Raw genomic sequence first — 144,179 nt, forward strand, 5'->3', positions numbered from 1 at the left:
AATGACCTTCTTAGTTTCCTTTTGTAAGCTCTTAAAAACTTCCCAATCTTCTGTTTTCCCACTAACTTTTGCTTCTTGTATGCCCTCTCCTTTGCTTTAACTTTGGCTTTGACTTCTCTTGTCAAACACGGTTGGATCTTTTTCCCATTCGAAAACTTCTTCTTTTTTGGAATATACCTGTCTTGCACCTTCCTCACTTCTCACATAAACTCCAGCCACTGCTGCTCTGCCGTCTTTCCCGCTACTGTCCCTTTCCAGTCAACTTTGGCCAGTTCCTCTCTAAAGCCACTGTAATTTCCTTTACTCCATTGAAATAACGACACATCAGATTTCGGCTTATCTTTTTCAAATTTCACAGTGAACTCAATCATGTTATGATCACTGCCTCCTAAGGGTTCCTTCACCTCAATCTCTCTAATCACCTCCGGTTCATTACACAATACCCAATCCAGTACAGCCGATCGCCTAGCGGACTCAACAACAAGCTGTTCTAAAAAGCCATCTCGCAGACATTCTACAAATTCTCTCTCTTGAGATCCAGTGCTGACCTGATTTTCCCAACCCACCCGCATGTGAAAATCCGCCACAATTATCATAACACTGCCCTTCTGACAAGTCTTTTCTATTTCCTGTTGTAATTTGTAGTCCACATCGCTGCAACTGTTTGGAGGCCTATAAATAACTGCCATCAGGGTCCTTTTACCCCTGCGATTTCTTAGCTCAACCCATAAAGACTCTGCACCTTCCGAGCCGAGATCACCTCTTTCTAATGATTTAATATCATTTCTTACCAATAAAGCCACGCCTCCCCCTCTGCCTACCTTCCTATCCTTCCGATACACCGTGTATCCTTGGACGTTCAGCTCCCAGAGACATGCATCCTTTAGCCAGGTCTCAGTGATGGCCACAATATCATACCTGCCAATCTGTGGCTGTACGACAAGATCATCCACCTCATTCCTTATGCTGCGTGCATTTAAGTACAACACCTTAAGAACAGTATTCGGTACTTTTGGCTTTGATTTCACTGCAACTTTATTGCACTGCAACTCATCCCAATGGCTACAAATTTACCCCATCACCTGCCTGTCTTTCCTGACATCTTTACTGCTCACTATCTTAGATTTATTTCTGTTTTCCCCTTCCTCTGCTCTATCATTTCGGTTCCCATCTCCCTGCCAAATTAGTTTAAACCCTCCCTAACAGCTCCATTAATCTTTCCCGCCAGGATATTGGTCCCCTTCGGGTTCAGGTGTAACATGTCCATTTTGAACAGGTCATACTTCCCCCAGAAGAGATCCCAATTATCCAAGAATCTGAAGCCCTGCCCCCTACACCAGTCTCTTAGCCACACATTCATCTGCCTGACCCTACTATTCTTGCCCTCGCTAGCACGTGGCACAGGTAGCAATCCCGAGATTACTACCCTGAAGGTCCTGCTTCTCAGCTTCCTTCCTAACTCCTGGAAATCTCTCTTCAGGACCTCCTCCTTTGTCCTATCTATGTCATTGGCACCAACATGTACCAAGACAACTGGCTGCTCACCCTCCCCCTTTAGAATATTCAGGACCCGATCCGAGACATCCCGTACCCTGGCACCTGGGAGGCAACGCACCATGCGGGTATCTCTGTCAGGCTCACAGAATCTCCTGTCCGTTCCCCTGACTATGAAACCCCCTACGACTACCTCATTTCTCTTCTCCCTCCTTCTCTCCTGCACAACAGCGCCAGGCTCAGTGCCAGAGACCTGGTCACCGTGGGCGTCCCCTGTCAGGTCATCCCCCTCAACAGCATCCAGAACAAGATATGTGTTGCTGAGGGAGACAGCCACAGGTGTGCTCTCCACCATCCGGCATTTCCCTTCCCTCTCTTCACAGTGACCCAGTTTTCTGACCCCTGTAGCCTACGGATGACTACCTCCCTGTAGCTCCTGTCTATCACCTCTTTACTTTCCCTGATCAGCAGTAGGTCATCAAGCTGCAGCTCCAGATCGCTGACACGGTCTCTGAGGAGCTGCATCTCGATGCACCTGGCGCAGATGTGGCCATCAGGAAGGCTGGAGGTCTCCCAGGATTCCCACTTCTGACACCCTGAACAAAGCACTAACCCTGCAGGCATGTTATTTCATTCTACAGAAATGAAACAGGAAAAAAAAGTCTACTCACCCACTTACCTCGCTAAACAGACGAACTTTTTTTAAACCGTTGGCTCGTACCGTTAGCTGTGAGAGCCCTGCTGTTCCTGTCTGTCCGGGCCGATTCGCCAAGGGGGGGGGGTGAAAAAAAGAGTTGGTGCTTCGCTCTTGCTTCTTCCCGTTTACCGCCGAAGCCCATTGAAGCCAAAGCCCTACACTCTGCTCCCACTCACTACGCTGCCCGCTGTATAGGGTGGTCTCCTTTTCAAACTCTCCGCGCTGTCCTGTTACGTCACGCGCCTGCGCAGTCTCCTCCTTCTTGCACTCGAAGAAGTTTTTTAAACAAAACAGTCTTCCTTCAGAATTCAGCTCCCACGACGCTCTGTAGTCCCGATCCTCTGATGTCTTTTGAGGAAGTAGTAACTAAATACTCTCTCGTATTCACATTTCTTGCAATATCTTCAGGTCAGACACTTCTTACAAAAATATTTAAGTAATTTTCCATATATACAGGATTCTGACCTGTTAGATATTACGTATTTTAAAAATGAAACCTTTTGTGAAAGGTTTTATTGGGAAAATTTATAATTTATTGTTACAACAGCATAATTATCCTTCACTTAAAATTAAGCAAGATTGGGAGACCGAACATAACATGACCTTGCTAACAGCAGACTGGTTGCGAATATTGCAATTGGTTAATTCTTCTTCGGTCTGTGCCTGTCACTCTTCAATTCAATTTAAAATTGTACATCCTTACTATTTGACAAAGGAGTTTTCTAATGTTGATAATCAGTGTGATAGATGTAAAACCAAGACAGCTACATTGACACATATGTTTTGGTCGTGTTCTGTTTTGAATCATTCTTGGAAATCTATTTTCTCTACAATTTCTAAAGTTTTAAAAATTAATTTACAACCTAATAGGTTGACAGTTTTATTTGGTATAATTCCTCAACATATTAATGGTATTTCTTTCTCAGACCAGCATGTAATTGCATGCATTACATTATTGGCCAGAAGGGCTATTCTGTTGAAATGGAAAGATGCTTCTGCTCCTACCTTGATGCAATGGATCTCACAGGTGATGCTATGTCTGAGTTTGGAGAAAATTGGAAGTTGAACTTTTGAGCCTGGATTTGATTTTGAGAAAAGATCAGGTTCATTTGCTCGCTACCATCATCTGACTTGAGTTTCATTCCGAATTTTGTTTGAATGGATTTCAGTTGGCGGATTGATGGTTTTCTTTTATGGAAGCTCGGATGACGTAGAGCTCCGAGGTTGTGCTCCTAATGTTTTTTTTAGTTAGTTTGTATTTTTTTCTTTCTTTTTCTTTAAAAAATATTCCTAATACTTTAAGCATTATAGCAATAATAAACTATAATTTTGTTAACCAATTATTTGGTAATTTAATTCATTGTACATATTAATATATTGACTTGATTAGCTTACTGTACTTTGATCCGCCGCTGCCATGGCAACCAGGTAGCGAGTGACAACTCTGGAGAGACCGCACTTTCCTCTGGACAAGATTAAAATGGTCACCAGGTTCACTGTGAGGGGATTAAAAAAAATAGTGGAGACACATCCGGAAGCGTTCTACATTATCATACAATTTATTGGATTTGTTTTTTTTTGTGTCTAGTCACATGAGTAAATAAATGCTCCTCAGGAAGTCTATCAAGAAAATCAATAGTTAGAATCAAATCGTTAGTGAAGTCAGTGAAAAATCAACCGTAATATTTGCGGGCCAATATCACACAGGAAACAGCAGTGAATAACACAGATAACGATCACTGATAATTGGTAACTTTGTATATGTTGAAGGGAAAGATTTAATGGAACTTCAAATACGAGCTCTACAGAAACTTACAATCAATTAGATAAATTTCGGCAAGAATAACTGTTTAGATCAAGGGCAGACTCCCTCCCCTGATCATTATGCACTACTCTGCAAAAGTCTTTGTCAAACATATATTTAGTTAGGTAGCCTAAGCGTTTTGCACAATACGGTATTGTCAACGTAGAGCGGAGAACCAGGTTGCAAATCTGGCGGAAGAAAACGATGTTGAAATTTATTGTCAATTACAGAATGTCTCCCCGGTGCTTCCCGCTCCCTCCCCTCTCCCTCCCGCTTTTCCCAACTACGATTGTCTCACCCTGGCCCCTTTCCACTCTCAGTCGACAACCGACACCCATATCAGAATCAGATTTAACGTCACCATCTGAAGTCAAGAAATCAGTTCCTTTTTTTGTGGCAGCAGTACAGTGGATTACATACAATTACTACGGTTCTGTGGAGAGGTCTCGGGCATCTTCGCTCTATATAAAGTACTGTCACTGGCCTGTCAGCAGTAGCTCCGGTGAATTCGCTCAATGTGCGAGTGATGCCGAGCAGCGGAATCCATCCAAGTTTCACACAACCCATTAACCGATTTGAAGCTGCTGCCCTAAAGCTCGGAGAAGCTGGTCGACTCTCTGACACGTTCAGCGGGAGACCAGATTTTGCTGCAGCCGATGTTACGTTCACAAGCCGAAAGTTAACTGGGCAAATGATATTCCTTTGGGATTTTTCGTCCACGTTCTTTAGCCCCTTCAGATACTCCTGCCCTTATTAAAAAGATTATCCTCCATTCCTTTGCATTTAATTTGATTCGTGGTAAAAATTTACTTCCCCGCAATAATGACCCTCTTTTATCCCCAAAGCAATGCATCACTGCCAGAATTCCATGGCCTGTTCGTAATCGTTCAGTGCGCAGATTTTTTGTTTAGTTTTTGTCGCTTCAGAACACCGACAGAGTTGACAGTCAAATGTAAACGGCGACGATAATAAAATCATCAGTTGAGGATTTTTTGAATTTCAATGGAATGAGTTTTGTACCAGGACTACTCTAGGTTACTGAGATCACAATCAATTTTCGCGGGTCAAAATTTCAAAGATAAGACACACACAGAAAGGACAAACACGAGGAAATCTGCAGATGCTGGAATTTCAAGCAACACACATAAACAATACAGGTGAACGTAATTTTCATCAGGAAGGACAATGGCATTTTATAATAGAAACATAGAACATAGAAACATAGAAAATAGGTGCAGGAGTAGGCCATTCGGCCCTTCGAGCCTGCACCACCATTTATTATGATCATGGCTGATCATCCAACTCAGAACCCCGCCCCAGCCTTCCCTCCATACCCCCTGATCCCCGTAGCCACAAGGGCCATATCTAACTCCCTCTTAAATATAGCCAATGAACTGGCCTCAACTGCTTCCTGTGGCAGAGAATTCCACAGATTCACCACTCTCTGTGTGAAGAAGTTTTTCCTAATCTCGGTCCTAAAAGGCTTCCCCTTTAACCTCAAACTGTGACCCCTCGTTCTGGACTTCCCCAACATGGGGAACAATCTTCCTGCATCTAGCCTGTCCAATCCCTTTAGGATTTTATACGTTTCAATCAGATCCCCCCTCAATCTTCTAAATTCCAACGAGTACAAGCCCAGTTCATCCAGTCTTGCTTCATCTAAAAGTCCTGCCATCCCAGGAATCAATCTGGTGAACCTTCTTTGCACTCCCTCTATGGCAAGGATGTCTTTCCTCAGATTAGGGGACCAAAACTGCACACAATACTCCAGGTGTGGTCTCACCAAGGCCTTGTACAACTGCAGTAGTACCTCCCTGCTCCTGTACTCAAATCCTCTCGCTATAAATGCCAGCATACCATTCGCCTTTTTCACCGCCTGCTGTACCTGCATGCCCACTTTCAATGACTGGTGTATAATGACACCCAGGTCTCGTTGCACCTCCCCTTTTCCTAATCAGCCACCATTCAGATAATAATCTGTTTTCCTATTTTTGCCACCAAAGTGGATAACTTCACATTTATCCACATTAAATTGCATCTGCCATGAATTTGCCCACTCACCCAACCTATCCAAGTCACCCTGCATCCTCTTAGCATCCTCCTCACAGCTAACACTGCCACCCAGCTTCGTGTCATCCGCAAACTTGGAGATGCTGCATTTAATTCCCTCATCCAAGTCATTAATATATATTGTAAACAACTGGGGTCCCAGGACTGAGCCTTGCGGTACCCCACTAGTCACCGCCTGCCATTCTGAAAAGGTCCCGTTTATTCCCACTCTTTGCTTCCTGTCTGCCAGCATAATTGCTGAGTTCCAGCATAGAATCAAATCTGATACAGATATCGATTGGAGGGAGATCGTCAGAGGACAGCGAATGATTGTGAGAATATTTTAACGATACTATAGTAAAAATGAGATCCCTTTCCTTTTTTTTTATTTTGTATAAAATGCCAATTGAATTCAAGGAAAAATTCTGAACTTCGAACTGTATTGTATATAGACAACTACATTTTCTGCTGCACAATGTTATTCAGATGAACATTGTTTGAAACGACCAGAGAATGAAAGAGTCGGGAATATTCACCATAAGGTAAATTCTCACAGGAGAAAACAGATAAAAAGCCGTCTCTTTTTATCATTATTATAACCCAATTCAGCGAAAGCCTCAGAGTGACATTTGAAAAGCGAATGAAGGATTGTTTTAAATTACGTGAATTACCACGGGAAAGGGCAGAGGTGGAACAATTCAGACATTTGCTCACAAATTCCGGTAATGCGGAGATGGAGCTGCAGCGGGACGAATGTCAGTGGTGAACCGTGAGGAAAGGATCACGGATTCCCTGGACACCCGGGAGTTTTAGAATAGACAGTCGGTTCTGGGAGAAGTGGGAAGGCGGGATGTTCTGTTCGATGACGTGGCAGGCACGTACGGAGCCGGGCGCTGCTGGGTGAGCGGTGACGTTGGCGGCTGGTTGATAGTCAGACCGGTTGTCTGTGAGAATAATGCACGTTTAGAAGTCAGATTGAATTCCGTTGCAGACACAAGGAGTTTGAAGCAACTTGACTCAAAACCCGATATTTTCGAGGGGACGATGGAGCGACTGAAAGGAAGCAACGCTTCCAGAGGTAAAATATCAGAACCTCGTTTATGACCTGATGTGAGCAACGATTGAACGGAGTTTACCGATTGGATCAATGGCCATTACACCCGCAGATTTACAAGAACCACAGTGAACAGAATCGTTGCAGAATTTGAACCTTTGGGGATTTCTTACCTGGAGTGTGCGACAGTATCAATAATTTCAAATGGGTGATAAATATTAGGAAGCAGTTAAATATTGTTGTATAGTTGAGTTTTGGAGAGACACTCACCGGGAAGAACAACGATAGCGAGACAGGGGTAGTAAATCACTTGAATGACTTTTAATGCGTGCGTGATTCGAAGATCCAAGGTCATCCATTCATGCTTCGCAAAGATAAATTGAGCAGCCCAGAAGACATTGTCCCGAGTTTCTGCCACATTCCACGTTTCTGTTCCCGGACTCTGATCCATTACGGAACAAGCAAACCTTCCTTCCGCAGGGTGTCTCTCTGTCCCGCTGTCTGGATCGGCGAATCGCTGTGAGTGTCGGAGCGGCTGCTCAGTGAGAACTCAGTGATTCCGATGCTATTTAACAGGAGAGGGAAACTCCCTTGTGACGCCAAAACCCTCCGTGGAAATGACGATATTGGCATTTAATGAAATGACAGATGCAGTTAACCCTTTCTGCACAGCAGCTGCGTAGCAGGTGTGGAGGTGTTGTAAAATAATTTCGAGCAATGAAGTTTTATGTGTTCATAATTTGTTTATTAAAATATTCAGTAGAGTTAGCAAAAACTGAGTCAGAGTAAAATTCGAAGTTAAGGGTAGAATAAAATGTGCAGATTCTCTCATTAAGTTCCTTTAAATAAAACAGTTATTTGTTTCAAAAGCTTACTTTTCATATATTCTGAATGAAAAGCAGGGTGGCATAAGTATTTGGCTGAGAGAGTGAGAGGGAGAGAGAGATAGCGAGAGGAGGAAAGAGGGAGAGAGACACAGGCAGACAGACAAAGATGAAGAGGAGAGAAAGAGAAAGGGAGAGAGTGAGAAAGACATAGTGAAAGAGACAGACAGAATGAGAGCGAGAGAGAGAGAGAGAGAGACTGACAGAGGGAGGAGAGAAGGAGAGAGCCTGACAGAATGTTCTCCCATCTACAGAAGTTTTAAAGTGTTTTTTATTGACAGATCAAATCACTTCAAACTAAAAATGAAGTATAGTCGCTGTCTTGCCTTCTTTATAGCTGCATTGATATGTTGGAACCAGGTTAGACCCTCAGAGATCCAGACACCCAGGGACTTGAAACAGCTCACTCTCTCCACTTCTGATCTCTCTATGAGGATCGGTATCTGATCCTTATTTTTACCGTTCCTGAAGTCCACAATCACCTCTTTCGTCTTACTGACGTTGAGGACAAGGTTGTGGCTGAGACACCACTCCACTAGTTGGTATATCTCGTTCCTCTGCGCCCTCTCGTCTCCATATCATATTCTACCAACAATGGTTGTATCATCAGTGAATTTACAGATGAGCAATGCCTAGCCATACGGTCATGGGTGTACAGACAGTAGAGCAGTGGGCTAAGCACACAGCCCCGAGGTGCACCAGTGTCAATCGTCAGCGTGGAGGAGATGTTATCAAAAATCTGCACAGACTGTGGTCTCCAGTTAGGAAGTCGAGAATCCAATTGCAGAGGGAGGCACAGAGGCCCAGGTTCTGTAACTTCTGTTACAGTGCAGGGTGACTTGGATAGGTTGGGTGAGTGGGCAAATTCAAGGCAGATGCAATTTAATGTGGATAAATGTGAAGTTATCCACTTTGGTGGCAAAAATAGGAAAACAGATTATTATCTGAATGGTGGCCGATTAGGAAAAGGGGAGGTGCAACGAGACCTGGGTGTCATTATACACCAGTCATTGAAAGTGGGCATGCAGGTACAGCAGGCGGTGAAAAAGGCGAATGGTATGCTGGCATTTATAGCGAGAGGATTCGAGTACAGGAGCAGGGAGGTACTACTGCAGTTGTACAAGGCCTTGGTGAGACCACACCTGGAATATTGTGTGCAGTTTTGGTCCCCTAATCTGAGGAAAGACATCCTTGCCATAGAGGGAGTACAAAGAAGGTTCACCAGATTGATTCCTGGGATGGCAGGACTTTCATATGAAGAAAGACTGGATGAACTGGGCTTGTACTCGTTGGAATTTAGAAGATTGAGGGGGGATCTGATTGAAACGTATAAGATCCTAAAGGGATTGGACAGGCTAGATGCAGGAAGATTGTTCCCGATGTTGGGGAAGTCCAGAACGAGGGGCCACAGTTTGAGGATAGAGGGGAAGCCTTTTAGGACCGAGATTAGGAAAAACTTCTTCACACAGAGAGTGGTGAATCTGTGGAATTCTCTGCCACAGGAAGCAGTTGAGGCCAGTTCATTGGCTATACTTAAGAGGGAGTTAGATATGGCCCTTGTGGCTACGGGGGTCAGGGGGTATGGAGGGAAGGCTGGGGCGGTGTTCTGAGTTGGATGATCAGCCATGATCATAATAAATGGCGGTGCAGGCTCGAAGGGCCGAATGGCCTACTCCTGCACCTATTTTCTATGTTTCTATGTTTCTATGTTTCTCATTCAGGATTGCAGGAATGCTGGTGTTGAATGCTGAGCTATTGTCACCAAACAGCATCCTGCATAGCTATTTGTATTGTCCAGGTGGTCTAAAGCCGTATGAAGAGCCGCTAACATTGCATCTGACGTTGACCTGTCGTGGCGATAGGAAATTCGCAGTGGGTCCAGATGCTTGTTGAGACAAGAGTTCACTCTAGTCATGATCAACCTCTCAAAGCATTTCATCACTGTCGATGCGAGTGCTACCGGGAGATAGTCATTAAGGCAGCTCACACTAATCTTCCTAGGCACTGGTATAATTGTTGATTTTTTTTTGAAGTAGTAGGGAATTCCGCCTGTAGCAGTGAGGGGTTGAAAATATCCTTGAATACTCCCGCCAGTTGGTTGGCACAGGTTTTCAGAGCCTTACCAGGAATTCCACCGAACCTTCCGCCTTACGAGGATTCACTGTCTTTAAAGACAGACTAACATCGGCCTCTGAGACGGAGATCACAGCGTCACCGGGCGCAGCAGGGACCTTCACAAGGAACCTTTCAAGGCGCGCATAGAAAGCGCTGGGTATATCTGGTAGTGAAGCATCGCTGCCATTCATACTGTTGGGTTTTGCTTTGTGGGATGCAATGTCTTGCAAACCTGCCAGAGTTGTCCTACATCCGATGTCCCCTCCAACCTCGTTGGAAATTGTCGCTTCGCCCTTGAAATAGCCCTCCGGAAATCATACTTGGTTTTCTGGTACACACCCAGGTCGCCAGATTTAATTGCTACAGATCTAGACTTCAGCAGAGACGTACCCTCTGGTTTATCCACGGCCTTTGATTTGGGATTTTACAGTAATTCTTTGCAGGCACACACTCATCCGCACAGTTTTAATGAAGTTGGTAACAACTGCAGCATACTCATCCAGATTGGAAGATGAATTTCTGAATACAGTCCAGTCCACCGATTCAAAGCAGTCCTGTAGGCGCTCCCGCACTTCCCTTGTCCGTACCTTCTTGGTCTTCATTGCAGGCGCTGCAGTCTTCAGTCCCTTCCTATACTCAGGGATTACAGGAAGAGCCGGGTGGTCAGACTGCCCGAAGTGAGAGCGTGGAATAGCACGGTAGGCATTATTGATGGTGGTGTAACAATGGTCCAGTGTGTGGTTTCTTCTGCCATTGCAAGTGATCTGTTGATGGTAATTTCTTGGTGATTTTGTCCCAGACTGTCCTGGTTAACATCCCACAAACTGCTGGTGAAGGCGTTAGGGGACGCTGTTTCCTGCATGTGGATCACATGCTCCTTCCTTACGTCACCGAATGTAGGGTTCACAGCATTTCGATTTTTTTACTGAAGTGTCTGTTCTCTCTCTTCTCTCTAACAACCTGGAAACGAGTAGGATGACGGCCATTCGTCCCAAAAGAGGTCCCCACTATCGCCGAAGCCGCTTGACCCGTCTCGTTCCCTCGCAAGTGATCGAGTGCAACGGTCCAACTTTCAGTATCATCTTCACTTCACTTCTCAAAGCGGTCCCGGAGCACGTAGCAGATTTGACCCAATCTACATCGCTGGCACTTCGGCAGTCTTGGGCAATATTTGTGAGGAGATCATCAAGTATTATTATTATTATTATTGTTACTACTACTACTATTGTTATTCGTATACCTATCTCTGACTTCCACACGTATTCTCACCTCTACTTCCTGCTTACAACTGGGTGTCCTGGTGTGATACCCCAAGTATTATGGATTGCCCTACCCGTAATAATGGGTCGGTCGTCATGTTATTGTCGGACTCTCTCTAAAACAGGACGCGGATTGTATGTGTAGTAATGTATGGCACCTTTTATGAATTTGCCTTTTAAAGCAAGATTTTTGTGAATGAAGTTTGCCACGTGATTGTGTCTGTGTAAGTGACCAGATGACAAGCTCCCGCGTGGGAGGTTGGTCACGAAGGTTCAGTCGCTCGTCATTCACGATGACGTAGTAAACAGGATGACACATTGGCTTTGTAGTTGGATCCAGAGAGTGGAGGTGGAGTGTTGTATCTCTGACTGGAGGCCTGTGACTCGTACAGTGCCGCAGGGATCAGTGCCGGGAACGTTTCTGTATCTCGTCTATATCAACCATCTGAATGATAATGTGGTTTACTGGAAATTTGCGGATGAGAACATGATTGGAGGTGTAGTGGACAGCGAGGAAGGCTATAATGACTTACAGCGGGATCCGCACCGGCTGGAGAAATGAGCTGAAAAATGGCTGATGGAATTTAATGCAGACAAATGCGAGGTTTTACTCTTCAGTAGAACTAACCAGGGGAGGTTGAACGGAGGGGCACTGAGGAGTGCGGTAGAACGAGGGGAGCTGGGAATACAGATCCATAATTTGTTGAAGGTGGCGTCACAGTTAGATAGGGTCGTAAAGAAAGCTTTGGGCACATTGGCCTTCATGTATCAAGGAGTTAAGTACAGGAGATGGGATGTCACGCTGAAGTAGTATGATACAGTTTTGGGGAAATTTACAAGGATGTTGCCGGGTCTGGAGTTCATGGTCTTCCATTGGTTAACAGTTTCTTCTGTCGTGATACTTCCTTCATTTTCCATCCTTGTGCCTTAATTTAATTTCAGTTCCGTGTACTTCTTATCAGAATAGTATATGCTCGTTGGAGTGGTTAATCATGTTTCCGTTAATGAAAATATTTCCTTAGAAGTTTTATCTGACTGGTGTGTAAAGTATTTATGTCTTATTCTGTTCATCCATCTTTCCTGGGTGGAGTTAATGTAGGTGGGTTCGAGTGTACATGGTGTTTTCTAAAATTCCTCATTTCAGTCCTTGTTTTCCTTTATAAGATTCCAGATCGGTCTCAGACCAAGATATTATGCGATATATATGTTATACACGTCAATATGTATTGTTTTGTTTTTCTGGGCTCAAGCTGATAAAACCAGAGGGACGGGCACACTCATTTTTCAATTGCTCAGAACTTCCCGACTATTCTAATGGTGGTTTGTATTGTGCTTTTCTGGAGATTTAGTGACATACTGCTGTGTGAGGATGGTGACGGCTGAGGAGGATGGGGGGAGATGGAGGATGTGAGGCGTGCGGACAGAGGAGAGAAGATGGTGAGAGAGCTACACACACTCAGACAGGGGAGTGGGAAGTTCCATTCTATCTGACCCAAACATAGTAAACAGAGAAGCACAAGGGGAGGGTCTGAGGTTTCCAATTCTCGCTCCGTTCGCCAGTTCCTCCTGTTCCCGAGCTGCGGTGCGAGTTTCAGCTGCTCTGAATGGAACCTGTCACGCGTCACTGTTCCGTCCACATCTCGTCTCCGACTGACACTGATCCTGACATTCACTGTCTTTCTGTCTCTCTCTCCCTCTCTCTCTCTCTCTCTCTCTCTCTCATTCACTTGAATTCTCTGTGTGCCTCTGTCTCTAACTCTCACTCTCTCGGTTTTACTCATTGCTCTCTCCGACTTGTCCTCTCACTCTCTCTCTCGGGTTTGCTTTCTGTTGTTTTTTTTTCTGTCTCTCTCCTGTATTTGTCTGCCTGTCTGACTGACCTTCCCTTTTTTCTCAACTGCCTTGAAATCTTTCTCTCCAACAATCCTTCTCTCTCTCCTCTCCGTGGCAGAGTCTGGGGTTTGGGATTGAGAGAAAAGGACTGCGGAGACAGACTGTGTGTGTGTGTGTGTGTGTGTGTGTGTGAGCGAGAGAGAGAGAGAGAGACATTTACCCCCACCACAATTCTCACACTCAAAGTCACCGTTCAGGTGATGGGTGGAAAGAGAGGGAGACGGCAGAGAGAGAGAGACGAGAGAGACAGACGGGAGAGAAAGAGCTCTGGGGTAGAGAGTCTGTATAGGGACTGAGAGTCTGGGACAGACAGACGGGGGTGAGGAGAGAGTGGAGGACCCTGGAGGAAGAAAGCCCTGTCTAATGACCATCAGCAGATATATTTCATTGATTCTATTGTGGTTATTATTTTATGTTGTTTTTTGTGGATGCCTGCAAGGAAATGACATGATCGGCACAGCTTTGTGGGCCGAAGGGCCTGTATTGTGCTGTAGGTTTTCTATGTTCTATGTTTCTAAACTGACTCTCAGAGCTGTATACGGTGACATAGAAGCATTTCTATAATAAATTTGCTTTTAACTTTGAAAGAGACCAATGGAGAGAGGGAATGTGGGAGAGAGAGAATCTGGGAGGGCAGAGAGAGAACGACTGGGGGGGGGGGGGGAGAGTGAAACGGGGAGAAAGGCCAGTGAGGGAGATGGAGAGACCGAGACGGGAGATAGACCAGGAAGAGAGGGAGAGGAATCGTAGATGAGAGAGCAGCCGGGGTGAGGGAGAGATTTGGGATGAGACCGGGGATATACAGACGGGGCGAGGTGGCGTGGGGGACGGTAGAGAGACTGGGGGCCTGGAGAGTAAAAGAGGGTAGAAAGAGATGGGTGGGAGCAACAGCGCGGGAGGGGTAGGGAGGGTGATAGGGACAGAGGAAGAAACGAAATAAAGGGTGGTGTGAGGGGCTGGAGGACAGGGTGGAAGAGAGAGCTGGGGGAGGATATGGAGAGGGAAAAGGGGACAGAGGGGGGAGAGAGGGGAGTGAGGGAGAGAGATGCTGAGGGAGTGGGTAATGGACGACGCAGAGGCGATGATGGTTTTACTCATCTCATCTCCTCTCCGCACCTTTTCTTTCTCCCCTCCCCTCCTCAATCTGATCCCTCCCTCTCACCCTGTCCCCTGCTAACCAGCCTGCACCGACAGACCTCACCTCCATCTTCTCCAGCCAGCCCGCCCCCACTCCTGCCTTTGACAGGCCTCAGTGAAGACACGTTCTCCGCTCCACGGGACAAGCTGAAGGATTCGTGTCAGGCCACCTGAGGAGAGGAGGGAAAATCGAGGCGGTATTTTGGAGTTGGGAGTGCGGTGGTAACGGTGCCAAGCATTTCCCGTAGCTACATTCCTCCCCATGGGTACTTCTCAGTTTTCCTCTACTATTGAATAAATCACTCCCTCACACTCCTCATTCTGTTCCTCCCCACCCTGTCCTATCAGACCCCTCTCTCCCAGTCCCGTCACTTCCCTCTCTTCCCATCCCATCAGATTCCCTCGCTCCTCGTCCCATCACTTCCCCTCCCTCCACGTCCCATTTCCCTCGCTCCCCGCCCCGTTACTTCCACTCTCTCCATGTCCCATCACTTCCCCTCCTTCCCAGTCCCATCACTCCCGCTCCCTTCCTGTCGTTTCATTCCTCCACACCCCGTCTCTATATTATCCACGTCGCAACCAGTTTGTGACAGGAACTTTCGCCCCTTTTCGTCCCCTATTGAGTCAGTGACTTCGCCACGGTCACCGTCTCATCAGTCCACTCCTCATCCCATCACTCCTCTTCCTCCCAAACCCCTCACCCTTCCTCCCCAAAACCCACATGTATATGTGTATATGTGAATATCTGAGATATATACATTAGTTTATTCAATGACAAAATTATTAGAATTAAAACATATATACAATACCCAAGACTATATAAAACACAAAGTAAAATACTGTTATTACAATCAATAACACAGTCGATCCCGGGATTGTATCCACGGGCACCGCATGTTCCTTCGCCATAGATTCTGTGGCCGACAGTGGCCATTGTAAGTCAGTGTCTCACTCCATCCCTGGCGGCCACATTAACCAAGGAACACACACAAAAATGCTGGTGCACGCAGCAGGCCAGGCAGCATCTATAGGAAGAGGTACAGTCAACGTTTCGGGCCGAGACCCCTAGTCAGGACTAACTGAAAGAAGAGATAGTAAGAGATTTGAAAGTGGGAGGGGAGGCGGAGATCCGAAGTGATAGGAGACGACAGGAGGAGGAGGGATGGGGCTAAGAGATGGACAGTTAGTTGGCAAAAGGGATACAGAGATGGAGAAGGGGGGGGTCATGGGACAGGAGGCCTAGGGAGAAAGAAAGGGGGAGGTGAACCCACTATAGTGAGAGGCATAGAGGGAGAAAAAAGAGAGAAAGAAGGGGAAAAATAATAATGATAATAAATAATAAATAACGGATGGGGTACGAGGGGGAGGCGGGGCATTAACTGAAGTTAGAGAAGTCAATGTTCATGCCATCAGGTTGGAGGCTACCCAGACAGAATATAAGGTGTTGTTCCTCCAACCTGAGTGTGGCTTCATCTTTACAGTACAGGAGGCCGTGGATAGACATGTCAGAATGGGAATGGGATGTGGAATTAAAATGTGTGGCCACTGGGAGATCCTACTTTCTCTGGCAGACGGAGCGTAGGTGTTCAGCAAAGCGGTCTCCCAGTCTGCGTCGGGTCTCGCCAATATATAGAAGGCCACATTGGGAGCACCGGACGCAGTATATCACCCCAGCCGACTCACAGGTGAAGTGTCGCCTCACCTGGACGGACTGTCTGGGGCCCTGAATGGTGGTGAGGGAGGAAGTGTAAGGGCATGTGTAGCACTTGTTCCGCTTGCACGGAAAAGTGCCAGGAGGGAGATCGGTGGGAAGGGATGGGGGGGGAACGAATGGACAAGGGAGTCGCTGGGATTGTGTGATGGGACAGCGCAGAGGGAGCTTCACGCTGTGTCTGACCCCAGGAGTCTGTGATGAGACGGTATGGAGGGAGCTTCACGCTGTGTCTGACCTCGGGAGTGTGTGATGGGACAGTCAGGGCCCCAGACATATTTATCTATTATTTCTCTTTTTTCTCCCTCTGTCCCTCTGACTATACCCCTTGCCCATCCTCTAGGTTTCCCCCTCCTCACCCTTTTCCTTCTCCCTGGACCTCCTGTCCCATGATCGTCTCATATCCCTTTTGCCAATCACCTGTCCAGCTCTTGACTCCATCCCTCCCCCTCCTGTCTTCTCCTATCATTTTGGATCTCCCCCTCCCCCTCCAACTTTCAAATCCCTTACTCACTCTTCCCTCAGTTAGTCCTGACGAAGGGTCTCGACTGTACCTCTTCCTACAGGTGCTGCCTGGCCTGCTGCGTTCGCCAGCAACTTTGATGCGTGTTGCTTATTATCAAAGTTCTTATTTGTCACCATATACTACCCCGAGATTCATTTTATTGCAGTCATTTACAGGACAATAAATCAATATAGCAGAATTTATGAAAAACTATACAAAAACGAAGACTAACCAACAAGCAACGTGCAAAGGAAGGGAAATTTGTGCAAATAAAATATTAAATAATACTGACACGAGTTGTAAATTATTTGAAAGTGAGTCCGTAGGTTGTGGAATCAGTTCAGAGATGATGTGAGTGAAGTTATCCACGCCGGTGTCTCAGAAAAAACCCGCCATCATCGGGCCCTTCCTGTCTGTGTAATTCCCCGGCATGAAACGTAAAAGTTGCCCGTGAACGCAGCAGGCCAGCCAGCATTACGTACTCCCGGGATAATCCCACTCCGGGACACCGGTGTCCCAGACTGAGCACCGGCCCCCGGGCTCTTCCTGTCTGTGTCATGCCCCGGGGTCTCGAACCCGCACATCCGGCGGAAGCAGCGCCGCTGGACAGGAGACGGAAATACGTCACCTCGGGCACGCAAAGATCGACGCACAGCGCGAGCCTGAAGCTAGTTCCGTTAAAAACGGTTGGGAATTAAACCTGGCGCGTGGACATTAAAGGTAATGGGAAGGTGGGGGGGAGGGGGCGGGGAGTTAAAGGGGAGGGCGGGGAATCGGCTAAACTGTCGGCATCCCGCGGGCGGGGATGTTCACACATTCAGATGTTCACACGGACACGGTCAGTCCGGGTCTGGGTTCCTGCAGAGATCTCAGTTCCTTCCTCCCGGTCTCACTGAACCGATTGTCCCCCAGCCTGAAACAGATGGGAAATAAAGATGAAATAAACAGATCACACAACAGTGTCAGTAACAGGGGACAACACTCACAGACAAATATCACCGGAAAACCCGCGGATCCGCTGATATTTTATCACATTGAACATTAACACAAACACTCACTGGATCCGCTCCAGACTCGGGAGGGTCAGTATGAGGCGGCGGAGAGCGGGGACAGATCGGTCTGTCAGCGAATTTGATACCAGGTTCAGCACCGTCAGTGATGGGTTTGTACTGAGAGCGGAGACGAGATCCTCGGCACCAGAATCTGTGACACCGACCTCACTCAGCCTAGAGATGAGAGAGAGTGAGGGTGAGGGACACAGAGAGACTGGAGACGGTACAAATCCCCAGTGTTTATCAGTAACACAATTACTGATCACATTAATGTTCAGTGTCAGACACCCAGTGACTGTAAACACAATCTCCCACAGTCTGGTACTTACCACAGTTTCTGTATTTTACACTCCGGGTTCCTCAGAGCCACAGACACCAGTTTCACTCCTGAATCTCCCAGTTTATTATAACTCAGGTCCAGCTCTGTCACCGATGGTTTTGTACTGAGAGCGGAGACGAGATCCTCGGCACCAGAGTCTGTGAGACCGACATTCCTCAGCCTGGAGATGAGAGAGAGTGAGGGTGAAGGACACAGAGAGACAGGAGACGGTACAAATCCCCAGTGTTTATCAGTAACACAATTACTGATCACATTAATGTTCAGTGTCAGACACCCAGTGACTGTAAACACAATCTCCCACAGTCTGCTACTTACCACAGTGTCTGTATTTTACACTCCGGGTTCCTCAGAGCCGCAGACACCAGTTTCACTCCTGAATCTCCCAGTTTATTAAAACTCAGTCTAAACACAAACAGACAAATTGATGAACAAAGTGATTCAAACTGTGGGTCTGAGGGAATTTCTCTCACTCGGATATTTCAGGAAACATTAAACCCTTCAGTAAATCACTGATCGGAGTTCCCATCACTGTCAATGTCCCTCACAGCCCAGCTCCAGGGTATTCACCGAATGTCGGTAATTTAGTCTGTCGGTGTGACCCTGTAAACTCCACATATTCTGTCCCATTCCTCGATGGTTAGAAACGTGTTCCTGACGTGAGAGGGTCGGGAGGGGCAGGGATGAAGGAGGAACGGGGATGGGGAAGAGAGATCCCACAGGAGGAAGGGGGATGGCATTTGTCACAATTCTTCACAATCGTATTTATCACAGTTTTACCCAAATCCCTTAACATTGAAACAACACAATGGGACAGTTTCACAGTTCAGAGTGAGAGATAAATCACATTACCTCAACTCCCGGCACTTGTGCAGCCCGGGTCCCAGCCGCTGGATTCCTTCACACTGAATGCGGCAGATCCCCAGGTCGAGGTGTTTTATTGTATCACAGAGTCCGATGACATGAGACAGGACCGCGCAGTCAATCGGGGTCAGTGTCATTCCACTGAATGAAAGTGTTTCCACAGATCCCAGTGCGGCCCGAGCCAGTCCACGATTCTGAGACTCAAACAGGTAGTGCAATGTGTTCAGGAGGCTCCTTTTACCAGCTTCACTCCCCGTGTTTCCACTCTGGCGTTTAACCTCCTCCTTCACCCAGTCAATCACCCGGCAGGTTGTTTGATGAGGAAATGGACCCAGAAACTCCTCCAGACCCCGAGCTGTCATTGGGTTGGAGAGACCAGCAACAAAACGGAGAAATACCTCAAATCGCCCATCTGTCGTGCTGTGGGCTTCAGTGAGGAATTTCAGGATATTCCCGGGATGTGGATTTAGGAATTGTGCGAGTGCAGCTACAAACTCTTGGATGGTGAGGTGTGGGAATGTGTACACCACGCTCCGGGCAGAATCCCCTCTCTCCAAAAGCTCCATCAGGAACCCGGACAGGAACTGGGAAGGCTGCAGATTGTAGTTGATCAAATCTCCATCTGTAAACACAATCTTCTTCTCGAACACTCCTCTGAAGGCCATCTGACCAACCCTGAGAAACACATCACGGGGGTTCTCAATCTCACGGCCGTGGTTTTTCAGGATGTTGTAAATATAGCAGGAGTACAGTTGGGTGATGGTCTTGGGAACTCGCTGCGGGTCCCTGACTCTTTGTGTGAAGAAGGGGCCGAGCGCCAGAGCGAGGATCCAGCAGTAGGAGGGGTTGTAGCTCATGGTGTACAGGATCTCGTTCTCCTCCACGTGTTTGAAAACAGCTGCTGCCACCGACTGATCTTCAAAATGCCTGATGAAATATTCCTTCCGTTCCTCACCAACAAATCCCAGGATTTCAGCCCAGACACTGATCTTCGCCTTTTCCAGTAAATGTAAGGCGGTGGGTCGTGTGGTCACCAGCACTGAACACCCTGGGAGCAGCTTGTGCTGGATTAAACTGTACACAATGTCAGACACCTTGCACTTGAATTCAGGATCTGTGCATGTGGACCGAGGTTCTGTGTCTCTCTGATTGTCAGCAAAATCAATTTTGTCATTGAATTCATCCAAACCATCAAATATAAACAGCAATCCCTCTGGGTTCTTCCAGACTTCTCTCAGGATATTCCCAAAGTAAGGATACTGATCCAGAATCAGTTCCTTCAGGTTTATTCTGCAGTTAATGGAGTTTAAATCCCGGAATTTGAAACTGAAGACAAACTGGAATTGTTGGAATATTTTCCCTGTGGCCCAGTCATAAACAATCTTTTGTACCAGTGTTGTTTTCCCGATCCCCGGGACTCCGGCCACTGCTGCCGAACTCCCAGATTTGGATTTACTCCAGGAAAAGCTGCTCTGGAACAACAGATCTGTCCGGAGTTTCTCCAGCTCTCTGCGGAGATGTTTCTCTCTCCACTCCTCGTGGTCTCTGCCTCTTGCCAGCAGCTCATGTTCCACCAGTCTCCGATCTCGAACAGTAGAAATGACCGTGAGCTCAGCGTATCGATCAACCAGCTGGAAAACCTTCACCTTCTCCCTCATCAGGATCGTGTTCACTCTCAGTGTTTCAGTTTGTGTCCGCAGAGTCTCCTTGTGTTTCTGTTGAACATCTTCCATGGGAACAGACAGTGGACAAACTGTTAGATGCCTCAACTCAGAACTCAGTATTTAAGCACACAAGAGTTAGCTCAAAGCTATTGCATTAATTGGGGTCTCACAGTGTGTCAGGAACCTTTTGGGGCCTGTGGGGTCTCACAGTGTTTCAGGTCCCTCTCAGGGGTGTGTGGGGTCTCACAGTATGTCAGGTCCCTCTCAGGGGTGTGTGGGGTCTTACAGTGTGTCAGGACACTGTTAGGGGTGTGTGGGGTTGCACAGTGTGTCAAGAGCCTGTCAGGGGTGTGTGGGGTCTCAGAGTGTGTCAGCAGCCTCTCAGGGTTGTTTGAGGGATCATAGTGTGTCAGGACCCACAGTGTGTCAGTGTTTCACCGTGTGTCGGGACCCTGTCAGGGGTGTGTGGGGTCTCACAGTCTGTCAGGACGCTGTCACGGGGTCTGGGTTTTTGCAGTGTGTCAGGACCCTGTTACTGGTTTGCGGAGTTTCACAGTGTGTCAGGACCCTTTTCCGGGGGTGGGGGGTCTCAGAGTGTGTCAGGACCCTGCCAGGGTTGTGTGGGGTCTCGGAGTGTGTCAGGCCCCTGTCAGGGGTGTGTGGTCTCGCAGTGTGTCAGGACCCCTCTGGGGTGTGTGGGGTCTCACAGTGTGTCAGGACCCTGTCAGGGGTGTGTGGGGTTTCACTGTGTGTCAGGGCACTGTGAGTGGTTTGTGCGGTTTCACAGTGTGTCAGGATCTTGTGGTGGTTGTGGGGGGTCTCACAGTGTGTCAGGATGCTGTTGTGGGGGATCTAACAGTGAGTCAGAACCCTCTCAGGTGTGTATGGGATCGCAATGTGTGTCAGGACCCTGTCAGGGCTGTGTGGCGTCTCACAGTGCGTCAGGTCACTGTCAGGGGTGTGTTGGATCTCACAGTGTGTCAGGACCATTTTGGGGTGTGTCGGGTCTCACAGTGCGTCAGGAGCCCTTTCAGGTGTGTGTGGGGTCTCACAGTGTGTCAGGTCCCTGTCAGGAGTGTGTGGGGTCTCACAGTGTGACAGGACACTGTCTGTCAGTTGTGTGTGGGGTCTCACAGCGTGTTTGAACCATACCAGGGGTGTGTGGGTTCTCACAGTCTGTCAGGACGCTGTCACGGGTTTGTGGGGTTTCACTGTGTGTCAGGACCCAGTGATTTGTTTGGGGGTCTCACAGTGTGTTGGGACCCTTTTCTGGGGGTGGGGGGGAATCTCACAGTGTGTCAGGATCCTTTTGGGGTGTGTGGAGTCTCACAGTGCTTCTGAGCCCTGTCAGGGGTGTGTGGGATCGCACCGTATGTCAGGACCCTCTCAGGGGTGTGTGGGGTCTTACAGTGTGTCTGGACCCTGCCAGGGGTGTGTGAGGTCTCACAGTTTGTCTGGACACTGTCGGGCAGGGTGGGGCGGTCTCACAGTGTATCATGACCGTCTCAGATGTGTGTGGGATTTCAATGTGTGTCCGGACCCTGTCATGCGTGTGGCGTCTCACAGTGTGTCAGAACCCTGTCAGGGGTGTGTGGCGTCTCACAGTGCATCAGGATCTTGTTAGGGGTGTCTGGGGTCTCACAGTGTGTCATCACCCTCTCGGGGGTGTGTTAGGACTCACAGTGTGCCAGGACCCTGTCAGGGTTATGTGGGGTTTCACAGTGTGTCAGGACACTGAGAGTGGTTTGTGGGGTCTCATACTGTGTCAGAACCCTCTCAGATGTGTGTGGGATCGCAATGTGTGTCAGGACCCTGTCAGGGGTGTGTGGCATCTCACAGTCTGTCAGGACGCTATCCAGGGTGTGTGTGGTCTCACAGTCTGTCAGGACCCTGAGAGGTGAGTGTGGAGTCTCACAGTGCGTCAGGTCCCTGTCAGGGGTGTGTGTGGTCTCACAGTGTGTCAGGAACGTGTCAATAGTGTGTGGGGTCTCACAGAGTGTTAGGACCCTGTTAGGGGTGTGTGGGGTCTCACAGTGTGTCAGGACCCTGTCTGTCAGTTGTGTGTGTGGTCTTAAAGTGTGTCAGGTCCCTGTCAGTGGTGTGTGGGGTGTCACAGTGTGTCAGGACCTTTTCAGGTGTGTGTGGGGTCTCACAGAGTGTCAGGACTGTGTGAATAGTGTGTGGGATATCAATGTGTGTCAGGACCCTGTCAGGGGTGTGTGGCGTCTCACAATGTGTCAGGTCCCTGTCAGGGGCGTGTGGGGTCTCACTGTGTGTCAGGACCCTGTCAGAGTGTGTGGGGTCTCACTGTGTGTCAGGACCCTGTCAGAGTGTGTGGGGTCTCACACTGTGTCAGGACCCTGTCGGGTTGTGTGAGGTCTCACAGTGTGTCAGGGCCCTCTCAGGCGTGTGTGGCATCTCACAGCGTTTCCTGAGCCTGTCAGGGGTGTGTGGGGTCTCACAGTGTGTCAGATAACTGTCAGGGGTGGTCTCACAGCGTGTCAGGAGCCTCTCAGATGTGTGTGGGATCTCAATCTGTGTCAGGACCCTCTCACGTGTGTGTGGCGTCTCACAATGTGTCAGGTTGCTGTCAGGGGTGTGTGGGGTCTCGCAGTGTGTCAAGACCCTGTCAGGGTCTTGTGAGAGGGTTCTGAGAGTTTTTCGGGAACCTCTCAGGTGTGTGTGCGGTCTCACAGTGTGTCAGGAATTTGTCAGGGGTGTGTGGTGTCTCACAGTTTGCCAGGTCCCTGCCAGGTGTGTGTGGGGTCTCACAGGGTGTCAGGGCCCTGTCAGTGGTGTGCGGGGTCTCACACTGTGACAGGCCCCTGGCAGGGTTGTGTGGGGTTTCACTGTGTGTCTGGATACTGTGCGTGGTTCGTGGGGTTTCACAGTGTGTCTGGATCTGGTTGTGGGTGTGGGTGGTCTCACAGTGGGTCAGGACACTGTTGCGGGGGGTCTCACAGTGTGTCAGAACCCTCTCAGATGTATGTGGGATCGCAATGTGTGTCTGGACCCTGTCAGGGGTGTGTGGCGTTTCATAGTGCGTCAGGTCGCTGCCAGGGGTGTGTGGTGTCTCACAGTGTGTCAGGTCCCTGTCAGGGGTGTGTGGGGTCTCACAGTGTGTCAGGACTATGTCAGGGGTGTGTGGGGTCTCACAGTGTGTCAGGACTGTGTCAGGGGTGTGTGGGGTCTCACAGTGTGTCAGGGTCCTCTTAGGGGTGTGTGGGGTCTCACAGTATGTCAGGACTATGTCAGGGGTGTGTGGGGTCTCACAGTGTGTCAGGTCCCTGTCAGGGGTGTGTGGGGTCTCACAGTATGTCAGGACCCTGTCAGGGGTGTGTGGGGTCTCACAGTGTGTCAGGGTCCTCTTAGGGGTGTGTGGGGTCTCACAGTATGTCAGGACTATGTCAGGGGTGTGTGGGGTCTCACAGTGTGTCAGGGTCCTGTCAGGGGTGTGTGGGGTCTCACAGTATGTCAGGACCCTGTCAGGGGTGTGTGGGGTCTCACAGTGTGTCAGGTCCCTGTCAGGGGTGTGTGGGGTCTCACAGTGTGTCAGGGTCCTGTCAGGGGTGTGTGGGGTCTCACAGTGTGTCAGGGTCCTGTCAGGGGTGTGTGGGGTCTCACAGTGTATCAGGGTCCTGTAAGGGGTGTGTGGGGTCTCACAGAGTGTCATCAGTGTGAAAGTAAGCATGCAAGTACAGCAGGCAGTGAAGAAAGCTAATGGCATGCTGGCCTTCATAACAAGGGGAATTGAGTATTAGAGCAAAGAAGTCCTTCTGCAGCTGTACAGGGCCCTGGTGAGACCACACCTGGAGTACTGTGTGCAGTTTTGGTCTCCAAATTTGAGTAAGGACATTCTTGCTATTGAGGGAGTGCAGCGTAGGTTCACGAGGTTAATTCCCGGGATGGCGGGACTGTCATATGTCGAAAGATTGGAGCGACTGGGCTTGTATACTCTGGAATTTAGAAGGCTGAGAGGGGATCTTATTGAAACATATAAGATTATTAAGGGATTGGACATGCTGGAGGCAGGAAACATGTTCCTGCTGATGGGTGAGTCCAGAACCAAAGGCCACAGTTTAAGAATAAGGAGCAGGCCATTTAGAATGGAATTGAATAAAACTTTTTCACCCAGAGAGTGGTGGGTATATTGAATGCTCTGCACCGGAAGGCTGTGGAGGCAAAGTCTCTGGATGCTATTTAGAAAGAGATGGACAGAGCTCTTAAAGATAGTGGAATCAAAGGTTACGTGGATAAGGCAGGAACTGGATTCTGATTGTGGATGATCAGCCATGATCACAGTGAATGGCGGTTCAGGCTCGAAGGGTCGAATGGCCTACTCCTGCACCTAATGTCTCTTGTCTATTTTCTATAGGACCCTGTCCGGGGTATGTGGGGTCTCACAGTGTGTCAGGACCATGTCAAGAGTGTGTGGGGTCTCACAGTGTGTCCGGACCCTGTCAGGGTGTGCAGGGTCTCGCTGTGTGTCAGCACCCTGTCAGGGGTGTGTAGGGTCTCGCTGTGTGTCAGGTCCCCGTCAGAGGTGTGTGGGGTCTGACAATGTGTCAGGGCTTTGTCAGGGGTGCGTGCAGTCTCACAGTGTGTCAGGACCGTGCCAGGGGTGTGTGGGGTCTCACAGTGTGTCAGGACCCTGTCAGGGTTATGTGGCGTCTCACAGTGCGTCATGACCCTGTCAGGGTTGTGTGGCGTCTGACAGTGCGTCATGTCCCTTCTGGGGTGTGTGGGGCCTCACAGCGTTTCTGAACCCTGTCAGGGGTGTGTGTGGTCTCACAGTGCGTCAGGACCTTTTTGGGGCCTGTGGGGTCTCACAGTGTGTCAGGACCCTTTTGGCGTGTGTGGTGTCTCACAGTGTGTCAGGACCCCTCTGGGGTGAGTGGGGTCCCACAGTGTTTCTGAACCCTGTCAGGCATGTGTGCCGTCTCACAATGTGTCAGGACCCTTTTGGGGCCTGTGGGGTCTCACAGTGTGTCAGGACCATGTCAGGAGTGTGTGGGGTCCCACAGTGTGTCCGGACACTGTGAGGGGTGCGTGGAATCTCACAGTGTGTCAGGTCCCCGTCAGAGGTGTGTGGGGTCTGACAATGTGTTGGGGCCCTGTCAGGGGTACGTGGGATCTCACAGAGTATCAGGACCCTCTCAGGAGTGTGTTGGATCTCACAGTCTGTCAGGACCATATCCAGGGTGTGTGGGTCTCACAGTGTGTCAGGAACCTGTCTGTCAGTTGTGTGTGTGGTCTCACAATGTGTCAGGACCGTGCCAGGGATGTGTGGGGTCTCACAGTGCGTCACGTCCCTGCCAGGGGTATGTGGGATCGCAATGTGTATCAGGACCCTGTCAGGTGTGTGTGGCGTCCACCGTGGGTCAGGTCGCTGTCAGGGGTGTGTGGGGTCCCACAGTGTCTCTGAACCCTGTCAGGCATGTGTGCCATCTCACAATGTGTCAGAACACATTTGGGGTCTGTGGGGTCTCACAGTGTGTCAGGACCATGTCAGCGGTGTGTTGGGTCTCGCTGTGTGTCAGCACCCTGTCAGGGGTGTGTAGGGTCTCACAGTGTGTCAGGTCCTCGTCAGAGGTGGTGGGGTCTGACAATGCGTCAGGGCCCTGTCAGGGGTGTGTGCAGTCTCACAGTGTGTCAGGACCGTGCCAGGGGTGTGTGGGGTCTCACAGAGTGTCAGGACCCTTTCATATGTGTGTGGTGTCGTGTGGTGGGTCACGATCCTATCGGAGGTGTGTGTGGTCTCACAGTGGGTCAGGACCCTGTCAGTGGTTTGTGGGGTCTCACAGTATGACAGGACCTTGTCAGAGGTATATGGGGTTTCACAGTGTGTCAGGACCGTGTCAATAGTGTGTGGGGTCTCACAGGGTGTCAGGACCCTGTTAGGGGTGTGTGGGGTCTCACAGTGTCTCTGGACCCTGTCAGGTGTGTGTGGCGTCTCACAGTGTGTCAGGACCCCTCATGTGTGAGTGGGGTCCCACAGTTTTTCTGAACCCTGTCAGGCATGTGTGCCATCTCACAATGTGTCAGGACCCTTTTGGGGCCTGTGGGGTCTCACAGTGTGTCAGGACCATGTCAGGAGTGTGTGGGATCCCACAGAGTGTCCGGACCCTGTCATGTGTGTGTAGGGTGTCGCTGTGTGTCAGGACCCTGTCAGGGGTGTGTGGCATCTCACAGTGTGTCAGGACCCCTCAGGTGTGAGTGGGGTCCCACAGTGTTTCTGAACCCTGTCAGGCGTGTGTGCCGTCTCACAATGTGAAGGACCCTTTTGGGGCCTGTGGGGTCTCAGAGTGTGTCAGGACCATGTCAGGGTGTGTAGGGTCTCGCTGTGTGTCAGCACCCTGTCAGGGGTGTGTGGGGTCTCACAGTGTGTCAGGTCACCGTCAGAGGTGTCTGGGGTCTGACAGTGTGTCAGGGCCCTGTCAGGGATGTGTGGGGTCTGACAGTGTGTCAGGGCCCTGTCAGGGGTGTGTGGGGTCTCACAGTGTGTCAGGACCGTGCCAGGGGTGTGTGGGGTCTCACAGTGTGTCAGGACCCTTTCATATGTGTGTGGTGTCGTGTGGTGTGTCACGATCCTATCGGAGGTGTGTGGGGTCTCACAGTGTGTCAGGACCCTGTCAGTGGTTTGTGGGGTCTCACAGTGTGACAGGACCTTGTCAGGGGTGTGTGGGGTCTCGCAGTGTATCAGGACTGTGTCAGGGTTGTGTGGGGTCTCACAGTGTGTCAAGACACTGTCAGGTGTGTGTGGGATCTCACAGTGTGTCAGGAGCCGGGCAGGTGTGTGTGGGGACTCACAGTGTGTCAGGACCCTGCCTGGGTTGTGTGGGGTCTCACAGTGTGTCTGGACCCTGCCGGGTGTGTGTGGGGTCTCACTGGTTGTCTGGACACAGATGTGTGTGGGATCGCAATGTATGTCAGGACCCTGTCAGGGGTGTGTCGCGTTTCACAGTGTGTCATGTCCCTGTCAGGTGTGTGTGGGGTCTCACAGTGTGTCAGGACCCTTCTGAGGTGTGGGGTCTCGCAGCGTTTCTGAACCCTGTCAGGTGTGTGTGTGGTCTCACAGTGTGTCAGGACCCTTTTGGGGCCTGTGGGGTCTCTCAGTGTGTTAGGAACCTCTCAGGGGTGTGTCGGATCTCACAGTCTGTCAGGACCCTATCCAGGGTGTGTGGGGTCTCACAGTGTTTCAGGACCCTGTCAGGTGTGTGTGGCGTGCACAGTGGGTCAGGTCGCTGTCAGGGGTGTGTTAGGTCTCACGGTGTGTCTGGACCCTCTCAGGTGTGTGTGGGATCTTAATGCATGTCAGGACACCGTGAGTGGTTTGTGGGGTTTCACAGTGTGTCAGGATCTGGTCGTGGGTGTGTGGGGTCTCACTGTGTGTCAGAACACTCTCAGATGTGTGTGGAATCGCAATGTGTGCCAGGACGCTGTCAGGAGTGTGTGGCGTCTCACACTGTGTCATAAACCTGTCAGGGGTGTGTGGGGTCTCACAGTGTGTCAGGACCCTTTTGGGGTGTCTCGGGTCTCACAGTGTGTCAGGACCCTATCCAGGGTGTGTACGGTCTCACAGCGTGTCCCGACCCTGTCAGGGCTGTGCGGCGTCTCACACTGTGTCTGGTACCTGTCAAGGGTTTGTTTGGGTCTCACACTGTGTCAGGGTCCTGTTAGGGGTGTGTGGGGTCTCACAGTGTGTCAGGGTCCTGTTAGGGGTGTGTGGGGTATCACAGTGTGTCAGTGTCCTGTTAGGGGTGTGTGGCGTCTCATAGTGTGTCAGTGTCCTGTTAGGGGTGTGTGGGGTCTCACACTGTGTCAGGTCCCTGTCAGGGGTGTGTGGGGTCTCATAGTGTGTTAGTGTCCTGTCAGGGGTGTGTGGGGTCTCATAGTGTGTCAGGGTCCTGTTAGGGGTGTGTGGGGTATCACAGTGTGTCAGTGTCCTGTTACAGGTGTGTGGGATCGCAATGTGTGTCAGGACCCTGTCAGGGGTATGTGGGGTCTCACAGTGTGTCAGGTCGCTGTCAGTGGTGTGTGGGGTCTCACAGTGTGTCAGGACCCTGTCAGTGGTTTGTGGGGTCTCACAGTGTGACAGGACCTTGTCAGGGGTGTGTGGGGTCTCACAGTGTGTCAGGACCCTGTCAGTGGCTTGTGGGGTCTCACAGTGTGTCAGGACCCTGTCAGTTGTCTGTGGCGTCTCACAGTGTGTCAGGTCGCTGTCAGTGGTGTGTGGGGTCTCACAGTGTGTCAGGACCCTGTCAGTGGTTTGTGGGGTCTCACAGTGTGACAGGACCTTGTCAGGGGTGTGTGGGGTCTCACAGTGTGTCAGGACCCTGTCAGTGGCTTGTGGGGTCTCACAGTGTGACAGGACATTGTCAGGGGTGTGTGGGGTCTCACAATGTGTCAGGACCCTGCCTGGGTTGTGTGGGGTCTCACAGTGTGCCTGGACCCTGCCAGGCGTGTGTGGGGTCTCACTGGTTGTCTGGACACAGATGGGTCTGGGATCGCAATGTGTGTCAGGACCCTGTCAGGGGTGTGTGGCATCTCACAGTGTGTCCGGACCCTTTTGGGGTGTGTGGCGTCTCACAGAGTGTCAGGACCCTTTTGGGGCCTGTGGGGTCTCACAGTGTGTCAGGACCATGTCAGGAGTGTGTGGGATCCCACAGTGTGTCCGGACCCTGTCAGGTGTGTGCAGGGTCTCACAGTGTGTCAGGTCACCGTCAGAGGTGTGTGGGGTCTGACAGTGTGTCAGGGCCCAGTCAGGGGTGTGTGCAGTCTCACAGTGTGTCAGGACCGTTCCAGGGGTGTGTGGGGTCTCACAGTGTGTCAGGACCCTTTCATGTGTGTGTGGTGTCGTGTGGTGTGTCACGATCCTGTCAGGGGTGTGTGTGGTCTCACAGTGTGTCAGGACCCTGTCAGGGGTGTGTGGGGTCTCACAGTGTGTTAGGACCCTGGCAGGGGTGTGTGGGGTCTCACAGTGTGTTAGGACCCTGTCAGGGGTGTGTGTGGTCTCACAGTGTGTCAGGACCCTGTCAGTGGTTTGTGGGGTCTCACAGTGTGACAGGTCCCTTTTAGTGGTGTGTGGGGTCTCACAGTGTGTCAGGACTCTGTCATGGTTGTTTGAGGTCTCACAGTGTGTCAGGATCCTGTCGGGGGTGTGTGGGGTCTCACAGTGTGTCAGAACCCTCTCAGATGTGTGTGAGATCGCAATGTGTGTCTGGACCCTGTCAGGGGTGTGTGTGGTCTCGTAGTGTGTCAGGACCCTATCCAAGGTGTGTGGGGTGTCAGAGTGCGTCAGGAACCTGCTAGGGTTGTGTGGGATCGCAATTTGTATCAGGACCCTGCCTGGTGTGTGTGGGATCGCAATGTGTGTCAGGACCCTGTCAGGTGTGCGTGGCGTCCACAGTGTGTCAGGACCCTGTCAGGGGTGTGTCGAGTCTCACAGTGTGTCATGTCCTCTCAGGTGTGTGTGGGGTCTCACAGTTTGTCAGGTCCCTGCTAGTGGTGTGTGGGGTCTCACAGAGTGTCAGGACCCTGCCAGGGTTGTGTGGGGTCTCACAGTGTGTCAGGCCCCGGTCCGGGATGTGTGGGGTCTCACAGGGTGTCAGGGCCCTGTCAGTGGTGTGTGCGGTCTCACAGCGTTTCCAGAGCCTGCCAGGCATGTGTGCGGTCTCACAGTGTGTCAGGTCCTGTCAGGGGTGTGTGGTGTCTCACAGTGTGTCAGGTCCGTGTCAGGGCTGTGTGGCGTCTTCCAGTGTGTCAGGACCCTGTCAGGTGTGTGGGGGGTCTCACAGTGTGTCAGAACCCTGTCAGTAGTGTGTGGGGTCTGACAATGTGACAGGACATTGTCAGGGGTGTGTGGAGTCTCACAGTGTGCCAGGACCCTGTGAGCGGTGTATGTGTATCACAGTTTGTCAGGACCCTGTCAGGGTGTTCGGGGTCTCACAGTGTTTCTGTACCCTGTCAGGGGTGTCTGGGGTCTCACAGTGTGTCAGTGTCCTGTCAGGTGTGTGTGGGGTCTCACAGTGTGTCAGTGTCCTGTCAGGTGTGTGTGGAGTCTCACAGTGTGTCAGTGTCCTGTCAGGTGTGTGTGGGGCGTCACAGCTTGTCCTGACCCTGTCAGGGGTGTGTGGGGTCTCACAGTGTGTCAGGACCCTGTCACGGGTGTGTGGGGTCTCACAGTTTGTCAGGAACCTGTCAGGTGTGTTTGGGGTCTCACAGTGTGTCACGACACTGTCAGGGGTATGTCAGGTCTCACCGTGTGTCAAGATCCTTTCAAGGGTGTGGGGATCTCACAGAGTGCTTGGACCCTGTCAGGGGTATGTGGGGTCTCACAGTGTGTCAGGTCCCTGCCAGGTGTGTGTGGGGTCTCACTGGTTGTCTGGACACAGATGGGTGTGGGATCGCAATGTGTGTCAGGACCCTGTCAGGGGTTTGTGGCGTCTCACAGTGCGTCATGTCCCTGTCAGGGGTGTGTGGGTCTCACAGTGTGTCAGGACCCTTCTGGGGTATGTGGGGTCTCACAGCGTTTCTGAACCCTGTCAGGGGAGTGTGTGGTCTCACAGTGTGTCAGGACCCTTCTGGGGCCTGTGGGGTCTCACAGTGTGTCAGGGCCCTCTCAGGGCTGTGTCGGATCTCACAGGCTGTCAGGACCCTGTCCAGGGTGTGTGGGTCTCACAGTGTGTCAGGACCCTGTCAGGGGTGTGTGGGGTCTCACAGTGTGTTAGGACCCTGGCAGGGGTGTGTGGGGTCTCACAGTGTGTTAGGACCCTGTCAGGGGTGTGTGTGGTCTCACAGTGTGTCAGGACCCTGTCAGTGGTTTGTGGGGTCTCACAGTGTGACAGGTCCCTTTTAGTGGTGTGTGGGGTCTCACAGTGTGTCAGGACTCTGTCATGGTTGTTTGAGGTCTCACAGTGTGTCAGGATCCTGTCGGGGGTGTGTGGGGTCTCACAGTGTGTCAGAACCCTCTCAGATGTGTGTGAGATCGCAATGTGTGTCTGGACCCTGTCAGGAGTGTGTGTGGTCTCGTAGTGTGTCAGGACCCTATCCAAGGTGTGTGGGGTGTCAGAGTGCGTCAGGAACCTGCTAGGGTTGTGTGGGATCGCAATTTGTATCAGGACCCTGCCAGGTGTGTGTGGGATCGCAATGTGTGTCAGGACCCTGTCAGGTGTGCGTGGCGTCCACAGTGTGTCAGGACCCTGTCAGGGGTGTGTCGAGTCTCACAGTGTGTCATGTCCTCTCAGGTGTGTGTGGGGTCTCACAGTTTGTCAGGTCCCTGCTAGTGGTGTGTGGGGTCTCACAGAGTGTCAGGACCCTGCCAGGGTTGTGTGGGGTCTCACAGTGTGTCAGGCCCCGGTCCGGGATGTGTGGGGTCTCACAGGGTGTCAGGGCCCTGTCAGTGGTGTGTGCGGTCTCACAGCGTTTCCAGAGCCTGCCAGGCATGTGTGCGGTCTCACAGTGTGTCAGGTCCTGTCAGGGGTGTGTGGTGTCTCACAGTGTGTCAGGTCCGTGTCAGGGCTGTGTGGCGTCTTCCAGTGTGTCAGGACCCTGTCAGGTGTGTGGGGGGTCTCACAGTGTGTCAGAACCCTGTCAGTAGTGTGTGGGGTCTGACAATGTGACAGGACATTGTCAGGGGTGTGTGGAGTCCCACAGTGTGCCAGGACCCTGTGAGCGGTGTATGTGTATCACAGTTTGTCAGGACCCTGTCAGGGTGTTCGGGGTCTCACAGTGTTTCTGTACCCTGTCAGGGGTGTCTGGGGTCTCACAGTGTGTCAGTGTCCTGTCAGGTGTGTGTGGGGTCTCACAGTGTGTCAGTGTCCTGTCAGGTGTGTGTGGAGTCTCACAGTGTGTCAGTGTCCTGTCAGGTGTGTGTGGGGCGTCACAGCTTGTCCTGACCCTGTCAGGGGTGTGTGGGGTCTCACAGTGTGTCAGGACCCTGTCACGGGTGTGTGGGGTCTCACAGTTTGTCAGGAACCTGTCAGGTGTGTTTGGGGTCTCACAGTGTGTCACGACACTGTCAGGGGTATGTCAGGTCTCACCGTGTGTCAAGATCCTTTCAAGGGTGTGGGGATCTCACAGAGTGCTTGGACCCTGTCAGGGGTATGTGGGGTCTCACAGTGTGTCAGGCCCCGGTCCGGGATGTGTGGGGTCTCACAGGGTGTCAGGGCCCTGTCAGTGGTGTGTGCGGTCTCACAGCGTTTCCAGAGCCTGCCAGGCATGTGTGCGGTCTCACAGTGTGTCAGGTCCTGTCAGGGGTGTGTGGTGTCTCACAGTGTGTCAGGTCCGTGTCAGGGCTGTGTGGCGTCTTCCAGTGTGTCAGGACCCTGTCAGGTGTGTGGGGGGTCTCACAGTGTGTCAGAACCCTGTCAGTAGTGTGTGGGGTCTGACAATGTGACAGGACATTGTCAGGGGTGTGTGGAGTCTCACAGTGTGCCAGGACCCTGTGAGCGGTGTATGTGTATCACAGTTTGTCAGGACCCTGTCAGGGTGTTCGGGGTCTCACAGTGTTTCTGTACCCTGTCAGGGGTGTCTGGGGTCTCACAGTGTGTCAGTGTCCTGTCAGGTGTGTGTGGGGTCTCACAGTGTGTCAGTGTCCTGTCAGGTGTGTGTGGAGTCTCACAGTGTGTCAGTGTCCTGTCAGGTGTGTGTGGGGCGTCACAGCTTGTCCTGACCCTGTCAGGGGTGTGTGGGGTCTCACAGTGTGTCAGGACCCTGTCACGGGTGTGTGGGGTCTCACAGTTTGTCAGGAACCTGTCAGGTGTGTTTGGGGTCTCACAGTGTGTCACGACACTGTCAGGGGTATGTCAGGTCTCACCGTGTGTCAAGATCCTTTCAAGGGTGTGGGGATCTCACAGAGTGCTTGGACCCTGTCAGGGGTATGTGGGGTCTCACAGTGTGTCAGGTCCCTGCCAGGTGTGTGTGGGGTCTCACTGGTTGTCTGGACACAGATGGGTGTGGGATCGCAATGTGTGCAGGACCCTGTCAGGGGTTTGTGGCGTCTCACAGTGCGTCATGTCCCTGTCAGGGGTGTGTGGGTCTCACAGTGTGTCAGGACCCTTCTGGGGTATGTGGGGTCTCACAGCGTTTCTGAACCCTGTCAGGGGAGTGTGTGGTCTCACAGTGTGTCAGGACCCTTCTGGGGCCTGTGGGGTCTCACAGTGTGTCAGGGCCCTCTCAGGGCTGTGTCGGATCTCACAGGCTGTCAGGACCCTGTCCAGGGTGTGTGGGTCTCACAGTGTGTCAGGAACCTGGCTGTCAGGTGTGTGTGTGGTCTCACAGTGGGTCAGGACCCTGTCAGGGGTGTGTGGGGTCTCACAGTGCGTCAGGTCCCCATCAGGGATGTGTGGGGTCTGACAGTGTGTCAGGGCCCAGTCAGGGGAGTGTGCAGTCTCACAGTGTGTCAGGACCGTTCCAGGGGTGTGTGGGGTCTCACAGTGTGTCAGGACCCTTTCATGTGTGTGTGGTGTCGTGTGGTGTGTCACGATCCTGTCAGGGGTGTGTGTGGTCTCACAGTGTGTCAGGACCCTGTCAGGGGTGTGTGTGGTCTCACAGTGTGTCAGGACCCTGTCAGTGGTTTGTGGGGTCTCACAGTGTGACAGGTCCCTTTTAGTGGTGTGTGGCGTCCACAGTGGGTCAGGACCCTGCCAGGGGTATGTGGGATCGCAGTGTGTGTCAGGACCCTGTCAGGTGTGTGTGGCGTCCACAGTGGGTCAGGAAGCTGTCAGTGGTGTGTGGGCTCTCACAGTGTGTTAGGACCCTGCCAGGGTTGTGTGGGGTTTCACAGTGTGTCAGGACACCGTGAGTGGTTTGTGGGGTTTCACGGTGTGTCAGGATCTGGTCGTGGGTGTGTGGGTTCTCACTGTGTGTCAGAACACTCTCAGATGTGTGTGGGATCGCAATGTGTGTCAGGACGCTGTCAGGAGTGTGTGGCGTCTCACAGTGCGTCAAGTCCCTGTCAGGGGTGTGTGGGGTCTTACAGTGTGTCAGGATCCTTTTGGGTCCTGTGCGGTCTCACAGTGTGTCAGGACTCTCTCAGGGGTGTGTCGGATCTCACAGTCTGTCAGGACACTATCTAGGGTGTGTGGGGTCTCACAGTTGTCTGGACCCTGTCTGGTGTGTGTGGAGTCTCACAGTGCGTCAGGTCACTGTCAGGTCCCTGTGGGGTCTCACAGTGCGTCAGGTCACTGTCAGGTCCCTGTGGGGTCTCACAGTGTGTCAGGACTGTGTCAATAGTGTGTGGGATCTCACAGTGTGTCAGGACCCTGTCAGGGGTGTGTGGGGTCTCACAGTGTGTCAGGAGCCGGCCAGGGGTGTTTGAGGTATCACGATGTGTCTGGACCCTTTTGGGAGTGTGTGGGGTCTCACAGTGTGTGAGGACCGAGTCCAGGTTGTGTGGGGTCTTACAGTGTGTCCGGACCCTGCCAGTGGTGTGTCGGGTCTCACAGTGTGTCAGGACCCTCTCAGGTTTGTGTCCGGTCTCACAGTGTGTCAGGAGCCGGCCAGGGGTGTGTGGGGTCTGACAGCGTGACAGGATGTTGTCAGGGGTGCGTGGGTCTCAGAGTGTCTCAGGACACTATCAGGGGTCTGTGCGGTCTCACAGTGTGTCAAGATCTTGGCGATCTGGAAGGAATCTAGAGCAGCTGGATGACCTTCGATTCATAAGGGAGAATGAGGCAGTCATAGATGAGAGCTTCAGGGAGGTAGTCACACCTAGGCTGTCGGAAGCAGGTCGTTGGGTGACGGTCAGAGGGGGGAAAGTGAAGGTGAGCAGACAGGCAGTGCAGAGCACCCCTGTGGCCATTTCCCTCAATAATATGTTCACCATTCTGGATACTGTTGGCGGGGACAACCGACTGGGTGTGAGCCACGGTGGCAGGGCCTCTGGCACTGAGTCTGACCCTGTGGTGCAGAAGGGTGGGACGGAGAAGAGGAGAGCTGTCGTCATTGGAGACTCTATAGTCAGGGGAGCAGACAGGAGATTTTGTGGACGTGAGAAGGACAGCCGCATGGTTTGTTGTCTCCCGGGTGCCAGGGTCCGGGATGTCTCTGACCGGGTGCACGACATCCTGGTATGAGAGGGAAAGCAACCAGAAGTCGTGGTACATGTTGGCACCAACGACATAGGCAGGAAGAGGGATGAGGTCCTGAAGTGTGAGTTTCGGGAACTAGGCAGAAGGCTGAAGAGCAGGACCTCAAGGGTGGCGTTCTCAGGATTGCTGCCAGTGCTACGTGACAGTGATGGTAAGAATTGGAGGAGATGGCAGTTGAATGCGTAGCTGAGGAGTTGGTGCAGGGAGCAGGGGGTTTGGATCATTGGGATCTCTTCTGGGGTATTCTTCACTTATGTGAAGAACAAAAGGATGACAGGAGTGAAGGTAGGTCCATTTAGATAAAGGTGGGAAGATGTGCCTGGAAGCTGTGGAAGTGAGTGAGGTGCTCAATGAATACTTCTCTGCAGTTTTCACCAATGAGAGAGAACTTGATGATGGTGAGGACAATATGAGTTAGGTTGATGTTCTGGAGCATGTTGATATTAGGGAGAGGAGGAGTTGGAGTTGTTAAAATACATTAGGATGGATAAGTCCCTTGGGCTAGACAGAATATTCTGCAGGCTTCTCCATTAGGTGGGGGAAGAGATTGCTGAGCCTCTGGCTAGGATCTTTATGTCCTCGTTGTCCACGGGAATGGTACCAGAGGACTGGAGGGAGGCGAATGTTGTCCCTTTGTTCAAAAAAGGTAGCAGGGATAGTCCGGGTAATTATAGACCAATGAGCCTTACGTCTGTGGTGGGAAAGCTGTTGGAAAAGATTCTTAGAGATAGTATTTATGGGCATTTAGAGAATCATGGTCTAATCAGGGACAGTCAGCATGGCTTTGTGAAGGGCAGATCGTGTCTAACAAGCCTGATAGAGTTCTTTGAGGAGGTGACCAGGCACATAGGTGAGGGTAGTGCAGTGGATGTGATCTACATGGATTTTAGTAAGGCATTTGACAAGGTTCCACACAGTAGGCTTATTCAGAAAGTCTGAAGGCATGGGATCCAGGGAAGTTTGGCCAGGTGGATTCAGTATTGGATTGCCTGCAGAAGGCAGAGGGTGGTGGTGGAGGGAGTGCATTCAGATTGGAGGGTTGTGATTAGTGGTGCCCCACAAGGATCTGCTCTGGGACCTCTAATTTTCATGATTTTTATTAATGACCTGGAGGTGGGGGTAGAAGGGTGGGTTGGCAAGTTTACAGATGACACAAAGGTTGGTGGTGTTGTAGATAGTGTAGAGGACTGTCGAAGATTGCAGAGAGATATTGATAGGATGCATAAATGGGCTGAGAAGTGGCAGATGGAGTTCAACCCGGAGAAGTGTGAGGTGGTACACTTTGGAAGGACAAACTCCAAGACAGAATACAAAGTAAATGGCAGGATACTTGGTAGTGTGGAGGAGCAGAGGGATCTGGGGTACATGTCCACAGATCCCTGAAAGTTGCCTCACAGGTAGATAGGCTTATGGGTTGTTGGCTTTCATAAGTCGAGGGATAATGTCTAAGAGTCGCAATGTAATGATGCAGCTCTATAAAACTCTGGTTAGGCCACACTTGGAGTACTGTGTCCAGTTCTGGTCGCTTCACTCTAGGAAGGATGTGGAAGCATTGGAAAGGGTACAGAGGAGATTTACCAGGATGCTGCCTGGTTTAGAGATTATGGATTATGATTAGAGATTAAGGGAGCTAGGGCTTTATTCTTTGGAGAGGAGGAGGATGAGAAGAGACATGATAGAGGTGTATAAGCTATTAAGAAGAATAGATACAGTGGACAGCCAGTGCCTCTAAACATCTGGAGAAGAGTGATGCTTATGTGAGAATGCTGTTCTCGGACTACAGTTCAGTATTCAACACCATCATTCCCTCCAGGCTTGACAAGAAGCTCAGAGACCTCGGCCTTGACCCTGCCTTGTGCAGCTTGATCGTGGAATTCCTGTCAGATTGCCAGCAGACGGTAAGAGTGGGCTCCCTCACCTCTGCCCCTCCGACACTCGATGTAGGTGCCCCTCAGGGCTGTGTCCTAAGCTCCCTCCTTTACTCTCTGTATACACATGACTGTGTCGCCACCCACAGCTCCAATCTGCTAATTAAATTTGCTGACGATACTATATGGATTGGCCAAATCTCAAATAATAACGAGGTAGCCTACATAGAAGTCATCACCCTGACACAGTGGTGTCAGGAGAACAACTTCTCCCTCAATGTCGCAAAAGCAAAGGAGCTGGTCGCAATGTCGCAAGAACAAGAGGAATGGAGACAGGCTAACCTCTATTGACATCAATGGATCTGGGGCTGAGAGGGTGAACAGCTTTAATTTCCTTGGCATTCACGTCACTGAGGATCTCACATGGTCTGTGCACACCGGCTGTGTGGTGAAAAAGGCACAACAGCATCTCTTTCACCTCAGATGGTAGAGGAAGTTTGGGATGGGCCCCCAAATGCTAACGATTTTCTACAGGGGCACAGTTGAGAGCATCCTGACTGGCTGCATCATTACATGGAATGGGAACTGTACTTCTCTCAATCGCAGGGCTCTGCAGAGAGCGGTGCGGACAGCCCAGTGCATCTGTAGACGTGAACTTCCTACTATTCAGGGCTTTTCAGAGACGGGGTAAAAAGGGCCCAAAGGATCATTCTGAACCCAAGTCTCACCAACCACAACCTGTTCCAGCCGCTACTATCCGGGAAACGGTACCACAGCATAAAAGCCAGGACCAACAGGCTCCGGACAGCTTCTTCCACCAGGACATCAGACTGATTAATTCACGTTGATACAAATCTATTTCTACAATTGTACACATATATACACGCTCACCGCACACACTTTACTGTAATTGTGCTGCTGGCACAGAAAAACAGTTTACACGACATGTGTCTGTGATATTAACCCTGATTCTGAGAATTTTTATCTGGCTGTTGTCTCATTTTTTTAGATCTGTTATTCATCGTACTCATACTGTCCTCATTCATATCAATCTAAGTGTGATCCAGTGCACATGGCGTTTTCTAGAAACTGTCATTTAAGTTCTTATTTTTCTTGGTATATTTTCCAGATCTGTTTCAGACCAGGATATTATACCAAAATTATACGTCAATATGGGCATAGTGAGTGTATACTACCTTTGTTATATTTTTACTGTTCAGCTCTGTTTGGCAGATTTTCTTGATCCTTGATGTAAATTCAGATTTTCTTCAGCCTTGAAGTAAATTTTTTTGGAAGGTTTTCCTTTATCACATGATTATCTATTTTCTTTGCTTATTGATATCCTAAGTATATGTTTCATATTCTGTTGTATTGTCCCCTGATGCTCTGTTTGATATTCTACTGGCTCTATTGCACCTTTCTTTATGTTTCATGTTCTGTACTTTTCTAGTCTAAAGTTCATGCTTATATCTTTAGAAGTTAGTTCCATTATTTGAAATATTTGTTTTAGCTTTGCTGATGCAAGAGCAAGTAATTTCAAATCATCAATGTATAGCTGTGCAAACGTATAATTCGTATTTTTACCTGATTTGATACCTGATTTTTGTCCGTTTCAGTAAACTATGAGCAGGTTTAAAGCCAAACAGAACCATACTGGCCTTAGTGAGTCGCTCTGGAAAATCCCTCAATTTTGATAATGGTAGTTGTCCCTTTGTGGTTGTTAATAGGACGATTATTTTATGCCAATGATTCATCAGATGTTGTAGAAATTTCACAAGTATTGGATGAATTTTATATCTATTTGGAACTTCTCTTAACCATGTGAGGGAGAGAATCAAATGTTTTTTGATAGACAATATTACACTGAAAGATTTCTGCTTTCCACAGGTTTTGAAATAGAATTACATAATCTGTTATCTGTTGTTCATAACCGAACGGTATTTTTTCTGCTGTCCTGTGAGTATATTGTGGTTATCTAAGTGAGTTGTTATTAGTTACCGGATGCACGATGCTACAATTATATAATTGTCTTAATATTATTAAGAGCCAATAATAACATAGTAGGTGACGATTCAGTAGTCTTATAAATGCAGTATTGAAGCTGTCCCTGAGGCTGGTGGTACACACCTTCAGTCTTTATATCTTCCGCCCCATGGCAGTATGAAAGAGAGAATGTTTGAGGTGGTTTGGGGTTCAGCAGAGCCAAGAAGGGCCAAAAGACCTGTTTCTGTGCTGTAGTTTTTTTTATGGTTTCTATGGTTTCTAAATAACATCCATGTGTAACTTCATCCATCACCTTTGTCACATCCTGCAGGAACTCAATCAAGTTGTGAAGACGCAAATCCCATCCAAAGCTTTTAATGATTATGGACCTGTATTCCCAGATCACTTTGCTCTACCGCACTCCTCAGTGCCCTACTGGTAACTGTATAAGACCGGCCCTGCTTGGTCTTTCCAAAGTGCAACACGTCACGCTTGTCTGCAATCTGCCCAATTTATTCTTAAATGTTAAAAAAGAACCCGCATTTACCACCTCGTCTGGCAGCTCATTCCACACTCCCGCCACTCTGTGTGAAGAAGCCCCCACTAATTTTCCCTTTAAACGTTTCCCCCCTCACCCTTAACCCATCTCCTCTGGTTTTGTTCTCTCCTTGCTTTGGTGGAAAAAGCCTGCTTGCATTCACTCTATCTATACCCATCATAATTTTATATACCTCTATCAAATCTCCCCTCATTCTTCTATGCTCCAGGGAATAAAGTCCTAACCTATTCAACCTTTCTCTGTAACTGAGTTTCTCAAGGCCCAGCAACATCCTTGTAAACCTTCTCTGCACTCTTTCGACCTTATTAATATCCTTCCTGTAATTTGTTGACCAAAACTGAACACAACGCTCGAGATTCGGCCTCACCAATGCCTTATACAACCTCATCATAAAATTCAGCTCTTATATTCAATACTTTGATTAATAAAGGCCAATATACCAAAAGCTCTCTTTACGACCCTATCTACCTGTGACGCCACTTTTAGAGAATTTTGTATCTGTATTCCCAGATACCTGTTCTACTGTACTCCTCAGTGCCTTACCATTTACCCTGTATGTTCTACCTTGGTTTGTCCTTCCAAAGTGCAATACCTCACACTTGTCTGTATTAAACTCCTTCTGCCATTTTTCAGCCCATTTTTCCAGCTGGTCCAAGTCCCTCTGCAAGCTTTGAAAACCTTCCTCACTGTCCACTACACCTCCAATATTTGTATCGCCAGCAAATTTGCTGATCCAATTTACGACATTATCATCCAGATCATTGATAGAGATGACAAATAACAATGGACCCAGCACTGATCCCTGTGGCACACCACTAGTCACAGGTCTACTTGTATATTGGTAGAGTCTTTGACAAGGTCCCACATGGGAGGCTCATACAGAAAATTAATATGCTTGGGAACTGTGGTGAATTATCCTCGCTGGCAGGGACCCACACTGGGAGAAACATCTTAGCTGGCGGGCGGTGAATCTGTGAAATTATTGTCATAGACTGCTGAGGAAGACACGTCATTGGATATAGTTAAAATGCAGGTCGATATGTTCCTGATTAGGAAGAGCGTCAACATTTACAGAAGGCGGGATAATGGGGTTGAGAGGATTTGCGTAGCAAAATCACTGAGCCGATTGGCTTAATTCTGCTCCTAAGTCTTATGGTTTTAGGGAGCATCTGGAGTATTGTATTCACTTCTGATTGTCCAGCTTTTAGAAGGATTGGAGAGGGTACAGAACAGATTTATCAGGGTGTTGCCTGGATTCGGTGGCATGTGCTACAAGTAGAGGTTTGATAAACTTGGTTTGTTTACTCTGGAGTTAGAATAGAGATCTGACAGAGGTACACAAGTTTGAGAGATAAGATTTGGGTCGACAGCTTGTATTTTGTTTGTTATTTTTTAACATAAGACTGGTGTCTAATATCAGAGGGCATTTGGTTAAGATGAGATGTGGGAAATTTACAGCAATTGTGAGTGTTTTTTTTTCATAGAGTTCTGGTACCTGGAATTTACTACCTGAGTCATGTTGAAGGCAACTATGTTAGATATACATGAATGTACAGCAAATGCAAGCATATGGTCAATAATATAAGAAAGGATACCAAAGTATTTCTTTTAAAACTTTCCCAGATATTAAAGAGTAAAAAAAAGGGAGAGGGTCGATATCGGACCGCTGAAAAATGTTGTTGTAGTTGTAGTAACAGGTGAAAAGGAAATGGCAGACAAACTCTGTGGAAGTCACTAGCGGAATTACAAAAAGTAATGAACACCAGTGAACAGAATTGTGTGTAGTGCGATTACAAAGGAAAAGGGGCTTGGAAGATGAAAGGTCTGAAGATAGAAAACTCACCTGGACTGATCCAGAGATCAGCGAATGGCTAATGGCGAATTTTGATTCCCAGGTTTTGCCAAGTCACAGACTAACATTTGAGATGTGGTTTGAACTGAGCATTTCATCACTCACCTATCAGTTGAGTGGGTAATTCAGATAACCCTTGGGCGATGTTCATGTATTCCTGTGGATCAGGACCTGTTTAAATATAAAAAGAATCCATGGAAACAGAGCTAAAATAATTAAAATAACTAAAATGTTTATTTCAATTTGCCTTTGTGTTCAGTGCATGTTATTAACGTACCGAGCTCCTGTATTTCCCTCAGTATTCTGTCCAACTTCGGTAACTCAGTCCTCCATGTCACAAAGGATTCCCACATCGCCCTCCGGGCCCGGGAGCCTTTACCCATCACCAAACTGAGGAAGAGTCTGGAACTCTCGGTCCGGTTTCCCTTCTCTGTCAGTTCAGTGACTTTCTAGAAAAGGAAAGTAATAAATTTACCGCGGAGCAGACAGACAGACATGGAGAATGTGGAGGAAAATATCTGTTCATGGCCCCAGTAGCTTCAAAATTGATGCAGTCACTGGGCTGCTGCCTGATCCTCTCTGGGTTCAGTCATTAACACAGAAACAGTAACTGAGGGAAATTCTAAATCAATATTGTGAAAGAATAAGGATTTACTGACACCCTGCAGTATATTCAACGTGATTAATTTACTTATCCATCAATGTGTAACATTACATCAAAAAGATGTGACAACAAGAACGGAAGGGAGGGGAGAGCGAGAGAACAAAAAAATGGATGGTGGGCATCACTGAATCGTGGCTGAAAGAAGATCATATTTGGGTGCTCGCATCCAAGGATAAATATTTAATCGAAAGGAGAGGCAGGTGGGTGAAAGGGTTGGGTTGACTCTGTTGAAATAAAAAAATAAAAGTTCTTCTAAAGAAGTGATAGCAGATTGGACGGTGTAGCTGTTAAGATACTGCGTAGGGAAAAATGACCCTGATGGAACAGTAACCAGGATGTGGGCTACAAATTTCAGTGGGAGAGAGGAGAGGCATGTAAAGAGGTCAATGTTAAAATAGTCATGGGGAATTTCAATATGCAGGTAGTTTTGGAAAATCAGGTCAGTGCTGAATCCCAAGTGAGGGAATTTATAGAATGCCTATGAGATGGCTTTTGAGAGAAGCCTGTGGTTGAGCCCACTATAGGAAAGGCAAATCTGGATTCGATGTGTGTTGTGTATTGCACCAGATTTGATTGGGGAGCTTAAGGTAAATAAACCCTTCAGAGGCAGTAATCATAAAATAGCAGAACTCACACTGCAGTTTGAGAGGGAGAAGGTAAAGTTAGATGTATCAGTTTTACACTGGAATGAAGGAATTACAGAGGCATGAGAGAGGAGCTGGGCAAAATTAATTGGAAGAGGACACTAGCAGAGGCAACAGCAAAGCAGGAATAGATGAAGATTCTGAAAGCGATTCAGAGGGCGCAGGTAGAGGTAGATAATCCCAAATATGAAGGATTATTCCAGAGGGAGGGTGATCAACCGTGGCTGACGAGGAAGTCAATGCAGCACAAAAGCAAAGGAGAGGGTATAGAATATAGCAAAATATAGTGGAAAGCTGGAGGACTGGGAAGCTTTTACTAACCAGCAAAAAGCAACTAAAAAGTCATAAGTAGAGAGAATATGAAATATGAAGGGGTGCTGGCTAATAATGTAAAGTGCTTACCAAAAGGTTCTTGTGATATATATGCCCTTTCAGGACAACCTATTGATTTTTGACGTCATGCGATATCAGCTTTGTGCGTGGTAGTTCCTGTCTAACCAATCTGAATGTTGGACCAGGAAGTTACCGGGAAAGTTGATGAATGGAAGGAAGTGGGTGTTGTCTCTATGGACTTTAGCACGACATTTGACAAGGCACCGCAAGGGAGGGTGGTCAAGAAAGTGCAGTTGCTCAGCAGTCAAGGTAAACTGGTAAATTGGATGAGACAATGGCTTTTTGGAAGAAGACAGAGAGTGGTTATAGACTGTTGAATCTCTGACTGGGAATTTGTAATATGTGCTGTGCCACAGGGATCGGTGCTGGATCCGATGTTGTTTGTCATCTATATCAATGATCTGGATGAAAATGTGGTTAACTGGATCAGCAAATTTGCAGATGACACCAAGAGTGGAGAGTGAGGAAGACTACCAAACCTTGCAGTGGTGTCTAAACCAGCTGAGAAATGGGCTGAAAATGGCGGATGCAATTTAATACAGACAAGTGCGACGTGTTGCACTTTGGAAGGACCAAGCAGGGTCGGTCTTATACAGTGACTGGAAGGGCACTGAGGAGTGCGGTAGAGCGAAGTGATCTGGGAATACAGGTCCATAATCATTAAAAGTGGCAGCAAAGGTTGATAGATTGGACAGAAAGTATTTGTCACACTAGCCTTCATAAATGAAAATATTGAGTACAGGACGTGAAATATGGTGTTGAACGTGTATAAAACGTTGGTCAGGCCGAGTTTTCAGTACTGTGTGCAGATCCGATCACCTACTTCGAGGACAGAGGTAAAGCAGGTTGTAAAGTATGCTGCCGGGACTGGAGGACCTGAGGTATAAGGAAAGATTGAACAGGCTAGGACTTTATGCCTTGGAACGCAGAAGATTGAAGGGTGGTTTGATAGAGGTACACAAAAATATAAGGTGTATAGACAGGGTAAATGAGGGGAAACTCTTCACTCAGAGGGTGGTGAGATCGTGAAACGAGCGAGCAGTGCGAGTGGTACAAGCGGTTAAGAGAAGTCTGGATAGATACATGAATGGTAAGGGTATAGAGCGCCATGGCCCAGTGCAGGTCAGTGGGAATAGGCAGCTTCAGTAGTCTGGCATGGAATAGATGGGCCAAAGGGCCTGTTTCTGTGCTGTACTTTTCTATGACTATGACAAGTCAGCCACTCTGTTAGGGAACTCAGATGGAGACCAGACCAGCTGTGGTTAGCAGGTTTCCCTCCTTCAAGTACCGCAGTGTAGCCAGTTGTCCCAGTTTACAATCTGACAATATTCATCCTGGATTAATGAGCTGAGGTGAATTTGACTGACGGTCCCGATAAGACGTGAAATTAGTTTTAGACTGAATGTCTGTTCAACAGCCCAGATATGCAGCCACTGCTCGTATATCACACTGATAAATACAGCAGGTGTGAGAGGAAAAGGTGACGCTGAACCTGTAGCTCCCAGTGCTCCCCACCTTAACAGCTGAAACCAGATCTGCTGGAGACAGTCAGAGATCAAAGTCTCCATTGTCATGTAGACCTTCTAGAACGTGCAGGAGATGAATACTGATCACTATTCCCTCTGATACCAGCAGTTCGGTGACAATAGACTAAACACACTCACCTCATTTTCTTCCCTACTGAAATATCCCTCCTTTGTCAACATCCAACCGAGTCTTTCAACTTTTTCTTCAATCGCTTGTTGGAGTCTGTCCCTGTAGAACTTTGTCAGCTGGTACAGTCGATATTCCTCCCCCTGTGCCAGGAGGTCGGAGATTGTAAACTTTGGCTCTGCGAATATAAAAAGTGAATGTAGTCACAAACTGAAATATCACTTGTCTCCACCGCTCTCACCCAACCCAACAAACCAGTCATGTCTTGAACCTCAGTGTTCACCTGCCTTCAGCTAGAAACATGGATTTTGTCCTAATCTCCAACACTGGCCTTAAAACTGACCCATCAATGCGCTGGGCATGACATTACCAGAAGGATCACATTTACTAGAAACCTGTCTCTCTCACCATCGCACCCACTCACCTATTTTAGTTTGAGATGGGCAATAAATGTTGGGACTGTCAATGATAGTTGCTTCCCAGAGATACTCTTTCCATCCTGGCGAATACATTTCCATTAGATCATATCGCGGAAATACTTTCTTATCTGGACAGCTGCATTTCCTCCGATACACATACTGGAAATCATCAGAGCAGGTGGTACATTTCCTGTAGTGGGGTTAACGGGTGCCCCACTACACCACATGTACCACACCTACACATTTCCCCTTTCTGACCAACCCTCCAACAAGGAATCACATTTACCCGCTTCCTGCCTCATTCTGCGAACACATTACCCTCATATTTCACTCACCTGCTCCTTGTTGGACACTTGACAATTCCGTGTTTAATGAGCTTCCGAGATGACAGACAGTCGCCTCACTTGTACCGGTTCCAGGATCCTGCTCAGTGTCTCCGACGTCACTGTCTCTGGGCTGAATTTGCTCCACTTCCGCTGCTGCCGGACCGCATTCCATTGGGACATTGCTCTCAATCTGACCCTGCTTTGGTACCTTGCTTCCCGTGTCCCGATCATCTTCCCTCGATGAGTTGCCTAGTAAAAACCTCTGGAGTACTTTCTGTACCCAATTTAATTTCCCACCTGAAGTAAATGAGGAATAGCAGGTGTAGAGTGATTTATACTCGAACAAGGATTCACAATGCGTGTCTGCAATGGAGCCGAGACTCCGGCTGACCAGTTTTGGAGTGGGACTGTGCTGGTGAATGTGAACCACACTTCCTGCTGGGTGACCGTCCCGATAAGCCGGTGTCTGGACACATCCACTCCCAGAAAAAGAACTGGATAGACACAGTGATACTGATATCTGACTACGCATTAGTTGAACACACTGATAACCAGCGATTATTAATGGAACAGCATCAGGTGATACCGGGAATTACCACTGGGATTATCTTTCATAAACATAAATCTCCCTGGGTCACAAACTGTCCAGTCACCTGTGTCACTCACAAATAAGCCACTGGATTACTCATGGTCCGATCCCCTAGATCACACGTTCTCCGTTTGCTTTGTCACACATTGCCTTGTCCCCTGGGTCACAGACTGACCATTGCCTCGCTGCCTGGTCCCCTGGGTCCCATCCCGTCACCTGGAGGATGATCGTCATGTTACAACTATAGAAGTCATTGGCAAAGGGAGCGTCTTGGCGTGCAGTTCTCGTAGCTAAACTCAAAGTCTCACCGAGAGAGCTTTGCGTTCATTTGCCGTTGCTAATCTATAGGATGGATGAGATTCAGCTGGAAAGAGTGTCGAGGAGATTGACAAGTACGTTACTGGGTGGAGCTGTTTGGTTTTTGTGTTATATGTTTCGGCTGGGACAGTTTGCCCTGGATCAGGGGAGCATGAAGGGTGACCTTACACATGTACATAAAGTAATCAGGGGTGCAGATAGGGTAGATAGTCATAATATTTTTCCCAGGTTAGGGGAGTCTGAGACTCGAGGGCAGGAATTTAAAAGGGACTGAAGGGGCATTTTCTCACGTGGCGGGTGATGAGTATAAATTGCATGCAGTCAGAGGAGGCTGTAAACACAAATAAAAGGATTCGTTTCCAGGCTGTAATCTCTGTTTTATTCCACCTGGAATCACAGAGTTGAGCTCAATCACAATGCCCACCGGAGACAGAGACAGTTGGTCACTGGTTATACCGGGTCTCCCGTCAGAGGCACTGGGAATTTAAATTCAGGTAGCAGATCATCTCAAGAGGGAAATATTGAGAACTCACTTTCACCATTTGGCCACAGACCAGACATGGACTGGGGTATTAAAACAGAGTCAGAATCAGGTTTAATATCACCGGCACGTGACGTGAAATTTGTTAACTTAGCAGCAGCAGCTCAATACAATACATAATCTAGCAGGGAAAAATAATAATGAATAAAAAAAAAAACAAGTAAACCAATTACAAATATTGAATAGATTTTTTAAAAACTTGCAAAAGCAGTAAGACTGTATATTAAAAAAAAACTAAGGTAGTGTCCAAAGATTCAATGTCCATTTAGGAATCGGATGGTAGAGGGGAAGAAGCTGTTCCTGAATCGCTGAGTGTGTGCCTTCAGGCTTCTGTACCTGCTTTCTGATGGAAACAGTGAGAAAAGGGCATGCCCTGGGTGCTGGAGGTCCTTCATAATGGACGCTGCCTTTCTAAGACACCGCTCGCTGAAGTTGTCCTGGGTACCTTGTAGGCTCGTACCCAAGATGGAGCTGACCAGATTTACAACTTCCTGCAGCTTCTTTCGGTCCTGTGCAGTAGCCCCTCCATACCAGACAGTGATACACCAAACCAGACCACAAGTTTATCTAAAATGAAGTGTCTCCTGATCCTCAGCCATTTCCAAGGCTGGCAATGTTCTCGGCTCGGTTACAGAAAGCAGAGTTTGGAAAATTTCCCTCATCTACTTTCCCTCAGAGTTTGGAAAATTTCCCTCATCTGAATTTTATAAATAAAAGTTGGAGATGTCTTTCACCTCTAAACAGGCCGATGTGCAACAAACCCTGAACCTGGACTTTTACGTAACGAACAACACCGCCGTCACCTTCCTGTTTGTGTTTCACTCTCAACCTGCTGATTCAGGGTCTCCGGCTCCTTTCACTCAGGTGGAGCTTTGCCTGGTGAACGAAGTCATTCGACCATTATTGGTGTCAGGTCCCTGCACTGGGACTGTTGGACTGATCGATTACACAAAGCTGCTTTACCAGTGGGATCAATGACACTTTTCTCTGCCCTGTTAGCACCTGTGTAAGTTTCTTCATCTGAACAATTAACCATATAACAATTACAGCACGGAAACAGGCCATCTCGGCCCTTCTGGTCCATGCCGAACTCTTACTCTCACCTAGTCCCACCGACCTGCACTCAGCCCATAACCCTCCATTCCTTTCCTGTCCATATAGCTGTCCAATTTATTTTAAACAACAACATCGAACCTGCCTCAACCACTTCTGCTGGAAGCTCGTTCCACACAGCTACCATTCTCTGAGTAAAGAAGTTCCCCCTCATGTTACCCCTAAACTTCTGCCCTTTAACTCTCAACTCATGTCCTCTTGTTTGAATCTCCCCTATTCTCAATGGAAAAAGCCTATCCACATCAACTCTATAAATCCCCCTCATAATTGTAAACACCTTCATCAAGTCCCCCCTCAACCTTCTACGCTCCAAAGACTAAAGACCTAACTTGTTCAACCTTTCTCTGTAACTTAGGAGATGAAACCCAGGCGACATTTTAGTAAACCTCCTCTGTACTCTCTGAACTTTATTGACATCTTTCCTATAATTCGGTGACCCGAACTGTACATAATACTCCAAATTTGGCCTAACCAATGCCTTATACAATTTCAACATTACATCCCAACTCCTATACTCAATGCTGTGATTAATAAAGGCCAGCATACCAAAAGCCTTCTTCACCACCCTATCCACATGAGATTCCACCTTCAGGGAACTATGCACCATTATTCCTAGATCACTCTGTTCTACTGAATTCTTCAATGCCCTACCATTTACCATGTATGTCCTATTTTGATTAGTCCTACCAAAATGTAGCACCTCACATTTTTCAGCATTAAACTCCATCTGACATCTTTCAGCCCAGTCTTATAACTGGCCTAAGTCTCACTGCAAGCTTTGAAAATCTACTTCATTATCCACAATGCCATCTATCTTAGTATCATTTGCATACTTACTAATCCAATTTACCACCTCATCATCCAGATCATTAATATATATGACAAACAACACTTGACCCACTACCAATCCCTGAGGCACACCGCTACACACCGTCCTCCAATCTGACACACAGTTATCCACCACTACTCTCTGGCATCTCCCATCCAGCCACTGCGGAATCCATTTTACTATTTCGATATTAATGCCTAACGATTGAACCTTCGAAGTGCAGCTACAGGGCAGAAGTTTAATGATAAAGATCCCAGTGAACATACCTGTAGCCATTCTGATTCTGACTGACGATTGTTGATTGTTGTCGTCTTGTTTACACTTTGGTCACGGTGCAGGACAGCTCCACCTGCTGGTGATGCCCTGAATTACACAACAAGCAGACAGTGAGTCAGAGAGAGTACGATTCTTTGCAAAATGTGACCGTATCACCACCCTGTGTATCAGAGCAGCAGTTTGCTTAGGGAACAAACATTCCCTGTTAACATCAACTCCCACACCATGTCTGTATGTCTGTCCAGTGATATCTGGCAAATCTTATTGATAGAGTCACAGAGCAACAGAGCACAGACACAGACCCTTCAGCCCAATGAGACAATGCTGACCACAGTGCCCACAGAGATGGTCCCAATTTCCTGTGTCGGGCCCATTTCACTCCTGGCCTCTTCACTCCATCTACACATCCCAACTGCTATCATCACAATCACTGTCTATCTCATTGGTAACTCTGCAGCAATGCATTCATTAAGCACCTCGCCTATCACCACATCCTCCAGGCACGTTTCCACCTTTGCTCCTGAATAGTCCTACGCTCAGTCTATTCATCCTCCTCTTCTTTTCCCACATGTAGAACGCCTTCGGCTTTCCTTCGTCCTGCTTCTCAAGGACTTCTCAAGTTCCTTCGACCTCTAAGTCACTTCTTAAGCTCCTTCCAGGCTACGTTATAATTCTCTGGAGCCTTGCTTGGATGTTGCTTCCTAAACCTAAATAATGCTTCCTTTTCCCTCTTGCTTAAATGTTCTCATCTCTTGTAACTACAGTTTGTTTATATAAACATTGTTTCACTGTGGGTGGAACAAATCTACCCCGAACTGCATATAAGTGTTCTTGAAACAACCTTCACATTTCCATTGTGTGTTTCCCGTTGAAAATGTTTTCCCAATTTACACTCCAAAGTTGCTCCAAATACCATTGTAACTATCCATCCGCTAATTAAATACTGTCTTGTAGGGTCTGCTACTATCCTTGTCCATGACCATGATAAAAGTTGGGGTGTTGTGGTCACTGTCTCAAAAGGGTCACCCATTGTGACATCAGTCACCTGACCAGCATCATTGCCTCATACTAGATACAGTACGGTAACTCCTCGAGTGAGCCCATCCACATACTGTGTCAAGAATCCTTCCTGGACACACAACACATTCTGCCCCATTGACACATTTTGGAGCGAGGAGGTGGAATCAACATCAGGAAAGTTGAGGTCAACAGTGATAACAACCTTGTTGCTTTTGCACCTTTCCCAAAGCTGCCAAGTTATCTGCTCTCATTATCCCCGTGGCTTTGGGGGAGGCCTATAGAATACTCCCAGAATGATAGCCCCCTTCCCGTTTCTGACTTTCACCCACATTGATGTCCTCTGTGTATGTCGCTGTGATACCATCCCTAATTAGTACAGAGAGTTCTCCCCCATTCACCACCCCCCCCCCGCCCATATGTATTATGAAACAACTAAAACCTGGAGCATCAAACACCAATCCTGCCCTTGTAACAGTCACGTCTGTGTAATGGTGATAACATGCCATCCATTGCTCGGATTTCCAGAAACTGCAGATTTTCTCTTTTTTTTTTTGATAGGTCATCATTCAGTCATGGTATAAGATACAAGTCGTAATACATAGTAGAATTAGGTAATACGGTCATTCTAGTCTGCTCCATAATCAATCATGAAGGATTATTTTTCCAACACTGTATTATTGCTTCCCTGCTATAATATTCAACCCATTTAGCAATCCAGAACATGAATATACCTAACAATAGCCTCCACCACCCTCTGTGGCATCAAATTCCACAGATTACCAACATTTGGCTGAAGTAAATGCTCTCACGTCAGTTTTAAAGTGAAGCTTCTTTATTCTGAGCCAGCACTCTCAGATCCCAGACTCTCCATCTAATCAAGACACCCTCTCCATTCCCACTGCATCCAGACTTGCTGTTATTCAGTTGTTGTAAATAATCACCCCTGCCCTAACTTCCACCCCCCCCCCACACCAAACCCCAACCACCATCCCTCTGAACCCCACTAAACACAGGCCCAGGGCCAGCAAATGCTCCACATGCATAATGCTTATTCCTCAGATTATTCTTGTGAACCTTGTTATCAACAGCTGTACTGAATACATTTCCGGGGAAAACAGGACAATTGGTACCAGGATAATGTCCTGGGAAAAGCTGTGCCTTCTTGACTCTTCTGTCAACTCTCACAAAATGTTCCAGGGTGAATGTAATACAGATAAACTGGAATCACTAGAAACGCTCAGCAGGTAAGGAACACTTGTGGGGAAAGGAAAAAAAAGTTAGCAATTCAGTTTCCTAACCTTTCGTCAGAATGGATTCAAACATCATCCAGTTTTTAGTGGAAAATCTTAGGTTGTTCTCCATGGAGTGGTAGGGACTGAGGGAAGATCAGATAGAGGTTTATAAGATTATGAAAGACATAGATAGAGTAGACAGGGAGCATCTTTTCTCTGGTTAGAAATGTCTAATACCAGAGGACATGCAATGACGGTGTGAGGGAGTAGTTGCAAAGGAAATGTGAGGGTAAGTTGTTCTACTCAGGGAGGTGTAGGTGCCTGGAATCCGCTGTCTGTTATGGTGGTGGAAGCAAACACATTGGAGGCTTTTAAGAGATGTTTAGATAGGCACATGGGTGTGAGGAAGATTGAGAGAATATGGACATTGTGTACGTAGGCATCATTATTTTTTTTGGGGGGGGGTTGATTTACTTTTTATCTGGTTTGGCACACCATTGTGGCCGATGTGCCTGTTCCTGTGATGTACTGTTCCATTTTCTGTTCTATCTTCAGCATCTTGAGTTTCTCTTTGACCCCCACTGGCAGATAGACAGGTGACAGTGAGGGGGGATTTCGAAATGTGAATTGAATTCTGAAACCCTGGTCTATTTCTACTGGGGCAAACGCAAAACAGCGTATTTAATCACAGCCTCTCCCTGCGAGGGATGGAATGGAAACTCATTCTCTGCTTTGCTTCAGAACTTCAGAACCAAACATCTGAGCTCAGAATAGAAATAAGGAAACTGGTATGAAATCTATGGAATTGAGGGAATCAAGTAGTGAGATCATGGAAACTGTAGAGATTGAAAAGGAGGAGGTGCTTGCTGTCTTGAGGAAAATTAAAGTGGATAAATTCTCGGGATCTGACAGAGTGTTCCCTCGGACCTTGAAGGAGACTAGTGTTGAAATTGCGGGGGCCCTGGCAGAAATATTTAAAATGTTGCTGTCTACGGGTGAAGTGCCGGAGGATTGGAGAGTGGCTCATGTTGTTCCGTTGTTTAAAAAAGGATCAAAAAGTAATCCGGGAAATTATAGACCGGTGAGTTTAACGTCAGTAGTAGGTAAGTTATTGGAGGGAGTACTAAGAGACAGAATCTACAAGCATTTGGATAGACAGGGGCTTATTAGGGAGAGTCAACATGGCTTTGTGCGTGGTAGGTCATGTTTGACCAATCTGTTGGAGTTTTTCAAGGAGGTTACCCGGAAAGTGGATGAAGGGAAGGCAGTGGATATTGTCTACATGGACTTCAGTAAGGCCTTTGACAAGGTCCCGCATGGGAGGTTAGTTAGGAAAATTCAGTCGCTAGGTATACATGGAGAGGTGGTAAATTGGATTAGACATTGGCTCGATGGAAGAAGCCAGAGAGTGGTAGTAGAGAATTGCTTCTCTGAGTGGAGGCCTGTGACTAGTGGTGTGCCACAGGGATCAGTGCTGGGTCCATTGTTATTTGTCATCTATATCAATGATCTGGATGATAATGTGGTAAACTGGATCAGCAAGTTTGCTGATGATACAAAGATTGGAGGTGTAGTAGACAGTGAGGAAGGTTTTCAGAGCCTGCAGAGGGACTTGGACCAGCTGGAAAAATGGGCTGAAAAATGGCAGATGGAGTTTAATACTGACAAGTGTGAGGTATTGCATGTTGGAAGGACAAACCAACGTAGAACATACAGGGTAAATGGTAAGGCACTGAGGAGTGCAGTGGAACGGAGGGATCTGGGAATACAGATACAAAATTCCCTAAAAGTGTCGTCACAGGTAGATAGGGTCGTAAAGAGAGCTTTTGGTACATTGGCCTTTATTAATCGAAGTATTGAGTATAAGAGCTGGAATGTTATGATGAGGTTGTATAAGGCATTGGTGAGGCTGAATCTGGAGCATTGTGTTCAGTTTTGGTCACCAAATTACAGGAAGGATATAAATAAGGTTGAAAGAGTGCAGAGAAGGTCTACAAGGATGTTGCTGGGACTTGAGAAACTCAGTTACAGAGAAAGTTTGAATAGGTTAGGACTTTATTCCCTGGAGTGTAGAAGAATGAGGGGAGATTTGATAGAGGTATATAAAATTATGATGGGTATAGATAGAGTGAATGCAAGCAGGCTTTTTCCACTGAGGCAAGGGGAGAAAGAAAACAGAGGACATGGGTTAAGGGTGAGGGGGGAAAAGTTTAAAGGGAACATTAGGGGGGGCTTCTTCACACAGAGAGTGGTGGGAGTATGGAATGAGCTGCCAGACGAGGTGGTAAATGCGGGTTCTTTTTTAACATTTAAGCATAAATTGGACAGATACATGGATGGGGGGTGTATGGAGGGATATGATCCGTGTGCAGGTCAGTGGGACTAGGCAGAAAATGGTTCGGCACAGCCAAGAAGGGCCAAAGGGCCTGTTTCTGTGCTGTAGTTTCTATGGTTCTATGGTACTCGCTCAACATTTCATAAACCCGGACAACCTGATCCCCTGATTCATTTTATCTGGGTGAAAACATGTGTGATATCCCAGAATCCAACCTCAGAGGGTCACAGCCCACACCGAGAGCCTCGCACATCTTTTCCACATCTCACACTGAGAATCTCATGTTACCAATATCCAGCCCCTGGAGACGTCTGCTTCACTGCGGAAGGAGGAACATCCAGCCACATCTGTAAAAGCACCAACGTAGACCGAAGCCCAAACACTGCCAGTTCCATATTCCTGGAGCCCCCATCTCAAGATTGTATCTCAAGCACCAACTCTCCCAGGGCTCTTTGCTGCCGGTAATATGCGGCAGTGTCTCAGCTAATGCCAGTTCAATCTTCTTGCTGCGTGGGATCTCACCCAGTACAGCTGGCTGCCATGTTTCCTGCAGTGTAGCAGGAACAAAATGTAAAATTATAAAGTACATCAGACTACATCTCTGAAAGGACAAATGGTGGAAGACACAGTTTCAGAACTGAGACTGTCCAAGGTGCTGCCGATCTGCTGAGCATTTCCAGTATTTTCTCCTCCTTACTTTAAATTTCCTGCAACTGTAGTATTTTCTCCCTCTTCATTTTAATGCACAGATGGTAACTGATTGTAAAATATCAACAACACCCTAAACTGTAAATGCCACCCCACCCCAACCCATTTGTTAGTTCCTCAGTTCATCCTGACCCTGGTGTAATACATCCCATACAGTCAATGCTCACAGCATCCTTTCCTCCCACTGTCACTGTTACATTTGCTCCTGAGGCCACTGTCTCTACGCTGAGAGGCGGTGACCACAGAGCGATAAAAAGTACAACACTTGCTGCAGCTCTGACGGGCCGTTACCCTGGAAACGGAGGAAGTGGCTCACCGAAAATAACCGAAAAAGGAAATAACAAACTCAACATCAGATGCTGTGAGTTTCATTTTGACAAAGATTAACACTGCAGCCATTTTGTAACGGGGAAACTAAAATTGAAATGGCTGCTTTTACGCTGCCACCTGCTGTGTTCAATTAAACCTCTGGTAGCTCCAGCTATCAAAAACCCAATCCTGGAAAAGATGCAAAACAAAACTTCACAATGAAGACAAAGTTTAGAAGAGAGTTTGCTGAAATATATCATTGCAGCAATGGGACACAGGCTGACAGAGATTGAACAAGATGGGTGATATATATCATTGAGATAGTGGGATACAGACTGGACAGAGATTGAACAAGATGGTTGATATATATCATTGAGATAGTGTGATACAGACTGGACAGAGATTGAACAAGATGGTTGATATATATCATGGAGGTGGTGGGATACAGACTGGACAGAGGTTGAACAAGATGGTTGATTATATCATTGAGGTGATGGGATACAGACAGGACAGAGAGTGAACAAGATGGTTGATATATATCATCGCGGCATTGGGACGCAGGCTGGACAGAGATTGAACAGTGGGTTGATATATATCATTCAGTTGGTGGGATTCAGACTGGACAGAGGTTGAACAAGATGGGCAGGGAATGAGCAGATGGAACCCGGTGGGAGAAGGAATCAAGTGCACTCTCTGATGGTCGTCCAGTAATACACTGACACTGAAATAATAGTACACACTACTAGATAACAGATTCCAATATAACAAAGCCAGAACAAACAATAGCCCTGGAGGAACGTTGTTTCGTTTTTACTGTGTACTGCCCCAGCAGCTTATGGTCGAAATGACAATAAACATGACTTGACTTGACTTGAATAAGAAGTTCGGTATATGTCGTTTTCCACTCTACAAGCTTCATCGGTGCTCCGGAGAAAGTAGCCCATCCCGCTACCGCACAGCTTAATACAACTACTGTCTACTGCTATTTCTTTAACCGAATGAAGTAGCGGAGAACCGTGGACACAGCTGAGCACATCATAGAAACCAACCTCCCCTCCATGGACTCAGTCTACACTTCCCGCTGCCTCAGTAAATCAGCCAACATAATGAAAGATCCCCGGAACCGTAAACATTCTCACTTCTCACCCTCCCATCGGGTCGAAGATTAAAGGGAACAGAAACATACCACCAGTTTCAAGGACAGTTTGTATTCTGCTGTTATAAGCGAACTGAATGTTCTCCAGCGTGGTGAGTGGACTCCTGACCTCACAGTCTAAATCGATGTGACCTTGAACCACATACCTATCAGCACTGCACTTTCTCTGTAACCAGAATGATTTGTTACACTGTAGTATTGTTTTGCCTCAATGTACTGCTGTAATGTATTGATCTATGTCGATGATAACGAAGACACGATTTTCACTCTACCTCGGTACATGTAAAAAAAATAAAGACTCCCCAATTTAACCGTGCTCCTTTGGAAATTCTGCAGGCAGCGTACACACTTCTGAGAAGCCCAGATAGATGAAAAAGACTTAATTCTCGCATTAATAGGCTCATATATCGGGAAACACTGTCAGCATTTCGGCAAGTCGTAGTCATGGAAAGAAGATGGAAATAAACTTCCCAGTCCCCCGAGAGGACGTGAGAGATCCGGATCTCACTGTCCTGTCTGAACGGGGGAAAATGAAACTATTCATACACGTGGAGCATTGTCCCGAGGGTGCGATTACTCTGTTTAACCCTTGTGTCTGCAAGAACACAACAGGCCGAACGGCTGCTTCTACTGTGCTGGAAATATGCAAAATAACTATCGATCCAGGTGAAGTTTGGATCCGATACGGGGCCGGGTTATGGAGGTAAAGTTCCCCAACTACAACCGGACCGATGGGTTTAGTCCCGGCATTACCACCTCATCCCGCACCTGGGACCAGTGCAACAGGGGCTGAGCGGCGGCTCAACTCAGGCGGCTCGGTGTGAAGGTTCCAAAACCCGGACCGACCCGGGCAGGATATGTCCATGAAGCGGGAGGAGCCCTGCAGTTCCGAGAAGTTAACGGGACTCTCTGAACAACATCAGGTCGTCCCCCTTGGGATCTGCCTCAGTACTCACCGATGGTAAATTGCCCCTGTCGTTCAACCGAGTGACCGGCCTCAGTACTCACCGGTGGGAACTTGATTTATTTGCCCCGCAGACAGCAATCCGTCCACCGACTCCCCGCCGACGATCCGTTTCAACAGAGAAAGGAAAGAAAACCAGCGTCCATCCGAGGACTGTGAGGGCGGGACGGGGCGGGGCCTCGGAAGCGAAAACCCCGCAGATGCTGCAGATCTGCGCTTGAAATGGGAGCGAGAAACTAGATCACGTGACGAGTGGAGTGTCTCCCACTTGAACCGGTGACTCTGCTCCTCGCCCCACACCCACTGCCCGACCCACCTGCCACATTTTACACATTATTTCTTATTTACACCAGCTACATTTTTAATTTTTCCCTTAGTACCTTCGCTGTCCCCTTAGCTCATTATCCCCTTGTGTTGGGCACTTGGCCAAGTGGTTAAGGAGTTCATTTAGTGATCTCAAGGTCGCTAGTTCGAGCCTCAGCTGTGGCAACATGTTTGTGTCCTTGAGCAAGGCACTTAATCACACAGTGCTCTCGTGTCTGTGCGAGGAGTGGCGCCCCACACAGATTTCGAATCTGCGCCTTGTAAGGCATGAAAATGCCCGAAGCAGGCCTCTGAGTCGACGTCCCCCCTTAGCTCCACCTCCCTGTTCTCAGAGTTAGCAGTTCGATTCCCACACCGATCCGATACACAACTCCCACTCCAACAGGAATTGTGCAGGTTCAATTCAAATCTCTTCTATGTTTATAAACACTAATTTCTATTCACATTCCTCACTGGGCAGAAACACTGAAACATCAAATGAGAAACAGCAGGAGGTGGCCATTCAGCCTGTCTAACCATCAACAAGATGACGACTGCTCTCCCATCTCAGCCCCTTGTTTCTGCCCCGATCCTCATTTCCTCGATCCCTTCGGTCTCCACAAATCTGTCGACCTCTTTTTTTATGGGAAGACGATCACTGATCTTCATCGTCCTCCAGGAATCAGTCTGGTGAATCTCTAAAACAAATACTCTCTAAGTTCTTTGTTAATCGTTCATAGAATTAAATTCCTTCTTCTGCAGCCCCGTGCTGCCCCCACCACTCTATTCCCACCCCCGTCACTATTTCCAACTTCCCACTTCCCGCCTCACCTGGATCCACTTCTCACACCCCAGCTCTTGTCGGATCCCCACCCCTCACCTCTTTTCTCTGACTATTACCTGTCCACTCTCAGTCCAAAAGTAGGTTCTCAGCCCAAAATTTTGACGGTCTATTTCCCTCCACAGATGCTGCCCGACCCACTGAGTTCCTCCGGCAGTTTGTTCTTTGGTCTGTATAACCCGTGTGAGTATGAGGTGCAGGATTTTACATCAGATTCCCGATATAATCTCAACAACGCCCAAATAATAGTTATGGTAATTACTATACGTAAACACGAAAAAGCCTGCAAGTGCTGGAAATACAAAGCAACGCACAAAAAATGCTGGTGGAACTCAGCACATCAGGCAGTATCTATGGAAAAGAGTAAACATTCAACATTTTGTGCAAAGAGCCTTCTTCTTTGCTGGGGAATATGGGGAAGATATCTGATTAAAAAGGTCGGGGAGGAGAAAGAGGCGAGCTGGAAGGTTATAGCTGAAGTTAAGTGATGGGCAGGTCAAGGGCTGGAGAATAAAGAATTGGAGTGTTATCAATAGGAGAAAGGGAAAGAGAGGACCCAGGGGGAAGTAATAGGCTGGTGATGAGTAATGAAAGTTCAGAGTGGGGAATAGAGAAGTGGGCGGGGTGGAAATTTGTTTACTGGAAGGAGAATTCAATATTCATACAATCGGGTTGGAGGGTACTCAGATTGAATACAAGTTGTTGCTCCTCCACACTGAGGGCGGTCTCATCTTGGCACAAGAGGAGGCCATCGATCGAGACGTCGGAAAGAGAATCGGAATTAAAATGTTCGGCTACTTCTCCTTGTCGTCCTTGTGGCAGGTGTTACAGAGATGCTCAACAAAACGGTCTCCCAATTTATGGCGGGTCTCACTAATGTAAATGAGGCCGCATCGGGAGCATAGGACACAATAGGTGACCCCAGCAGGTTCGCAGGTGAAGTGTTCCTGGAAGGACTGTTTTGGGCTCTGAATAGAGGTGAGGGAGGAGGTGTACGGGTAGCTGTCGCACATAGGTCGCTTTCAGGGATAAGTGGCTGAAGGGAGATTAGTGAGGAAGAATGAATGAACAAGGGAATTGTGGAGAGAGTGATCCCTGTTGAAAGAAGAGGGCGGGGTGGGAGAGAGGAGGGTAAATATATGTTTAGTTGTAAGATCTCTTTGGAGATGGTGGAAGTTGCAGAGGTTGAAGGGGTGGTAGGTAAGGACAAGAAGAACTCTATCACTATTACGGTGGTAGCAAGATGGGTGGAGCACGACGTATGGTAAATGTGAGTGAGGACAGTATCAATAGTGGAGGGAGGACAGCCACATCCTGGGAACAGCGGAGGGAGACAGACACATTCTGAGAAGAGCGGAGGGAGGACAGCCGCACCCTGGGAACAGCGAAGGGAAGACAGCCACATCCTGGGAACTGATGCAGTGGAAGCAAAGAAACTGAGGTAAAAGAAGAGCATTTTACAAGTGACAGATTGGGAAGAGGTACGGTCGAGATTATCATAGGAATCAGTAGGCTTATAAAAGAAGTAGGTTGACAACATGTCTCTCGAGATGGAGACAGAGAAACATCAGGAAAGGACACGGACGTGTCAGAGATAGACCAGCTTATAACAAATAGCTCTTGGCAGCCTAGTGTAGAGACTACAGGAGCCCTGGCAGACACGGATGTTGCTGGCATTTAAGGAACTGAGTTACAAAGGTAGATTGAACAAGATAGAAAATCATTCCGTGAAACACAGCAGAATGAGGGGAGATGCTAGCAGAGGTTCCCAAACTTGTTTTATGCCATAGACCCCTTCCATTAACCGCGGGATCCATGGTCCCCAGACTGCGAACCCCTGCTAGAGGCATTGAAAGGATAGAAAAATAGAGGGCAATGGCTAACTCTAGGACACTTCTAAAGTAAGTACATGTTTCAGACAGCATTATTAGCCAAAGGGCCTGTGTATTATGCTGCAGGTTTTCTATATTTCCATATTGTCAGTTCATTCCATACAGCCAAAGCTCACAGCATCCTTTCCTCCCACTATTATTCTGTTGCATTGTTTCCAAAGGCTACTGTCTTTAAGCTTAGAGGAAGTGAACACAGAGCGGTAAAATTGAGCAACACGTCTTGCAGTTCTCGTTGATTGTTACCGTGGAAACGGAGGAAGTGACTCAACAACGGTAACTGAAAAAGGAAATAACAAACTCAACATCATACGCTATGAGTTACATTGTGACAAAGGGTAACACTGCAGCCGTTCTGAAATGTGAACCTAAAATTGTAAAGGCTGCTCTTTTAGGCATGCCTCGTGCTGTATTGAATTAATCATATCGTCGTTCTGACTAACGAAACATGATTCCTACTCTAGCGATCAATAATATATTGCCGTAAATATACCAAATGACAGCCTCAATCACCATCTGTTGCAACAAACTCCACAGCTCAACCACTATTTGGCTCACAAAGTTTCTCTGATCTCAGTTTTAAAGGGAAGGTTGTTCATTCCGCGGCTGTCTTCTCAGACCACAGATTTTCCGTCTGATGGGAACACCCTCACCATATCCACCGTCTCCAGGCTGTTCAGCATTCGGTAGTGTTAAATAAGATCCCGTCCAGCTCTGTACTTCTGAACACCATAGAGTACAGGCCCAGAGTCATTAATTGTTTGTCATACATGAACCCTCTCATTTCTCAGATTACTCTTGTGAACCATGTGAGCAACAATTGTACTGAACACATTTCCAGGAATAACAAGAAAAGTATTAAGGCATCCGTTAGTCTTGCGAGACCATGGATCTGCACCTGGAAAGTCTTCACTCTCCAGGTCGCAGGCCTGGGCAAGGTTGTGTGGAAGATCAGCAGTTGCCCATGCTGCAAGTCACGACACCAATGTTGTCCAAGGGAAGGGCATTAGGACCCATACAGCTTGGCACCAGTGTCGTCGCAGAACAATGTGTGATTAAGTGCCTTGCTCAAGGGCACAACACGTTCCCTCGGCTGGGGATCGAACTCACGACCTCCATGTCGCTGGTCCAATGCCTTAACCACTTGGCCACGTGCTCACACTAACAGGGAAAGTGATACCAGGATAATTCACAGGGAAACGTTGTAGTTTCTTTTCTGTTCCACTAAGTATCACAAAACAAGCGCCTGTGCACAGTTCCATTTCAAGAAGAACAAAGTTAGCGATTTGAGTTCACAGCCGTACGTCATGGTGGCTTCAACTAGTATCGCGTTTTTCGTGCAAATTTCCAGCATCTTGAGTTTCTGACTAATTTGCACCGACTGAGAGGCAGATGACAGGAGGGGGGATTTCCAAACACAGTTTGAACACCAAACAGTATTCCTACTGTTGCAAACAGGGAACAACCCATTTACTCACAGCCTCTCACTTTGAGGGGTGGGATGTTAACTTATCCTCTCCATATAACCATATAATCATATAACAATTACAGCACGGAAACAGGTCATCTCTACCCTTCTAGTCCGTGCCAAACGCATTACTCTCACCTAGTCCCACCGACCTGCACTCAGCCCATAACCCTCCATTCCTCTCCCTTCCATATACCTATCCTATTTTTCTTTAAATAACAATATCGAACCTACCTCCAAACACTTCTACCGGAAGCTCGTTCCACACAGCCACCATTCTCTGAGTAAAGAAGTTCCCCCTCATTATACCCCTAAACATTTCTCCCCTAATTTTCAACTTATGTCCTCTCGTTTGAATCTCCCCTTATTTCAATAGAAAAAGCCTATCTACGTCAATTCTATCTCCCTCATAATTTTAAATACATCTATCAAATCCCCCCTCAAACTTCTCCGCTCCAATGAATAAAGATCTAACTTGTTCAATCTTTCTGTGTAACTTAGGTGCTGAAACCCAGCTAATATTCTAGTAAATCTTCTCTGTCCTCTCTCTATTTTGTTGACATATTTCCTATAATTCGGTGATCAGAACTTTAAACAATACTCCAAATTTGGCCCTCCTAATGCCTTGTATAATTTTAACATTACATCTCAACTCCTATACTCAATGCTTTGATTTATAAAAGCCAGCATACCAAAAGATTTCTTCACCACCATATCCACATGAGGTGCCAGATCCCTCTGTTCTACTGCATTCTTCAATGTCCTAACATTTACCATGTATGCCCTATTTTGATTAGTCCTACCAAAATATAGCACCTCACACTTATCAGCTTTAAACTCCATCTGCCATCTTTCAGCCCTTTCTTCTAACTGGTATCAATCTCTCTGCAAGCTTTGAAAATCTACTTCATTATTCACAACTCCACCTATCTTAGTATCATTTGCATACTTACAAATCTAATTTACCACGCCATCATGCAGATCATTAATGTATGTGACAGACAACAATGGACCCAATACAGATCCCTGAGGCACACCACCAGTCACCGGCCTTTAACCTGACAAATAGTTATCCACCACTACTGTCTGGCATCTCCCATCCAGCCACTGCTGAATCCATTTTACTACTTCAATATTAATACCTAACGATTGAACCTTCCTACTAACCTTCCGTGTGGAACCTTGTCAAAGGCCTTACTGCAGTCCATATAGACTCATCTTCGTCAACTTTCCTAGTAACCTCTTCAAAAAATTCAGTAAGATTTTTCAAACATGACCTTTCACTCACAAATCCATGTGGACTGCTCCTAATCAGACCCTGCCTATCCAGATAATTATATATACCATCTCTAAGATTACTTTCCATTAATTCACCCACTTCTGACATCAAACTTACAGGACGATAGTTGCTAGGTTTACGCTTAGAACCCTTTTTAAACAAAGGAACAATATGAGCAACACGCCAATCCTCCAGCACCATCCCAGTTTCCAATGACCATTGAAATATTTCTGTCAGAGCCCCTGCTATTTCTAGAATAACTTCCCTCAATGTCCTAGGGTATATTCTGTTAAGACCCGGAGACTTATCCACTTTTAAATTCCTTAAAAGCGCCAGTACATCTTCTTCTTTAATCATCACAGTTTTCATAACTTCCCTGCTTGTTTCCCTTACTTTACACAATTCAATATCCTTCTCCTAAGTGAATACCGAAGAAAAGAAATTGTTCAAAATCTCCCCTATCTCTTTTGGCTCCACACATAGCTTTCCACTCTGATTATCTAAGAGGCCAATTTTATCCCTCACTATCCTTTTGCTATTAATATAACTGTAGAAACCATTTGGATTTATTTTCACCTTACTTGCCAAAGCAGCCTCGTACCTTATTTTAGCTTTTCTAATTTATTTCTTAAGATTCTTTTATATTCCTTATATTGCTTGAGCACCTCATTTACTCCGTGCTGCCGATAGTTACCGTAGATATCTCTCTTTTTCCAAACCAAGTCTCCAATATCCTTGAAAATCATGGCTCTCTCACTCTATCAACCTTTCTTTTCAACAAAACAGGAACATAAAGATTCTGCACCCTCAAAATTTCACCTTTAAATGACCTCCATTTCTCTATCACATCTTTCCCATAATACAAATTGTCCCAATCCACTTCTTCTAAATCCTTTCGGTTCTCCTCAATGCTAGCCATTCTCCAATCAAAAACCTCAACCCCGGATCAAGACCTATCCTTCTCCATAATTATATTGAAACTAATGACATTGTGATCACTGGACCCAAAGTGCTCCCTAACACATACCTCCGTCACCTGACCTATCTCATTCCCTAACAGGGGGTCCAACACTGCTCCTTCTCTGGTTGGTACCTCTACGTATTGCTGCAAAAAACTATTCTGCACACATTTTACACACTCCAACCATCCAGCGCTTTTACAGTATGGCATTCTTATGGCACTCCCCACCCCCCCAGTATGACAGTCATTACTTCCAAAGAAACTCCAGAAACAAACTTCTGCGCTTAGATAATAAGGAAATACTGGCTCAACACCTCATAAACCTGCACAACTTGATTCCGGGTCCATTGTACTTGGATTCAAAACTGTGATATCCCGGGACTCTGATATTCCAAGCAAACAATTCTGTGCCGAACCTCTACTTCTTGAAGAAATTACTTAGGATTTCCCATAGCCCTCTATTTTTCTAAGCTCCATGTCCCTATCCAAGAGCCTCTTCATATACCCTATAGCATCCGCCTCCACCACCATTGCTGGCAGCACATTCCATGCAGTCACCACCCTATGAGTAAAAATATTACCCCTGACATCTCCGCTGTACCTACTTCCGAGCACCTGAAAACTATGCCCCCTCATGTTAGCCATTTCAGCTCTGGGAAAAAGCCTCTGGCTATCCACATGATCAACACCTCTCAGCATCTTATACATCTCTATCAGGTCGCCTCTCATCTTTCATCGCTCCAAGGAGAAAAGGCCGAGATCACTTAACAAATTCCCATAACGCATGCTCCCCAATCCGGGCTACATCCTTATAAGCATCTTCGGTACCCTTTCTATGTTTTCCACACCCTTCCTGCAGTGAGGTGATCAGAACTGAGCACAGTATTCCAAGCGGCGTCTGACCAGGGTCCTACATAGCTGCAACGTTACTTCTCGGCTCGGAAAATCAATGCCACGGTTGTTGAAGGCCAATTCACCGTATGCCTGCTTAACCACAGAGACAAGCTTTGCGAAGCAGTGTAGCAACTTTAAATATTTTATGGACTCGAACGCCAAAATCCCTCTGATCCTCCACACAGCCAAGATTCTTATCATTAATTCTATATTCCGCCACCATTTTGACCTACCAAAATGAACCACCTCACACTTTCCTGTGTTGAACTCCATCTGCCACCTCTCAGCCCAGATTTGCATCCTATCGATGTCCCGCTTTAACGTCTGACAGCCCTCCACACTATCCACAACACTCCTAACATTTATTGTCATCAGCAAATTTACAAACCCATCCCTCCACTTCCTCATCCAGGTCACTTATAAAAATCACGAAGAGAAAGGGTCCCCGAGAATTAACATTGGTCGTCAAACAATTTAGTTGGGCTGGAAAGGCACTAACTACCTTTGAAAAATTCATTTGACTATTCCTAATCATAATATGCCTCTCCAAATGTCCATAAATTCACCCTCTCGGGATGTTTTCCATCGACTTACAAACCACTGAAGTAAAGATCACTGAAGTAAAGCTCACTGGTCTATATTTTTCCTGGGCTATCTCTACTCCCTTTCTTGAATAAAGGAACGATATCCGCAACCCTCCCATCCTCTGGAACCTTTCCCGTCCCCACTGACGATGCGAAGATTTTCGCCAGAGGCTCAGCAATCTCCTTCCTCGCCTCCCACAGTAGCCTTGGAACATCGCGTCCGGTCCCGGTGTCTTATCCAACCTGATGCTCTCCAAAAGCTCCAGCACATTCTCTTTCTTAAGAGCTATATGCTCAAGATTTTCAGTCAGTTGTAAGTCATCCCTACAATGTCCAAGATCCTTTTCTGCAGTGAATACTGAAGGGGAGTATTCATTAAGCACCTCTGCTATCTCCTCCGTTTCCAGACACATTTTTCCAATGTCACACTTGATTGTTCCTGCCCTCTCACGTCTTATGTTTTTACTCTTCACATACTTGTAGAATGCTTTAATCCTGCCCGCCAAGGCCTTCTCATGGTCTCTTCTAGCTCTCCTAATTCCATTCTTCAGCACTTTCCTGTTCCCCTTATAGTCTTATGGATTTCTATCATTACCAAGTTTTTGATCCTTTCATAAGTGTTTCTTTTCTTATTGACTAGATTTTGAAAACATAGAAAACATAGAAAATCGACAGTACAGTACAGGCCTTCCGGCCCACAAAGTTGTGCCGAACAGGTCCCTGCCCTAGAAATTACTAAGCTTACCTATAGCCCTCTATTTTTCTAAGCTCCATGTACCTATCCAAAAGTCTCTTAAAAGACCCTATCCTTTCCAACTCCCCCAACTTTGCCGGCAGTCCATTCCACGCAATCACCACTCTCTGAGTAATAAACGTACCCCTGACATCTCATCTGTACCTATTCCCCAGCACCTTAAACCTGTGTCCTCTTGTGGCAACCATTTCAGCCCTGGGAAAAAAGGCCTCTGATTATCCACGACATCAACGCCTCTCAACATCTTATACACTTCTATCAGATCACCTCCCATTCTCCGTCACTGCAAGGAGAAAAGGCCGAGTTCACTCAACCTATCCTCATAATACATGCTCCCCAATCCAGGCAACATCTTTATAAATCTCCTCTGCACCTTTTCTATGGCTTTCACATCTTTCCTGTAGTGAGGCGACCAAAACTGAGCACAGTACTCCAAGTGGGGTCTTACCACGTTCCTATATAGCTGCAACATTCAATTCAACGATGTATGAAGGCCAATACACCATAGGCCTTCTCAACCACAGATTCAGCCTGCGCAGCTGCTTTGAGTGTACTACGGATTCGGAACCCAAGATCGCTCTGATCCTCCACTCTGCCAAGAACCTTACCATTAATACTATATTCTGCCATTATATTTGACCTACCAAAATGCACCACTTCACACTTATCTGGGTTGAACTCCATCTGCCACTTCTCAGCCCAATTTTGCATTCTATCAATGTCCCACTGTTAACTCTGACAACCCTCCACGCTATCCACAACACCTCCAACCTTAGCGTCATCAACAAACTTACTAACCCATCCCTCCACTTCCTAATCCAAGTCATTTATAAAAATCACAAAGAGTAAGGGTCCTAGAACAGATCCCTGAGGCACCCCACTGGTGACCGACCTCCATGCAGAATATGACCTGTCTACAACCACTCTTTGCCTTCTGTGAGCAAGCCTGTTCTCGATTCACAAAGCAATGTCCCCTTGGATCTCATGCCTCCTTACTTTCTCAATAAGCCTCGCATTGGGTACCTTATCAAATGTCTTGCTGAAATCCATATGCACTACATCTACTGCTCTTCCTTCTGCAGTATGTTTCGTCACATCCTCAAAAAATTCAATCAGGCTCGTAAGGAACGCCCTGCCCTTGAAAAAGCCATGCTGACTATTCCTAATCATAATATACATCTCCAAATGTTCATAGATCCTACCTCTCAGGATCTTCTCCATCAACTTATCAACCACTCAGGTAAGACATACTGGTCTATAATTTCCTGGGCTATCTCTACGCCCTTTCTTGAATAAAGGAACAATATTCGCAACCTTCTAATCCTCCGGGACCTCTCCCGTCCCCATTGCTGATGCAAATATCGTCGCCAGAGGCTCAGCAATCTCCTCCCTCACCTCCCACAGTAGCCTGGGATACATCTCATTCGGGCCCGGCGACTTATCCAACTTGATACTTTCCAAAAGCTCCAGCACATCCTCCTTCTTAATATCTACATGCTCAAGCTTTTCAATCTGCTTCAAGTCGTCACTATTATCACCAAGATCTTTTCTTTTCCATAGTTAATACTGAAGTAAAGTATTCAATGAGTACATCTGCTATTTCCTCTGGTTCCATAGACATTTCCCCACTGTCACACTTGATAAGTCCTATCCTTTCACGTCTTATCCTCCTGATCTTCACATACTTGTAGAAAGCCTTCAGGCTTTCCTTAATCCTGCCCGCCAAGGCCTTCGCATGGCATCTTCTGGCTCTCCTAATTTTCTTCTTAAGCCCCTTCCTGTTAGCCTTCTAATCTTTTGGATCTCGAACATTACCTAGCCTTCTGAACCTTTTCCAGGATCTTGAGTTTATCTCTGATTTCCAACGACTGAGAGGCAGATTACAGTGAGGGGGGATTTTCAAACATGGTTTGAACACCAAACTCACGGGTCTATTTCTACTGTTGCAAACACGGAACAGCCCATTTACTCACTGTCTCTCTCTGTGAGGGATGGGACGGTAACTCATCCTCTCCTCAGTATGGCGGTCACTACTTCCAAAGGAACTCCCGAAACAAACTTCTGAGCTGAGATAATAAGTACTGGTTCAACACATCACAAACCTGCGCAGCCTGATTCCCGGGTCCGTTGTACTTGGACCTAAAACTGTGATATCCCAGGACTCTGTGATATCCCAAGCCAACAATTCTGCGCCGAACCTCTACTCGTTGTAGAAATCACCTAGGGTTACCCATAGCCCTCCATTTTTCTAATCTCCATGTCCCTGTACAACAGCCTCGTCAAAGACCGTATCGTATCCACCTCCACCACCGTTGCCGGCAGCCCATTACATGCACTCACCACTCTCTGCGTAACAATATTACCCCTGACATCTCCGCTGTACCTACTCCCCAGCACCTTAAAACTGTGCCCCCTCATGTTAGCCATTTCAGCCCTGGGGAAAAGCGTCTGACTGTCCACACGATCAATGCCTCTCATAATCCGATACACCTCTGTCAGGTCACCGCTCATCCTTCGTCTCCCCAAGGAGAAAAAGCCGAGTTTACTTAACAAATTCCCGTAGGGCATGCCCCTCAATCCAGGCTACATCCTTGTAAGACTCTTCTGCACCCTTTCTATGGTTTCCACATCCTTCCTGCAGTGAGGTTTGCAGAACTGAGCACAGTACTCCAAGCAGGGTTTGACTAGGGTCCTACTTAGCTGCAACGTTACTTCTGCCTCCGAAAGTCAATCCCACAGTTGTTGTAGTCAATGCACCGTAGGCCTTCTTAACCACAGAGTCAAGCTTTCAGCAGCTGTGTAGCAGCTTTAAGTGTCCTATGGTCTCGGACACCGAGATCCCTCTGATCCTCCACACTGCCGAGCCTTACCATTAATTCTATATTCTGCCATCATATTTGCCCTACTAAAATGAACCACCTCACATTTACCTGAGTTAAACTCCATCTGCCACCTCTCAGCCCAGATTTGCATCCTATCGATGTCCCGCTGTAACGTCCGACATCCCTCCACACTATCCACACAACCCCAACATTTGTGTCGTCTGCAAATTTACTAACACATCCTTCCACTTCCTCATCCAGGTCATTTATAAAATTAACGAAGAGAAAGGTTCCCAGAACAGATCCCTGAGACACACCACTGGTCACCGACCTCCATGCAAAATATGCCTCGTCTACAACCACTCTTTGCCTTCTATAGCAAGCTAATTTTTGGATCTACAAAGCAATATTCCCTTGGATCCCATTTCTCCTTACTTTCTCAAGAAGCCTTGCATGCGGTACATCTGCCTGCTCTACATATATCAATGTGTTTAGTCACATCGTCATACAATTCAACGGGGTTCGTAAGGCACGACCTGCCTTTGACAAAGCCATGTTTACGATTTCTAATCATATTGTACCTCTCCAAATGTCCATAAGTACTGCCGCTCAGGATATTTTCCAACAACTTACCAACCACTGAAGTAATGGTCACTGCTCTATATTTTTCCTGGGCTATCTCTGCTCCCATTCTTGAATAAGGGAACGACATCCGCAACACTCCCATCCTCGAGAACCTCTCTCGTCCCACGGATAATGCAAAGACCGTCCTCAGAGGCTCAGCAATCTCTTTCCTCTCATCCCACAGTAGCCTTAGTACATCTCGTCCGCTCCTGGTGTCTTATCCAACTTGATGCTTTCCAAAAGCTCCAGCACATCCTCTTTCTTAATAGCTATATGCTCAAGACTTTCAGTCAGCTGTAAGCCACACCTGCGGTCGCAAAGATACTTTTCTGTAGTGAATACTGAAGGAAAGTATTCATTAAGTACCTCTGCTATCTCCTCCGGTTCCAGAAACATTTTTCCACTGTCACAGTTGATTGTTCCTGCTCTCTCACGTGTTATGATTTTACTCTTCACATACTTGTAGAAGGCCCTAATCCTGCCTGCCAAGGCCTTCTCATGGCCCCTTCTGGCTCTCCTAATTTCATTCTTCAGTTCTTTCCTACTAGCATTATAACCTTCTGGACCTCTATCATTGCCAAGTTTTTGAACCTTTCGTAAGCTTTTCTTTTCTTCTTGACTAGATTTTCATCAGACAGTGTGCACAATTTCTTCTCTGTCTCATTGGAACGTCCCTGCGCAGAACTCCATGCAGATATCGCCTCAATATTTGCCACATTTCTTCCGTACATTTCCCTGAGAACATCTGTTCCCAATTTATGCTTCCAAATTTCCGCCTGATAGACGGATATTTCCCCTTACTCCAATTAAATGCTTTCCTAGCTTGTCTCTTTCTGTGCCTCTCCAATGCTACGGTAAAGGAGATAGTATTGTGATCAGTATCTCTGAATTGCTTTCGCATTGAGAGATCTGACACTGACTAGGCTCCATTTCTGAACAAAAGATCAAGTACAGTCTCTCCTCTTTTAGGCTTAGCTACATACTGTGTCCAGAAACGTTCCTGAACACACCTAACACACTCCACCACATCTAATCCCCTTTCTCTAAAGAGTTGTCAGTCAATAGTTGGGAAATTAAAACCTCCCAACACGACGACCCTGTTATTATCACACCTTTCTAGAATTTGTCACCCTATCCACTATTAAGTGGTCTATAAAAAACACACAGTACAGTTATTGACCCCTTCCTGTTCCTAACATTCACCCACAGAGATTCAGTAGGCAATCCTCTCCAAGGATATACTGTGTATCGGAAAGATAGTTTGGTAGCTAAAGGGGGTAGTGTAGCCCTCTGTGTAAGAAATAATATTAAATCATGCGAAGGTCATGACATAGGATCGGAAGGAATAGCGTCTTTATGGGTTAAGTTAAGATTTGAAAAGGATAAGGGGACCCTAATGGCAGTTTTATACAGGCCTCGAAACAGCAGCCGGGATGTGGATTACAAATTACAGCAGGAGATAGTAAAGGCTGTCGGAAGGGCAATGTTATGATAATCGTTGGGGATATTAACATTCAAACTAGTAGAACATGCATGGTTACCTCAGTGTAGTAGAAAGATAATGTAAAATTATAAATGCAGAATGCTGGGAATTCAGTACATCAGGGTACATCCGTGAAAGGAGAAATAATGGAAGACCCAGTTTCAGAGCTGGGACTGTCATTGATGCTGCAGATCTGCTGAATGTTTCCAACATTCTTTCCCTTTTACTTCAAGTTTCTTAGAACAGCAGTGATTTTTTTTTTAAATTTTCGATGCACAGATATCAACTGTTTGGAGGGTTGCGGAGGTTGTTCCCTTATTCAAGAAAGTTAGCAGAGATAGCTTAGAAAATGATACACCAAAGAACCCTACATCAGTGGTTGGTAAATTTATGGAGAAGATCCTGTGAGTCAAGATTTATGAACATTTGGAGAGGCGTAATATGATGAGGAATAGTTGGCATGGTTTTGTCAAAAGCAGGTCGTGCCGTACCAGCCTGATCGAAGATTTTGAGGATGTGACTAAACATATTGATGAGAGTAGGGCAGAAGATGTAGAATATAGGGATTTCAGCAAGGCATTTGGTAAGGTAACACATGCAAGGCTTATTGAGAAACTAAGAAGGTATGGGATCCAAGGAGACCTTGGTTTGTGGATCGAGAATTAGCTTGTCCACAGAAGGCTCAGAGTTGTTGTAGACGGGTCGCATTCTGCATGGAGGCCGCTGAGCAGTGCTCTACCTAAGGGATCTGTTCTGGCACCCCTTCCCTTCGCAATTTTTAGAAATGACCTGGATGAGGAAGTGGTGGGATGCGTTAGTAAATTTGCTGATGACACCAAGGTTGCGGGTATTGTGGATAGTGTGGAGGGCTGTCGAAGATACAGCGGGACATTGATTGGATGTAAAACTGGGCTGAGAAGTGGCAGATGGAGTTCAACCCAGATAAATGTGAGGTGGTTCATTTTGCTAGTTCATCTATGATGGTAGAATACAGTATTAATTGTCAGACTCTTGGCAGTGTGGAGGATCAGAGCGATCTTGGGGTCCGCGTCCATGGGACAATCAAAGCTGCTGTGTAGGTCAACTTTGTGGTTCAGAAGGCATCAGGTGCATTTGCCTTCAACCGTGGGATTGATTTCAAGTGCCGAGAGGTAATGTTACAGCTGTATACTACCGTGATCGGACACAACTTGGGTACTGTGCACATTTCTGGTCAACTCACTACCCGAAGATTGTAGAAACTATAGAAAGTGTGCAGTTCAGAATTCCAAGGAAGGTTCCTGGATTGGGGAGCATGCCTTCTGAGAAAAAGTTGAGTGAACTTGTCCTTTTCTCCTTGGAGAGTTGGAGGATGAGAGGTGACCTGATAGAGGTGCATAAGATGATGATAAGCATTGATCGTGTGGATATTCAGAGGCTCTTTCTCAGGGCTGAAATGGCTAACACGAGAGGGCACAATTTTAAGGTCCTTGGAAGTAGGTACCGAGGCGATGTCAAGGGTAAGTTTTTTTTTTTCCTTTTACGCAGACAGAGGTGTGTAAGTGGAATGGACTGCCGGCGACGGTGGTGGAGGCGGATCGAGCAGGGTCTTTTAAGAGGCTGTTGGATACGTACATGGAGTTTAGAAAAATAGAGGGCTATGGGTAACCCTGGGAAATCTCTGAAGCAAGGGCTTGTGTATTATGCAGTTTTTCTATATTTCTATGTTCTCAGTACATTCCATACAGTCAATGCTCACAGCATCCTTTCCTCCCACTCTCATTCTGTTGCATCTGGTCCCAAGGTTGCCGTCTCCACCCTGAGAGGAAGTGAACACAGAGCGATAAAGTTGAGCAACTCGCCTTGCAGTTCTCGTTGATTGTTACCGTGGAAACGGAGGAAGTGTCTCAACAACGGTAACTGAAAAAGGAAATAACAAACTCAACATCATACGCCATGAGTTATATTGTGACAAAGGGTAACACTGCAGCCATTTTGAAATGTGAATCAAAAATTGTAAAGGCTGCTTTTAACCATGCCTCGTGCTGTATTGAATTAATCCTCTTGAAGTACTGGCTAACAAAAACATGATTCATACTCTAGTAATCAATGTTATATTAGCCACTGATATAACTAGACCCAATGACAGCCTCAACCACCATCTTTTGCAACAAACTTCACAGTTTGACCAGTCCTTTGCTGACGAAGTTTCTCTCATCTCAGTTTTGAAGGGAAGGTTGTTTATTCCGAGGCTGTCCTCTCAGACCACAGACTCTCTGTCTGATGGAAACACCCTCACCATGTCCACCGTCTCCAGGCTGTTCAGCATTCGGTAGGTTTAAATAAGGTTCCGTCCAGCTCCGTACTTCTGAACTCCATAGAGTACAGGCCCAGAGTCATCAAATGTTCGTCATTCATAAACCTTCTCATTCCTGAGATTATTGTTGTGAACCATGTGAGCAACAGTTGTACTGAACACATTTCCAGGAATGACAGGGAATGTGGTAACAGGATAATTTACAGGGGAAAACTATGGTTTCTTTGTTGTTCCACGAAGTATCACAAAACAAGCGCCTGTGCATAGGTCCATTTCAAAGGGAACAAAGTTAGCGATTTGGGTTCACAACCGTTCAGCAGAATGGTTTCAACCATCTTCCATTTTAGTGCAGTTTTCCAGCATCTTGAGATTCGGTCTGATTTCCACCGACTGACAGATAGGTGACAGTAAGGGGGGAATTACACATACAGTTTGGACACCATGCTCACAGGTCTATTTGTACTGTTGTAAACATGGAACAGCCCATTTACTCACAGCTTCTCACTGTGAGGGATGGAATGTTAACTCATCCTCTCCTCAGTACAGCAGTCATTATTTCCAAAGGAACTCCAGAAACAAACATCTGAGACCAGAACAGAAATACCTCAGAACCTGGGCAGCTTGAACACCGGGTCTATTTTACTTGTATCTAAAACTGTGATATCCCAGGACCCAACTTCACAGGGTCACACTGCTGAATCTGGCACTCACCGACCCCGAATCCTCACACATCATCCCCACATCTCACAGCGAGTGGTGTGATCAGAAATTTCCCCAGAACCAACGCCCAGCACCCCAAGCCTTTTGATTCATCATGAAAGGAGGAACATCCAGCTCCCATCTGTGGAAGTACTGACCTGGACCAAATCCCAGATACTGACAGGTCCATTTGCCCAGTGTTTCCCAGGATTACAGCTCAAGCGGCAACTCGCCCAGGACTCCTTGTTGCCGGTGATATGGCCCAGTGTTTCCCAGGATTACAGCTCAAGCGGCAACTCGCCCAGGGCTTCTTGTTGCCGGTGATATGCTGCAGTGTATCGGCCATTCAGAGTACAGAACCAACACTCCGACATCAACCTGTGGCAAAACGGGAACCTGATTATCTTCTGACTGAGCCAGAGATCGGGCTGAAAAACCTGGGCGCGGGGCACCAGCAGGCGGGTATACGTTTCACATTGTCTCCACCAGCTAAAGTGAACACATTTTATCATGATCCTATTGTTAAATGAGATATTGCCCAGCACAATTGGCTATCACATTTCCTGTAGGCTAACAGGAATAAAACACGTTTAATATAAAATTGAAAGTAAAGTGCAGGAAACTCGGTACATCGGATTGGATCTGTGTAAAGAGAAACTGTGGAAGACCCAATATCAGAACTGGGTCTGTTCAAGATGCTGCCTGATCTGCTGAACGGTTCTAGCATTTTCTCTTTTTACTTCAAATGATGCACAACTATTGACCGATCACAAGATGTTTGTGAAGGCCTGAACAAAGTTGCACAGATGTAATGCCAATATTCATTAGCTTTCTCTTTAACCTAATACGGGGATAATGCAGTCAATGCACACAACATCCTCCCCATCCCAATATCAATCTACTATTTCTGCTTCCAAGCCTCCTTCCGACAAAGATTAACACAGCGGACATTTGGTAACGTTGAAGCTAAAATCGTAATGGCTGTCTTTACCCAGCACGTGCTGTATTCAGTAAATCCTCTGGTAGTTCATCTGGTCCCAAACACTGATTTCATACATAACTCTGTGAGGCAAAATACGTCACAATGAAGACAAGGGCAGACGAGAGATTGTCGATATATAATCATTGATGGGACACAGGTTGGACAGAGATTGAACAAGATGGTTGATATATATCATTGAGGTGGTGGGATACAGGCTGGACAGTGATTATCCCAGATGGGCAGGGAATTGATTTGAGTTTATTACTTACATTCTTCATATGCATGAGTAAAAATCTTTAATTTACGTTTCCGACTAAATATGCAATGTGCAATTTATAGTAATTTATAATAAATTCTATGTACAACAATATAACATAGAAATACGATTTTGTCAGCATTAATTAATGAGTCTGATGACCTGGCAGCAGAAGCTGTCCCGGAGTCTGTTGGTCCTGACTTTTATGTTGCGGTACCGTTTCCCAGATGGTAGCAGCAGGAACAGTTTGTGGTTGGGGTGACTGGGGTCCCCAATGGTCTGAGGGGAAAGAGGAGCTGTTTTGCTTTTTTCACCACACAGAGCCGTCTCTATGTCCTGAGGAGACTGAAGTCCTTTAACATCTGTCGGACGATGCTGAGAATGTTCTACGAGTCTGTGGCATGCCATCTTGGACAATGTCTCCCATCCACTACATAAGGTACTAATTGGGCACAGGCGTACATTCAGCCAGAGACTCATTCCACCGAGATGCAGCACAGAGCGTCATAGGAAGTCATTCCTGCCTGTGGCCATCAAACTTTACACTCCTCCCTTGGAGGGTCAGACACCCTGAGCCAATAGGCTGGTCCTGGACTTATTTCCGTCTGGCATAACTTACATATTATTATCTAATTATTTATGGTTTTATATTGTTATATTTATGCTCTATTCTTGGTTGGTGCAACTGTAACGAAACCCAAATTCCCTCGGGATCAATAAAGTATGTTTATCTATCTGTCTATCTATCTATCTATCTATCTATTAGCAGATTGGAGCTGTGGGTGGCGACACAGTCATGGGAGTACAGAGAGTAAAGGAAGGGGCCAAGGAGACAACCCTATGGGGTGGGTGTGTGTGCTGAGGGTCAGAGAGACAGAGGTGAGGAAGTCCACTGTTACCACCTGCCGGCGATCTGGCAGGAAGTCCAGGATCCAGCTGCACAAGGCAGGGAGTTCGGCAGCAGCGGGAGACGGGTCAGCGGGGGCAACGCCCTCTCCTCTGGTCCGCCTCCGCTATTGGGTGTGAGCAGGGATTGACATCGCTTCGCACCAATGGGAATAGCGAAGCTGGGCAATCTGTTCAATTCCGTTCAATCCCTCCGTTGACTGTGGGAGGGGGGAGGTGGCACGTACTTTGCAGCTCAACCGTTAAACCGAAAAAGCTCGAGAACAGCAGCGCGTGTGGACATATTGCACCCTGCACGTGACAGCAGATTCAATGTGGGAGCCCATGTGTCACGTCAGGCGCGTGCGGTCGGCATTGTGACGTCACGGGTGGGGAGCGCTTCCAACTGAAAACACCATTCGTTTCTTATGATTTGAAACAAGAAATCTAATTAATGTTTCATGACTGAATCCAGTGTTGTGTGATGTAAATTCGCTGCTCTATGTCAGGCCGTCCCGTGTTGTTGGTGGAGTGGGCAGCGTTGCGTTTGTCTCGAGTTGGGTCACCAAACCACAACTGTTTCTGGGCAACACACACAAAATACTGGAGGAACTCAGCAGTCCGGACAGCATCCTGCCGAAGGGTCCCCGCCCGAAACGCCCACTGTACCATCTTACATAGATGCTGCCCAGCCTGCAGAGTTCCTCCAGCATTTTGTGTGTGTTCCTTGGAATTCCAGCATTTGCAGACTTTCTCTTGTTTGTGAAATGTTTCGAGGAGGACATTCCAGACTGATCTGGCTTGGGATGTCTTCACTCAATGCAGTATCTTGTTGTTTAGTATTTTCATAAACAACTGTTCTTTTTAATTAATGCGAAACAGAATTGCCAATGGAGCCTACACAGTGTATTAGCAAAAACAAAAAACGATCGCTCGTCCCTGCAGTCTCTGTCTCCTGGTAAACTAAACGCCCTGACAATGTGGACCATACGTACCCCTTCCTCTCAAAGTCAGGGAATCATTCAGACGGCTGATCGCTGAGAAGAATTATACTTGTTGGTCTTTAAAGTTCGCCCAGAGTCGACTGGATGGTGTTGATAGGGAGTTCGGGGTGTCCCAGTGAAAGAACCAGACGTCCGAGCTCTCTGTGTTGTCTCTCCGGCCTCCGGCCAGTGGTCCAGATGCTGTATCGTTCGGGCGGCGATCTCAGCATTGTTGAGATCGGGAGCCGCTTGCATTGGGAAAGAGTCGGGACCGAGCTCGGCTGGAGGCTGCGGGCTCTCCGGTCTTGCAAACCCGGATTTAGCTTTGCTTCCGAGCCCGGGCTATGAGATCATTTAGTTGTGGTTCTCCAAACGGGTTTGGGGTGAAGGGGATCTGTCTGTGTGTGTGGGTAAAAGGTTATGGGTGGACGTGTGCTTGTGGGGAGAGTGGTGAGAACGGTGCGGAACCGTAGGTGGTGAGGTGGGGTGACGATGTTGTTAGTGGGAGAGATCGGACATTCCATGACCCTGGAGGAATGGGACCCCGGACAAATTACGTTGTGAACCAGGGAGAATCTGGTCCTTGGCTCAGACAGCTCAACTCGCGTGTCCTTTCAGGAAGCAACAATTCTAACTTGCTCACACGTTAATGTCTAAACTTGCCGTTGAAGTTTTGTTTGTTACAGAGCCCCAGAGTCCAGAGACATCTGTCACGGTCATGGGCTGCGAGTGCAGATTGAGAAGGGGTGGGGAGGGGTCAGTGACCTCTGCATCAGAGACGGACACGGGTTTGGATCCGGTGGCATATCAGGGGTTTGCAAAGGGAGAGAGAGTTTTAACCAGCAAAGCACGGTCAGGGGTGGAGGGGTAAAAGAGCTGCCGAATACATCGTTTCGATTTTTAAAATATATAATCTCACAGTTGGTGACTAAAGAAGAGGCTCGTTGACGGAGGATGCCTGGGGGTGAGCAAGTCAGACACGGTATCAGGAGAGCGACAGTGACTTGATTAGGCAGTCGCCTTAAGTGAGGAGTTTGTGTGGAGATGCAGCTTCCCTGGAGGTGGAGGAAAGAGGACACACCAACAGGTGGAACCAGCTATGGGAAGACATGGTTTGTCAGGTCTGACGACGAGCTGAATTACCATAACCTTCAGACTGAATCAGAAAACCATTCTGAGGGTATTTGAAATGTCAGAAGCAGGGGAGATGTGATCACATGTGCAGAGGGCAGGGGTTGTGTCTCCATCTGACCCTCAGTGAGATGGTTCAAGTTACAATGTGCAAGGATGAAAGGTCAGCGTTTGGGAACGGATTTAATCACTGATTCTATCTCAGTGAGAGGGTTAGTTTTGCTGTAAGGAACCAACATTAATGGAAGACACAGGAACTTCATCAATTGCCTGTTGTTACCTTGACAGAAACAGGTATTCACAGTGGTGACAAAGGGCTGCAGTCAGGTTTATTTCAGGTTGGAGAGGGGTGTAGAGTTTTAAAATCAATGTCTTGTGGTGCCACTATTGCTAATTTGTCATGTCTGGAGTGGTGGATCACACAGCACGGTAACAGGCCTTTGGCCGGCCATACCTGTTCTGACCATCCACTCACTGTCTACACTGGTCCCATTTATCAGCACTTGGTTCATAGCCGACTGTATCTCGGCAGTTTCAATGCTCATCCACTTCGCAAATGTTGAGAAGGGACCTGCCTCCATCACCTCGGGCTGTGAGTTCCAGATTTCAGCTACCTTCTGAGTGAAACATCTCTTCCTCAGATCTCCTTAAACCTCTTCACCCTCTGTTTAAATCTCTGTCCTCTGATCAGTGGCACCTCTGTCCCAGGATCGGGGCCTGTATGGGCATCAGTGAGGCCTTTGATACGGTTCAGCACTGTAAGTTGCTGTGGAAAGTCAGATCACATGGGATCCAGGGAGAGCTGGCTGACTGGATGCACAGTTGTCTTGATGGTAGGAAGCAGACAGTGATGGTGGGAGGCTGTTTATTGGACGCGAGTCCTGTGGCTAGTGGTGTCCCCAGGGTTACACCCATTGCTTTTGTTATTCATTGCTATTTAATTATATTTGTATTTGCACAGTTTGCTGTCCTCTAAGCTTGCCTGATCTTTCACTGATCCCGTTATACCTATTATTCCATAGATTTGCCGAGTATGTCTGCTTGAAAAAAGAATCTCAGGGTTGAATATGGTGACATGTTTGCTGTTGTATGCTGGGGCAGTAGGCTGAGGGTAGCAGACACCAACAGAATCAACAAACTCATTCGTAAGGCCAGTGATGTTGTGGGGTTGGAACTGGACTCTCTGATCTGAAAAGAGGATGCTGTCCAAGTTGCATGCCATCTTGGACAATGTCTCCCATCCACTCTACACAATGGACTGGTTGGGCACAGGGGTACATTCAGCCAGAGACTCATTCACCGAGATGCAACACAGAGCGTCATAGGAAGTCATTCCTGCCTGTGACCATCAAACTTTACAACTCCTCCCTTGGAGGGTCAGACACCCTGAGCCAATAGGCTGGTCCTGGACTTATTTCCTGGCATAATTTACATATTACTATTTATGGTTTTATTACTATTTAATTATTTATGGTGCAACTGTAACGAAAACCAATTTCCCCCGGGATCAATAAAGTATGACTGTGACCATGACTATATATGTACTCGGATTATAAAATTTACTTTGAAATTTGAATATTGCTGCTTTTCACAATAATTTGATTTAGAATGTACGGGGTACAGCTAGCAAGTTTGCAGCAAATAAGTTCAAGCAATCACTTTCTTTGAAGGATTGTGAGTATAAACAGTCCCCTCCATTTCTTTATCCACAATCAGCCCTCCCCTCCACTTACTGCTGCAACACGCTGTAAGGTTTAACTGCTGAGGCTAATGTAACGGCTTCTCTGTAATGTTAACTGCTGAGGTAATGGTTTCTCTGTAGCAGCAATGTTTTTTGTTTTACTATTACTATTACTTACTTTATTGTTGCCAAACAATTGATACCAGAGCGTACGATCATCGCAGCGATATTTCATTCTGCGCTTCGCGCTGGGTTATAACGGGTGACTATCCAATGGGAGAAATGTTATTCTGTCTTGTGATTTTGCAAGCAGTTGTTTTTGCGGGCTTTTGCGAGACAGAGAGGGAGAGATGAAGAGAGAAGCCGCAAATGGAGAAATCTGGCAAACCGCCGGACGGGGTGGACTCCGAGCGGGGGTCCGAAGGTCGGCGACGCTCGGAGGAGAACCAGTGGTGGGCGGCAGTCGTGAGCTCCAACGATGGTGCACAGACTGTTTAATAACATTGGCGCCTTTTTCTTTCTTTTAGATTTTGTTTCTCTACTAACCACATAGTCAAAGTAAGAGTTATAAAGCTTAATCATTCAATCGCAAATTGTGCACTGACTGATAGTTTGCGTTGTGGGTACATTACACAGCATCCACACAAACGTGATTACCCATTCTGGCGGGGACGCAGGCTGAATCCCCGAGACGAACGCGAGCTGAGCGAGCCTGAGCGTTATATTGCCTTCCCTCTCCAACCGGTCTTCACTCTCACCCACATATTTGACAATCATTCAGAGGGAAAGGTGAGATATTTTAAGGGAATCTGAAGGGGAATTCTTCAATAAAAGTTTGGTGATAGTGCAGAATGAGCTGCCAGTGAGAGTGGTGGATTTGGGTTCAATTTAGACACTAAATGAAATGTGGTTGTGGACATGGATAGGAGGTGTATGAAGGCTATGGCGCTGGTAGTTGGAACTAGGCAGTAAAAGCAAACAAAAAAACAGGTCATCATTGACTAGAAGGGCTGAATGTCTGCTTCTGTGCTACTGAGCTCTGTGACTCTAATAATATTCTGATTTGTAATTTCCACAGTCAGTGCTTTGCTGCTAATGAATGAACCCAGAAATTTACAGAATGGGTGAAGAGGCTGCCCAGTGACTGTTCCTGTGCTCACCGTCACTGGGATGTCCCATCACTGAGCAGATATTGTGTTCTCCGTTCTCTTTCACTCAGTCTGTCACACAACAAGTTCATTGTTTACAGGAAATCACAGAACTCACGGAGAAGGGAAGCCCGACAGAGGAATCTCCGCTCTTCGTCAGCCTGGTGACGGGGAAAGGCTCCCAGTCCCAGGGAGTGATATCGGAATCCTTTGTGAAAATGAGGACTGGGTTGGCAAAGTTGGACAAAATGCTGAAAGAAGGTCTGGAGCTCGGTATTGTAAAACAACACACTGAACCGAAAGCCACATTGAAACATTGTAGACTGAACAATGTTATAGAACACAGACATAGAACATAAATCAGTATTTATCTTCAACCCACAATGTTCTTAGCTCCCTGAAAGTTTGCCAAGTAAATTAGTCTTCATATGGCCAACAAGACTAATCTACAACGTACACACAGTGTCCGTGTCCCTCTTCTTTCCTCACATTCACGAGCCTATTGAAGAGTCTCTGAAATCTTCCTACTGTAGTCTCTACCTCCACCCCAGGTGCTCATTCCAGGCACCAACATATCTGTGTAAAATAACTCGCCTTTCACACGGAGGTTGCCTTTCTCCTTTGAACTCCACCCTCTAACATTGCATGCATGCCCTCTGGTATTAGACGTTTCAATCCCTTTAAAGAGATACTGTCTGCCTACTCTATCTATACCTCTCATAATCTTATAAACCTCTATCAGATTTCCTCTAAGTCTCCACCGCTCCAGAGACAACAACCTAAATTTGTTCAACCACATGTTCTCTAATCCAGGCAACATCCTCGTAAACCTCTTCTGCAAACTCTTCAACTCCCAAACTTCCTCCCTAGAATGGGGCAATCAGAACTGTGCACAATACTCCAGATGTGGCCCAACTAGAGTTTTATATGGTGGAACATAACTCCCTGACTTTTGAACTCAGTGCCTTGACTAATAAAGGCAAAGATGCCATTTGCCTTCTTAGCCACTCTATCAATCTGTGTAGCCACTTTCAAAGAGCTATAAATGGATCCCAAGATCTTCTGCTCATTACTCCTGTTAAGGGTCTTGCATTTACCAATGTACTGGATCTTTACATTTGACCTACCGCAGTGGAACACTTCACATTTGGCCAGGTTAAACTCCATCTGCCATTTCTCTGCCCATATGTGCAAATCATTTACAGGATATCCCACTGCATTCTTTGACTGTCATCTATTCTGCTCACACCCATGTACATTTACAACCGGGATGTTTATATACATCACAGACGGCAGAGGTCCCAGTACAGATCCCTGTGGAACACCACTAAGCAGAGACCTCCAGCTAGAATCAATCCCTCCAACCACCACCCTCTGTCTTCAACGGGCAAGCCAATTCTGAATCCAATTCACCATTAATGCCATGAACCTTAATCTTCTGGATGAGCCTCCCATGTGGGACATTGTCAAAAGCCTCACCAGAATGAGTGTCAACAACATCCGGAACTCGACCTTCGTCAATCATCCTCGTCACATCATTAATAAAATCAATCAAGTTAATAGGACACAATTTGCTCCAAACAAACCCATGCTGGCTCCTCCTAATAAAGCTATGGTTTTTCCAAATACACACAAATACTAACCCTATCACTGACGGTGTATAACTTCCAGGAGTATCCCTGGTTCCTTTCTTGAATATTGGATCAATATTGGCTGCTCACCAATCCTCTAGAACCTTGCCTGTGTCAGGTAGGGTACAAACATTTTGTTATTGGCCCCAGCAATCTGTTCACGTCCCTCTGTCAATAACCTGGGGTATATCGCATCAGGCCCAGGAACATATCCACCTTAATGTTAACATATCCACCTTAACTACCTTCTCCTGTACTTCTACGTACCCGAGCATGTTAATACACTTTACACTGATCTCCACATCCTCCACGTCCTTGTCTTTGGTAAATATTGATGTAAAGGATTCGTTATGAATCTTACCCAATCCTTCACATCCAACCAAATGTTCACCTCCCCCTTTATCTTTGAGTGGTCCCACATCTAGTGGGGTACCGCAAGGCTCAGTGCTGGGACCCCAGTTGTTTACAATATATATTAATGACTTGGATGAGGGAATTAAGTGCAGCATCTCCAAGTTTGAGGATGACACGAAGCTGGGTGGCAGTGTTAGCTGTGAGGAGGATGCTAAGAGGATGCAGGGTGACTTGGATAGGTTGGGTGAGTGGGCAAATTCATGGCAGATGCAATTTAATGTGGATAAATGTGAAGTTATCCACTTTGGTGGCAAAAATAGGAAAACAGATTATTATCTGAATGGTGGCCGATTGGGAAAAGGGGAGGTGCAACGAGACCTGGGTGTCATTATACACCAGTCATTGAAAGTGGGCATGCAGGTACAGCAGGCGGTGAAAAAGGCGAATGGTATGCTGGCATTTATAGCGAGAGGATTCGAGTACAGGAGCAGGGAGGTACTACTGCAGTTGTACAAGGCCTTGGTGAGACCACACCTGGAGTATTGTGTGCAGTTTTGGTCCCCTAATCTGAGGAAAGACATCCTTGCCATAGAGGGAGTACAAAGAAGGTTCACCACATTGATTCCTGGGATGGCATGACTTTCATATTATGAAAGACTGGATGAACTAGGCTTATACTCATTGGAATTTAGAAGATTGAGGGGGGATCTGATTGAAACGTATAAAATCCTAAAGGGATTGGACAGGCTGGATGCAGGAAGATTGTTCCCGATGTTGGGGAAGTCCAGAATGAGGGGTCACAGTTTGAGGATAAAGGGGAAGCCTTTTAGGACCGAGATGAGGAAAATCTTCTTCACACAGAGAGTGGTGAATCTGTGGAATTCTCTGCCACAGGAAACAGTTGAGGCCAGTTCATTGGCTATATTTAAGAGGGAGTTAGATATGGCCCTTGTGGCTAGGGGGATCAGGGGGAATGGAGGGAAGGCTGGTGCAGGGTTCTGAGTTGGATGATCAGCCATGATCATACTGAATGACAGCACAGGCTCGAAGGGCCGAATGGCCTACTCCTGCACCTATTTTCTATGTATGTTTCTATGTATCTCCTGTGTTATCCTTTTGCTCCAGATGTATGTATAGAATGTTTTGAGATTCTCTTTCATCATATTTGCCAAGGATATTTTTATGGTGCGCCCTGGCTTTCCTAATTCCACTCTAGTTTTTTTTTTCCCCCGGCTTCTTAATAATCCTCCAAGTCTCTGTTTCATTTTAGCTTCCTAAACTTTACCTACTTTTCCTTCTTATTCTGGACGACATTCATCACCTCCTTCGACGTCCACAGTTCTCTTACCTTGCCATCCTTGTTTGGCCTTCTGACTGGAACATACCTGTCCTGTACTTTGTGTAGTTAGACTTCAAACACTTTCCACATGTCGGATGTTGATACCCGGAAACATCTGATCCCAGTTAACTCTCCCTAGTTCCTGCCTAATGCTCTCATAATTTGTCCTTTTCCAGTTTAATACTCTCCGCAGGGTCCATGCTTATCCTGATAGAGACATAGAAATCTACAGCACATTACAGGCTCTTCAGCTCACCATGTTGTACCGACCATGAAACCTACTCTAGAAACTGCCTAGAATTTCCCTGAAGCATAGCTCTTTATTTTTCTAAGTTCCACATGTACCTACTGGAGAGTCTCTTATCCACTTCTACCACCGTCGCTGGCAGTGCATTCCGCATGCACACCTCTCTCTGTGTGAAAAACTGATCTCTGACATCTCCCTAGTATCTACTACCTACTTCCAAACACCTTAAAACTATGCCCCTCCTGTTAGTCATTTCAGCCTGGGTAAAAGCTTTTGGTTATCCACATGGTGAATGCCTCTCATCGACAGCTATCTTGAAACTTCATGTGTGGTGTTCACTGTTCGTTCAGCTGGCCGGGCTCATTACCCAACACTAGATGCAGTACAGACCCTCCACTTGTTGGACAACATACATATTGACTGAAGATGCTGCTAACAAATTCTGCAGCATCTAATCCACTTACACTAACCAAGTCCCAGTTTATAATTGTTTGTTGGTTCGTTATTTGCCATGTCAAATGATGTAGGTCATAATGGTCTTTCCATGAATGTGATTGCTCAGAAAATCTTTTTTTCTGCAGAGATGGTTTGCCATTGCCACCTGCTGGGCAGTGACTTTTCATGATGGGTGGCCCCCAGGATCAACACTCTTTAGAGATTGTCTGACCGATGTCAGAACTTGTGACATGCACCGGCATCTCGCATGACCACCTACCACTTACTCCCATGGCTTCAAGTGACCCTGATCGGGGTGGGGGCGAGGGATTGTGCTAAGTAGGTGCTACGCCTTGCCCAAAGTGACATACAGGCTAGTGGAGAGAAGGAGCGCCGTCAAATTCTCCCTTCCAAAGTGAATCACTCCACACCTTTTCAGTTTGAACTCCATCTGGCACTACTCAGCCCTGTTCAGCATCCTGTCAATGTCCTGTTGTAACCTCTGACAATCGTTTGCAGTATCCACAACTCTACCAATCCCCATATCATTTTAAACTTACTATCTCACCCTTCCACTTTCTCAACAAGCCATTTATTAAAAACAACACTAAGAGCAGGTGATCCCCGAAGAGATCTCTGCAGTGCACCACGGCTCAACATGCTTCAGGGAGAAAATACTCTCTAGATAATTCTCCTCTGCCTTCTGTAGACAAAAGCCAATTCAGAATCCACCAGCCAACTTTCCCTGGATAGCATGCCTTCCGAAACAGCCTATCATGGTGAACCGTATCAAATGCCTTATTAAAATACATTTATACCAGATCAACTTTCCTGCCTTTATCAATGTGCTTTGTCACATCCTGACAGAATTCAACCCGGCTCGTGAGACATGACTTGCCCCTCACAAAGCCTTACTGACTTTCCCAAATCAGGTTATGCTTCCCCATTCTCATAAATCATGTCTCTAAGATCCTTCGCCAATAGTTTGCCCACCATCTAGGTAAGATTCACTGGACTATAATTTCCACAGTTATCCCTGCTCCCTTTCCTGAACAAATCAATAATACTTTCCACACTCCAATCCTATGGCACTACTTCTCTGGCTACTGATAATGCAAAGAACATCTCCAAGGGAGCTGCAATCTCTTCCCTCGCTTCGCGCAGTAACCTGGGGTATATCCCGACCACACAAAAGGACTTAAATATCCTGATGTTTCTCAGAAGTTCCAACATATCCTCTTTCTTAACCTCGACACCTCAGCCCGTTTGTCGCTGACCTCACAAACGTCAAGCTCGCTCTCACTGGTGAATACTGAAGTAGAGTTTTCATTAAGGCCCGGCCCTACCTCCCCCGATTCTAGGCGCACGTTTCGCCTTGTATCCCTGACCGGTTCTACTCTCACTGTAATCATCCTCTTCATCAAATATATCTAGAATGTCTTGGGGGGTTTCCTTAATCGTGGTTGCTATGTCCTTCTGAGACCGTTTCTATCACTCCTAATTCCATTCTTCAGTTCGTCTCTGTCTGCCTTGTAACTCGACCCCTGTCTGATCCTTGCTTCCTGAAACTTAAATCAGCTTCTTTCTCCCTCTTGATGAGATGTTCTACATCTCTCGTCACCCACCTGACGTTCACCCGACCATCCTTTCCCTGCTTCAGTGGGACAAACCGATCCCGGACGCACGCAAGCGCTGCCTAAAATACCTCCACCTTTCCATGTGCATTTCCCAGAGGACATCCGTTCCTGATTTTAGCTCTGAGCTTCCAGCCTGATAGGATCACGATTCCACTCACCCAGTTAATCAGTTTGGGTACTAACAGGGGCTGCGGGGATGTAACGGGGCAGTGGGATTACTTTGGGGGCAGATACGGGTTGTGGGATTGGTGCATTTTCCCCGTTTACGAAAGAAGGCTGCTGGAACAAAATGAATCACACTAAAATGTCAATCTTATGATATATTGCAAAAGTCTTTGGTTTGTATTATTTCATAAATAGTTAATGTGTACTATCGAGCTAAATTAAGACCACACAGCAATCACTCTCTCTCTCCATCTTGCAGCTCCCCCTAGCGGTCCAAACCCGCATTACCGAGCTCTCACCCACACTTCCCTTGACCTCAAGACCACGGAATCCCCGAGCCCACGAGCACCGCTCATCCCACCAGTGCCGGAAATCCGGGGCTCCCACCATCCCTGCCACCGGTGACCCCATTTTTCAGCCCCACGAAGGTGATATCCAACTATCCCGCCCCTCCTCACGGCCCCTTCGGCCTCAGAACCCTGTCGCTGAGCTCCTTGGACAAAAGACTGAGATAGTTACGAAAGGCCACACAGGAAGTTGGAGTGTTTTGCGCAGCGGGACTGGAGGCCAGGCTACGCTGTGTCTTCCTAATGAAGGTAGAAGGGAGGGCAGAGGTTGTGGTGGAGAAGAAGACGTGTTCCAGGGTATGGGCGACTACGGCCCGGGCCACACCCTCTTCCTCCCGGACTCTACACGATCTCCAAGTCCGGTCTGGCTGCAGACTGTCCTGAGCTCCGTTTGGAACTCCAGTCTGGACCAGAAGATGGCTACGTCCCCGGAGGTGTGCTCCCCGGGACCTTCCGCCTCCTGCCTCAGCCAAGGAGACCGTTCCGCTCGAGAAGCGCAGGGAGAATGATCGCTGTGGAGAGGGGGAGTGACGGGCAGGTCGGAGGAGGGACGGGAGGATGCGGTGCAGATGGGAAGAAACGCAGGGGAAGATATCAAGATATTTAACATTTTCATCAGATTGATTGCGATAATATGGCAGGTGCGCATGCGGCTGTTCATTAGGGCGGGTTTATAGACCGAAGCACTCTCGCCGCGGGCTTTCAACAGCTCAGGGGTTTCGTCTCGGGTGGGTTCGGATCGTAACCTCCACACTGTAAGTTCCACAGCGTGTCTCATTTCTAACATGACTCAATACAAGCGTTTCAGCAGACTACTCCGCGCATACGTAGCAGGAGGCGGGTCAGGGTGGTCACAGAGACAGGGGGGCGGGGAGGTAGGACGTCACACAACGCGGAAGGGTGGGTGGTTGTTCTGAAGACGGGGTGGGAAATGGAGATTGCGGATACGGTGTGGGAAGGAGTGGTCAAGGAAGGGAGTGGTCAGTTAGATGGGAAACATTGAATGTTCTGGAGGAATTTAAGAATGGTGGTTTTGCAATCCCAGAATGCCCTGCGTGAGAGAAATCAGTCTGATCCCTCAGGGTTCGCAAGACTTTTCCCTGACTCACACTTTCCCACCCTTCCTCATCCCAATCTCTCTCTCTACACCTAGTCTGCCTATCTTCCTCGCCCCGCCCTTTTATCTCCAGTCTCTCTGTAATACAGTTTCTCACTCCTGCACCAGTCTCTAAAAACTGTCTCTCTCGCTCCCGCATTCAATCTTCCCCGATTCACTCTCCAATAGGTCTCTGTCTTTCCTCTGCCCACTTCATCCAGCCCTCCACTAATACTTTCTCTCCCCGGTCTCTCGCTCTCTCCCTCTCTGCAGTCTCTTTCCCACGTCTTTCACTCTTAAGAGTTACCCAGTGGTTAAGCGTGAGCTTTCAAGGGCGACATCCCCTCGATCTCGGCAGAGTAGGTGTCGACAAAAGTCCAACGCCTGGCTCAAAGCTGGAAACCTCTTCCCAGAAAGAGTAGTTCCTTGTGACAATACAGGACCAGGCGCTTAACACATAAAATACCAAAGATACACTATAAAAGACTAACACATTCAAGACGACAAAAGCAGAAACTGCCCGGAGGAACCAGAAACTATCCAACACATTCCAGAATCCCCCGACAGTTCACTACAATCTGGTTACTTACACCGGCAGAATCAAGTGGCATGCATCATTCACTAAAATCTTGCTTGAAAGTGCTAGCTCAGGAAAGATGCCATACATCACTATAAATTAATCCTGATCTAGTTTCAGAGTCGGGGCTCTGCAATTATATTACCACTGATTTATTATTGGAGATAGAGAAATGCACAATGTCCGCCCGGATATGACATTACAGGACAAACATTCAAAAACAATTTACTTAATAGGTACAGCAACTCCGAACTCACACAACATACAGAATTCAATTAGTGAAAACTCCAGAAATATGCGAGATTGAAAGAGGACATTGAAAGACTCTGGTACATGAACAGTGTGTGCATGGTCTCAACAGTCATATCTACAAACAACAGGAATTCTGCAGATGCTGGAAATTCAAGCAACACACATCAAAGTTGCTGGTGAACGCAGCAGGCCAGGCAGCATATCTAGGAAGAGGTACAGTCGACGTTTCAGGCCGAGACCCTTCATCAGGACTAACTGAAGGAAGAGTTAGGGATTTGAAAGTTGGAGGGGGAGGGGGAGATTCATATCTACAACTGGTTTCAGCTCAAAGTCACTGCACAATGTCATTAAACAATTAGGCCCACCCGGCAATATTTATGTAAATCTCCAGAAAGCCCCAATCCTGAACACCACGAGAATAGTCCGAAAGTTCCTTGTAAACGAAAACGAGTGTGCTTGTCTTTGCCCTTACCGCAAGTTTGACCAGATTTAGTTGAGAAAGAGAATTAAATAACAAAGGAGCTTCAACATGCAGTTTTGTTCAATAAAAATGTATTTGAAATCAGGAAGTGAGATGACATTCTTTCCCTGAAACACAGTCGGCACTGGGCTTTTTTCACAGAATTCTGCACAATTCTGACCCTAATGCACGTGTTATGTAGTGTTAAACATTTCCCCATAACAGGTTTATCTAATGCGAAGGGTAAATGCGAGGTTTACTGTAAGCTCGCTCAGACTGTTCATTTTTTTCCTTTTCATTCTGATGCAAAATACTAAAGTAACGAATGATATTCATTTCTGCCGATGTGGTCCTGAACGTCCTCAGACCCGGACCCGCTCTGTCAACATCGAGAAGGAGGCGGCGCGGTGACGTCAGCGGGAACGTGGTGAGTAAATAATAACACCAGTTGGGATGAGTCTCATAATGTGTAGGAGATGGAGTTCGCGGGCTGCGGGTGCCGAGGGGTCTGTTCCCAGCTTGTGTCTCTCTCGGACTCGGAACCTGATTTACCTTCGCCGCTGCCACGTTCCCTCCGATTACTTGTCAAGTTGAAAACACTCCGACTACCACTGAGGAGAGCTTAGATATTCTGTTTATTAATTAGTTGAACAATTGACGTGAGCGGATATTTCGCTGCGCGGATGAACTGCTCTCTGAACTTGGACTGGGTTACCCCATAAATAAACGTGTTTGTGCAGCAACTTAACAGCATGAGCATGTATCCGATGTGTTGAAATATGTATTCCGAATCGCTGTAATTATTCTGATCCAATCCGGCAATGGTGTTATAGAGGAATTCGGCAACACTCACCGACCACAGGATGATGAAGCTTCCGGAGATGGTGAGAAGTAAGATCACAGACCTCCTCCTGCTCTCCATCTCCGGGTCACTGCGGTTCTCCGCCTTGCTCTGGCCCCTCAGCCCCTTACGGACGCGACTAGTCACTAAAATGTGTCTGACTGTCAGAGCGTTGAACAGTACTATTAACACGAACGGGAGTAATGGCGTTAGAACCGTAGAAAACATCCTATATCCTTTCCACGCGAAATCCGTATAGTAGCTCAGCTTTCCAATACAGTCCCAGGGTATATTGTCGATCACTTTCGCAGGACCATATCTGAAGAAATTTGGCACGTTTTTAAAACAGAGCAGAACGGCCGTTGTTGTCAGAATCGCGCTGGCGGTTTTCCCGGTGCAATATTTTGTTTTCTGCTTCTGACAACAGATGGCGACAAACCGATCAAACGTAAAAGTGACGGTGAACCAGACAGAACAGTCTGTGGCTGCCGTTCTCAGGACAGTAATCATACTGCATACAGGGGTGATGTCCAGGAAAGTCCCGGGGAAGTAGTAATAACTGACCCGCCACAGTAGGACATCAAAAATGATGGTTAGTAGATCTGCGGTTGCCATGGCTACCAGATAGCGAGTGGTGCAGGTGGCGAGGCCGCACTTTCCCCGGGACAGGATCACCATCGCCACTAGGTTCACTGGGGAAGCATGAAAATGAATAAGGGAATTACTGTCTCGCCGATCCGCTGGTCACGAGCAGGTTTTCGCAGGAGGAATTGTCAACCGATGCCGAGGGGACTTTGTGTGAATCAATACATATCTCCAACCACAAGGATTTCGATAAGCGTTTGGCTACCTCGGTAACTTTCTCTGTGGCTGTGATTGCCGCGTTCCCGTCACCTATGTACGCCACACTCCCCATACAGCAAAGCCCCGCTCTCCAGCCTCTGTCAATTACAAAGTTCAAAACAAATTTACTCCCGCCGTTCGCAAATCTGTGTCTCCACCGGGACTCCCCGTTTATCACCCGCACACAGGAGCCCCGCTTATTTCGCTGCTTTTGAATTCAGCAGCTACTCTTGGCCGGGGCCCAGTTACACTATCTCAAAATATCCGATCAGAAAGTTCCAATTCTTGTACTAAAGATTCTGTCTGACCTGTTTAATTTTTCAAGTATTTTACACATTAGTGCTTTAATCATCAAAAACAACTAGATACTACAAAACATTTGCCTCTTTTGGGTATGCTCCAAATTACCGAAGCATTATTCTAAATGTTTCAATCCTCATTGCTCCAGAGCGGAGTATTGTATGCATTCCGTCTGACTTCCAGCTGACACCGCTGGGCTGACCCTTAACTCCCTCTTCACCATGGAAAGCAGGGCGTTGAACAAACCCCACACTAAAACCCGCACAGATCCTATTTGAATTCTCGAAACTCTCGATGGTTCGGTGTCTAACTCACAAAAGATGTCTAACGTTCTCCCCTAATGTGGGATCCGCTTCCCACGTTACTTTCAAACGTACCAATCTCTTAAAAAAACAGCACAATATCTTCAAATCTGAACTTGAAGCTTGTTACACTATTGGCAGCGAATAACACCAAGTAGCCCTTAATGGTGCTGACCGGTGTTTATTGTGACAGAGGACTTACATTGATAAATCAAAGCCGCCTGCCATGAATCCATCTCCCCGATCTTCCACTCTACATCTGTTTCACCTGCCGGTTTAATTTCTGCCGGGGATTAAACGGGAAGGGAACTTCTGAACGAACACGAAGTTTTGTCGCAATGTGCACCGCACTCGCTGATACACCGGCATCAGGTCGCTGTCGGTAACTAAACGTGTCCAGACACCGCGCACACGGAACTGCGAATGTAAGTTCGTCTCTGTTCTTACCAGGAACACCAATAACGGCAATGACCATGAAATATATCTTTCTCGCACGGTAAAATGTGTCAAGCATGTTGAGTGAGATTCAGCCTGTCTTCCAGCTGCCCGCGATCTCACTGAAGAAACTCTGAGCTGATGAATTTCCACGGTCATTCATTTATACCCGCTCCAGCACACTAATATTCAATACTACACGAGGCTGACGTGTCTTCCAACAGCTGGGGTAAAAATAAACATGATGTAATTCAGATAAAATCCCAATTGTGATGAAGTATGCATAGCTTCACACGCAATTGCCAAATCTGAAAGACGAAGAAATGACGTTTCGACAAGTCAGTGACTGTCGTTGTGAAACACTCTCTATCTCACCTCTCGGTTTCATTAGCGTTATTGTTGATCTCGCCTATTCCTGGGCTCCACAGACGTTGTCACCAATGTTGTACCTCATCGGTTCCTCTGTTTCACCTTGGAAATTGCCTCAGTTGTCGATCTTGCAGCAGAAATATGAAGAAGACGATGCAGTTTGCATGTTCCTGTAATGTTGTGAAGAACCTGCAGCGTCCAGGTTCACGAAGATACTGAACGCATGCAAACCATGAATCAAATTAATTGACGCTTTGTCGAGCACCTCAGCGGCATTCGCAAAAAGCGTCATTTCCCGATTGCCAATCATATCAATACCAATCCAATTTCCATTCCGACATATCGATTCTTGGCCTCATCCTATGCCATGGTGAACCCATTCTCATCTGGAACCAGCAAAACCTCATATTCCGGCTCGTTAACCTACGATCTGATGGGCTGAACATTGATTTCTCCAACCCGATATTGTTCCCTTCCCTCTGTCTCATTTCTCAACTGACATCATACCTCTTCCCGAACTGCCCATCACCTCCCCGGTACCTCCCATTCCCTTTCCCACATGATCCACTTTCACACTCTATCAGATTCCTTCTCCTCCAGCCCTTTGCCCTTTCCTCTTATCAGCTCCCAGCCTCTCATATCCGTCCTCTGCCCGACCGATCTGGGTTCATCGATCTTCTATCTTTCTGAGTGAGAAGGTCAAAATGACTCTTTCGGACGACATCTACCAGGTAGCCCATGGAGTGATCCAGCACTACGCTGGCTCCGAGAAGATTCTGGAAGATTTGATGGCTCGGACGGCCTCGGTGCGAAGAAACTTCCAGACGGTGCGCAACCTGATCTTTGACAGCGTTTATCCGTTTAAAATGTCCATTAATCGCGATAAAGGCGTAGAAGAATATTGAGAGATCGTGACTGAGACTGAGAATGCAGAAACCGAGCGTGAGTGTCAGCGCCGACCGCCTGCCTTTTTATCGCCGATGGAAAAGTTGCGGCCTTTCGCTGTGTTGTTCGTTGTGGCAGGCGCGTAGGCCTCTATATCGTGTGGTGCTCCTGCCTGTCGATGAATATCGGTGATATTGGAGGATGGTACCGTGGTTCTGCGATTATGATTTGTACTTGTTAAGACTTGTTCTTTTATATTATGTATTTTTCTTTTCCTATCGCCCGTTCCTTTACTGTTCTGTTGTGCGAGGGGAGAGTGTTTGGAGGTTGCTGTGCTGTTGTGTTAGCTTTTTGTGCGGGGGAGGGGGGTTTGCTGCGGGGTGGGGTCGATGTTCCTGTTCCGTTTTGTGCGAAAGGATGTGTTTTTCGCGGGTTGATGATGAGGATGCCATTATTTTTGCCCGGGGGGGGGGAGGGGGGGGAGTTTGATGTTTCTCTCTGGTGACGTTCGTGTTAGTTCTTTGCATTATTGCTATCTGGAGAAATACAAATTTCAGAGTTCGATATGGATACATGCTTTGACCTATGAGCAGATCCGGATTCACCAATCATCTCCCAGCTTGTAGATCTGCCGTCACCATGGCTACCAGGTGGTGAGCGCTGCAGGCGAAGAGGCCAGGTCTTCCCCAGGACAGGATAACAATCGCCACTGACTTAACTGAGAAAGAAGATTGATGAGTTTATAAATTACTGTCTATCCGCTTTGCGGGTCTTAGCGCATGCATTTATGAGTGGGGGCGGTGAGAGGGCTTGGTGGCGAGGTGTTAAGAGCACGGAGGTGATGCTGAGGCTTTATAAGGCACTGGTGAGGCCTCACCTTGAGTATTGTGATCAGTTTTGGGCCCCTCGTCTTAGAAAAGATGAGCTAGCATTAGACAGGGTCCAGAAGAGGTTCACAAAGATGATTCCAGGAATAAAAGGGTTATCATATGAGGAACCTTTGATGGCTCTGGGTCTGTACTCGCTGGAATTCAGAAGGATGGAGGTGGGGTGGGAGGCATCTCATTGAAACCTTTTGAATGCTGAAATCCCTAGACAGAGTAGATGGGGAAAGCATGTTTCCCATGTTGGGAGAGTCTAGGAAAAAAAGGCACAGCCCCAGGATCGAGGGGAACATTTTGAAAACAGAGATACAGAGCAATTTCCTTAGCTAAAGGGGTGGTGAATTGGTGGAATTTGTTGCCACATACAACTATGGAGGCCAGGTCGTACGGTGTTTTTTTAGGCAGAGAATGTATGATAAGTTCTTAGTTGAACACGGCATCACAAGTTACGGTGAGAAGGCCGGGAACTGGGGTTGAAGATCAGTAAAACAAATGGTTCAGCCATGGTTGAATTGCGGAGAAGACTCGACGGGCCAGATGACCTAATTCTACTCCCATGTCCCATTGTCTGTAGAAGATTGCTGTAGGCTACACCGGAGCATGGGCAGGACGGAGAGCTGAGATGCCACATGGAGTTCAACCCGAAAATGTGTAAATAGATTCACTCTTGAAGGTGGGATTTGAAAGCAGAATACAGGGTTAGTGCCTGGAATCTCAGCACTGTGGATGGACAGAGCCTTTGTACCCCACGTCCATAGATCTCTCAAAGTTTCCGCCCAGTCCGGCAAGGTGGTTGCAATGACCGTTAGCGCCAGTAAGTAATTATAGGATTCTTTTTCCAAATATACTTCTTTCTTCTTTTGAACTCGATCGATTGTAGACTGCGGTTTCCCTTTAGAGATTTATTTTGGGGCCGACTGGAAGACATGGCGATTCTGTGAACTCTTAGTGGATTTGGTGTGGAGTACAGATAGGGTTTCGTTGACAGTATACTGTGAGTCAATTGCTAATAGCGGGTCATTAGCCCTTGTTCAACCCCATTATTCTGCACCGAATAACGTGTCAAGCAAGATTAAATTCGTCGAGCATGAGAGCGTCAAACGAACGCATGTTCAGTGCCGTCTGCAGCCGTTTGACCGCCCTCACTCTCGGTGCTGCTCGGGGGAAGGTGAACGAGTTTTGGGTCCAACACTGCAAGTTCGATCGCCTTGGCGTTCGTATCTGTGGACACACCTTAGGCTGCGATGTGATGTTTAATATCCTCAGCATTGAAACTGCTTTACTATTTTCGTTATTTAATCGAGGCGCTTCGGCTCGGAACTGTATCTGCTGCTGTAGTGCAGATACAGTTGAACTGACTGAGTCGATGGCTGTGGCGGCAGACATCGGGTCCTGGATAGGGTTCACTCACCTCGGCGGATCGTGGATGTAGATTTGCTTTCGGGCACTCTGCGATTTGATGTCTGATATTCTATGTGTTATTTGTTAGCTTTTTGTTATTTGCGCAGCTTGTTCGTTCACACGTTTAATGGTCTTGTTCCGTGTGTGTGATTTTTCTTTCTTACTGTGTTTCCTTGCTTTGTGGGTGCGTTCAAGAAGACGAATCTCAAGTTTGTATGCTGTATTCACACTTTGATAATAAAGGTACTCTGAATTATGAACACATTTGGAGGAATGTTAACAAGGCGTGCAGGCCTTCGTTAGTAGAGAACCGATCACAAACGTATTGAGATAATCATCCAGTTTTGTAAAAGACTGGTTAGACCACACTTGGGATACTGTGTTCAGTTCTGTTCGCTTCATTATAGGAAGGAGATGGAAAGGGTAAAGTGGGTGAAGAACAGATTTACCAGGATAGCAAACGTATGACTCGGCCGCATGTTGTGACGGAGGAAGATTAAGTGCGAGCTGCTGGACATTATGAGCGAGGTTGTCACGCTGCATCTTCGTACCCAATCGCAGCATCTAACAGATACCAGGAGGAGTTAAACAAAACTAGGTGTTTTAATAACAAAAAGGGTCAAAACAAAGCTGTAGAACTTACAGGGTACTGACATAGCTCGGAACAACTCCAGGAATGTAGTTCACTAGGCAAGGATCAAGATGACTGGGCCCCGAGGAATGACCAGTGCCCTATTAAATATAGTCCAGGGCCCGAGGGAATCCGTGCCCAGACTTCCGACAGGCCAACAGGTAACCACTCTGATAAGAGGAAAAAGGATAATTGTCTGTCGGACGAATGGTTGCTTGTGCAGAGGAATGAACCAGCAAGGCTTGGAAAACCCATCGACCACAAGTAAAAGAGTGGTAACGGAAGGTGATGGAGTAAGACTGCTAATAAAATCGAGAGAAAGGTGAGACCAGGGGCGTGAAACTCGGTCTGTTTCAAATGCTCCTGTACTAAAACCAGGCCCGGAAGGTTTCGTTACGAAACGTTGACAGTTTTCTTTTCCCTTTGCAGGTAATGCTGACCCAGTCCATGATATGTGAGCTGCTCCAGAAACCTGGTTTTGCCTCGACATTGTCTCCGGTAGCCGGCCGAGTGCTTTCGGAAGCACAGGGAAGTGACCGTACGGTAGCTTTAGTGGATACTTGAGAAGCGGAGTTTACTCTCAGTACAATGACAGTTCAGCATAGATTTTACAAACAACATGTGGAGCATTTGAGAGGCTGTAAACGAGACAACATGCAGCTGAGGGTTCGTGGTCGGAGATGTAGAGATTGACGGTGACAGGAATGTCACGATGAGTTCTGCAAAGAGTATGTGCTGTCATTTGAAAGGCGCTGCCCGATACTGTGCTGGAAATAGGTTCACCAGGGATCTTTAAGGGGAGCTGCATACACAGGTAACGGCGCTGCATGTGTAGATATCGAACCCATCTAAGGAGCGAAGTTAACGCGACAGCTCATATGATAGTCAACGCAAAGTAGGTAAGATCATAAGACCATGAGATATAGGAGAAGCATAACTCCATTTGGCCCATCGAGTCTTTTCCACCATCTCATCATGGCTGATGAAACTTTCCTTTTAGCCGCAATCTCTTGCTTTCTCTCCGTATCCCTTCATGCCGTTCTTTCGCTCTCTGCCTTAATTATACATAAAGACTTTTCCTCCGCAGCGCCGGTGGGACATAATTCCATAGAGAATTCCACACTCTGGATAAAGAGGTTCATTCTCTTCGCTCCTCTATTCTGCGGCGCTGCCGTGTTCCCAGACTCTCTCACCATAGGAAACATCCTCTCCCCTCATCCTTCTGAATTACAATGAATACAGGCCCAGAGCCATCAAACGCTGTTTATATGACATGCGAGTAAATCCTGGAATCATTTTCGTGAACCTCGTTTTTCGACCCTCTCCAGTTTGACCACATGCTTTCTAAGATACCTGGGCCCAAACTCCTCACAATTCTACAAGTGAGGCCTTGAGGTTGTTTATAAAATCCCAGCACTGCATTAGATGGGGCGAGTGGTCTGTACCGTTCGCTGGGTTAACTCAGTGGCGTTCAGGGATACGCGCTTCCCAAAGAGTGACCCTCTCCCTTTGTCAAACAAGAGGAAATCTGCAGATTCTGCGGATCCAAGCTGGAGAAGCTCAGCAGGCCAGGCAGCATCAATGGAAAAGTACTGTCAACGTTTCGGGCCGAGACCCTGCGGCTCTCTCCTGTTCGCCTTTTTCCCCATTCTGAATCAGATGATTCTCGCTTATATCAATTTGTCAAACCTGGCTTATGCTGACGCAATCAATGTCGACTTTTACTGCCGGCGGGAAGCCAGCAGAATGTCGGGTGAAGCGGTGCCAGGTCGAAATGCCGTAAGCCATCCTCCCAAGGATTCACAGACAGCGGACCGGGAGGGAGCAGTGTGCGGTCAGTGAGATGAGTGAGTGTGGGAGTGAGCTCTGGGTTGTTGCTCGTGTGGATGTTGATGGTGGGGTCCCGTGGTTGTCGATCGATGGACGCCTTATGAGATTGAATGGTCAGTTATTGGCTGTGCGACCGCCTGATTTGCAGTTATGACCCCATGGTGTCGTTAGGTACCCGGACCTTCTTCTCCGGGCAGGAGCGAAGATGTTGCAGTGGCTCTGGTCGGGAGGCATGAGAACGTCTTCAGGTTCTGGCCAGTAAGGTACAACTTCAGTGTCTGAGTGGGTCTTCAATTGCGGTGTGTGGTCAATATCAGACGCCTGGGAGCTCTGCGATCTGCTGCGGAGGGGCGGGTGGGGGTTGATCGCAGTGTGAGCTGTTGGAGAGAACTGGACTGAGCGAGAATATGGGAGTTATGTGGTCGTTGGAGACATGGGTAGGTAAAAAAACAGTGTGAACTAATGGACCGAGTGTTATGGCCCTTGGGACCGTGTGGGCGGTTTACGGTCAGAGGGGACTGCTGGAGAGGTGTGTGATCATCGTGGACGTGGAAATACGTGAGTTCTGTTGGGGCTGGTGGAAGTGTTGTGGTGTCAGTTGTAACGTGCAGGAAGTATGGCGGCAATGGGAACTAGTGGTGCTGTAGGTACATTCTGGACGCGGGCCGCTGTGACGTCAGTAGGAGCTGCTCGGGAGGTGTGGAGATATTGGGGCGCAGAAACGGTAGAAACGGTGGTGTTATTGGAGGGTTGTGGAGGAGTCGTGGTGTTAATTGGAGCGTGAAGGAATGTTCGTCAAGAGAAGTGCTAATGTTTGGGTTTTGGGGACGTGGAGCGAAGTTGGGCCCGTGGGGACTGTTGGGGCGGTGTGGGGTTATTGGTACTTCGAAATGTGTGGCGTAATTGGGGACTGGTGGCGGAGATGTGGTGTTAACTGGAACATTGTGGAGGTGTGTTGCCAGGGGAAGTGTTATGGTTTTAAAGTCCTTGGGGATGTGGAGCGATGCTGGGCAGATGAGGCGCCCTTTGGAAATTGGAGGAAGCATGTTGTCAGAGATGATCTCCGGGGTGTGAGTAACCAGTCGAGGTTGGTGGACAGGTGCGGGGTCATAGAGAGCTGTGGATATGAGTAGGGTCCGTGGGTAATAGTAGGGAAGTGTAAGGACTGTGGTCTGCTGGGGAGGTATGGTTCAAAGGGGCTGTTGCAAATGTGCTCAGCCAGAGGAAGCTAGTGGGACGATGGACTGGGGAGCTGGAGTCAGTGGGAACCGTTTGGCGCGGGTTGGGATTAGTGGAAAATGTATCGGAATATGTGTGCGTGGTCAGCAGAGGTGTTGATGAGAAAGCGAGGTGATGGATTCCAGAATCAGAGATTAGTGGGGCGGCGTGGCTACAGGGGTACATCGTGTTAGGGTCTGTTGCGACCACTATGTACAGTTGATGAGAAGGATTAAAGCCATTTCGTTATGTACATCGAGAAGTAGTTTCAGGAGGAGGGTTCGGTGAGGTGGCGTGCGGTCTTTAGATGTGTGTAGATCGTGTGGGGGTGTCTGCGATTTCAATCCAAGGACGTGGTGATGGAATGGACTTCGTGGGTTTTGGTGTTGGAGGTTTGGGCTAAGTAGTGGTGACTGTTGCGGAGACGTGTGGTTGTTGGGAACTAGTGGAGGAAGAGTTTGTTCAACGAGAGCGTGGTGAGGGTCAGTGGTGGCGGCTTGCGGAGAGACGTGGATCATTGGGGACAGATCGTTCGGAAGGCAGTCGGTGATCGGAAGAGGCTAATGGAGGAGCTGTGGTGTCAGTGGAAGGTATTTGCTGGCGAATATGGAGACAATCTCATCTCTGTGGCTACTCTGTGATACGCGTAGTCAGTGCGAGAGTGCAGTGCAAGAGGTGTGTTTTACTATTGGGAGTCATGTTCTTCAGTGTTTAATTTCATCTGCCATATCTCACGTTATTCTTCTAACTTCCTCCATATCACGGTTATGCACCCCCAAACTTCATCAATGTTTATGGAAAAAAATGCTCCTGCTACTGACCTCTGAGGAAGTTCAGTGTAATTCTTTCACCAGTCCAGAAAAATTGCAACATTTCAGTGCTTGGCTTTGCTTCTGTAGAGTCGCAGTTCCTGTTATTCCACGATATTACATGTTTTTGTTTATCTGGCAGCTTTTGGAAGTCAGTAACTGCTCCATTGCATTTGTTTACTCATCTTCTGCTTCATTGAAGGATTCTCTCGTGCTAGTAAAACGCGACTTGTATTTAACAAACCTGCGAAACCTTTTTCTAACATATCACAATTGTTCAAGTGAATGCAAATAGAGCCCTTTTTCTGCATTTCCATACCCTGTGTAAAATGTGTTTGATTCTGGTTTGGATATTTTGAGACATAATCGTTGTATTCTTCCAGTACTGACAGTTCACAATGAGATCAGAACCGCCCAATCTACTTTGGCCAGACACACGTTAGTTCTACCAAAGATAATGGCAAATATGAGAACCAGACATCGTCATAACAATAACTAACGCATCACTGCCGCCTTCCAGAATAGTTAGAGTCCCGCTTGCACCGTTCGTCCAATGAGAGAACAGGTGATGGGCACGTTTTGTCTCATCCATTTAATTTCACATCCCTCCGCTACTGGGACATCCCCAATTGTAGAAGATATGAATCAGCTGCACAAACTTCCTTCTGACCCTCTCACACTGCTGAATATAAGCTTCGATGAATCCACATTCAAGGTTGCATCCACGAGATATGGTGGAAATGCCTTTCAGCCGTGCAGTTAGCATTGATCCTGACCATTTTCAATGTGTTCATAAACTAGCACATTTACGTTGCTGTAAGTTTGAATTCAATCAGACAAATCAATACAATATAACCCCTGCTCCCAGTTAGCCTGGGAAGATGGTTCCACAGCGACATTGGTTGTACATTTCATTTGGTTCACTCGGGAATTTCGGGTGTCTAAACCCACGGTCCGGCCTGTTCCAGACCAACGACAACGTGGCCACTTTCACTGCTGACTGATGAATACAAGCAATTGATTCAGTTCATTTACAATTGATATTTGTGATTGTTGCAGACTGTGTCAGCGATCCTGCACCATGTGATAGGAGAAATGTATGAAAGGGTTAAACAATGGCATTGGAGAGCGAGGAACCGGAAACGCAACTGCAGGAGAGCGAACAACTCCGGAAAATCTGGGTTTAATTTGTTTCATCTGCCTTCAATTTCGGATATGACGTCAGACCTCCATTTTTATTAATTATTCTTATACATTCTCCAGATTTTCTCCTCTGTCAGTTCTAACCTCGCAAAACACCCTCATGAATTGGGTATTTTTGAACGTTGTTACAGAATTCGGTTAACTGGGCAGAGTTCACAAACAGCAGATCAGTTTTATTTTGAGATAATTCTGGGCAGGTCGAGGTAAGAATAGTGAATTGAATACTATTTCTCAGATACATTGTGCTGTACACGCATATTCTAATATAGCGGCAGTCAATGTCTTACGAGGGCAAGGACAGACAGCTGGTTTTCCAGTCGTATCGCTCTCTTTTCACAACAGCCTGTTGATGCGTGGATCATGATGCACAATGAGCGGAGTGAATATGATTGATTGAGCGGGACGCATCGGGCTTTGGAAAATGCATGATGTAGTTCACGTCTCACACAAGCACACGGGGATGTTTAATTAATTTGTTAACGAAAAATCGTTGCACAAAAAAAAATAGAGAATGTATATATTCAGTCCAGGAGGAACGTCAGATAGAAGGATACCCGACGGTTTTGATTTTGGATTTACAGTTTAAACTCTACGAACAAGTGTTGAAGACTGAGAAACTGTGAGGTGTTTTTAAATGAGAATGAATTACATAAATCCAGAAGAATAATTCGGTCATTCGGTCAATCGTGTCAACCGATTTATTATCTCTTTCAACGCCGTTTTTTCTGCCTCTCCCCATAACCTGTGACGACCTGATTAACTAAAATACTATAAAGCTCGGCCTTAAATATACCTAATGACTTGACCTGCACAGCAGACTGTGCCAATCGTGTACACAGATTTAACGTTCCCTGGCTTAAGATTTTTTTTCCTCATCTGTGTTCCACATGGGCGTCCCTCAACTCTGAGACTGTTCTCTCTGGTTCTACACTCCTCACTACAGGAGACGTCCTCGCCACATCCTCTTTATGCAGACCTTTCAACGCTCGACAGGTTGCCTTGAGATCTCCACTCATTGTTCTAAACTGCCGCGAATACAGACTCAGAGCTATCATTTGTTACAGGCTCAAGGAGAACTGTTTTATTTTTGTGAGAATGATGTAACGGTCTTTTGGAGGTCACCTGATGTGATTTTCCCGCCGATGTGAGGTCACGTGATGGCATGTGCCCCGTGACTATATAAGGGTCAACTCAGGTGACGCAGTAGGGTTTTTAACTTTGTAGATTTCCAGGTAGAATGTGTTGTGCCTCCGTTTCTGTTGCGTTTTGTTTTTGTAACGCAGTTTCGTTTTTAAAACGGTTGTGCGTTCTGTTGAATGATTCCATATTATTTGGACTGGACGTTTCTGGCTGGATGTGCCAATTTACTCAATTCCAACTGTTGAAGGGAGAGTGAAGAATTTATCGAAGGATCGAGAGAAGTCGGCATCGTTTGGCAGTTTAATAAAGAATCGACCTTATTGAGTCTTCGTTGGAGGAGTACCTGCTTCGAGATAACTCTTGTCAGAAACAGCAAGGAGTTCATGCAAAAAGGTGCTTTCTCTCTCTCTCTCTAAAGGAATTTAGGGTCGGTTGACTTAAACTGTTTATTTTCGGCATCGTGAATCCTGTGGACAGAACCGGCAGTAAAGTTGCGTCTGTGAAGAAATCCTTCTCCAGAGAAGTCTCTCCCAATTGAACGTGTAAATTTGTTGGACTTTCGAAGTTATCGCTTTAAGAGCTATATCTGACTGTATCGCTTTAAGAACTGTTTTCACATTTAACAATTTAAGAACCAGTGGCGAGTTGGGGCACGGCTGCATATCTGTTAACTTCCGTTTAAAGTTTTCCTTTGTTTTTTTCCCCCCCTTATCGTTTATACGTGTTTGATAAATGCTTGGTTGTTTTTATATAACCTGTCTCGATTGATATTCATTGTTGCCGTTTACGGAACACATTTCACAGTCATTGTTCACAACCCACCTCCTTGCGACACACGACACGGCAGAGAGGCCGCAGTTCAATCCCATCACGCGCAACATCCTGGAAAAAAGAATGAAAACCGCGAATGTATAAAGCAGGAATATAGCTTCCGTGACCGGCATGATAATGGCTCGCACTTAATGCAGGAATTTATAAAATATGTACTTTTAAATTGGCTGAATGCATAAAATGTTAAATCTTCTAAATTGCTTCTAGTGTTCCTCATGTTCGACATCATTACCGTGAAGGGGCCGTGCTGGAAGCGTGCTATTTCCATGGCAATTTATATTTACTATATGAAATTGGAAAGGTGTACTGATGTGATGTCAAAGCAGAGAGAAGTTGGGCCGAAACAAAATTATAACTCATTTATATTGTGGGCTTCCATTAGTGCTGAAACCAGAAAGCTTCCGCCAGACAGAACAAGGACAATAAATTTCCCGGTAACATGCTGGTACAGCGGGCAAACTGGAACATTAATTACAGGGAAAACACGGAACAAGGGGGAAAGGGAATGGGTGTCGGGATCGGCTGCCATTGCATTATCGCTCCAAAGGTGGAGGTAATGCACAATTAGAGAATGGATCGCTGTGTTCTCAGTATTGGATACCCGGGTGAGTTAATGTGCGAGGTAAAATACATTTTACAGAAGGAAAATTACCAAACAATGTAACAGGGAAGGAGATGATTTTACTGAAATAAAGGGAAAGCCGATCTGTTAGAAACACAGGTACTGCTTGAAAACAGAAACGCTTTCAGGGAGTTTAATTTATTAATTTGCTCGCCAAGCAGTTTTTGGTTTATTTCCATAACTGGAAATTTATTCGACGCTTTCATCTGAGCGGAATAGTTTTCTAAAACATTTCAAAACTAAATTAGCGGGGGAGAGCAGAAGAACTTTCAACTGCTCTCTGAATTTTGTCTGGGTCACTCTGTAAATAAATGTATTCGTGCAGCTGCTGAAATTCTGAATCACAGAACCCCAAAACTGTGCCTGAAAAAGCCGAATAGACATTTCCAGGTCCGTGTAGAGGCATCGCTTGAGAATGAAGACCAGAGTGGTTGTCACCCAACAGAGAAGGAAACTCGCCGACAGGCTGAAGAGCAGAATGATGGATTGTCTCCGACTCTCCATCTCCGGATCTCGCTGTTTCCCGCAATTTCCCCGTCCCTTCAGTCCCCTGCGGACTCTGCTCGCCGCCAGAATCTGTCTGACGGTCAGAGCATTGAGGGTGAAAATGAGGAAGAAAGGAAGTAGCGGATTCAACAGACGGTTCACCTAATAAAACCCCGCAAACGATCCCGTGAGATCAAGTAGGGAGGGGGAGGGATGGAGCCAAGAGCTGGACAGGTGATTGGCAAAAATGATATGAGAGGATCATGGGACAGGAGGCCCAGGGGGAAGAAAAGGGTGGAGGGTGGGAAAACCCCAGAGGATGGGCAAGGGGTACAGTCAGAGGGACAGAGGGAGAAAAAGGAGATACATGGTAAATGGTAGGGTATTGAAGAATGCAGTGGAACAGAGAGATCTAGGAATAATGGTGCATAGTTCCCTGAAGTTGTTATCTCATGTGGACAGGGTGGTGACGAAAGCTTTTGGTATGCTGGCCTTTATAAATCAGAACATTGAGTACAGGAGTTGGGATGTAATGATGAAATTGTACAGGGCATTGGTCAGGCCAAATTTGTAGTATTGTGTGCAGTTTTGGTCACCGAATTATAGGAAAGATGGCAACAAAATAGAGAGAGTACAGAGAAGGTTTTCTAGAATGTTTCCTAATGTTACATAATGTCAAGGTTTTCATTACCTAAGTTACAGAGAAAGGTTGAACAAGTTGGGCTCTTATTCTTTGGAACGTAAAAGGTTGAGCGGGGACTTGATAGAAGTTTTTAAAATTATGAGGGGGGCAGATAGAGTTGACGTGGATAGGCTTTTTCCATTGAGAGTGGGGGAGGTTCAAACAAGCGGACATGAGTTGAGAGTTAAAGGGCAAAAGTTTAGGGGTAACATGAGGGGGAACTTCTTTACTCAGAGAGTGGTAGCTGTGTTGAACGAGCTTCCAGCAGAAGTGGTTGAGGCAGGTTCAATGTTGTAGTTCAAAGTTAAATTGGATAGATATGTGGACAGGAAAGGATTGGAGGGTTGTGCGCTGAGTGAAGGTAGGTGGGAGCAGGTGAGAGTAGGAGTTCCGTATGGACTAGAAGGGCCGAGGTGGCCTGTTTCAGTGCTGTAATGGTTATATGTTATATATATGGTTACATGATATAAACCCATATTAAAAACCATTATTAGCAGACACACACACACACACTCACACTCACACTCACACTCACACTCACACTCACACACACACACAAACACACACACAGGCAAATGAACGTCGGTACATGTATTAAATTCTTTATCGATCTCCCAGTTCATGCCCTTCTCTTCCCAGTCGGAACGCGTTGAACGCGTTTCACGGAGGAGTCAGCATATCGATGATGGGATTGATGAAACAAAAGCGACATTGAAAGCGTTGCCAGGCTATGTTGTAGAAACAAGAATTATTCACAGCAGAATAAACGAAGAAGAACAGTAAATTGGCAGGAGAGAGTATTAGTCCAGTCTGCCGGAGAGAGGAAAGGACTGAGCATGCAGTCGGTTTCAAGGTGACAATGAAGAGAGGGTTAATATGCAGTTCTACATAAAATGCAGAATTAGTGAGAGAGAACGACAGCAGGGCAGAGACAATCGACAAATCGGAGACATTCAGTCGGAAAATATAAGAGTGTGGGTTTCATTCTCCACCTGCCTGTCGCCGGTAGAGTGTGGAGAGATGGTTCATTCTGTACCCACCGGTCTCCGGTGCAACCTGAGAGTGTGGGGATCATTTTATAGATATCCGTCCCTGGAACAGAATGAGAGTGTGGGGTTCTTTAGTTCTCACTCTCTGGTTCATTGTGAGAGTGTACATTTCATACTGTACATACCAGTCGCCGTTGCAGTGTGACAGTGTGGGTTTCATTCTGTATCTGTCAGTCTCTGTTACAGTGTGAGAGTGCGGGTTTCATTCTGTATCTGTCAGTCTCTGTTACAGTGTGAGAGTGTGGGTTTCATTCTGTATCTGTCAGTCTCTGTTACAGTGTGAGAGTGTGGGTTTCATTCTGTATCTGTCAGTCTCTGTTACAGTATGAGAGTGTGGGTTTCATTCTGTATCTGTCAGTCTCTGTTACAGTGTGAGAGTGTGGGTTTCATTCTGTATCTGTCAGTCTCTGTTACAGTGTGAGAGTGTGGGTTTCATTCTGTATCTGTCAGTCTCTGTTACAGTGTGAGAGTGTGGGTTTCATTCTGTATCTGTCAGTCTCTGTTACAGTGTGAGAGTGTGGGTTTCATTCTGTATCTGTCAGTCTCTGTTACAGTGTGAGAGTGTGGGTTTCATTCTGTATCTGTCAGTCTCTGTTACAGTGTGAGAGTGTGGGTTTCATTCTGTATCTGTCAGTCTCTGCTACAGTGTGAGAGTGTGGGGTCATTCTGTATCTGTCAGTCTCTGTTACACTGTGTGATTGTGGGTTTCATTCTGTATCTGTCAGTCTCTGTTACAGTGTGAGAGTGTGTGTTTCATTCTGTATCCGTCAGTCTCTGTTACAGTGTGAGAGTGTGGGTTTCATTCTGTATCTGTCAGTCTCTGTTACAGTGTGAGAGTGTGGGTTTCATTCTGTATCTGTCAGTCTCTGCTACAGTGTGAGAGTGTGGGGTCATTCTGTATCTGTCAGTCTCTGTTACACTGTGAGAGTGTGGGTTTCATTCTGTATCTGTCAGTCTCTGTTACAGTGTGAGAGTGTGGGTTTCATTCTATATCTGTCAATCTCTGTTACAGTGTGAGAGTGTGGGTTTCATTCTGTATCTGTCAGTTTCTGTTACAGTGTGAGAGTGTGGGTTTCATTCTGTATCTGTCAGTCTCTGCTACAGTGTGGGCGTGTGGGTTTCCTTTTGTATTTGCCTACCTCGGCTCCACCGTTAAGTGCGCCGTCTCTGTCTGTACCTCTGAGAACTGAGTCGGTGTGAGCGAGTGTATTTTTTCTCCTTCTTTTCCACTGTTTCTCAAACCTTGTAAATAATCTTAAGCAACACACATCAAAGTTGCTGGCGAAGCAGCAGGCCAGGTATCATCTCTAGGAAGATGTACAGTCGACGTTTCAGGCCGAGACCCTTCGTCAGGACTAACTGAAGGAACAGTGAGTAAGAGATTTGAAAGTGGGAGGGGGAGGGCGAGATCCAAAATGATAGGAGAAGACAGGAGGGGGAGGGATGGAGCCAAGATCTGGACAGGTGATTGGCAAAGGGGATATGAGGGGATCATGGGACAGGAGGTCCGGGAAGAAAGACAGGGGGAGGGATCCCACAGGATGGGCAAGGGGTATATTCAGAGGGACAGAGGGAGAAAAAGGAGAGTGAGAGAAAGAATGTGTGTATAAAAATAAGTAACAGATGGGGCACGAGAGGGAGGCGGGGCATTAGCGGAAGTTAGAGAAGTCGATGTTCACGCCATCAGGTTGGAGGCTACCCAGACGGAACATAAGGTGTTGTTCCTCCAACCCGAGTGCGGCTTCATCTTTACAGTAGAGGAGGCCGTGGATAGACATATTAGAATGGGAATGGGATGCGGAACTAAAATGCGCGGCCACTGGGAGATCCCGCCTTCCCCGGCGGACAGAGCGTAGGTGTTCAGCAAAGCGGTCTCCCAGTCTGCGTCGGGTCTCGCCGATACATACGAGGCCACGTCGGGAGCACCGGACGCAGTATATCACCCCAGCCGACTCACAGGTGAAGTGTCGCCTCACCTGGAAGGACTGTTTGGGGCCCTGAATGGTGGTAAGGGAGGAAGTGTAAGGGCATGTGTAGCACTTGTTCCGCTTACACAGAACAATCTTAAAATAATCTTAAAATAGATTTTGTATTTTCTGTGCTATTTTTGGAGCAAGAGTCTCCTGCAGGTCGGTTTATGTTATAATTGTGAGACGGACAGTGCACCGATGGAATGACGACGGGTGGATCGAACAGGACATTCAGCGTCTTAGAGTCATATGGCAAACAGGCCATTCGGCCCGACATCATTCTACACGCTATTCGTTACTCTACTACATGGAGCCAATTGAACAGCACGTGATCTGTAACTTCTTGTGGTTTGAAAAAACACCTCCTAAATGTTGAATGAAGATAATCAAATTAAATAAATTCATTAATTAATATAAATAAGTAATTAAATTTATAATTTGATCGAAATAAAACCAACCGAGGCAGAGCGTTTCCTGTTCCAGCATCGTTGATATGAATACCTTTCATCTCAGCCATTCTAAATTGATACCTTGACCGCGTACCTGCTCTCTTATGTTTGCCGATTCTGCCATATATTTCTTAATGTGTAATACACTATGAATCTATTCGAGTTATGTCCCACTCATAAATAATATAGCATTCATGTCGAGTTTCTCATGATAACTTCAGACTTGTGTCTATGTTGCTCTGTGCAGCACTGAGAGAGTTTGTGAATGGGAATGCGAGGGAAGGTCAAGTTTCACATTTGGAATAATGCAAGTTCCACGTTGCAGCATCCGGATGATTGATGACTTCCTGGGAATTTGGCGTCACTGCTTACGTCACAGCTCAGCCGGGAATGTTCCGCTCGTCAGGGACAGGGTGGACGGAAGAGTATGCCTCTGTGTTGCAAGACACCGTGTCCTATATTGCACTCGTCAGTGCTGAAGACCGAGATGAATGGAGGAGAATGGGCAGCTGATGATTAATAGATTGTTATTGCACTCTGAGCACATCAGTTGGAGATGTGGGGATCCTGAGAACAGTAGAACCCAGGAACAAGCCCTTTGGCTCACTACTTCTGCGTTGAACAAGATACCGAATGAGATTAAACTCTGATGACTGTGCATGACCTATCTCCCTTCATTCACTGCATACGCGTGTGCTTTGATTCAATATTTACCGTTATGGAAAGCTAGAGGTTATATCTCAAAAGATGGGAAACCAGTACCATCAGTTCCCATGTTGAAGTAAATATTTGAGAAGGGAAGTGGAAACACTTACGGATTAAACAAAAAGGTGAAGCTTCAGTTACAGATCCTCCCGGAAGGGAGCAGGAAGGCTAGCGATTTAGCCAAGCCAGAATCAGGCTGGGTGGTGAAAAGGAATCCAGGTGTAGAGGCAGGGGTGACAGAGAAACCATCAAACTGTAAACATATAGACTTAGTCATGACACAGCAAAAGGATCAGGATTTGACAAAGGTAAACGGAAGAGATAAATCTGAAGAGTTTTAGAAATATCGAGGGATACAGGTACGGAATCGGATTGTACTTAGTAATGGTAAATTTGTGGTGCCAGAATGGGAAATAAACCAGGTGATGTATTGGCACCATCACATTGGTGGGCATCAAATCAGATAGAGCTGTGGAACAGTTGTAGAACGTGTGTTGGTGGCCGAAATTGCGAGGAGATGCACCACATAATTGTAATAATTATTTGATTTGTGCCCGGTAATAACCCAGGTAAATCGGCTGGAGAAGCAGTTTTAAGGCCCACCGAGTAGAAGGACCATGTGTTAATTTGCAGGTTTATTTTGTTGGATCTTCACCTCCAACCCCTGGAGGACTGAAATATATCCTCGAGGTAGTGGATGCGTTCACCAAGTGGATCGATGCTTTCTCAACTAGACAATGAAAACCGCTGGCGTTACAGCCAGGATTTTGTCCGAGAGAGTCGTTACCCCATGGGGATTGCCAAGGACTCTAGAATCAGATCATAGTCCCCGCTACACCGCACAGGTGACACAAAATCTAATGAAACTGTTTGGGGTAAAACAGAGGCTCTTTTTCCCCAATCGACCACAACACTGCGATTGTTGAACGGATGAACTGGACTTTAAAGACAATGTTTTCTAAAATGACTAAACGGCTCATGGGTCACTGTCTTACCCTATGTTCTTATGATAGTCCTCAGCACAGAAGCATCCTCTCCTGCATTTACACGTTTTAAATTGACGATCGGGAGAATAAATAAAAGGGTTAGTTTTCCTGCTTGGCTAGATTTATCACAGACCGAGTACGATAGCGTTGGAAAGGACAAATACAAGCAGTAATTAATTGACTCTATTACGGAGGCCCATTATGATGCTCCCCATAATACGTGAAGGAAGAAACAGCAGAGCGAAGCTTGTTTCCAGGTGCGAGCAAAACCGCGGGTGTTGAAAACAGGACAGAAGGTTGTGATGTTACTACATCAGCCGAGCCCCTTTACACCTTCGCGATTTGTCGGGACAGAGCCAGTCCATCAGTATATCGAATCCAGACTTCTCCATATAAGTTGGGTTGGTATCTTATTAAACAACTCAAACCTCTTGGAGATAGTCAATATCCTCCAGTAGCTAAGATCCTGAAAACATGTTGTCAATGAGATGCTCTGTTCCGAGATGAGATGATCCTCTTAGATTTATGTTTCAGGCAATCGATGCTGATGAGGAAGAAGGAGTAGTTGTCCCCACAGTGAGTTGGACAACAACTTCCAGTTTGTACCCGGAGGATAAGGACAGTTCACATCTTTGTTCTCGCCCAAGCCAAAGCGGAGACAATGGAAGAGAGAAACAGATGGGAGAACGTGTTTATTTGGTGGTCTTCTGGAAATAAAGTGGGGGATCATTGATTTGACATAAATGGATTTTAACAAGGCGTTAAAGATATCCATGGTAGGACCAATTATAACGTCAGAAGGTTTGGTATCCAGGGAAAGTTTGCTGGTGGATTCAGAACTGACGCTCACAGAAGGCAGAGGATAGTTGTGGACGGAGCGTTTTCTCTCTGGGTGTCCGTGACCAGTGGTGTCCTGCAGAGATCTGTTCTGAGACCCCCGGCTTTTTTGAGTTTTTATGAATGATTTGGATGAGGAGGTGGAAGGGTGGTTTATTGTATTTTCAATGATGTGGAGGTTGGTGGAATTATGGAGAGTACAAAAGTTTGTCACAGATGACAACAGGACAGTGACAGGACGCAGGGCAGCGCTCAGAAGTTACAGATGGATTTCAACCCGGAAAGGTACGAAATGATTCATTTAGGACGGATGAATTTGAAGGCAGAGGTGATACTTTCTCGAGTCAACCGAGAGCCGCACAATAGTACGAGTTGCACAAGGGAAACTGAGTGATGAGACTTCCTCCAGTAAGGAGAGGGCCGCTCTTCGGTACGAGAACCACAGTGGACACGGAGCGGTGCACTGCAAGAGCAGGAAGAAGTGTGATTGACAGGTGAGCTTGAACCCATCCGCTGTTCTGCACATTCTTATAGTGACGCTCGAAAGGCAATATACCTGACAGCAAATCAGTAGAAAAAAAACTTAACGGCAAATAATAGAACAGCCTGGGAACCTGTGGATATTTCCCAGATTTCACTTGCTACTTTTATTCAAAGAGCGAATGGGTGGAGAAATAGTGGTTTAATTGTGGCAGGTTTGAGAATATGTTTAATCGCAGGTCACGGGTATGGGGTGGTCAAGTCATTCACCGGCAGAGGTCAGGTTCCTGCCAGACAGCCCATGTGCGCTGGAAAACATTGTTCTTCAAACTGCCCACAGTTCTCGCGAATCTCCTGAGGGCACGTTCCCTTTTTGATCACAGGTCTCTGGAATATCGCTGTGGATCTTTTAAACTGTTTGGAGGAATATGTGCAGTGTATTTGATTGTAAAACATGTCAGCTGCCACTGTCATTTCCATCACTCAAACCGCCCGGAATGACGGGAACGAACGAAAGAAAAGAATGAAAGAATGTTCTCCTGTAATAAAGAAGTTTGCTCCATTCCCCCGACGGAACAAACTCCTTCTCTCAATTTCAGAAGCGAATGTGCAGGGTCAAATATTACAAAAGAAATCGACTTCAAGAAGAATGTCTACTTTAAAAGCAGCACACGTATAAAAATATCCTATTCAAATAGCTGAAGCCAGGTATCATGGAAAATAACATGGAAATCTCACATCATATTTTGTTTTAAAGTACATTGTTGCAATATCCATTCAGGAGTCAAATTCATGACACGGGAACAGTGAGTAAAAATAGTTTTGCATAAGTGCTTATGCAGTTGGTCGTCACTAATGTCCCTGACGTGATAGCCACGCTAATTGCCTCAGTGAAATTGCTCTCACCTCAATAAAAGTCTGCTAAACCGATCCCCAGTCCATCTGAGCAGCTGAAACGTTCCGTACAATTAAACGCTGCTTCTGACGGAATATGGGATATCAGGCGATTTACTACATCGCGGGCATTTTCTTTCCCACACTTGTAGCGGTTGGTGTCCCCGGTAAGATGCCGGAGCTGGTTACTTTATGTACGGTGCCGTCGTCTTGCTGTTACTCTGCTGCGGGATCCGCACTCTTACTGAGCACAGATGCGACCGTCGGCTGAAACGTGTTTCCAGAATGGAGGGTTCAGGCATCTGATTGTTTTATTTTCATTTTCGTACTTTGATCGATGTGATTTTTTTTCTGTCAATTACATTCGTGCCGATATTGTCACTGTTTCACAATCTCACCTCGCTAGGCTTTCTGAAGTGGTGCTGGTCTCTGGTTTTCTGGGTCCGAGTCTCTATCAGTGCAGACACTTCGTCCTTATAACAACGTGGCAGCTGATATAAATGACCGTCCAGTCCATTTTCGAAACGTAGGTCTGCTCTTATATAAGTCAACAAATGATAAATTGTGCTTTGTATGTTTTGATTCCATTTTGTCACCGCTGCAAACAATCCCTGCAACTCCTTCACCTCTAATAATGGAAATTGTCTTGTTTACTGGGATGATCATCCGTTCACCGGTACGTGAGTCGTGAAACTCGGATGCCTCGCTCTAAACTGTGGGAAGGTCGCCAATCCGCTGACACTCACATCCGTCATTGTCCTCCAGCAGGAGTGCAACGACCGAGACCGCACACACTGGAAACCCGCTTTCCACTTCCAAAGAGACCAGACCTGGGGACATTCAGAGAGCTGCTGTTAACCATTCTTCTCTTTTCCTTTCCAGTTTCTTGAGGTTAATTTACCTGCAATTAGATATCAGCTTTCCACTTCCAAACAGACCATACCCTGCATAGCATCTTTAGAATAGGCATTCAGAGAGTTGCCACTGAAGGTATTTCTTTTTTGTTCAATTTTCTTGTAGTTAATTTAACGGCCATTGTGATCCTATCTCGGGGAAAATGCGGGCTCTCCAAATGCATCACCCGTTACCTGGTTGGAATGGCCACAGCGGATCTGATGGTGGTGATCGTTGTTGCTTTAGTGGATCAGACCAACAATATCTACCTTTATTCCAGATCCCTTCTCATCACTCCTGTATGCGCTCTGACAGTTATATTTCGGGCTGTAACGACGGACTGTTCTGTTTGGTTTACGGTCAGTTTTACCTTCGATCGCTTCATCGCAATATGTTGCCGAAAGCTGCGGGAGCGATACTGCACCGAGAGAACAGCAACGGTGGTTATCGTGACCGTGGTTATAGTGAGCTGCGGGAGATGTGCCCCGGCTTACTTTGCCCTTGAACCTTACGTCATCATTGACAACACGCCGTGGCGGTGCACCGGCACATCTGAATACGCTACTTCACCCGTGTGGAGAGCATACGAACTACTAGACAGTATTTTAAAACCATTGCTACCAATCGGCTTAATCCTGGTGTTCAACGGGTTAACCGTAAGACATATCGTTGCTGCAATTAGAGTCCGCAGAAGGCTTCGACACAGCAGCGACAATCAGAAAGATGCCGAGGTGGAAAAACGCAGAAAGTCGATTATTTTGTTGTTTTCTATATCAGCTAATTTCATATTATTGTCGATGCCCTATGTAGCCCATTCCCTGAAATGGCAACTGCAAAACTATTTTTACGAGGACAGATATTTGAGTTCCCCGGTATACATCCTACAACAATTTGGGTTAATGTTGCTATTGCTCAGCGTGTGCACCAATACTTGTATCTATACACTGACACAGAGGAAATTCAGAGAAGAGCTGAGGAATGGAATGGTGTATGTGTTTACATTAAATGGCCATCTGTGTAGATAACACCCGCCTCCAATGACAACACCAGGGAGTTTTCAAATAAAGCCATTTTACAATGAACAGCGTTGACAAATAGAAACCATAGAAACTACAGCACAGAAATCTGTCATAAATCTGTCATAAACTCAATCATGTGCCTGCTCATCCTGAAATTGTAGAATTGGTGGAAGATTACTGACTTCATACGTTCAATGCTGCTGGCGTGATTGTTACAATGGTTGAGGTAGTTTGCAAACTATCCCAGATACTCAACTGTCACAAGGGCAGGAGTGGCTGCAGGACTTTCCGCGTTTTAGATGTTGAATGACGGACAGGGTCGGGTAACAGAGTGTAAAGGGAGTGCGATTGTAAACCAGGGATACTATCGCAGATGCAGAAAGGGAGGACAACGTGGAGCGTTCGTTTGTTAATAGACTGTGAGACGAACACAGAAACATGAAGGGCGCGATCACCCTATATGGAGTATTCTACACAGCCGCCCACCAGATTAACAAAAAGAACTGCAAGGGGAACAGTGAGGAACCGATTGGAAGGGAAAGATCGACATGTGTCATGCTATTGGCAAGGCTAACTGAAACTTCCACAATATTCTTTGGCACCTCCCCAGGGTAAAAGGTTTCGGTATGGCAGAATATCTCAGTTGTGTCCAGGAAGGATTCACGTCACTATAAGAAGACACTCGGACTAGCGAACAGTCCATACAGGATCTAACATTAGAAAAGGAAACGGGTAGGTGACAGATCGCTCCGCGGGTCGGCATTTCAGAACGATAGGGAGAACTCCCCGACATTTACATTGCACGGGATAGGACCAGGAGCATGGAGTGCATTTAATTGGGGCTCTGCGAATTATGTTGCTACTTGACAGGAACTTGGAAGGTAAATTGGAAAATGATGTACTCAGGGAAATGCGCAACAGATATGTGGATATTGTTGAAGGAACACTGACATGAGGTTCAGTATAGGCTTGTCTCTTTGAGCAGGGAAAGGATGATAGCGTAAAGTAACCCTGGGAGACAAGAAAATTGGAACGATTCAAGAGGAAGAAAGAAAGATACTTAAGATTTAAGAAGAAAGGATCACATAGGGTTATGGTGAGTCACAATGCAGGCAAGAAAGAATTTTACAATGGACTTAGAAGCTTTAGAAGGGGGCTTGAGAAGGCCTTGGCGGAGTTGCTCTGTGAAGAACAGGAGGAGACTGGAGAGAGTGTGGGCAGATCAGAGGAATACTTGTGTCTGGAGCGCAAGGAGGCAGTGAAGCTCCTCACCGAATACATTGAAGAATGTGAACACAGCGAAAAAAGGCAAATACGCTAGATCATGCCGACGCTGAGACAGACGAAGAGCTGGAAACTTGGAAAACATTATGATGGATGATTCCCCGATGCCGGAAGGGATAGAGTCCGGGTAATTTTGGAATGCGAGCTAAGTTACTGCAGAGCTTTTGGACAGGATATTTGTGTCTTCGCTGGCCACGGAAGTAAAACTAGATGATTGGAGGGTGGAAAATGTTATTCATTTGTTGACGAAAGATAATAGGGATATCTCTTGGAATTATAGACCAGGGAGTCTGACATCAGTAGTGGGTAAACTACTGGAGAGGATTATTGAAGATGAAATTAATGAGTATTTGGAGAAACACAGTCTGGCTAGGGAGAGACAACATGACATGCTGTGCTTTCTGAGCCAGACAGAATTATTTGAAAAAGTGAAATTAAAACAAACAGAAGAATCAGAACAGTCGATGTGGGTGCATTAATTTTGTTCAGGCGTTTGATCAGTTCCCCATTGTGGACTCATTCAGAAAGTCAGGAGGCATGGGACACAGGGAAACCTGGCTGGTTGGTTCACAATTGGGTTACTCACAGAAGGCAGATGATTAGAGTGAATTCTGGCCGGAAGACAGCGGGCAGCCGTGTTCCACAAGGAGGGTCGAAATTTCGGTACAATTTACAACTATATTTGGACACTGCAGTTACAGTGCTCCGAGAAATAGGACTGAGGGAAATAACCGATTTAATCTGACAACCCAGCAGCAGCTGGATAATTATACAACTAGGGCTGACGATGTAAGCAACACGCTGAACTACTGATTGCAAATGACTTCAAAACAATCTTTTCCAACAGAGTCCTGCAACTTAAAATCAACATTTTAAAGTGTTGACCAGCAGCTATTGGTGCTCATTAAGCGAACCAGCCTTCCAAAATGCCAATTCCAAATTCCCAATTCAACTATACGCCAATTTATCCTAATGCCCATTTACCTCTGAAATGTGGTTTTATCGTGACGGGTGTAGATACGTTCATATTTCGATCTATGTAACCTTGAATCTACATGGCCGGTGTGGAATCCGTGTCTCCCTCTGAAATCAATAATAAATGAAACATACAAAACTACAGAAACTAAAAACGCAGCGACAACAAAGCAAACATACGGGCTCACACTTGTCTTCCTTCAAAACCGTCGCAGGCAGTTGTAGAATACAGAATAAACAACTTCCAAGCAAAATGTCTGAGCACGTATTCTGAAGAACTTAGGAGAGTGAGATGTGGAGCGGTGAGTCTCACATACACTAACGCTTCATAGAATTTCGAAAAAATATGCAGCCTCCAAATTTCGCATTAGTTCCTGGAAATCACTTCTTGCAAGATGACCCTTTTTTTTTTTGTCACGTGTATGGTTGAAAAGATGATTAACCCAGGCAACCTGTTCGTATTCTATACCTTCACAGTGCGGTCTGCGTCAATTGTGACCGGGCCCAAGAATCCCCTCTTGTTCTGAGTGTCTACACTAGATGTTCAACCACAGGACTAATTAGAATGTATAAATAGCCTATCTGACATTATTAAATTGGTGATTAATGTTTCAGAAAATCTAAACTTCATTCAGTACATACGGGTGAAATTTGACCAGGAGCTGTCTCAATGTACAAAAATTTGTAGCACCTGGTCAATTTTAAAATATTTTCATTTTGCGCATTTTGTGTCTCTTTAGAAAACGTCAGCAAATTTCGGCTAAAAATGGCATTTAGGGTGTTTTTTACTGCTGTCAAATGTCAGAACGGGTCAAATTTGACCCAAACAGTATGCAAGGGGAAACTCAATCATCCTCCCCAAGACAAACTAAAGAAACACACGACTCACATGAAGCCATTCACGGCGGTAATCTTTCTCTTTCTCTTTCAGTTCAACCCACTTATTTCCAAACCTTGTGCTAATTTTAAATCCGCAATGCATTCCTATTTCCAAAATATCGCAGAAAATGGCATGCTCGTATTTGTTCAATAGTTCACAACCATCTGCAATTGTTATTATACAACGATTAATAAAGCCTTTCGACTCCAAGACAAAGAGACAGAGAAAGTAATGTATAGCCCACGAGTAAATATTCAGCACAATTCATATATGACGTTCCCACAACTCCAAGCATTCAACGACTGCCAAGATTTTTTCAGGATGTGAATAAACACATTGATTAAGGAAGAGAAGTAGATGTAGTGTATGTGGAGTTCAGCAAGACATTTGATAAGGTACCCCATGAAAGGCCTATTGGGAAAGTAAGGAGGCATGGGATCCAAGGGGACATTGCTTTGTGGATCCAGAAGTGGCTTGCCCACAGAAGGCAAAGAGTGGTTGTAGACGGGTCATATTCTGCATTGTGGTCGATGACCAGTGGAGTGTCTCAGGGATCAGTTCTGGGACCCTTACTCTTCGTGATTTTTATAAATGACTTGGATGAGGAAGTGGAGGGATGGGTTAGTAAGTTTGCTGATGGCACAAAGGTTGGAGGTGTTGTGGATAGTGTGGAGGGCTGTCAGAAATTACAGTGCGACATTGATAGGATGCTAAACTGGGGTGAGAAGTGGCAGATGGAGTTCAACCCAGATAAGTGTGAAGTGGTTCATTTTGATAGGTCAAATATGACGGCAGAATATAATATTAATGGTAAGACTCTTGGCAGTGTGGAGGATCTGAGGGATCTTGGGGTCCGAGTCTATAGGACACTCTAAGCAGCTGCGCAGGTTGACTCTGTGATTAAGAAGGTGTACGGTGTATTGGTCTTCATCAATTGTGGAATTGATTTTAAGAGCCAAGAGGTAATGTTGCAGCTATATAGGACCCTGGTCAGACCACACTTGGAGTACTGTGCTCAGATCTAGTCGTCTCACTACAGGAAGGATGTGGAAGCCATAGAGAGGGTGCAGAGGAGATTTAAAAGGATGTTGCCTGGATTCGGGAGCACGCCTTATGAGAATAGTTTGAGTGAACACGGCCTTTTCTCTTTGGAGCGACAGAGGATGAGAGGTGACCTGATAGAGGTGTATAAGATGATGAAAGGCATTTTCCCCAAGGCTGAAATGGTTGCCAGAAGGGGACACAGGTTTGAGGTGCTGGGGAATAGATACAGAAGAGATGTCAGGGGTAATTTTTTTAGTCAGAGAGTAGTGAGTGCGTGGAATGGGCTGCCGGCAACGGTGGTGGAGGCGAATACAATAGGGTCTTTTAAGAGACTTTTGGATAGGTATATGGAACTTAGAAAAATAGAGGTCTATATGTACGCCTAATAATTTCTAAGGTAGGGACAAGTTCGGCAGAACTCCGTGGGCCGAAGGGCCTGTATTGTGCTGTAGGTTTTCTATGTTTCTATGTATCTATGTTTCTATTTCTCTCCTCCAATTTGTAACCAAGGATAGGATTCGGATGAAATGACCCCTTTGTTGTATAGTATCGGGGCGAATGATCCCCATTACCACCGCGGCACCAACAGATTTGTTCACTGTACTGGGATCACTGTCCCATCCACCTCCAGCCCGGAACTACTTTCTTCACCTCCTTACTGAAGGAGTGAGGGTATATTCCTGTAGTGTGATGCTCCCTTTGTCATCTCACACCTCCACTTCCGTCTTCTCATGCTGTAACCATCCGTTTACTACCTGGTAACTACCTGGTAAGGCTCTGTGAGATTGTTTAGACATGACCTACTACGCACTGGCCCACACTGACTATCGCTAATGTTCCTGTTTGTCCAGACACTTCCTTTCATTGCTCATGAGCAGCGTAGTCTGAACACCGAGGACAATTCCTCATTATGTCATTCTTGACGTGTCCTTTCCAAGCAAAACTATCGATATCATCCAGCGGCCGGCACTGACATTTATGGCCTTTTGCTGTTAAATTCTTCTGCAGTGTTTCAAACGCATTAAGAGTAATCTGGAAAAGCAAGTCATCGTAGCTTTAAATAATTAATCGATTGGACTTAAATAGTAAGATACGGTATAATAGGTAAAGCATAGAACAGAGAATATTACAATACAGTACATCCCATGTCTCCCGTGGTTCCGACAGCCTTTCAACTAATTTAAGTTCTATCTAACACATCCCCACCATACCTGAATCAGAAATAGAAACAGATCGAATATCATAGACATATTTCGTGAAATTTGTTAACTTTATGGTGGCAGTAAAAATTAAATACAGGATAATTTAATATAGAGATAAAAAACTGAGTTACAGGTGGCAGAGGGGAAGTAGCTGTTCCTGAATCGCTGAGCCTGAGCTTTCAGGCTTCTGTATCTCCCTCCCGATGGTAACACTGTGCAGAGGGTGTGTCCTGCTGGCGGGCAACTTTAATGATGGACGCCACTGTTACAAGAATCACCCCTTCTAATAATGATCAGTGACGTACAGAGAATCTGTATTTAACAACAAGTAACTTCTATTATTTCAGCTATAAAGCTCGTAGGTTCACATGCTATTTACCTGTGTGCACCCTGCTAGAACCCCTGACACTCCTTGAACAGTCAATGAAAAGAAAAGGTATTACCCGGGAAAGGAGTCCACGCTGGCAAGGCGTTCCTCGTATCCCGATCTCCACGTGTCCGTGGGGTCCTCCTTATCGGCGATGGTCGGTCTCTGGCTGCTGAAGAGTGATCGCCCCTGCGTATTTGGAGCTCCTGAGTCTTATACTGTTCCTCATCAACTGAAAATTGGCATCACGATATGTGTGTCAACCAGCGAAAGGTGCACAACATCGAGGCGGTGTGTGGAGGGGTGAGGGAGGGTACTGGTTTGCAAGTGACGGGCGCGAGGGAAAGTGACGCCGGTGAACGTGAGGGAGTGACTCACCTATTGGCGGAGAGGTGGGTGGGAGGGTGGCACTTTCGGTCAGAAATGGCTGCTGGCAGAAGTTTAGACGGACGGCTGAGCCAGGGGAGCGATGGAAAGGAGAGTATGGATGGGGTAGTTGGAATTGCATAAAGAGGGAGAGGAGCGTGTGGACGGGGAAAGTCAGGCTGTGACTCATTCTACGACAATAGGAGAACCCAGCCCAAAATGGCCGTCAGCCAGGATGAGATGGAGGCGATAGAGGGGTTCGCGAGTGGACAGGGAGCGGTGTGCTTCAGGAGTAACGGGACGCAGTGATGAGTGACGGGACTGGGAGCTTGGGCAGGTGTCTCACTCAAAGAAGGAGGAAGGCAATAATGGGGTGAAAGAGATCAGGATTGACGGCACGGCGAGGGTGGGGCAGTGACTGAGGAAGGGGGAATGGGGGAAGGATGAAGGTACGGCCAGATTCCCGTCACAAAATGAGAACTGGCTGAGAATGCAATGCGTGACGAGTAAAGACGAGCTGATGGTGACGGGATGGCGAGGGTGAGGTGGGGGGAGGGTGTTCAACTCACACCATGGGTGGATCCGGGGTATAACGGGAGGAAGGTGGTTACGAGGAGAGACTGAAATCCTTACCCCCGTCCCCAAACCCCACCCTACTATTCTGCTGCCCTTCTCAGGCCGTTCGTCCCAACTGCATCAGGCTGTCCCGTGGGGTGAGGAAGGGATCGTCACAGGGTTCCGTCAAAGGTAGGAGTGGAGGCGTGTATTCTGGAGAAGGTGGAGGCGGGGTCTGTAGTTGCGGACTGGTTGGTGTGGGTGACCACAATCCACTGCAAGGGCAGATGGGGGACGGTCAGAGATTGCGGAGCAGAATGGTGAAAAAGAACGCGTGGAGAGAGGGGACAGGATATAAAACCACCATCACCCCGGTGTCAGCTATCACCCCACTTCCCTCCCCCTTACTCGCTTCCTCCCCACCGTCCCACTCCCCTCGCCCCTTTCTTCACCACACCCTTCTCTCATATCTCTCTCTCTCTCCATTTATATCACTCTCTCTCTTCCATCTCTCTCCCCATCACCCTTTTGTATCTCCGCCCTCCTTCTCTCTTCTCTCCCCAAGTACACTCACACAGGAGCTTCTGCCGTCAATCATTCGATGTTTCTGCAATTGACGATGGGGATGAGGACGGGCCTCACCAGCTACTCGGAAACAGCTCATCACAAAAGTCACCGTGACCCCACTCCCGATCCTGTGTGTGAAAGAGAGGGGTGAGTCGGGAGAGGTTGGAGAGGGAGATGGAGCGGAGGGACTTGGCGGGGAGAATGGAGGGAGGGATAGACCGAAAGGCAGAGGGGGTGGGGTGGAATAGAGAGAGATCGTAAGATACGGTACATGAGGAGCGAGCTGGGAGAGAGGAAGGTGGGGAAGAAGGGAGAGAGAGTGTGAGAAAGGTTTAAGTGAACGTTGAGATAGAGGTAGAGGAAGAGGGATGGGGAGACGGAGGGAGAGTGGGGTTAAAAGGGAGGAAGAGATAGAGGTGAGAGTGGAGTGTCCTATCCACTGTGTGGGCGTTATAAGTCTGTCCTGTGACATCACGGGATTGGTCGATGTCGCCGGCTTCTCCATTTATCAATTCACGTTTGAGCTACTAACTCTGTGCGTGTGAACGTGTTCATTTTTCTCAGCGTGATTACGAGTCGAGCAGATTTTTTCGGCTGCACTGGACACGATTACCGTTCTTACGTCAAACAGTGGTGACGAGGATGATATCTGTGACACTCGCTCTTTCGGAATCTATGTTCACATTTGAACAATGACCATCATTGGACAAGTTCAGGAATATTATGATTCACAGACCCCAGGAAGGTTTACGTTGAACGTTTTGACTAGCTTTTCCCAGCAAACAACATCACTGAGCCCAATCAAAAGGTTACCATCTTGCTCAGTTCTTGCAGTCCGGAAAACATACAACATCGTCCGAAGATTGATGAATCCCGATTTGCTCTCTTCGAAATCTTATGAGGAACTTCTGAGGTTTGATCTCATTACAATCCTAAACCATTGGATATTGTGCAGCGCGTTAGATTCAGCTCTCGTTTTCAGTTAGAAAATGAATCAATAGCAACGTTTGTTGCTGAATTAAGGAAACTGACTGAACCTTGTGTTTACGTTGCTGTTCGAGAAGTTACGATACGAGATCGCTCAGTCGTCGGCGTGATGTTCACATTCAGCGTCGCCCATCGGCAGAATCGGAGCTCTCACTTCAGTCAGCTTTTGATATCGCAAATGGCATGCAAGCGGCAGATAAAAATGCAGTTTTGTCGCAAGAGTGCCAAGTACAAAGAGCGCTGACGTCTCCATCACCTACAACTGCCGCAGATTGTACTGACGCTGACAAAATGTCCCCAGCTAAGAATCAAAAGAATTAGACTCCGGGGTTTCCGATGTTACCGTTGCGCTGAATTTCACCGGAAGCCTCCTGACTGTTGACACCGAGACTCATTCCGTTTTACTTTCCAAAAGAAAGGACACTTGACCAGAGTTTGCCGATCTCGGCCTCCATCCAAACCAAAACGTTCCACAGCATCTGATCTCTTCTTATTGATCATGACGTGTCTGACCAAGCTACGTTCTGGTCAATGGTGACTAACGTCCACTTTCCTCGAGTGTTGACAGTAGGACACTCATCAAATCTGATGCCAAAAAGAGGTGTTGAAATTCACTGTTGATGTTGGTCACCATTCCATAAATACACAACCCGAATATTATTTGCCGAGCATTCTCCAGATGGTAAAATGGATTCCCAGATACTAGCGTATTTTGGTAGAGATAAAGGAGATCATGAAGAGTAGCAAAGCAAGCTGAAATGGCAAATGATCTACTCCTCATAAAAGGTATGAAGGCTCTAGCCCGGAATTCCGTTTGCTGGCGAAAACTGATGAAGGCATCGAGCACGTTGTCCGTGCGTGTGACCCCTGCCGGCAGTCTCGACCTGTAAACGCTCCCGTCCCATGGCATTGCCCAACCAGCCCCTGGAGACGTTTACACGTTGACTACGCGGGTTCATTGGACGGTCACAAATCATTGGTCGTCACCGATGCGCATTTTAAATAGATTGAGGCCAAAGCGGTTAAAACTTCGACCCGCGAGACAATGATAAACACTTTACGCACACTATTTTGTACGCATGGTATCCCCGATACTGTGATAATTGTCCCGCGTTTACAAGTAAGGGATTCCAACTATTTTTACAAGTCAGTGTTCGACCGCAACATTCGCCCCTTTGTCACCCATCTTCAAACGGAATGGCTGACTGAGCTGTTCGGATTGTCAAACAGGGACACTAAAGTTGAATGGGGACATATTCCACGGGATCTACCGGCTTTTGTTTTCCGGTGCCGGATAATCTCACAAACCACCACACAGGGATTTATGGACCGCAGGTTGTATTCCCGATTAGATTTATTCCGACAGAGCCGGAAGACGGAGTAAGAGAGACAAAAAACAATGGGCGTGCGGTCCGATTGAAACACGGTACATGGGAACTCTGAGGTGGGAGATCCGGTTTGTGTTCGCCGGAACCCTGGATGAAAAGAGAAGTTGTGGTCAAAAAGGACCGACAAGTAACTTCAGCACTCGAGGATGATGCTGTCTGCCGCCGACACCTGGACAACAGCAGGAGACGGCCAAGTGAATCCCTCGTTCCACAACCAGCGAGTGAACAAGCCAGGTTAGCCCCGCAAGCTATCGAAGCGAATCCCCAGTTGAAAGCACTGGATCTGGTCCATCACTCCAGCCTGAGGTTTCTGGATTGCTCCGATCAGAACGGACCAGTGAACTGGAGGAATATTATCAAGATGGTTTCGCCTAAAAGCATAGAGGGTGGAGAGATGTCCAATCCACTGGACGACTGTTTATTGGTGTGTCATGTGACATCACGGGATTGCTCGATTGATCAGTTAACGTTGGGTCCACTAATTCTGTCCGTGTGATCGTGTTCATTGTCCGAGTGACTACGAGTACAGCAGGGCTATTCGGCTGCAGATGACACGATAAACGTCCTTTAATTGTAACAGTGGCATAGGCACAGCTCAGACATTGTTTGTAATTTTGCTGATAACACAACTGTTGCAGGCAGAATCTCAGAGGGTGACGAGGAGCGGGACAGGAGTGAGACAGATCGGCAGGTTGAGTGACGTCACAACAACAGCCCAGCATTAACGTCATCGGAACCAGTGAACTGATCGTGGATTCAGGAAGTAGACGTGGGGAGAGGCGGAGAGGCTTCCGCTGTGAGATGCTGCTGGTGAAGCTCGGTGACCACTTAGCGGCGGCAAACAAAACAAAGAAAATAACTAAATACGTTATTAATAACTTTTTTTCTGGTTAACGATCGCTGCCAACAAAAGCCTCTAACTTTCCATTCGGAGCTGAGCTATTGGACCGCCTGTATGAACTGGCATTTTTGCGGTGCGATCTGAAAGCTCGAAAGCGCTGGACGTTGCTGCCTTGAAAGCCGAATCCAGCCGTCGGGGTCCGGGTCGGGGATCCGAGGACGAGCCAATTGCCGGCGCGGACTTAGAGGCGATTCGATGTGGCGGAACAGAGGCGAGGCAGAGCCCGGCCCCGTGCCCGACAGCGAGGACCGATCCGATATTTGATCGATTTTAAAGTGCGACCGAATTGGAAAGTTCGGAACGAGCGGAATCGAGGCGGTGAGGCCAGGCCCGAGAGAGTAACGAAGCAGCAGGGCCCGGGTCCGAAAGCGAGAAACGACGCGATGTTTGCATGTTTTCAACGACGGGCCAGATCGAACGATGGACGGGACGCTTCGGCTCGGTGCTCCGCGACGTTTTCTCGGCGCTACGTCCAACAGAGGCAGGGGCATGTTCTCGAATCGGTTGTTGCAATACCCGGCTTCCTGTCCGTGGGGGGACTCAATTTTCTGAACTTCAGTTCTGAATGTTATTTGGTTAAGTTTATCGTTTGCAGATTTGGTCTTTTTGTATTTTTCCCTCTGCACATCGGGTGTCTGACGATTTTCTTTCTTAACCGGTTCTATTGGTTATCTTTGTTTTGTAGTTATTTGTAAGGAGACGAATCTAATTGTTGAAAAAGTATAATAAATGCACTTTGAATTTTGAACTGTGAACAGGTACGTCTTCCTCGACAGGTCAGCAGAGGAAAGGCCGAGGAGCTTCTATTTCCCGTGTGTCCACAGCTCTGTAGGTGATGAGTTGGAGATGAAGAATTGATGCAATTACGGAAAGGTTTGAGAAGATTAGTGATGTACCCCGGACAGTGTGCGGGCTGTTGCATCCGGTCAGGTGTGGAGGCGCTAATGCAGAAGATCGGAAAAAGCCACAACGCGTTGTAAAGTCAGTCAGCTCCAGCAAAGGCATCAGGCTCCCATCATATTCAGAAAGCAATGTCTGAAGAAGACGGCATCCACCATTACGGACCCTCAGGATCCGGAACACTTTGCATTGCTGGCATCAGTAAGGAGATACCTGGTCACAAGACACACCCTGAACGTTTCACTAACACATGATCGCACAGTGCATACAGCAATATGGCATCGTAGGCACTCGGTTGTGCCCATGTTTTAGTCGATTCCAAGATCAATCTGACCCTTTCCGACTACATCGCCCTCATCTTTCCCATTCATCCACCCGCCTATCTGAGAGTCTGTGGAATGTCCATAACGGAAATGACGCCACGCCGCTGATTACAGAGCGTCACACGTACACACCCCTCAGTGTGTAAAAGAAATGCTTCCGCCATCACCACAATACCTTCCGCCCAACTCCATAAAGTTATACCACCGTGTATTCGCCATTTCCGCCTGGGAAACATGCAGTATCTCTTGCTGTACAATCGACCGCTGCCTCTTATCATTGTGTACACCCTCCCAACGTCACAGCTCATTTTCTGTCCTCCTAAAGTAAAACCCTAGCTCGGTCAACCGCTCTTCATAATCCTGGTGTCATCGCAGTGAAACTCCTCTGCTCCATCTCTAACGATTCGACATCCTTCCTGTAATGTGACCACCGGAACGGAACAGAAGACAGGAAGTGCGGATTCAGCAGGGTTTTCTAAGGCTACAAAATTATTTCACGGCTCTTACCCTCATTCCCCCGTCTAATGAAGACCACCGCAGCCTCTGCCTTTTGCGGCCAAACCAATTCTGAATCCACACGGGCAATTTTCCCTGGAACTGGTGCCTCCCACCTTCCTGAATGAGCTTATCGTTCGGCGAACATACCATACTAAAATCCATATCCACAACCTCCAATCCTCGGTTTTAAACAATATGTCTCGCCCATTCCTCACGGTATTCAATCATCTTCGTGAGACATGTTCTGCTCTTCTGAAAGTCCTGTCGACTATCCCTAATCAGACTGTGCTTCGGCAAATCAATAGAATACAATGGAACTGTATTGTCATGGCTGAAGACAACAAAATGGCGGCGCTGCTCCAGACCGCGCTAAACAGATATTTGCAATGCGTGCGGTCCGGATTCATTCAAACAAGAAAAAAAACTGTATTTACAGAAACAAATGATTTCAGTGGCACTCAAAGGCCATTGGCAAGGCAGGGTGTTGCATTATTCAGCACAACAACGGCCCTCGGAGGAAGATATTTCCGTCTAATGGCATGGCGAAGAGGTTTCCCTATCTCCTACCAGGTGGCAGGAAATTAACCAGACAGTGTCAGGGATCGGATGGGTTTTTACTGTTGCCGTGAGCATCCGGAGTTAGATTGTCTCCCAGTCCGGTAGTTGAGACCCGGTGATGATCGGAGCCGTCCTAATCAACCCTTTGAGTGGTTTGCAATCTGTCTCGCTGCATCTGGAGCACAGCACTGCCATTCCGTGTGTCAGTCTGCTCTCTACCGCACTTAAAATGTTGACCAGCTATTTCTGAGACAGATCAGCTCTCCCTAATCACCTCATATAGTATAGTCACTGTTGTGCTTTCGTTGCTGACGAGGTTTTGCTGATGGGCCGAGAGAACTCCTCGGTGATATTCATCCCCAAAAACTTGAACCTCTGAACGCTCCCCATTACTTCACCATGCAGGGATAGGGGGCTTTCGACACTTCTTGTAATTTTGAAGTCGATTACCATTTCTATTGTCTTCTTAGTGCTGGTCGAAGTTTGAGGTTCATCCTCTCTATATGCAGAGTCATCAGTGTTTGTGATGAGGCCAGTCACTGTTGTGACCTCAGCCACTATGATGACTGAGTTTGTAGCAGGAGCGGGAGTGCAGTCATGGGCGAAAAGAGAGAGTAGAGACGTGTCTCTGTACACGCCACTGCGGGGCGCCTGTGCTGGAGTTTTGGGGGTTTGATGCGCACTTGCTTAGTTTCCCCGTTTGGGTACGATGACTGAGGAAGTCTAAGTTCCAATTACAGGCTGATGTGCCGAGACTTGTGGAGCTCCTGAACGTCATCTCCAGAAATTTTCGGCAAATTTGCCCGTCTCTGAAGTAAGAGTAATTGGTCTATCATTCCCAGGGTTAATCCAGGTACCTTTCTTGAACACAATAATGATATTTGTCAGAACCTCCCACCGTCTGATGCTTCGCACCTATTCCTGTGGCCACTGAGGACGCACATGTCATCACCAAAGCCGAGGAAATCTCTTCCCACGCATCCATTAGTATCATGTGCGATATTCCTTTCGGTCTCAGGGTCTTATCTATCCTCATGCTCTTCAAATTCTCCAATGCATCTTCCTTCGAAACCTTGACATATTCCAGCATATCAGGCTGTTCACGCTGCCCCCACATTCATCAAGTTCCCTCTGGGATTCCTACTCTGTGGTCTACGGAGTCCTGGCTGAATAGTGCTGGTCCGCAGCATCTGATCTGTCAGGAAGCTCTGCACTGGTGAATACTGAAGCAAAGCGTTCATTACCGACCTCCACTACCGCCCCCGACTCCAGGTGCATGTTTCGTTCCTCTTGTATCCTTCATCGCTTCTACCCTCTCATCCTCCTGTTCTCCTCCTCGCCAATGCACACTCCTAACACTTATGTCCACAGTTTGGCTCCTTCTTGGCGACCTCGTAACTCTCCAGAACCCTCTCTGATGATCTCTGCTTCTTAAGCCTTAAGCATGCTTCTTTCTTCCTCGGGAATGGATGCTCCACATCTCGTCACAGCCGTGACCCCTTCGAGTTAGCGTCCTTTCCCCACCTCAGCGGGACAAACCTGCCCAGAACGCCAAGCAAGGGCACCCGGAACAAGCTGCACATTTCTGTTGGGCATTTCCCTGAACACATCCGTTCCTGGTTTACATCCCCAGGTTCCTGCCTCATAGCGTCATGATGGGTACTCCCGCAAATTAAACACGTCCCAATACTTTCTGCTCATATCCTTGTCCATGGCTCTGTAAAAGTTCAGGGAGTTGTCGTCAGTATCACCAAAATACTCGCTAAGCCTCGCATATCTTAGTTGAGCTTATTCTCTTCAAGCATCGGCTTTCTAAATTATTTCTAAACTTTTCTAAATTAAACAATACTACGTCACTGTTTGCATTCTTTTAGCGCTGCCTCTCTTGTTTATTTATTTATTGTTTATTTCGGTGCTTTTGGACGTATTGCACTGTACACACATTTCACGACATTTACTGGAGACAGTAAACGTGATGCTGGTTGCGATTCTGATGATGGAAATGAGGAGCCAGTGGTGATCCATAATATGCGCCGCCATTTACTGAGACCTTATTCGGAGCCGGAAAAGCCGATGCACATTCGGTATCGGGAATATTGGTCACAGATGTGATTATAGAGATTTTTAACCTTCAATGTCAAAAAGCAGGGACTACTTAAATACATTTCGTGTTGCCCTTGTCAATCATGCCCGCACAACGGGCTGCTGAGTTCACTGTGAGTGAAGAGGAATGGACAAATTTGGAGTAAGGTGATGGAATCCGTGTGGTCTACAATGACATTGGGCAAATAACGCAGACTGTGCAGGCCCGCTGTAATGTTCATATAATGTGGGGTTGGTTTCAGGATAAATTGTGAGATCGCTCAGAGCTAACATTTGCTTTGAGAGCTATGGAGCGAGATATCATACAATTAATATCAAATAAAATGAATGTGAAGGCAACAATAGAAGTAGATACGAGAAAATCTGCAGATGCTGGAAATTCAAGCAACATACATAAAATGCTGGTGGAACGCAGCGTTTTGTGTGTGTTAATATAAGCAGGTGATAGGTCATGACTGGCATTTCAATCTGGAGTGCGTGGAACAGCTTTAAAAACTTTCTGATTGTCTACTTTACTAGACGGTGTTATGGACTGAGCTTTAAGTATTCCCCGCGGTGCCGAGAGAAACGGCGCCTTGTTTGTTAACTGACTGTAACTAACTCGAGTTATTGTGCAGCCTCTGTGTTTTTTTCACCGGGGTATAGATTAATGTATAAAAGGGCGGCGAGGTCAGAACGCAGGCGAGTGGCTCTCAGTGCGAGCAGTGCGGTACATTTTGTACAACACCCGAAAATGGCTCTACCAACAATCCGGCATGTGAGGATTGTATTTTACCCTATTCTCGCAGCTTTCGGTGTTCCGGGTAAGTCGACACATCCTCTGTCTGAAATGTTAGGGTCGGACTTCTGTTAACAGTCATTTTACTGGGTGTTGTTTCCCGGCGAAACCGACCCAGCGCACAGACACGGCAGACTACCGCTGCTGAACGGTTCGTCTCCGCTCCACACGCTGATGCAGGGTCAAGTTCACTGTCACCCCGACCCCCCATCCCGCCCCCAGAGTTCATCGTAGACGATGCTGCTGAAATTCAGGGAGATCAATCCTCTCCGCTGTTCACCACTGTCAGCGTAAATCTGTTACCGGGATTGTTGCAGATTGAAATGTATTTTGTGACCTAACTTTTGGTGAAGGAGCAGTAGAACAGGACGATTTGTGGGAGCGTTGCGGATTGTACCAACTGCCACCGTAGCTGAATTTTCTCTCTCTCTCTCTCTCTCATCTCTCTCTCTCTCCCTCTCGCACAATCTCTCTTGTTCTGTCTCTCTGTGTCTCTCTCTTTCTCTCTTCCTCTCTCTCGCTCTCTCCCTCTCTCTCTCTCTCTCTCTCTCTCGCTCGCTCACTCACTCTCTCCCTCTCCTTCCCTCCCCGCTTTGTGGATTTCCGATCAAACCTTTCATTAGATGTCTTACCCGAACCAGTTGGGAATTATAGTAAATATAGCTAGCACAAGAATGGGGTGCCCACCTGGAGATTTGAATTAATTTCTCCCTATCGCACCTTTAAGATGATAACGAATGTGATCAAAAATGGCGGATATATCCAAGTGGAAGAACTTATTTATTGATAGACGTTTCTGAAATTATTCGAGTTTAAGCTAGATTGCGTACAAGCGACACTAAACGAGTCAGTGAAGTCCAATTCTGTTCACCGGGCCCTGCGCTCATTCATTGACTAAACGGAGGGAACGAGTGCATCGGTTTCACCCTGGGGCTGATGACCGACAGCGGGCACGGCCCCACTTACTCCGGGCCAGGACCGGCTCAATAATAACAAGAGTTCCGTTGAGTGGAATCTGTCGACTGCACATCAGCCGATCCTCCTACAGCCACCGTGTTCAGCTCTATCACGGCTCTCATTCACTACGGCTGGTGTCTGAATGGGGCTTCGAGGGTAAGAGCCATTGAAATGACGATCCCACGGGTAGGGAGTGTAGGGCGCAAGGGAGGTATGGGAGAAGATGGTGATCTCCCCCATTTTTCTGGGTTGAGATGGCGAATGAGCAGCAGTGCTGCCCCCTCTCGGTTACATCGCCAAGGTGACATCGAGAGCACGTCACCAGCAACTTAACCGGGAGCAGTGCTGCCCCCTCTCGGTTACATCGCCAAGGTGACATCGAGAGCACGTCACCAGCAACTTAACCAGGAGCAGTGCTGCCCCCTCTCGGTTACATCGCCAAGGTGACATCGAGAGCACGTCACCAGCAACTTAACCAGGAGCACTGCTGCCCCCTCTCGGTTACATCGCCAAGGTGACATCGAGAGCACGTCACCAGCAACTTAACCGGGAGCAAATGCGCAGTTCGAATGCAAACTGTTTTAGTTCACTGAATGAGGAGTTTTTATTCTCTCTTGGAACATATTTACCCGGTAATTTTGCCGATCACAGTCGGAATAGTATTTTCACTTTCGATTCCGAGAACGTTTCTCCTCGCCCTGTTTGTAACTCACAATTTGTGACTCTTTCCCTAGCGAACCTATTGACAATGGTGGTCCTCTTCCGAGGGAATTGTGGCCTTTCCAAATGTATATCGCTCTACATGGCTTTCATGGCAATGGCAGATTTCCTGGTGATGATCGTCTCTGTAATTGTGTATCATATCGTCACGTACCAGTTTCCATTCTCCTTCCTGTCCTACACATCCGCCTGTAAGGTCGTCCTGTACTTCAATTCGACCTACCTGCAAACCTCGGTCTGGTACACTGTCCTGTTCACAGCCGATCGGTTTGTAGCGATCTGTTGTCAGAAGCTTAAAACGAAATATTGCACGGCGAGGACAGCTGTTGCTGGCATTATAACCGTGCCGCTCCTGATGTATTTACAGAACGTCCCATATCTATTTGAGTATAAACCTGTGCGTGTAATTAACGGTATTCAATGGGGCTGTCAGCCGAGCTCATGGTTCATTACGTCTCTTGTGGGCGTCGCATTCTCCTTTCTGCAGACTATTTTAACGGTTATATTACCTTTTGCTCTGATAACCCTGTTTAACTGTCTGACGGTAAGGCGCATTTTATTAGCCAGTAAAGTGCGCCGCGGACTGCGCGGTCAAGGCAGTCAAACACAGAAGGATCCGGAGATGGAAGGCCGCCGGAAATCCATCATTTTACTCTTTAGTGTGTCCGGCAGTTTCATTCTGTTGTGGCTGTCGGTCACTGTGATCTTTCAGATCACCCGACTCACAGGAACCGCGCATTACGACGGCGATTACACCGACTCTGCCTATGTCGCCACTGAAGCCGGCTACATGATCATGTATCTGAGTTCCTGCACGAACGCCTGTATTTATACAGCGACCCAGGCTAAGTTTAGAGAGGAAATGCGGCTGGTGTTAAAATACCCTTGGACTTTGTTTTTAATACTAGTTAAAAAACACAGGTAAAGCAAAGCACATGTTCCTAAAGTTCGAAAGTTCATTACCCACTAATTCTGCGCATCGGAAATCTGTCATTGGGTCGCGATGTACATCTGCGTTTTATGTGTTTAACTATAATGTGTCTCGCTATTAAATTGACTTGGAATCAAATATAAATCCATTTCTTTGCAGAAGCGTCCTTGATAGCCGTGACGGCATCAACAATCCTGGTATCCGATCGCTCAGTTGATTTCATTCACTCGTTGCGTTTGACAGCTGCGTTGACACTCAGGGCTCATTTGGCCGCTGGGTAACTCGGGTAAAGGTGGAGTCATCGGAATGACTTTTACACTGGCAGTGCAGATTCGCTGCGGTCAGCGCTGTGACAGAGCTACCTTCTTGTAGATTGCAGTGCGGAATCAATATTGCATAGATGCTGCCCCAGCTCGACTATGGCGACCTATGCCAATCCCCAGAGCCATAATGCAGCCCGTATCCCTCTCCACCTTTGTTAACCAAGGGTTCTCCAGACACGTTTCCATTATTTTATTATCACCTGCATTCAGCACGTCTGCTGCAGACATAACCACGCCGCACTGGGCGAGAAAAACAATGTCTTCAGATCTGTGTATGGACGTGCCACTGCTGACATAGGAGAAGACAAAGTTGTTGGCTATCTGTACAATATACACCTCCTCATAATTGTATAAACTTTTACAAGGACCATTCATTTTATTTTTTATTTCAGACAATCAAACTTTTCCTTATAGTTTATCCCCTTCCCCACAGTCCAGGAAACAATCTGGTGAATTTTGATCTACCATAGCTCAGTTCTTACAACATCCTTCCCATGGCGTGGCAATCAGAATTGCACCCATTGCTCTCAGTCTGTTATCACCAGTGCTCCGTATAGCTGTAAGACCGAGTCGGAATTCTTCCACTCAAAGCCTCGGTGAACAATGCAAGATTAACACAATCCACTTCTGCTGTACTGTCCTCCTCCATTCAGAAAGGTATGGCCTGGCATTGCAAGGTTACAACTAAAAACGACCCTCCAAAGGTCTATATTGTCTCCCAGATTTTTATTTCACAACGTGGATCAAGTCATATTTTGTTTCACATACTCTTTTACAAACAACAAAGGATACATCAGCAAATCTACAGCTCGCCGCTTATTGCCGGCGTCCGGGAGGAGAGACAAGCTGGCACATGACCATTCACATCCATTTACCAAGCTAATCCTGTGACTAGTTTGCCAATTCATCTCCGCATCCCTGTATCTGCCATGGGTGCTTTGTTAGGAACATTACTGAAGGACATCCAAACTCTATCTACCTTCCTGCTTCATTAAATCGTATCCTGCTGTTTTGATATTACCATACATTTGTTTTATTTTACAGTTGGTGGTTAGACCAAAATCTGCACTTGTTTGTACTACTTTGTTTAGGAGGATGCGTAGGTCTTCTGCAGCACTTGCTATTAGGGTGATATCGTCTGCATATCTTATATTGTTGATGTTAACACCTCCAATTTTTATCCCATCTAGGTCTTCTATTTCTCTGAGAATCATTTCACTATAGATATTAAATAATTCCAGTGAGGCAACGCATCCTTGTCTAACTCCTCTTTGAATTTTAGTCCAACTGCTTATTTTATCATACTTTTTTTAACTGTCGCTGTTTGATTCCAATATAAATTTTGAAGCAGTTGTTGGCCCCTTCCGTCAGTGTTTAGTTCAGCTAGAGTTGAAAGAATTTTTCATGTTTCACTTTGTCGAATGCTTTAGTGAAATCAATAAAACATAAAAAGACATCACTTTGATATTCAATGGCCTTTTCTGAAAGCATTCATAGTATGAAAATTACGTTCCTAGTTCGTCTATCGTCAATAAACATATATTGCAGTTTAGAAGTTGCTAGACTTAACTTGTTTTTAATTCGACTCAGAACAAGTCTCAACAAAATCTTTATTATGTGATTCACCAGACTGATTGTTGTATAATTTTCGCAGTCAATAGTTTCAGGAATTTTTGGCAGAGTTATAAATACTGACTTCAAGAGATCGTCAGAGCATACACCAGACTCATTTATGACATTAAACAGTTCAAAAAGAATATCTATGCCCAGATCCTCCAGGACTTGTATCATGTCCACTGAAATTTCATCAGGTCCAGTGGCTTTACCATGTTTTATGCTTTTCATTGCTTTAGTTATTTCTTCTTTGGTAATAGGTGGGCCAGGATTAGGGTGTTTAATATCTGGGAGTTCCCCTCTATTATCTTCAAAAAGCTGATCTATATACTGAATCCACCTCTCACATGCTTTATTTGGGTCTGTTAGCATGCATCTGTCTGCTGATCTTATGCATCCTGTAGAGGAGGTTTTGTTAATTAGATTAGATTATGAGGACACGCAGTCCTCTTTTTTGTCATTTAGTAATGCATGCATGAAGAAATGATACAATATCCCTCCGGCGTGATATCACAGAAACATAGGACAGACCAAGACTTAAAAATTAACAAAAAACACATAATTATAATATATAGTTACAACAGTGCAACAATACCATAACTTGATGAAGAACAGGCCATGAGCACAGTAAAAAAATTCAAAGTCTCTCGAAAGTCCCACATCTCACGCAGACGGGAGAAGGAAGAAAACTCTCCCTGCCATGCCCGACCACAATCCAACTTTCAGTCGTCCAAAAACTTCGAGCTCCGATCAGCCATCCGACGCCGAGTACCGAGCGCCATATCTGCCGAATGCTTCGACCTCAGCCTCGGTCACCAGCGGCAGGCAAAGCCGGGGATTTTGGGGCCTTCCCTCCAGAGATTCTTGATACCACAGTAGCAGCGGCAGCGAACCGGGTATTTCAGAAATTTCCAGATGTTCCTCTGTGCCTTCTCACGTCTGTCTCCATCAAATCAGAATTGTGCACGGTACCCGATTTAACAAATATGATATCATTTCACTGGAGAGCTGTGTGCGCCGCATCACGTCGCCATCTTCTCCTTCTGCCTGAAATTAATTCCTCCCGAAATTAATTACAGTAATTTCCTTAATTTTCTTGTGCATTTCTTTGCTGTTGTTAATATGGCTTTCTACTTCATTGCATTTTTGAATCAGCCATTCATCCTTTGCAATATTGCACAATTGTCTGGTCTATCTGTCTAGCTCTCTGTGTTCCACTTCCTTATTCTTCACTAACCTCCTTTGTTCCATCAGATCCAGAATTTCTTGAGGTATCCTCCCCTTGTTGGTGTGTTGGATTTCTTGTACTGGGATTATCTCCTCTGCTGATTGCTGTATAGCATATTTAATTCCATCCCAAACTGTTTTGAATTGTTGCTTAGCTATGCTACCATTTTTAAGTTCTTCCAACATATACTTCTTTCTCTTTTTTCCAAGTTTGAGTTTCTTTAATTTTGTTTTAATGGTAGTTACTACTGGATGGTGATCTGAACTACAGTCTACTCCTGGGTAGGTTTTAGAATATGTGATATTATTTCTAAAGCCTTCATAAAACCTGTCGATATCTTCTTCATCTGCATCATTTGTTGGCACATTGGCTTGGATTATGCTAATATTAAAAGGGTTACCGCTAAATTTAACTAAAAGCAGCCCAATATCCCATAACACATTCTGATACTTGTTTGTTTAAAATAATTCCAACTCCATACATACGCTGTTGACCTCCAGAGTACATGATCAGAGAACTATTCTCAGTGAATTTGCCACTATTGGTCCACCTAATTTCTGACACGCCTAAGATATCAACTTCCAACCTTTACATTTCAGTTAAAGTGTTGTCCAACTTCCTTTCTGGTAAAGTATACGGATGTTCCATGTTGCTACCCTTAGCCTTTCCCTATTGCTTACAGTCTCTGGATGACGGTCTGGTGTCACCTGCAGCACGTGACTACCCCGGCCGAGCGAGGTGTTGTTCTGTTCATTAGCTTCAACCCCATTCACGCTGTTGTCCGGTTTCCTTCTTTTGTTTCTTTTCATGACTGAAGAGGCAGAAATTTCAACAGTGGGTTGCCGTTGCCTTCTCTTGCCGCAGTGCTCATCTAACTAGAGCATTTGACCTCTACTGGTGTTCCCGATTGGGAATCATACACTAGGCGTCGCCCTACCTTTGCTGTTGTTGTACAAAGACAATCCTCCACCACAGCTTGAAATCAATCGCCCTGCTGCCGAAGACTTCAGTGATTTTAGGTGACACCACCAGCGTCGGTCTGGTTATTTTTCTGGCGCTAAACACTCGCCATAGACAGAGCTCCTTCAGCGAGACAGGCTGCACCCGGACCTGAGCCCGACGTGAAGGCGGAGTTGTCTTGGGCGGCAGAAGCTATATAATCGCTATTGCAATTTCCTGATATTTAGACAGGACCCAACCACCCCATACACTCCCATTGCTTAACAGGATAAAACTCAGAAGAAATACTGGCATGGATAGAGGAATGTCTGGCAGCCAAGAGGCAGTGAGTGAGAATAAAAAGAGCCTTTTCTGGCTGGCTAACAGTGACTCATGGTCTTCAGGGGTCAGTATTCGGTCCGCTATTTTTCACATTATTTGTCGATGATTTGGATAAAGGAATTGATGGCTTTGTGGGAAGGTTTGCGGATGATACAAGGATAGGTGGAGGTGTTTGTAGTGCTGAGGAAGCAATGCTGTTGCAGCAGGACACAGACAAATTTGGAGAATGGGCAACAAAGTGGCAGATGGAATACAATATTGTGAAATGTACGATAATGCATTTTGGCAAAAACAACATTAGTGAACTATTATCTGATTGGGCAAACGGTTCAAACAACAGAAGGAAATACAAGTAACACACATCAAAGTTGCTGGTGAACGCAGCAGGCCGGTCAGCATCTCTAGGAAAAGGAACAGTCAACGTTTCGGGCCGAGACCCTTCGTCAGGACGAACTGAAGGAAGAGCTAGTAAGAGATCTGAAAGTGGGAAGGGGAGGGGGAGATCCAAAATGATAGGAGAAGACAGGAGGGGGAGGAATGGAGCCAAGAGCTGGACAGTTGATTGACAAAAGGGATATGAGAGGATCATGGGACAGGAGGCTCAGGGAGAAAGAAAAGGGGGAGGGGGGAAAACCCAGAGGATGGGCAAGGAGTATATTGAGAGGGACGGAGGAAGAAAAAGGAGAGAGAGAAAAAGAATGTGTGTATATACATAAATATCAGATGGGGTACGAGAGGGAGGTGGGGCATTAGCGGAAGTTTGAGAAGTCAATGTTCATGCCATCAGGTTGGAGGCCACCCAGATGGAATAAGGTGTTGTTCCTCCAACCTGAGTGTGGCTTCATCTTTACAGTAGAGGAGGCCGTGGATAGACATATCAGAATGGGAATGGGATGTGGAATTAAAATGTGTGGCCACTGGGAGATCCTGCTTTCTCTGGCAGACAGAGCGTAGGTGTTCAGCGAAACAATCTCCCAGTCTGCGTCGGGTCTCGCCAATATATAGAAGGCCGCATCGGGAGCACCGGACACATTATATCACCCCAGCCGACTCACAGGTGAAGTGTCGCCTCACCTGGAAGGACTGTCTGGGGCCCTGAATGGTGGTGAGGGAGGAAGTGTAAAGGCACGTGTAGCACTTGTTCTGCTTACAAGGATAAGTGCCAGGAGGGAGATCAGTGGGGAGGGATGGGATCGACGAATGGACAAGGGAGTTGCGTAGGGAGCGATCCCTGCGGAAAGCAGAGGGGGGAGAGAACGATGTGCTTATTGGTGGGATCCCGTTGGAGGTGGCGGAAGTTACGGAGAATAATATGTTGGACCCAGAGGGTGGTGGGGTGGTAGGTGAGGACCAGGGGAACCCTATTCCTAGTGGGGTGGTGGGAGGATGGAGTGAGAGCAGATGTGCGTGAAATGGGGGAGATGCGTTTGAGAGCCAAGTTGGTGGTGGAGGAAGGGAAGCCCCTTTCTTAAAAAAGGAGGACATCTCCCTTGTCCTGGAATGAAAAGCCTCATCCTGAGAGCAGATGCGGCGGAGATGGAGGCATTGCGAGAAGGGGATGGCATTTTTGCAAGAGACAGGGTGAGAAGAGGAACAGTCCAAATAGCTGTGAGAGGCAGTAAGCTTATAGTAAACTTCTGAGTCCTCGGAAATATGGAATATGAGTCCTCGGGCAAGACTCCCAGAAGGTTAATTTACAGGTTGGGTTTGTGGTAAAGGAGGCAAATGCAACGCTGGCATTTATTTAAAGTGAAGTAGCATATATAAGCAAGGAGATAATGCTGGTACTTTCTAAACTCTACTTAAGAGTATTTGGGACCCATATCTCAGAAAAGGTGTGTTGTCATTGGGGAGAGTCCAGAGGATGTTCAAGATGATTCCGGGAATGAAGGGGTTAAGATATGAGGAGTGTTTGCCAGCCTTGGTCCTGTACTCCTGCACTGACCTATGTTTAATAAACGCGGGTGGGGAGGGGGTGTTAAATCTCACTGAAACCCACCGAATGTGGAAAGGTCTCGATGGGGTGGATGAGGAGAGGACTTTTCGTATGGTGGGGGTAGCCATAACAGAGGGCACAGCCTCAAAACTGAGCAGCGACCTTTTAGAATAGTTAAGGAGGATTTTATTTAGTCAGAGAGCAGTGAATCCATGGAATTCACTGACACAGACGGCGATGGGGGCCAAGTCTGTTGGTACATTTCAGGCAGAAGCTAATAGTTTGCTGATCAGTCAGGGCATTACAGGACATGTCGAGGAGGCAGGTGTATGGGGCTGAGTGAGAACCGGGATCAGCCATGATAGAACGGCGGAGCAGACTTGATGGGGCTGAATGGCCTAATTCTACTCCTATGTCTTATGGTCTTTTACTGCTAGTGTCTTACACAGTGAAGATTGACACAAAATACTTACTACATTCCACCACTATTTCTTTGCTCTTTTACTAACTCGCAGCATCATCTTCCAGCGGTACAATATCAACTCTTGCCTCTCTTTTACTCTTTATATACCTGAACAAATTTTGATACTTGATATTATTGGCTCACTTACCTTAATGTTTCATCTTGTCTCTCCTGTGTTTTTTTTTTCAGTTGTCTCCTGTTGGTTATGTACGTTTGTAAAAGCTTTCCAATCCTCTCATTCCCACTGTTTTCTTGCTATATTATATGACCCTGCTTTTGCTTTTATCAAAAACAGGAGAAACTCTGTGGATGCTGGAAATCCAACTAACACATAGACAAAATGCTGGAGGAACCTAGGAGGCCAGGCAGCGTATATGGGAAATAGTGAACAGTCGATGTTTTGGGCCGAGACCCTTCATCAGAACTGGGGGAAAAAAGATGACACGTCAGAGTCTGGGGGTGAATTGGGTGGAAGAAGTGGTAGGTGATAGGTGAAACTGGGAGAGGGGGAGTAGTGAAGGAAAAAACTTCTTCAGACATAATTTCCTTAACAATTCTCGAAAGATCATTGCTAATGCATCCACATCTCTTCAGTCACCATTTCAGATCTCTGGGGTGTACACCATCTGGTCCAGGTGATCTATTTACCTCCAGACCATCTCTGTTTCCCAAGACCCTTCTCCCGATTAATGTAACTTTACACATTCTGACCAGTGACATCTGCGAATTCCATATTCCTGCCAGTGTCTTTGAAAGATAAGAGTGATGTACAATACTTATTCAGTTCATCTGCCATCACCTTGCACCCCCACCCCATTACTACCTCTCCAGCATCATTTTCCAGTGGTTTGATATCCACTTCCGCCTCTCTTTTACACTATATGTAACTGAAGAAAAAAATTGGTATCCTCTTTAATATTACTGGCAAGCTCACCTATGTATTCCATCTTTTCCTTCTCAATTATTTTAGTTACATTCTGTTGGGTTTTAAAAGCTTCCCAGTCCTCTAACTTCCTAGTAATTTTTGCTCTGTGCCCTCTCTTATCAGCCATGGGTTTACCACCTTACTATTAGAATACTGCTTACTCTTTCTGATGTATATATCCTGTGCCTTCTGAATTGCTTCCAGAAATTACAGCCATTGCAAATGTTTTCATCGCTACCTGTGTTCTTTTCAAATCAATATTGACCAATTTTTCTCTCATGCCTCTCTAATTCTCTTTACTCCACATCTGACTTTAGCTTCTCCTTCTCCAATGTCAGGGTGAATCTGATCACATTAAGATGACTTGCCCCTGAGAGTTATTTGAACTAAAGTAACCATATTAATTCCGGTTCATTACAACACCCAATCCAGAATAGCTGAACCCAAAGTGGGATCAACCATGAGCTGCTCTAAAAAAGCATCTTGTAGGCATTCTAGGAATTCCTCCTCTTGACACCAACACCATCCTAATTTTCCTAATCACCTGCATGATAATCCTCCATGACTATTGTAACATTGCCCTTTTGGCAGGCATTTTCTATCTCCCATTGTCATTTGTGGACCACATACTACTGTTTGGGGTCTCTATACAATTCCCATCAGGGATTTTTTTAAACATTTGCTGTTCCTTAATTCTACCCACAGATTCTACGCCTTACAACACTTGCCACGTCTAATGATTTTATTTAATATTTTACCATAAGCCACACAACCCCACTACCAGCTTGTTCTTTCAAGAAACATATAAGTATCTGGGAAACAAGAGGACCTGCCGATGCTCGAAATCTAGAGAAATACACACAACGTGCTGGAGGAGCTCAGCATGACGGGCAGCATCTATGGATGGGAATCAACATTTCGGGCCAAGACGCTTCAGTGGGACTCTTGATACCCACGTATCTGGAATATCAACAAGCAAAGACAATAGAAAGTAGTGTGAAATAGGGAAAACCTTTGACAAAATTTAGTTCAAGGCAAAAAAAAACCCTGCCAAACAGAGCTCAATTGTTAACAAATACAACAACGGCAATAATCAATTTCATCAATACCGACATTGACTTTTTTTAAATAAAAAATATCACGGTCCCATTTCAATCAGTAAAATTTACAAAGATAAATAAGAACTTTAGAAAACTTTCGAAAAGACTATTTATACTCAAACCCACTTAGATTAACACTACCTTGGACAGAAGGAGGAAGAGAAATAACACACACGAAAGAGAAATCACACAACAGTCAGCTAAAACTTCTAAGTATATATTTTCATCAAAACTGAACAGGGTTCAGCACTCCATGTGTGTATAAGCAATCGTGATAAGAAATACAGACCAGAAAACTTAAATGAGTGGCCAACTCAGAAAAATGAATCGTCACTATGAAAATTTTACTGATTGAAATGGGACCAAGATATTTTTATTAAAAAAGTCAATGTCAGTATTAACCAGTGGAATGAGAATGATCCTCCATGGGAGACATCTCAACGATCTGAGTAGACTAGATGTTGACAAAGAAGCATCGAGCACCTGACTGAGAGTTGGAGAGCTCGTCCCAGAAACAGAGGGGTTTCTTGAAGAAATACAGGACAAGGTGGGTAACAAAAGGAAATAAAAAAATGAAAATATATGAAATACAAACCAACAAGGCAGTAAGTGCAGAAAATGCCAAGAGAAACCAGACACAATCCAACACATTCCAGGATCCTGCAGCAGTTTAACTCAATCTGATTGCTTACACAGGTACAATCAAGTGGCAAATATCATTCACCAAAATCTTGCTTTGAAATACAAACTCATGAATGACCACCATCACTTCATTAAGGCACCATAAATTCAAGCCTGTTCCAGTTAGGGACAGAATCTCACAATTTATATGATAATCAATACATTATTACAGATAGGATAATCTAAAATAACCATCCAGATATAATATTACAGGATAAACAACAGGAACAACTCCCTCAGTAGACAAACCATTCTCAACACACACTTTTCTCGACCAGTGGAGCACCTCACCACAGGTATTGTTTGTGTCAGACAAAAGATTTTATCTGTCAATCAGCTTCCAAAGTTTCCACTCTGTCATTCGTTGCCACACCCCGCTGCTGATTCCCTTCTCATCATACGTTTTTAATCCGACCATCGTCCAGAGCCCCTAACACCGCCCTGTGCAAACCCGCCTCTGGTTTCTGACCCTACTCTGTTGAACATCCAACTAATGGTTTCCCATTCTGCTTTCAGTCTTCAGAGGACAGTGGTGTTTTCTAACAACCCTTTAGAAGCAGGGAAAATGACCCATAATGTGGAAATGAGCCCTGAATAAGGAGGTTAACTCCCAATGTCATTCTTCCTCAGCCCAGAGATTTGAGGGGCAAAGAACATCTCAGACAGAACTGCAGTCAGCTCGACTTCTTCAGTCTGCAGAGAATTCAAGGGAAACCTCTTCACCCACAGAGTGGTGACTGTTTGGAACCCATCACCACAGGGACAGCGAGAGGAGAACAACAGGGGAGGATTTAAAAGGACTGTTGTGGAACTGAATCACTGGCAGGGTCCAGCAGGCCTGAGTTGACTCTCTACTGTACACTAGGTGTGTTATAAATTCACTAAGTACCACAGACAGAGTTTAAAATAGAACTGATTTATTTGTCTCAGATCCAGAATATTAAACTCCAGTCCCATTAGAGGTGAATGTGCCACAGAAAAAACTCCTCCCATGCCCAGTGACCAGGGTGCAGATCTGGGTGTGGTGAGCAGCAGCAATAATTGCAGAGTTCAGCACCAACAGTTACTCTCAAAATTGCATTCAGCAACGATGATGGACAAATATCCAGCATTCAGCTTATTGAAAGTTTCTCACAGTGTGAACCCGGCAGTGTGTCACAAGGTTAGATGACTGAGTGAATCCCTTCCCACATTCACAGCAGGTGAATGGCTTCTCCCCAGTGTGAACTCTCTGGTGACTCTGTAGGTGGGATGACTGAGTGAATGTTTTCCCACAGACTGAGCAGGTGAACGGCTTATCCCCAGTGTGAACTCGCTGATGTCTCTGTAGGTTGGATGACTGAGTGAACGTTTTCCCACAGTCTGAGCAGGTGAACGGCTTCTCCCCAGTGTGAACTCGCTGATGACTCTGTAGGTCGGATGACTGAGTGAATGTCTTCCCACAGTCCGAGCAGGTGAACGGCCTCTCTCCAGTGTGAACTCGC

The 144,179-nt window shown here is 46.7% G+C and overlaps 3 protein-coding genes across 8 annotated transcripts in view; 1 reads left to right on the forward strand and 2 right to left on the reverse strand.

The window, feature by feature from the left end:
• Positions 1-16,615: 16,615 nt before the first annotated feature.
• LOC140208255 (NACHT, LRR and PYD domains-containing protein 3-like) lies at positions 16,616-57,625 on the reverse strand. The gene is made up of 11 exons (XM_072276804.1): positions 57,407-57,625; positions 49,629-49,725; positions 45,982-46,269; positions 45,239-45,405; positions 42,151-42,322; positions 41,979-42,044; positions 18,844-20,581; positions 18,310-18,396; positions 17,984-18,154; positions 17,661-17,828; positions 16,616-17,515 (listed from the first exon to the last, which is right to left on the reverse strand). Exons 2-11 carry the CDS (start codon positions 49,636-49,638, stop codon positions 17,428-17,430), a joined length of 2,955 nt encoding a protein of 984 aa, XP_072132905.1. The 5' UTR covers positions 49,639-49,725; positions 57,407-57,625; the 3' UTR covers positions 16,616-17,427.
• Positions 57,626-130,491: 72,866 nt separating this feature from the next.
• On the forward strand, positions 130,492-133,454 carry LOC140207431 (probable G-protein coupled receptor 139). Its single transcript, XM_072275954.1, has 3 exons — positions 130,492-130,561; positions 132,228-133,134; positions 133,388-133,454. Exons 1-3 carry the CDS (start codon positions 130,492-130,494, stop codon positions 133,452-133,454), a joined length of 1,044 nt encoding a protein of 347 aa, XP_072132055.1.
• A 10,170-nt stretch (positions 133,455-143,624) lies between these two features.
• LOC140208280 (uncharacterized) overlaps positions 143,625-144,179 on the reverse strand; it is a 50,219-nt gene continuing 49,664 nt past the window's right edge. For all 6 annotated transcript variants that reach the window (XM_072276855.1, XM_072276856.1, XM_072276858.1 and 3 more), the window contains exon 2: positions 143,625-144,179. This exon is cut by the window's right edge and continues 1,427 nt beyond it. In XM_072276855.1, the coding sequence (XP_072132956.1) occupies positions 143,813-144,179 (367 nt within the window). In that variant the 3' untranslated portion in view covers positions 143,625-143,812.

Source organism: Mobula birostris, chromosome 13 (genome assembly GCF_030028105.1).
Source record: "Mobula birostris isolate sMobBir1 chromosome 13, sMobBir1.hap1, whole genome shotgun sequence".
Lineage (NCBI taxonomy): Eukaryota > Metazoa > Chordata > Chondrichthyes > Myliobatiformes > Myliobatidae > Mobula > Mobula birostris.

Excerpts from the sequence above, each read along its gene's own strand:
- LOC140208255 (XM_072276804.1), bottom strand. Across the intron at positions 18,397-18,843 it reads CACAAGTGCCGGGAGTTGAG|ACTGAGTTTTAATAAACTGG; the intron begins GTAATGTGATTT and ends GTTTGTGTTTAG. Across the intron at positions 17,829-17,983 it reads TGTAAAATACAGAAACTGTG|GCTGAGTGAGGTCGGTGTCA; the intron begins GTAAGTACCAGA and ends TCTCATCTCTAG.
- LOC140207431 (XM_072275954.1), top strand. The coding sequence starts at position 130,492 with ATGGCTCTACCAACAATCCGGCATGTGAGGATTGTATTTTACCCTATT. Across the intron at positions 130,562-132,227 it reads CGCAGCTTTCGGTGTTCCGG|CGAACCTATTGACAATGGTG; the intron begins GTAAGTCGACAC and ends CTCTTTCCCTAG. Across the intron at positions 133,135-133,387 it reads ATACTAGTTAAAAAACACAG|CTGCGTTGACACTCAGGGCT; the intron begins GTAAAGCAAAGC and ends TGCGTTTGACAG.